Here is a 134,639-nt window from a genome sequence, read left to right as displayed (position 1 = left end):
GGAGGCGGATTTTGAGGCGAAATCTGCTGTCTAAATCTGCCTCCTTGCCCCTGTGTGAACTAGCCCTAAGACTGGAGTATGAAATGTCTGTCTTGATAAATTCCGCTCTCCTGTGTATGGTTACTGTAGCCAATAATTTTATAATTAACTAGCATTTCCCGTGAATTCGTCTGCGGCGCGACCCACCGGCATGCTCACTCCCATCAACTGTCCCGCTCCCCCCCCCCCCCCCCCCGCTCTTCCGCTGCACAGCAGTCAGAGGCCGCTGAGTACAGTCCGCCGCCGGAGTCGCAGAGTGGCACAGCTGATGCATGCACGGGTTCCCGCAAGCATGGCGCACGGCCCAAGTCCCGGACGTTCGGGAGCATGGAGTAGTCTCCATGTTCTCCAGCGTTTGTAGCGCTGCCCACATAATCCGACGAGCCTCTCACAAAGCGCCTGAAGCAGAGTGGATGACGTCATCTCAGCTCCGTCAGCCTTGCAATTCGGCGAATTGCAGTCGAGAGGTGCGGGTATGTACCGGTTAAATACATAGCCTATGTTTCTATCCATGTCCCAAGGTATGTACTGTATGTGCCAAATGTCAGCTAAATCCTTACAGCCGTTTTTGCGTGATTGAGGAACAAATCTCCAAACCCACAAACTTTCACATTTATAATATTAGTAGGATAGGATTAGTGGGATAAAATGGGTTTCCATAAAAGAATAAAGCTCATGAGAGCAGGAGAGTCCTCTGGAATGAGAAGTGCTGGAGCTTCGCTTTTGGCATCAGGGTAGGGAACCTTCGGCGTTCCAGCTGCTGTGAAACTACAAGTCCCAACATACTCCATTCACATCTATGGGAGTTCCAAGAACAGCAGAGCAAGTGTGCATGCTGGGAGTTGTAGTTTTGCAACAGCTGGAGAGCCGTAAGTTCCCTACCCCTGCTTTACAGCTTAGTTAGACTTTCTATAGACAGCCAAATCCAGTCCCGACCCAGACTCCGTGTCCCAGTCCTTTGTTCTGCAAGGCCCTGCCTCCCTGCGGGATAGTTGTCCCTTATGAATAGTCGCGAATCTGGAGGTCATCATAATCCTCTGCGCTGCCGGCAGATGCACTAAAACCATAAAACAAGTGTAACCCCTCGCTCTCTAAGGGTTGCCCTTTATGGTTCTAAGAACCTTCATCTTCAGAGGTGTGACATAAAGATCCTGGGCTCCAATGTAAAATCTTTACCCGGCCCCCCAACGATAAAGTCTTGTTTCTAGTACTGGTCTTCTCGTGTTCGGATGACACAACTTTATGGTTCCAGGGCTCGGGTGCGGCAAGTTCTACCTCTGTCCGTCTTTGACCCCACCAAACAAATTATTAATTCCTACTGTGGACACATTTGCAAAAATGTCAGCGTCCTCGATGTGTGGACGAAGGGTGTATGATCTGGTATAGTCAGGGGCCACGGAGGGAACATGAAGCTGCTGCAGAGTGAGTCACACCTAGCCGCAAAATACTGCATATTTATGCATAAACAAAGCCTGACAATGAAGAGGAACTATAATTGTACCCGTCCAAGTTGGCATCAGATATGGAGTTACTATAGCAACACCACTCATGCGGGGTGTCAGACGCATATATGAATGAAAAGTTCATGTATGATGAAAGTACAAGACAAAGAAAACGTCAAATCCAGGCCTGCTCAAGAACATGTCTGCCATAGCCAGGGCCGTTATAAGACATTGGTGGGCCCAGTGCAAAGATTTTATAAGTGCCCCGCAATCGCCACCACCACTTAGACATACTGGACCGACACACATTATAATGCCCCCCCCCCCCCCTCATATAGTATAATGTCTCCTTAGTGGACCCATGCAGTGACCCACCAAACATTAACCTGTCCTCCAAGTGCACCTGTGAGACACTATAATGTCCCCCTCCAGTTGCCCCACCGTATCGGTTGCCCTCAGTATATATTGTCTTCCTTCAGTTGCCCCCAGTACAATGGATCCGAAAAAAAAAAAAAAAAACCTTTCCCTATTCCCCTGTTCTCTTCAATCTCTGGTCCCTCCCAAATTCTTAGTATAAGTGACGTCCCTATATTGCACCTCTTGCGCCCAAGCGCAGCGACAGGCGCTGTATGGTGATGCAGGGAGTGGACAGCTGCCCCCCCTCCATTGTGCCTGGAGGGCCCCTTGTTTAAAGTGGCCCTGGGCATATCCAGCACCAACATAGCGCCCATACCGTGGGGAAGAGGTTTTCTATTAAACATTTATGACCAAAACAAAGAAAATTGAAGAAAAATCTAAAGCAAAAATATCCAATAAAAGTAACACCCCCCCCCCGTGCTGTCGCTGCAACAGTACTGACTAAATTGCAAAAATATAATGAATACAAATAGAAATCTGAGTGTAATGTGATAGGAATAATAATAAAAACTGTGTAAAAATAATTACACAAAACAGAACTCAAGATGGATCTCTAAGCTACCTCTGGACATCGGCCCGGGAATTCTGCACCTGAGCTGTACAAGACGGGTCTCTGTAGCCAAGCAGCTGTGCACGATGCACAATGTCAGTCTTCACCTGGAGTGATGTAAAGCCAGCAGTGAAATGCAGCCAGTTCTGCCTAACCAAATACCAGTGGGTCACAGAACCAGGTAAAAAGGTATCCTGACCCTCAGGTAGAGCAGGAAGACATAAGCTTCCTGCCTTACCACTTTCTGATTTGGAGGTTGTAAGCTGCCCTACGTTGGTGTCTAGGGAGCCATTGGGTGGAATGTTAATAAAAGGGGACATGTGCTGGACAGGGTACACTGTGGGGGACTGGCACATTGTATTTCCATGTCACCATAAGTGGGTCTGCTCACCCTGAAAATTTTTGTGGCATGTTGAAGGGTTCCCCTCCCCCCGTTATCAAGTGTGAATCTTGGCCCTGTGTAAACCCCATCACCAATGGACTCTGGAGCAGTCAGTCAGTCAGTAGGTATCTCCTGGAGTGATGTGACATTATACGGTCTGATGGATGAATCTGGGTGTAATACATGCCCAGAGAACACAACCTACCCGTGTGTAAGCGGTGGTGTTGGGTCAACCATGAGGCTATTGTTCCTGGGTTTGACTCCTTATTTCCATAGAAGAGTGATGTTACTATGGCACACAAAAACACCTTATAGTATTCTTTTGGAGAAGCCGGACTCTTCCCCCCCACCCTTCCCCAACATCAGTATCTGACCTCACAAATGATCTTTTTGGCTGAAGTATAAAATCTTGTAGAAAGGCTTTGCGGGAAGAGGGGAGCCCAATTCCATATTAACACCCGTGATTTTATATGGGATGTCCAACCAGCTCGTACAGGTACAACCTAAGTGTGGTGCAGAAATGAAATGCAATAAATATAAAAACCCAAAAACTTTAATACCAGAAGACTCCTTTAATGCTGTATATGGATCAATCGTCGCTAATGTTGGTTCCCCCGACCACCCTAGTAACACCTCACCAGAGGTTCAAGCATAGTCAACCAACCAACTACCTTGCACTGAATGGCCGACCTACATCCCGAATGTCTAGCCATATAGGTATTGGATTTATGGAAAAGTAGCCCTGCCCGCGACTTCGTCTGTGTGTCGTTTCTCGCACTGTGCCCGTGATTGTTCCAGTATCTTAGCAGCTCTCTGAAAAGCCATATAATGTTATTAGCGTTTATGATCTCTGTCAGCTCCACTTGAGGAGAACGCTGTGACTTCTCGCTTTCTTCATAGCTGTCGTTGTCGTGAATTTTGCGACAAATTAGATTTTCTTTTTCCCAGCATGTTTAAAATTGGCAAACTGGCTATTAGGATTAAAGGTGTTTTCCCATCCAGTGTGTCAGCACTGCCTGCAGCAGATCAGATAATATGCAAATGCTTGTACACAATGGCCTGAGGGCTAGCTGAGTGTTTACACAGAGAGATAACAGATCTGGCTGAGATAAGCTGCTGAAGGAGCAGTGTAATATAGTATGTGAACATAAATTCATAACAGTTGTGAAGCCATGTCATTTACCGGGATAAAAAGTAGCCAATGTGTTAATCACATTTTTCCCTATCGGTATGTGTTTGGAGTATGGGATGGAAATCCAAGCAAACACAGGGAGAACATACAAACTCCTTGCAGATGGATTTTTGCCCTTGACAGGATTCGAGCCAAGGACTCCAGCGCTGCAAGGCTACAGTGCTAACCACTGAGCCACCGTGTGGCCCCCTATTGGAGACCATATTTTTTGTTCTGAAGGTGACGTCGCCGTTTTCCATCACCGATATAGTGGATATTACCAGGAGGACGGAGCTTAGAAAGCAAATTAATTTTCACCACAACCAATTACTGTAAAATTAGGAGACGTCTTCAGAAGACCTTTATATAAGCCGCGTGTCCTATAGTGGAAAGGGAACCTGAGACCGGGGATTTTCTAGGTCACGTCATTTAGGTCAGCCGGATTTGTGTGACGATAGAAGGCCTGAGGTCTAAAACCGAGCCTGGACGGGGGGAAGATGTAGGAGAAGAAGCTGTCGCCCATAGAAACCAACCAGCGCGCAGACTGTCCTTGTGAAATGAGGCCTTAAAAGTGATGGTTGCTACGGGCAACACCACCGAAATATAAGGGATAGATTTATTACTGTATGGCGCCAGATTCAACAATCCACAGGAAGTGGCGCCAAATCTGACCTAGGTAAATAAATGCCATGAATGTTATTTTCTGACTATAAATGTGGCAAAGAGGCCTCCCGATTCTGGTGCTAGGCCCGAGTGCCATTCTGGTGTTATTATTATGGCATGCTACTGATCTCATAGCTACCCTCTGGCGGTATTATTTGGGCATGCTACGGTTCTCTTTGTTACCCTCTGGCGGTATTATTTGGGCATACTGCGGATCTCTTTGTTACCCTCTGGCGGTATTATTTTGGCATACTGCGGATCTCTTTGTTACCCTCTGGCGGTATTATTTTGGCATACTATGGCTCTCTTTGTTACCCTCTGGCGGTATTATTTTGGCATACTATGGACCCCTTAGCTACCCTCTGGCGGTATTATTTTGGCATACTATGGATCTCTTTGTTACCCTCTGGCAGTATTATTTTGGCGTGATAGCTCTTAGGTACCCTCTGGCGGTATTATTTTGGCATACTGCGGATCTCTTTGTTACCCTCTGGCAGTATTATTTTGGCATACTATGGATCTCTTTGTTACCCTCTGGCAGTATTATTTTGGCGTGATAGCTCTTAGGTACCCTCTGGCGGTATTATTTTGGCATACTGCGGATCTCTTTGTTACCCTCTGGCGGTATTATTTTGGCATACTATGGACCCCTTAGCTACCCTCTGGCAGTATTATTTTGGCATACTGCGGATCTCTTTGTTACCCTCTGGCGGTATTATTTTGGCGTGATAGCTCTTAGGTACCCTCTGGCGGTATTATTTTGGCATTGTTTGACAATAATCTAAACCTGATGTTCCATCTTATTTACTAATAGACCGAAGATCATAAAGAATCTGACACTGAAGTCACTTGGCAGACGCCATACCCCTCCTTGCCAATTTTTTATGATGATGTGTTGTCTACAGTGACCACAAGTCTCAAGACTATTCCTGGCCATTGTTATGACCCTTGTCTTGTCCAGCGCTGTGGCGGTCCGCACTGGCACAACAAGCTACATGTCATACCCGGACCCCTCAGGGGTAACCTATCATCTACAGCCTCCAAAACCCGCTGAATGAATATAGTAGGAAACCATTTACGTGTCATACAATGGCTGTCACTCGCCACAAGGTGTTATCAGTACGGGTATGTTTAGGGGGACTCGGGGGCCTTGTAGGTCCAGGGTGTGAATGTGACAATTGACAACCTCACCTTCTCCCAAATATGTACTGATGTGAGTGATGACATACTTGTACATTGCTGTGGAATATGTTGGCGCTATACAAATAAAATAAACTACTAATCCGATTATATGTACGAGCTCTCTATAGTGTTTGGCTTCTTTTCTCATCTTATTCACATGTCCGCACTTTGCAGATGTGGATACCCATGAAAACCACGGCCTGTATGTGGACCCATTTCTTATTACTGGTGGTCTCTGGAACAAGAATGAGACGTTCTCCATTGTGGTGCGTTTGGTGGACCACGGAGCGCCAATAAAGACTTTGGCTCTGTAAAAATCGCCGACAGTCCACGGATGGCAATAGAAACACAGACAATAGAAGAGTATAGGAAATGCCAAAAAATGTGATAAATTTTTCAGGGCCGTGAAAAAAAACGTATCAACCCCAGAGAGGACACGACCCAAAAATACAGTCCGGCCCACCCATGGTCGTCCGAAAAAGAAATGAAGAGCCTCAAGTCCGACTGTTTGTCCGGCTGCTCCAATTTAAAAGAACAGATGTCCCATTATAGTGATTGGGGTCTGTCCGGCTCCATTGGTGGCTGCTATTTCAGCAGTCCGTTGTTCTGGTCCTCAAATGAACCAATGCAGTGGACAGAGCGGAGTAAATGTGAATATTGCAAAAAATTCTAATGCTGTGTTTTCAAAAATAAATCAGTTTTTTTTTTTTGTATTTTTTTGTGGATTTACCAAAATTGCTGCATTTCTGAAACATTTGGGTTTTAGCCAAAATTGGACAGTTTCAATAATTTATGGAATTGGCCTTTGAGTAATTCTCTGCAATAAATATATATATATATATATATATATATATATATATATATATATATATATATAATTCTTTATATTGCACATACCTCCCACCCCAGAGCTAATAATACCCCTATGCATGGTCCTAGCCCTCTATACATGGTCCTAGACCCCTATGCGTGGTCCTAGCCCCTATGCGTGGCCCTAGCCCCCTATACGTGGCCCTAGCCCCCTATACGTGGTCCTAGCCCCCTATACGTGGTCCTAGCCCCCTTTGCATGGCCCTAGCCCCCTACACATGGCCCTAGCCCCCTACACATGGCCCTAGCCCCCTATACATGGCCCTAGCCCCCTATACGTGGTCCTAGCCCCCTTTGCATGGCCCTAGCCCCCTATACATGGTCTCAGCCCCCTACACATGGCCCTAGCCCCCTACACATGGCCCTAGCCCCCTATACATGGTCTCAGCCCCCTACACATGGCCCTAGCCCCCTATACATGGCCCTAGCCCCCTATACACGGCTCCCCCTCCCCATTTTCTGTGCAGTCACAGTGAGGCTGGAGATGGCAGGCCCCGGACGCCCTCGTGCGGTGATAAAGCGCCCTGCAGGTTTCCTGCTGTTGATAGGAGAGAGGAGGCGTGCGGTGTGTTTTCTCTCCTGGCCGCCAGGGGGCGCTGTGTGAGATGCATCGTGCCCTGCTCCAGCTCAGTCCTCTCTCTGTGTCTGTGTCGTGATGGCGGAGGACAGTGAGTCGGCGGCCAGCCAGCAGAGCCTGGAGCTGGACGATCAGGACACCTGCGGCATAGACGGCGACAACGAGGACGAGGCCGAACATGCCAAGGGGTGAGCCGGGGAGCGGTGGGTGGGGGCTGGGGCTGCTGCTGCGGGCATTGTGTGCTGCTGCTGCAGTGTGCGGCTACATAACATGCTGGACACACGTCACACACAGCGGCATGTGCCCAGCTCAGGCCAAGGTACCAGGCGGCCTGCAGAGGTGGCAGCAGCTCAGACCAGGAGAACTTTTATTCATGGAGCCCATCTCTGATGTGTTCTGTGCCCCCATACCCATCTAATCTATGTGCTGTGCCCTTATACCCACCTAATCTATGTGCTGTGCCCCCATACCCACCTCATCTATGTGCTGTGTCCCCATACCCACCTAATCTATGTGCTGTGCCCCCATACCCACCTCATCTATGTGCTGTGTCCCCATACCCACCTCATCTATGTGCTGTGCCCCCATACCCACCTCATCTATGTGCTGTGCCCTTATACCCACCTAATCTATGTGCTGTACCCCATACCCACCTCATCTATGTGCTGTGCCCCCATACCCACCTCATCTATGTGCTGTGCCCCCATACCCACCTCATCTATGTGCTGTGCCCCCATACCCGCCTCATCTATGTGCTGTGCCCCCATACCCGCCTCATCTATGTGCTGTGCCCCCATACCCACCTCTTCTGTGTGCGGTGCCCCCATACCCACCTCATCTATGTGCTGTGCCCCCATACCCGCCTCTACTATGTGCTGTGCCCCCATACCCACCTCATCTATGTGCTGTGCCCCCATACCCACCTCATCTATGTGCTGTGCCCCCATACCCACCTCATCTATGTGCTGTGTCCCCATACCCACCTCATCTGTGCTGTGCCCCCATACCCACCTCTACTGTGTGCTGTGCCCCCATACCCGCCTCATCTATGTGCTGTGCCCCCATACCCGCCTCATCTATGTGCTGTGCCCCCATACCCACCTCTTCTGTGTGCGGTGCCCCCATACCCACCTCATCTATGTGCTGTGCCCCCATACCCACCTCATCTATGTGCTGTGCCCCCATACCCGCCTCTACTATGTGCTGTGCCCCCATACCCACCTCATCTGTGCTGTGCCCCCATACCCGCCTCTACTATGTGCTGTGCCTCCATACCCACCTCATCTATGTGCTATGCCCCCATACCCACCTCTACTGTGCGCTGTACCCCCATACCCACCTCATCTATGTGCTGTGCCCCCATACCCGCCTCATCTATGTGCTGTACCCCCATACCCACCTCATCTATGTGCTGTGCCCCCATACCCGCCTCTACTGTGTGCTGTGCCCCCATACCCGCCTCTACTGTGTGCTGTGCCCCCATACCCCCCTCATCTATGTGCTGTGCCCCCATACCCACCTCATCTATGTGCTGTGCCCCCATACCCGCTTCTTCTATGTGCTGTGCCCCCATACCCGCTTCTTCTATGTGCTGTGCCCCCATACCCGCTTCTTCTATGTGCTGTGCCCCCATACCACCTCATCTATGTGCTGTGCCCCCATACCCGCTTCTTCTATGTGCTGTGCCCCCATACCCACCTCATCTATGTGCTGTGCCCCCATACCCGCCTCATCTATGTGCTGTGCCCCCATACCCACCTCATCTATGTGCTGTGCCCCCATACCCACCTCATCTATGTGCTGTGCCCCCATACCCACCTCATCTATGTGCTGTGCCCCCATACCCACCTCATCTATGTGCTGTGCCCCCATACCCACCTCATCTATGTGCTGTGTCCCCATACCCACCTCATCTATGTGCTGTGTCCCTGTGCTCACCTCTGGTGTGTTCTATGCCCTCCTTCAATGTGTGTTTTGCCTCCAATACCCTCCTCTGCTGCGTGCTTTGCCCCCTATACCCACCTCTGGCACATGCATTGGCACCCATGCCCACCTTCGGCGCCTGCTTTACCCCCATACCCACTTCCTGTGCGTGTTTTGTCCCCGTGCCCACCTCCGGCATGTGCATTGCCCCCCATACCCACCTCCTGTGCGTGCATTGCCCACATGCCACTTCCTGTTCACATTTTTGTCCTGTGGTCCACGTTCTGCAAGGTATTTTCTGTGCACCCCATATAGGGGCAGACCACACAACGTTTGCCCTGGTGCCCACCCTGTGTGTAGTCTGTATTCCTAGTGAGCAGCAGCTGCACCACTTGCCTGATTTCCCACCTGGAACGTCTCTTGCCCTAGATGAAGACTTACCCCCGCCGCCCCCATATCCGCACAGCACTCTTTGCCCCTCCCCCTAACGTGGCAGGAATGATGCTGTCACTGGCATCCTCAGCTCACCCTGGTTACGCTGCCGCAGGCTGCATTGCTCCTGACAACCACTCGCTGTCCTGTCACCTGCTCTTTGCTCTAATTTATTTCCAGGAAATCTCTTGCTTTCTCCAGACTGCCCTCACCAGGGGTGACATCTGCCCTGCCCCCCACAAGTGTGCCCGTACCCTGCGGGCTCCTGGGTCCTTCACCTTTTACCTAGAGAGCAATCCTCATCTCACTGTAACAAACAGCAGCCTCGCCGGCTTATGTGAACTGCGCCCTGTGCAGGCTGGGAGTTGTAGTTGTGTAATGATTGTGTCGTCCTTTTTATTTTGTGTGCAGTATATTGGGGTACAGCGGACATGTATCCGGAGCATCACTGTCATAGCTGTAGTGTTCCTGGGGCTAATATTGTGACTGTATGACTATTTTTAAGGAGGTGGGAAGATATGCTTTCATGAAGTTACATCCTGTATTATACTCCAGAGCTGCGCTCACTATTCTGCTGGTGCAGTCACTGTGTACATACATTACATTACTTATCCTGTATTATACTCCAGAGCTGCGCTCACTATTCTGCTGGTACAGTCACTGTGTACATACATTACATTACTTATCCTGTATTATACTCCAGAGCTGCGCTCACTATTCTGCTGGTACAGTCACTGTGTACATACATTACATTACTTATCCTGTATTATACTCCAGAGCTGCGCTCACTATTCTGCTGGTGCAGTCACTGTGTACATACATTACTTATCCTGTATTATACTCCAGAGCTGCGCTCACTATTCTGCTGGTACAGTCACTGTGTACATACATTACATTACTTATCCTGTATTATACTCCAGAGCTGCGCTCACTATTCTGCTGGTGCAGTCACTGTGTACATACATTTCATTACTTATCCTGTATTATACTCCAGTGCTGCGCTCACTATTCTGCTGGTACAGTCACTGTGTACATACATTACATTACTTATCCTGTATTATACACCAGAGCTGCGCTCACTATTCTGCTGGTGCAGTCACTGTGTACATACATTACATTACTTATCCTGTATTATACTCCAGAGCTGCGCTCACTATTCTGCTGGTGCAGTCACTGTGTACATACATTACATTACTTATCCTGTATTATACTCCAGAGCTGCGCTCACTATTCTGCTGGTACAGTCACTGTGTACATACATTACATTACTTATCCTGTATTATACTCCAGAGCTGCGCTCACTATTCTGCTGGTGTAGTCACTGTGTACATACATTACATTACTTATCCTGTATTATACTCCAGAGCTGCGCTCACTATTCTGCTGGTACAGTCACTGTGTACATACATTACATTACTTATCCTGTATTATACTCCAGAGCTGCGCTCACTATTCTGGGACACAGCTTGCAGACTCTCCATACTAGCTAAGCTTGTGTACTACAGAGGAATAGTCTACACTTCCAAGGAAGGAATTCTGGGAGATTTCAGCTCTGCAGCTTGCAGAATTCCTAGTTCAAAGAACTGCAGTGGGTTCCAGGTAAACTGCCGGTGCTGTTAGAATAGTCTCTTACCTAGGGCAGCCCTCTCTCCAGATTACTGGATGCCCCATCAGTCCACCTTTCGGGGTGAGGGAAGACCCCCTGTCTAATCTCCCTAGTGCTACATGTAATATATATATATAATCAGTCTGTCGCTCCTGTATCCTTAGACATCTGTCCTATTTGCACATCACTGAGAGTCCTTGCAGCACCCCAGTCTTTGTTCGGCGATCCTCTGCTCCCCCTTTCAGCCTCACCTATACGGGGGTCTCGCTGCAGTTGTTGGATACGTCATGGTGATGAGCTGTGGTCGCGGTGATGTGTGGGCTGCAGCACATGGAACGTTCTTCTCTCTGTCACAGATCGGTCTTGCACGTTTCTTCCTCAGCCTGTCGTGTGCAGCCCTGGATTACAGCAGAGCCTGGAGCGTCGCTGAGGGGGAGGCACCAACATGTCTTCCCATGTCAAGACGTTACGTACGCTCCTGGCACCCAGACGTTCCCCTGTAAAAGTTTATTGGACTGTAGATATAATCCTGTGATGGGAAACCCGTACCAGGGCCCCGCTTTATCGTGCTATATATTATCCTATATAATACTGGTGCCTTATGTTATAGGGGGGACTTTGGGCTCCTTCAGGCCCCAGTGATTCTCTATAGCCACGTGCGGGTACTGCTGTCTTACATGACTTTGGGCCCTGCGCAATATGGCGGTTAAAGGGGTTGTCTCCTCATTGATCTCCCTCCGCTCCTGTTCTGACTCTACTCTGGTTTCAGCGCTGCTTTCTGCTGCTGCGGGGACATATATATACAGGGCTGTGTGACTGCTGCAGTGATCACTTGTCCCTATTCCATTTTCGGTCACAGAAAGGGACCCTTATCTTTCATTTGCTTATTGGCTTTGCTGTACAGGTTGGAAGGAGGAGCAGAGCCATCTCATCCTCTTTTGTGAGATAGTAATTATTATATACTCCATAGAGAGAGGAAAGGCCTTATATGCACGTATGTCTGATTGTTGGGGGTCAGACTCCCCCCTACCCTTTTGTGATGACCACCACTTATGTCATCCTTATGGGAAGGGCAGGGATTTTCTGCAAGCCTGTAGAATCTTACGGAACGGCAGCTCGCAGATGCAACCATCGCCCTGTTATAATTGGGGTCTGAGGTCCCCTGTTCTGAGTGATTTCTTTCCCTCACTGATCACACATTTATCTCTGATTTTGTTTTTCTATAAAAAAAAATCTGTAATGGATAAAGCAAAGTTATCAAAAATTCTTTACAAATATTTTCTGCAATGTCTACAGTTGCAAAGCAGACCATTGTATCTTCATGGTAACAGACAACAAAGAAACCCCATGTAGTCAAATCCTGCAGTCCTATGTCTGGTTCCTTTATATCCTGCATTTGGGTTACTGATCCCCGGGGTTGTCCAGGATTTGTTGTTGTTGCATTAGGAAACCGAGGAAGGTGAAGAAAAGAAAAACTGACTCTTGTCCCCGGTTCTTCGGTGTTCCAGGTCGCTCTCGGGCCTAAGGAAAGGGCACAGGTGACATCTCCGTTTCCTCCCTTAGGCCATGGTTGTCTTCAGTCGTCAGGGACGTCCGCCAGAAAAGTCCAGGGTCACCTTGGGAATTTTTCACTTTTCCTGGCCTGCAATAATAAAATATGTTGGACACCCTTCTTTAAGGCTCCGTTCCCACGGAGTAACGCACCGCTCATTCTGACATGTAAAAATGGGTGCCGACTTACGCGTGCTACACATTGACATCAATGCGAGGCTTTATCAATGTGTAAGACTGCGCCCATTGAAGTCAATGGGATTCTGTTTTACAGCGCTCACTCTGACACGTGTTTATGTGTCAGAATGAGCGGCGCGTTACTCCGTGGGAACAGAGCCTAAGGGTGCAGACTATTTTAGACCTTAGAATGCAACAATTTTTTTTGTTTTCCCACCTTCTCATTTCATTGGCCTTAACTTTTTTTTTTTTTTTTTCTCACCAATATAACTGTATAAGGACTTTTTTTTGCAGGACAAGTTGCATTTTTAGATGACACCATTTTGGGGGACATGTAGGTTCTTTAAAAACCCTCCCATCCTCCTATTGTTTTTATGAAATTCACTCATGAACTAAATCACGATGAATCGATTATTTTGCCTCAGTCAGAATTCGTGAGCTACTCTTTTAGGACACTCCCCTTTTTAATGCCACGCCCCTATTTATATGCCACAGGTGCACCGTGTAATAAAAATGACAGGGCAGATTTTTCAGCGGGTTATTATGACTGGTGATACCAAATGTATGTAGTTTCTACGTTTTACTACTAAATAAAATCATCTAAAAAAAAAAGTTACGTGAGAACTTGTTTTTTGTGGGACAAGCTATAGTTTTTATTGGGTACGTGTATCTTTTGGAGCACTTTTTATGCAACCCTTTGGTGGAGGTTGGGAGTGACGTATCCAAAAAGCAATCCGTTTTTGTTCTCCAACCACCGTGGTAACTTTTCGGAGTGCCTTTTTAAGCGCATAGATGCAGAAACAACAGTAAGGGGTTAATGTGCCAGGATCTGCGTTATCTCCAGTTTCGGCAGCGAGAGCGGTATGTTATGTAATACAGTTGACATCGTGGTTTGATGGCACGGGCACTGCTTAACCCCATCATGGCCCTAAACACTACTTGCCTACTCAGTATGATGTACCCCGTTCCCACGGAGTAATGCTCCGCTCATTTACACACGTGTCAGAGCGAGGCGCTTCAAAACAGAGCCCATTGACTTCAATGGGTGCCGGTCTTACGCGCGCTACAACATTGAAATCAATGGGTTATAAAGCCTCCCATTGATTTCAATGTTTAGCGCGCGTAAGACCGGCACCCATTGAAGTCAATGGGATCTGTTTTGAAGCGCCTCGCTCTGACACGTGTATACGTGTGTAAATGAGCGGCGCGTTACTCCGTGGGAACGGGGCCTAAGAGTACCGTGCAGGACAGAAAGTAGGGGGTCCGATACAAAGGAACATGGCCGCAGGATCAGACTACACAGGGTTGGTTTGTAGTCTGTTGCGATGGAAACAAATAGGTCTGCACAGCACTTTACCTAACTAGTCTAGGCCATACTGGGATCACCCGCTCTGCATGAGACAGACCCAGCAGAAAATAAAATTAAAAGTAAAATCAGATTATTCTGAGTAATTTTCCGTGACATAAAGGTTTTTTTTTTTTACAACCCCTTTAAATATTGGAAATCTTGTGACTATTCTATTACCTTTCCGAGTCCTACAAGTCCCCTTTTGTAACCGGACCATTATTTCACTTGCGGTGAAATCGGCCCTGCGTAGAGCTGAAGTGCCGTTACATGTGCGTCTCCGGTTGCGAGCCTCTTTTCCCAGCTCTTAGTGTTGCAGACATTCTCGTGGTCTCGCGTAGACAAATATTGCCGTCTGCTAAATCCTCTCTGAGCGCCGACTGTTGGGATGTGGATTATGTAGAGTCAATTAATAAACCATCAAGCACTCTCTTAGCGGGCTGGCATATGTCACCGACAACACTGCGCCCATTATACGGAGCCGCCCCCCGCTGCCCAGCACCAGCCCCTGGCATTATCAGAGCTCTAATACCATCAGGTTATTTATAGATGATATTAAAGGGGTTGTCCAGGACTTGTGTATTGAGGGTAAGTCATCACTATCTGAACTGTTGGGGGTCTGACACCCGGCACCCCCACATATCAGTTTCTTGCAGTGGTCGGTCGGCCTTTCGGTAGCACAGTCCCATTTCGTTCAATGGGGCTAAGCTGCAATACGAAGCGCTGTGCTTGGTATTCATGGTATTCAAGTGGTGGTGAAGACATCAACTTCCTCTGCAAATTCTACCATATGAACCTAGCCCAAGAGTACACCCTGCTGTAGACATACACTCCGCACCCTTATCAACAATGACACAGACAGAACGTTGATTTAATGGAGACAGTGTAATACCTTGTTTCCCCTGCGGGGGCACTGCAGGGTTTTAAACTTACTACCAGGTTCTTAGCTTTACACCTGATCACTTGGGTTCAAGCATTGAGACACACCATGATCAGCTTATTATCGGAGGACCCCTCTCTTGTCCATGGGTGTGTCTGGGGTGGCAGCTCAGTATCTTTACTTAGGACCAGTGGATGGTATCAGACTTAACCCATGGAGAGGCGCTGTATTTTGATGGGAGAAATATAAAGTAGTTTACATTATGATAGTAAGTGCCCCTTAAAAGGCACATGGAATATGGGGCAGATAGACTTGTATATAACATGTGGCAATTAAAGGGGTTGTGTAGGCCTCAACACTCACCTGAACACTGCACCCCCTTCAAATAGCTGATCGGCCGGGGTGTCGGACAGAGTATAGGTCACCAATTTAAAAGTCCCAGAAAACCCCTTTAAGACCGGGTGTACCCAGCGACTTTGGCTGATAACTTATTTTACAGCCCTGATTTGGACACGGACATGACCGCCCTGACCAAACCTGTAGGATTTTTTTGGTGCCAGTTTGCACATGGCCACAATGTCTCGGGTCGAATCCGAGCTTGTGCAGGGACCTGTTATTTTTATGACCTGGTAGTCCCTAAATTGCTTGGTGATATCCATGGCTCCGTATAGTCACTGTACACACACGACACGTGGACATTTCAGTATAAACAAGCCGCACCGGGACCGGATTTACTGAAGAGGTCGAATACTTTCAGGCCTCGCAAAATTAACCCTTAACACTGAGATCCCTGGTCTGTGGTGTTGTAGTATCACAGCCTTATCGGTGTAGTTGTTGGTTTGGGACAGATCTGCCATCCTATAGTAAGAACTAATACCCCGTAGTGCCGCAGAGAGTCTGCGCTTGTACCGCAGGAGGTGGAAGCGTCTCTCCATTCGCTCGCGCTGTCCCTGAGCTTTTCCTTTGCCGTTGCAGCAGTTCTGTCTTTGCCTGCACAGTTTCCAGGGTGATGTTGGATGCTACACCTAAATATTTGTGCCCCCTCCTCCTCCGGTATGTAGTATTCCAACCCGTTCTCCTGCAGCACACTATACACTTTATATGAATTTTTGGTCATTTTTGGCCTTGTGGTTATGACCCGGCTATCCCCATGCTCGCTACTTCCTGTGACTAGCCTTTCCTTTGACTAGTGCAAGGAAGGGTGATGTCAGTGCAAGGGCCAAGTGAAGGGGACCCCTCCCCATCAAGATGTCCATATGCCATAGGTATCAGGTAGGACTTGCTTTCTACTTATCCATAGCAAGGCCTAGCAGTGCAGTTATAGTTCTGCAGACTCCAGAGCTGAAATCTCCCAGCATGACCCGTGCCGTGCATTCTGTAGGACAAGCGAAGTGTCCCCCTGAATTATCACAGCACAGGGGCTTGTTATCGACTATTTTCGATACCCAGCTGAATTGTGAATGCAGCTCTGGAGCTTACCGTTGGCCATAAGGTAACTAATGCAATGTGTCTAGAAAGTATAGCGTAGAATGGCGATAAAAGGTTACGTTTATGGGGCAGCAAATGAAGATGTGGATTCATGTGATGGGGCCCCTGTTTCTTAAAATTTGTAGCTTTTTTGGAGAGCACATTTTGCATTATGAAGAATTTCCGTAATAATTACATTTCCGTTGTAATGTCCCTCAAACAGAAGCCCGTCCGGGGATCTTGGCGCTAAAAAGAAGAAGAAGAAGCAAAAACGGAAAAAGGAAAAGCCAAATTCTGGGGGTACCAAGTCAGACTCTGCATCCGATTCTCAAGAGATCAGGACACAGCAACCTTCTAAGGTAAAGGAGCGCTGCTCTTCATTCCAAGGTGCAAAGTCACGTCAGGTTCAGTGTTCTGGGGTGGAGTGCGAGTCCTGGGTGTGAAGGTAACCAGAGCAAGATCTGCACGGGGTCTGGATGTTCATCCTTAGTCTATTGAGTGTATTTCAGGGACTTCACTTCCCCACCCCCTGTAAGGTTAGTATCATGATGATCCCACACTTACACACTGAACCTTATGGATGGATCAGAGACTGTACAGTAGCGCAGCAATAAACCGCACAATTGCGAGGACTGACTCGTGAGCAAGCAAGTACTATGCACTGCTCCAGCTTCCATCAAGCTAGTATTCTCTAACTATCTGCAAGTGAACTGCTGAGGAATTTTCACAGCTGCCAGAGGGGAAAGGAGGCTGACTGGGCACTGTATTTATTACAACCAGATGAGGAAGGAGACTGATTGTGGACTAAACTTACAGCTATTCTGCCAGATGGGGAAGGAGACTGACTAGGAACTATATTCACAGCTGCCTTCAGCTTTGTAAGGGGAAGACGACTGACTGGGGACTATATTTACAGCTGTGCTGCCAGATGGGGAAGGAGATTGACTGGGAACTATATTCACAGCTGCCTGAAGGGGAAGACGACTGACTGGAGACTGTATTTACAGCTATACTGCTAAATGTAAGCTGCATATGTTTACAGCAGCCAGAGGGGAAAGGAGACTGACTGGTGATATTGAGCACTGGGTTGCACGAGCGTATGCAAAGGGTTTTGGAAGAAAACCTAGAGAAGGTCACATGATAGTACACAGCAGTGGTGTTGAGGGAAGCCCAGAGAAGGGATAATGGATGAAAGAGGTATGTTTTATGGGTATAAGCCTTGCAGTGTAGTTTAAAATAACATTGAATAATTTTTTGGAACATTTTGTATGAACATGATTGGTGGGATTGTTGCCCCACCTCCAGTGGTCAGAGTTGCGGTTCAGTTACCCCCTGCCCAGCTTCCTCTTGTAGTATAATGGTGTGCCCATCGCTCCCCTCCTTCTCCACTGGACACTGCATATGACCCCACACGTTACCAGTAGTCACCCCCATACATGCACCTCCCCAATAGTCATAGTAGACGTCCCGTCCCTCCTCCCTTTCCTCTCCAGTCAGTCACTACAAGGCTCAGCGGACCATCCTCTTCCCAGGAGTCAATGCAAGGCCGCTCCCTCCTTCTCAGGGCCGGTAGTCTTTTGGCCAAGTGATCACTTTCGTAGACCGTTTACTGACGTCTGTGGTCCGTTCCGCTGCCATCATGAAACCCCTGGGTCTACAATGTAGATAAAAAGTCAAATATTCCCTGTTTCTTTACACCTACCCCTCGTGCAGTAAAAATAATGGTCTAGTGTGTGACTATATGTCGTAAAGAAAAAGAACATCTTGTAATTAGATTTCCAGTGCGCGCCGCGCCGCTGACAGACAGAAATACGCTGTGTACCTTTGCTCTGAATTATTTATTTTCATCGGTTCCTCGCGGCAGCTGCTTTACACGGGGTCACTGGGGACAAGTTAAGTAAACAATTTATTTGTATAGAGAACAGTGGGCCGCTCTGTGCCGGGCTGCCTCTAGTCTGCTCCAGTGTAGGTTACGCTTAGGCTTTTCTAATTAGGTGTATTATCCCATCACTTGGTATAGGGTGTCCCTGTTTGATATTACAGCTATATTTTATTTCAGCACTCCGTATATGTCTTTGCGGGGTGTGTACGCATCAATGACGGTATTGGCTGCTTCTGATCCTACTATATTCCACTGTATTAAGTTGGAGTTACGAGCATCATATACAGTAGTATAGCAGGACTGATCATTTTTCCACGTTGATCTGTCAAAGGCAGCAACTACGGAATGTTATCCTTTCTCTGATGTCACTTCCTGCTCTGCAGCTATTGGCTGAAGCTTCACTACACAGACTTCCTGCTCTGCCCGCCCCTCTGCATTCCTACATTTAAAGGAGCTAGAAATGAATGAGAAAAAAAAATCTTGTCGGAAAATGGGGGTTAGAGCAGGTTAAAGGGTTGGCCGGGGGGGTTAAGATTACTTTAACTGATCCGGTGGACAATGGATGATGGACCCAGGGGTGATCGGAACCAATCCCCAACACCCGGGTCCTTCCTCCTCTGATCTCACTGGAAATTACCTGTGCAATGGCGGATGGATGACCATAGTAGAACCAGTCCCCGACCACTAGGTCTCTCCTCCTCTGACCTTACCGGCAATTACCCTGTGCTATGGGGGATGACTGACCATAGTAGAGCCGTCCCCTGGGTACAGGTAAGAAGGGGCGAAGTGACCTAGAGGTTTGGCACTGGTTCCATTCTCATGACCCGGGGTTCGGATCCAGCTGGAATCCTTGGGTTCATCATCCAGTGTCCACTGGATCATTTAAGGTAATATTAACTCCCTGGACTCCCCTTTTTAACCCCTGCAGAGACATAAAATATCAATAACTATATATTCATCTCTCCGTTCAGCCAAGGAAACGGCGGAGAGTCTCCATTTGGGTCCTCAGGTACTCTCTACTGGATCCCTGGTGTTCATTTTTTTTAAGCATCTGGAGGGGTTAAAAAAGTTGGAATACCCTGGGGCAACATGGTGGCTCTGTGATTAACACTGCAGCCTCACAGCACTGGAGTGCTGGGTTCGAATCCTGCCAGGAACAACATCTGCAAGGAGTTTGTATGTTCTCCCCGTGTTTGCGTGGCTTTCCTCCCATTCTACAAAGACATAGGAAAAATAAATTTAACCCCTTTAACTACTATCATATCAGAGGAGAGTGTTCCTGCTACAGAAAGCTTCCTCCTAGCCAGAGGTCACTTTAATGTGAGAGGAATAATTCTGTTTTTTGTTCTCTTTCTTTACTCCATTCTTGCAAGTTGGGACAGGACAGGATCAAAGAAGAGGAGGATATCATGGTAAGTGCTGCTGTTTTTCTTATGCCCTTGTGATACGTTTAGGGCTTCTGCTCTTTCTATGATCATATTATTAACTAAAAGATCAAGAAAGGGCATAAGGGGGTGTTTTAGGGGTTAACCATCTTGTAACTGGTTTGTAGAGATGGTGCGTCGGGTCATGCACTCAGGCTGCTGCTCCGTTCATCTCTATGGGACTGTCAGAGATACTTGAGCTATTTACTCAGCCCATAGAGGTAAGTGGAGTTGCAATGCATGACTGATGCTCTATTGATACAGACTCCAGGGGTACTCCATTCGCATGAAAGTGGGGGTCTCCTATGGAAAAAGAGTACCCCTTGAAGCAGTTGCTCCTGGGACAGAAGGCTGGGAGAAGTTGAAATATGAAAAAAACAACCATACTTACCTGTCTCCAGCTTCTCTGGTCTTCCCCATCATTGTCTAGTCCAGTGGTGCCCGTAGCACTTGCTTTGGTGGAAGTCCTCGCTGCACGGGACGACTAAGGACAATCAGGAACGGAGCCGGGACGCTACCTGTGAGTAATATCCCGGTTCCTTTCCCGTTACCATTGATCGGCGTCTGTGATCACTTGTGGCAAGGAGCATGCCCACAAGCACTGTGGTGGGGAATGGCAGGAACAGGTGAGTATGGGTTTTTTTTTTATATGTTTCACTTTTCCCGGCCTACTACCCCAGTTATGTATCTCCTGGACCTTAAAGGTGTTTTCCAGAACAAGATTGATTTTTCATAGTCCTGACTTCATCAGGATGTGATCTGTGGGGTCCAACACTCAGCCGTTGCAGAAGCCTCGGAGGGCCACTACTATGTAATGGACGGGGCTTCTGCACCGCTCCTATCGCTTATTACATGCTGCCTGTATATTAGCAGTTTCTGGCACCCGGAGGCTGCTGTAACAGTTGATTTGTGTGGGGTCCCGGATATCCGACCCCTACCTATAGCATACTGTCCTGTGGATTGGTCAACAGTATGAAAAATCGATTTGGGTCAGGAAAACACGTTTTACAAAACATTTGTTAAAACCATTTTACGTCATCCTTACCTACGGTTGTCTCCTTAGAATCCCGCTATACCAATGCAAAAGCTCCAGGATATTCAGAGAGCCATGGAGCTCCTTTCTGCTTGCCAGGGACCAGCGAAGAACCTTGATGAGGCAAGCAAACGTAAATACCAGTTTTGGGATACGCAGCCTGTACCGAAACTTAGTAAGTTGGCATTGGGGGACTCGCTGTTTATGTAGTTCTTGTTTTACTGTGTTCACATATATTTGCATGTGATCTTAAAGGGCTTGTCCGTGACTGTGATATTAACTGCTTTGTCACTACTTACCAAGCACAGCGCCATACTTATTATAGTGGCTGCGCTTGGAACTGCGGCCTAGCTCCAATAATTTGAAGGGGATTGAGCGTTAACATGGTCACGTGACCAATGGACATGATGTCACTAGCCTGGTGCACCGTATCACAGTCCTGGACAACGCCTTTAAGAGGACCTCTATGTAGGAAGAGCGGTCACAGTGGTCTATCATGATGCTATTCCCCACAGCACTCTTATAAGGTGGCTACTGCTAGTCATCTCACCGTTTTTTGGAGTTTTGTCCTACTTATAAGGAATTTGATGAAAGAAATTGTTTGCAAATATGAAAAACTGGTAAGAAAATTTGATCCAGAGAAGAGATCTAACATTTACTGAAAAAGTATGGCGCCACCTAGTGTTCAAAGTGCATAGCAATGTGCATGTCCACCTACATAGTACTGGCGGACATGCTCAGGCACACAGATCCTGCCCCAACAGCAGAGGGCGACACATGGAAGAAAAAAGGGTGAAAAATGACATTTATTGTAACACTGTGATGACCGGCCTTCAGGACTCATAGTATAACAATGATGCTTGAGATAACACCTTTATGTTATAGCAGGAAACCAAAGTACTCAGGAAAACCACTATGATAACAGCTCGTGCTGCTATTACTCTAGTTACCGCCAAATCTGCTGCGATATTTTGTATCTACAGTGTAGTTTCAACTTTTGGTTCAGTTTCCTATGACAGAACTTCATGGTAGGTTAGCAAGAAGTGGCGCACAAAAGGAAGACGGCAGAACCTCATGGTCAGACGACATGGGTCTTCTTGTAGTCGGATACCATGGAGATGTATAACAGGTGTAGAAACAAGATGGCAGGTTCTTAAAGGGGCTCTATCAGCAAAATCCTGCTGCTAGAGCCCCACATATGCGTGAATAGCCTTTAAAAAGGCTATTCAGGCACCGGTAAAGTTATATTAAACTACCCCCCCCCCCTTCCCCCGTTTTAAAATAATAACCTAAAAAAGAATGTGCTCTACTTACGGATCGTGCACGCTGGGTGGGCATTCAGGGTGTGTCTTCATCTTCATCCCCGCCTCTTCTTCCTCCGATGTCCTCCGGTCCCGTCTTCTTCCAGCGCTCGCTCGCGGACACTGGTATTAAAAAACCGGCTTGGGCGCATGCGCAGTAGCATGCGGCTTCTATTACGGCTACTGCGCATAGGCATCGGAGGAAGAAGAGGCGTGGATGAAGAAGAAGACACCCTGAATGCCCACCCACCATGCACGATGTGTAAGTAGATCATATTATTTTTTAGGGTTGTATTTTAAAACGGGGGGGGGGGGGGGGGGGGGGGGTAGTTTAATATAACATTTACGGTGCCTGAATAGCCTTTTTAAAGGCTATTCACGCATATGTGGGGCTCTAGCAGCATGATTTTGCTGATAGAGCCCCTTTAAGTCTCTACATTGTGGGTAGGACATGGTCATTTCCTGGTGCTACCTGCGTTTGTGGCTTTGTCTGTTGACACCTGCGTTTTCCATTACAGATGAAATTATAACCTGTCACGGTGCGATCGAACCCGACAAGGACAACATACGCCAAGAGCCATACTCTCTGCCTCAGGGTTTCATGTGGGACACGTTAGACCTGAGCAATGCCGAGGTGGTAAGTTCGCAAGTCCGGGGTATCTTCACTGATGGATGAAGTAATGCACACTAGTAACAGAGCCCTCCCCCTCCCCCCCCCCCCCCCCGCAGTTATCATATACTGAGTTTAGTATTCAAAATGGCCGCCCTGGCAGTATGCTATGGAATTGTCTCCTCAATGAATAAAGCTGGTTGTTCTTGGCCGTGGTAAAAGGTGTAACTTGAACCGTCTGGGCCCCCTCAGGCTTTAGGGCCTGGTAGTGATTGCTACCTCTGCATGTCCTATAGCTATGGTTAGGCTTCTTCTTCTCTATAGACCTCATTGTAACTGTGATGTCTCTCTTGTCTTCTATCCACCAACCAGCTAAAAGAACTTTACACTTTGCTGAATGAGAATTACGTGGAGGACGATGATAACATGTTCCGGTTTGACTATTCACCGGAGTTTTTACAATGGTGAGTATCTATAGTAAAGATGAGATTATATTGTCCACCATGATAACCTCGGTCCCTTGTCAACGTAAAGAAATCTTTAATGTTTTTTCATTTCTTGCTTTTATATTGAGACACAATGTTTGGAAGTTACAGGCCCAAAGCCTGAGGCTGCACTACTTATTAGAGCAGTATTGTCTAATACTGCCTTTGTGGCCCATCGCAACCAATCACTGAGCAGCTTTCATTTTAAAAGGCCAGGAGACAAAATGAAAGCTGGGCTGTGACTGGTTGATATGGACAACGTGGAGGGGTTTTAATTTTTGACAGTGTAATAAATCTCCCCCGTTTTTCCGGTTTTCTGTCAAATTTAGTGTTAAAATAAAACAAAATACATTCATCTCGTCACATGTAGACACATAAGGCACACAGTGCTGTGCCGGACATTGGAGACCACTAGCACGTGACGTATCCCATTGATTTAAAGGGATTATGCACCTTTCGAAAATTGATGGCCTTTCCTTAAAGGGGTTTTCTAGGACTTCCAAGATGATGACCTATCCTTAAGATGGCTCATCAATTGAAGATCCATGGGGGTCTCACACCTGGGACCCCTGTGGATTGACTCTTTGAAGCGGCAGCCACACTCCCTCAGGCCAGGTTCATTGGTCACATCGCCTATTCTAGGTCATCCATTATAAAGCCTGGAAAACCCCTTTAACTGCTTCCCGCCAACAGCATTTTTTTTTGTTTTTTTTTGTTTTTACTTGGCAACACGATCCCGGACCTGGAGTTTGGGCCGGGAAAATGGTGCCTTGGTCAGCTTTGACTAAGGCATCGGAGGGGTTAATGCTCCCGATCGGTGCGCACACTGACGGGGGCCATTAGCGCTGGGTGTCTACTGTATAAAACAGTAGACACCCGGCGGTTATGGTGGCCAACCGGCTCCCAGGTGGCCGCCATAGTTAAACACCCGGCATCCACCGTACTAGTACGGCGGATGTCGGGAAGGGGTTAAGATAAGCCACCAGTTTTAGATGGGTGATGGATGGTTTTAGATTTCTGCGGTGTGTTCCTCCTGGCATTGTTTACATGACTTTTTCCTTATCTATTGCAGGGCGCTGCGTCCTCCGGGCTGGCTGTCTCAGTGGCATTGTGGTGTTCGAGTGTCTTCCAACAAGAAACTAGTTGGTTTTATCAGTGCTGTACCAGCGACAATCCGTATTTATGACAAGTAAGTAGGATTTGAGTGTCAGTCAGTGGCTGTACGTGGTGGCGTGGAATAACAGTGCCACTAGTCTGTTTACTGTAGGTTAGGGGTCTCGAACACGCGGGCTGCATGCGGCCCCTGAAGTTGTTATTTGCAGCCGGTTCCAAAGTTTTCCTATTTCCTGTGGCGCAGGCTTCGGCCTACAAGCTTGGGGTAGCTTGAGTGTGGATACTTACCTCTCTGCTCCCTGCCATCTCTCTTTCCATGCTCCAGATGCCCATAGGTTACAGCAGGGCACTCGGCGTAGGGAATAGTTCATGCCCAGGAGTAATGGGTTTGGTATTGCCTGGGGGTCACTGGTGGGAGGACATTAAACTGTGCGGGGCCACCGGTGGGGCTAATATAACAATAGTATTGTATTCTTATGATCACCGGGGTCAGACCCCTGGGACCTCCACTGATCATACCCTCGGTATAAGTTATCAGTTTGGCATAACCCTTTTAAGAGCCACACAATGAGTGACAGCTTTAGGGCACTTTAAGAATGGGGTGTACGCCTCGTATACCATGAGAAGTTATGTCGTCCATGACACCATCACTCTGTTTTATTCAGTATGAAGAAGATGGTAGAAATCAATTTCCTTTGTGTCCATAAAAAGCTGCGATCAAAGCGCGTGGCTCCAGTCCTCATCCGAGAGATAACCCGGAGGGTCAACCTGGAGGGGATTTTCCAAGCCGTGTATACAGCAGGGGTTGTACTACCAAAGCCGGTGTCAACATGCAGGTATAGTATTTATGCCTGCACTATGGCAGAATATATACTGGTATGTAACGTCCACGTGATGTCATACTCTATGCCGGGACTGCAAACCTTGTTTGATTCTCTATACCTAATGTAATAAACACAGTGACTGCACCAGCAGAATAGTGAGCGCAGCTCTGGAGTATAATACAGGATAAGTAATGTAATGTATGTACACAGTGACTGCACCAGCAGAATAGTGAGTGCAGCTCCGGAGTATAATACAGGATAAGTAATGTAATGTATGTACACAGTGACTGGACCAGGAGAATAGTGAGCGCAGCTCTGGAGTATAATACAGGATAAGTAATGTAATGTATGTACACAGTGACTGGACCAGCAGAATAGTGAGTGCAGCTCTGGAGTATAATACAGGATAAGTAATGTAATGTATGTACACAGTGACTGTACCAGCAGAATAGTGAGCGCAGCTCTGGAGTATAATACAGGATAAGTAATGTAATGTATGTACACAGTGACTGCACCAGCAGAATAGTGAGTGCAGCTCCGGAGTATAATACAGGATAAGTAATGTAATGTATGTACACAGTGACTGTACCAGCAGAATAGTGAGTGCAGCTCTGGAGTATAATACAGTATAAGTAATGTATGTACACAGTGACTGTACCAGCAGAATAGTGAGTGCAGCTCCGGAGTATAATACAGGATAAGTAATATAATGTATGTACTCAGTGACTGTACCAGCAGAATAGTGAGTGCAGCTCTGGAGTATAATACAGGATGTAACTCCGGATAAGTACAGGATATATAGATAATGCATTCACAACATTACTCAGATACATTTACGTACAGTCTGTAGGTTGAGAAGAAGATGGCTGCTAGCATATATTCATTTTGCATTGTAAAAGACATTGTATTTTGTCTGTCCCTTCCAGACGTCTTACTTTGGCAGCTCGTGCGTGTTCTAATGAGATTTCTTGGAGACGTGCTTCTCCTGTAAGGCCAAAGGCTCAGATGTAAAACTCACTAAACAAATAAAGAATTCCTTAATTCTAAAGGGACAGCTCTGCAAATATCATCTCTAGAGCCAGTAGAGAGCGGGCGTCTTCCTGTGTCTTGGCTCTTACTTATATGTTCCTTGATGGGATCTTGTCCCAGAATGCAGCAGTGATGACACAATGTACAAACATGGGGTCTTTATATGTTAGGAAGAATCTGGTTGTTGTCTGATTTCATACTGTCCACGTTGTGGGCCCAGATTCTGTGTTTTGGGGCTCAGGATTTACTATAATTCCCCTAAGCTCAGGGGCTGCACTTCAGGGGGGTTCTGGGATTGCTCCTCCTCTCTAGTCTCATTGTTTTTGGGCAATAGTTGCCCCCTGTCATAAGACTGCACCTCTCCTGTAGTATCCCGGGCTCTAGAGTCGGTCGTGTTTTAGCCGCTTCACTATTTGGCGACACAGACTCCGTAAACAGACGTGTACCCGCTCCCCCCCGGAGTCTTTATGCCTCGTAAAATCCGATTCTCCTGCTTTTTTGTTTTTCAACCATTAGCCTTTGTGGCTGCGCAAATAACGCGCCGACCTTGGCTCCCCCTACGGATACCGTGTACCAAAGAGGGGGATCAAGGTTTGGCTGCGAAGACGTTTCTAAAAGTAGATTTCAGACAAGAAGGCAAACTTTGTATGCGGAAGCCGTCCGGGGGTACAAAGAATGTTTTTCACCGAGAGTGTGCCTGTAATGAGAATATGGGGATTGGGGCGGGGGGTTAACCTCTTCACTGCTGGTCTAGGGGAAGATTAATGATGTGTTTGTCCCCTTGCAGGTACTGGCATCGCTCCTTGAACCCTCGAAAACTGGTGGAGGTGAAGTTCTCACACCTCAGTCGACATATGACGTTACAGAGGACCATCAAACTATACCGACTGCCAGACGTAAGTAACCCTAGACTGTAAGGCCTTGTTCACACGACGGTGTGTGGCGGATCTAACGTCCATTAACAACGTCTCTTAAAGAGGACCTTTCACCATATCTGGGCACATGCAGTGTTATATACTGCCAGAAAGCTGACAGTGCGCTGAATTCAGTGCACTGTCGGCTTTCCCGATCCGTGCCCGGTGTAAAGCGCTATCGGTCCCGGTACCGTAGCGCTTTACAGTCAGAAGGGCGTTTCTGACCATTAGCCAGAGACGTCCTTCTGCCTCGCGGCGCCAATCGCGCTGTACTGTGGAGCCGGAAGGAACGCCCCCTCCCTCTCCTGCTAATGCTCGTCTACGGACAAGCTGTGTGAGCAGAGGGAGGGGGGAGTTCCTCCCCGCTCCACAGCACAGCGCGATTGGCGCCGCGAGGCAGAAGGACGTCTCTGGCTAATGGTCAGAAACGCCCTTCTGACCATAGAAGAGCTACGGTACCGGGCCGTAAGCTCTTCACACTGGGCACAGATCGGGAAAGCCTTTCTGGCAGTATATAACACTGCATGTGCCCGGATATGGTGAAAGGTCCTCTTTAATGTACGTTTTGCTTCCATTCCATTTTTGAGACTTGAAGAGGTGAAAATTCTTCTTAAAGGAGCCCAACCATTTATCTGATGGTTAGATGATAAATTGCTTATTACTGGGGATCTGACCACTGAGCCCCCGCCCATCCTGAGATTTTTTTCCCCCTGTTGTGAATGTGGCCCCCCTGCTCCATTCACCTCAATGGGAACGCCATATATAGCCGAAACAACTGAGACCGCCATCGATCAGCAATTTATACTGTATCCTATGTCTATAGGATAAATGGGATTTTCATGGCATGATCCCTTTAATAAACCTGGTCAATGTTTGAGGCCGTCCTAAAGATAGAGAACCAAAACTAAAAGGTTTCCAAAATTTTTATAATGATGACCTGACCTCAGTGGGGTCTGACTCCTTATTGAAGGGGTCATGGCTTCAGCCGCTTCTTATTGACGGTGATACCATGTCCGCCGGACTTCTGCAGCTCTGTCAAGTGAATGGGATTGAGCTGCACTTTTCCTAGGATATTGATTACTGCAGCCTCCTCTCTAGCGCCACACGTTGTATAGTGGTCATGCTTGGATTTGCAGCTCAGCTTCATTCATTCATAGGCTCGCTGCAATATCCAATATGCACCGGTTCCCTGTTAAAACCACCCCTTCTGTCTATGTATACTGGGCTGCAGTGATGACATTGCCGCAACACTACGTGATTGGTTGCGGCAGTCCCGTTTCTCTACCAGCGCAGTCAGCACTGATCGGGAGCGCCAGAACGGTAGGAGATCCGAGATGGCTTTCGATGCTCCATTTTGTTCAGATGATTATAGAGCAGACCTTATCCTGCTGCGAGACATCGGAACAAAATCCCCCTTTGAAATCAATGAGGGATGTCATCTAAGTGCCTTCCTCCTTAAATCACCCCCCCTACCCCTAGGCCTGCATACTCGGTGGTGTGCATACCTAATAGCTAATACCTAACAAGTTTCTTGCTCATCCCAGACACCCCTTTTAAGATTTTTCCATCTATCCATCATTATCATGGCCTCCGGAGCTCCTAATGGAGTGACTAATAGCTCTGAACAGTTCTTCTCTTCCTATTAATAAGGTCACAAAGACCGCCGGCCTACGACCAATGGAGAAGAAAGACGTCCCGATGGTCCAGCAGTTACTAAATAACTATCTGAGCCAGTTTCACCTCGCTCCGGTCCTGGATGAAGAGGAGGTTTCACATTGGTTTTTCCCTCAGGATAACATCATTGATACCTTTGTGGTAGAGGTAAGTCTCCATTCTCTGCCCAGTCCTGGGTAATGGCTTACATGGATGCCCCATTGATTTTCGTAGCAGTCATGCTGGTGCCCTGGCCAGTCTGTACCAGTATTAATACTGGCACCAGCTCCGGATTTTCCTTAGTAACAGCTCATATAGAGGATTGTAAGGAGAATGTTACAGCCTGTTTTATGATAAGATGGAAGTTAGATAGGTTAATAAAGTATATGACAAAAATGGGAGTATACAGAATGCCAGTCTAGATGAACTCCACCTTCGTGTGTATTGGTACCGAAGAGGGGAGATATTGGTAAGGGGACCGGTGGTGGTCTTAAAGGTACAACCCACATCTGTCATATTTACTGAATATCCTGTAGTGAAGATGAGACTATCCCTTTAAACCTTTGCGCATGTTTCCTCTGCAGAATTCTAGCGGTGTATTGACGGACTTCTTCAGTTTTTACACGTTACCTTCCACAGTCATGCATCACCCCATGCATAAAACTCTCAAAGCAGCGTATTCCTTCTACAACGTCCACACAGAGACGCCACTCCTGGACCTCATGAATGATGCGCTGATCATCGCCAAATTAGTAAGTGGCCTCTACTCTTACTGACGTTCCTTCCATAGAATCCAAATGTGATGTGTGTGGAGATATATATATATATATATATATATATATATATATATATATATATATATATATATATATATTGTGGTGGTCTGGCCGGTTGTCGGCCCCCTATTATTTAGAAAAAAAAAAACAACCCAGACATCCCTTATTTCAAGCGCCAGTTAACCCCTCGTATTCCTATCTTTCGGCAGAAAGGATTTGATGTGTTCAACGCCCTCGACCTGATGGAAAACAAAACTTTCTTGGAAAAACTAAAGTTTGGCATAGGAGATGGCAATTTGCAGTACTACTTGTTTAACTGGAGATGCCCAGCTATGGACTCTGAAAAGGTGAGACGATACCAGTGATGGAGAACCTTTTAGAGACCCCGTGCCCAAACTGCAACCCAAAACCCATTCATTTATCACAAAGTGCCAACACGGCAGTTTTGCCTTAATACTGTGTAGATGGTCTGTGATAATATCACGTGTCTGCTATAAAACAGATACTGCGTGATAAAAATAGTGACGGGTCCCAACACCGTACAATCTGCACCACAGTGGCTCCCACACAGTACAGTCTGCTCCACAGTGGCCCCCACACAGTACAATCTGCTCCACAGTGGCCCCCACACACAGTACAATCTGCTCCACAGTGGCCCCCACACACAGTACAATCTGCTCCACAGTGGCCCCCACACAGTACAATCTGCTCCACAATGGGCCCCACCCAGTACAATCTGCTCCCCAGTGGCCCCCACACAGTACAATCTGCTGCACAGTGGCCCATACACAGTACAATCTGCTGCACAGTAGCCCCCACCCAGTATAATCTGTTCCACAGATGGGTGCCCACGGAGAGTGCTCTGAGTGCCATATCTGGCACACATGCCATAAGTTCACCATCACGGGACTATACTGACCTGGTACAGGGGAGACATATGGGAAGATGTTTGATGGAATCCTCATCCTTTAAAACTTCTTAAAGGGAATGTGTCGCAAGAAAATAACTTTATTTTTCTAAGTTTTCATGCTTTTTTTCATGCATATATTTAAGGATTTTTATTTTTATTTTAAAGAATTTTCCTATAAACCTAATACTAGACTGACATGCCAATTCTGTAGGGATTTTCTTTCCAGCATTGACATCACAGACTGGATTACAATGGAAGATGACGCCTCTATAGATAACACCACTGACCCTTCCTTACATCACTACTGACCATAGATGATGTCACAGCTTATCTCCTCCCCCTCCCTGTACTGAGCATGTCTAGAAAGCTCTCCCATAGACCTCAATGAGTCGGCTCCAGTCTATTGCTGCCTGTGGCCACTAGACTGCTGTAAAGCAGATCACTAAATGCTGTTAACAGAGCAGAAGCTCAGGCAAGATGGCCGCCCCCATAATCATGTACAGGAAACACTGATGTTTTTTCTCTTGTCTTTAGGTTGGTCTGGTATTACAGTAACCTCCGCCATAGTCGACCACCTCAGTCATTCGACGCACAGGTCAGGAGCTGCTCTTCAGGAAGGACAAGCACAAAGTGAATGCAGATACCGGAGCCGGGTAACGTGAAGGAAAGGAAGTAGCGGCCTGGGGAGCTTTGCCACCACACAGACATTATACCGCGTCGTCGTCATTTCCTCCAGGCGCACGTCCTTTATTTACAGGAATACAACCAACCCCCACAGCGCGACAAAGAATCCAAGTGAAGCACACATTCCTTTACGTGTGGACGGGTTAGACTTCTCAAGGACACGACCGACCATTTGGTCTTCACGTCACCATCATTCTTTTTATACGGATCGGACTGCGGGATTGCATGTAGAATAAACTCTTCAGATTCGGGCAACGCACCATCGGACGGAGCGTCGCAACCATCTGGTTATCTGAGGGCCAAAACCCAATGACTGTACAATGGATCGCTGGCCCCTTCTGCCCCCGGTGCCTGTGATATTAGCCCCCTCCCTGTTTTTGCTTTCAAGCTTGTTTGTGTCATTAAATACCGGGGGGAAACGGTCAGTCCGAGGATAACATCGCCGTGTCTCCGCGATTGGCAATACTAAAATCTCGTCATTTGTAATGAATAGATGAATGGGCGCGCTAGTGTTATGTTTATAGTAAATACGATGACAACGTTGGTGGTGTGCGCGCGCCGCGTCGCCTTCGTGTTCTCCGGACGACGTCCGAGCAGAGCTTTCAGTAAGTTATGTCTGGGTGCAGCAATCCCTGTAGTACATGAACTTCTGTATCTGTGTCCCCATGACAACACTTCCTGGCTCTGTGCTTTATCATTGGGCATCATAAAAACCACCCGAACCTTTTTAAAAAAAAAAAAAAAATTAAAGGGTACCTGAGTTTTCATCAAATGTTGATGCTCTTGTTGGGCCGCCTGTTCTGACTGTATAAGCCTTCATACATGATGTCCTATCAATGTTTCTGTTGTTAATAATCACATTATGGCTGAAACACCTTTTACATATAAGTCTGAGGCAGGGGCTGTGCACAATAAGGAGCGGTCTGCCCTTCCCCCACACATTACTGATAATGTTTAGAGATGAGCGAACACTGTTCGGAACAGCACGTTCACATAGAAATGAATGGAAGCAGCCGGCACACGGGGGGGGGGGGTTAAGCGCCCGGCCGCCGGCAAAGTTTACGTGCCAGCTGCTTCCTTTCATTTCTATGGGAGCGTGCTGTTCGGATCGGCTGATCCGAACAGTGTTCGCTCATCTCTAATAATGTTCTTCCATTCTGCCAGGAGTAACTGTACAATTGCAAACAAACACCTGAGAAAAGTCCAAAAAAAACATGATATAGGAATGCCGGACTGCAAGTACAAGGCAAATACGTGCAGTCTAAATGCAGCTAAAACACAAAGGAAAAAAACATCTGTAAGCATAGTCAGTAAAGCTGCTTGTTGTCTGTGAATAATATCCCATCAGTCATCACACCAGAAATAGATAGATACATAGAAGACTTTCCATACATTGTAAAACTGTGAGATGGGCAAAATATTAAGTCCTATGTAACGTTCAACAGTTTGCAGATGTGAGGAGAATCAGCCCCTCCCCTCTGCTTTAACTGTGTGAAGAGAAAAAAAGAAAACCTCCTCCTCTACTCACGGTGAAGACATCTTGCTTATTTGATGTGTCTATGGACGGGACTTCCCTAGCAACAGGGAGTGAACTACAAATTGGCTAGAAGGGAGACACCTAGTGGCAGGAACTTGAGAGGTTTTTTGTATTTTTTTTAAAGAAAGGAGACCAAACTGAAAAGTTAGTGACCATTTAAAGCTGGATTCTGACTGCTTGGGTAAAGGTTAAAGGGATTTTGCGAGACTATGATATTGAAGACCTCTCCTTAGAAAAAATTCCAAGTCCAACAGTCGGGACTCTTGCACTTGGGTGAGTGCTACTTCCTGTTCACAAGCCATTGATGTTCGTCAGTCACATGACCTCTTTGCAACTCAATCCCATTCAAAAGAATACCAAGCATGACTTCTAGACAGTGTACAGAGCTGTAGGCCATAGCATCAGTCCAAACACTGGAGCCCCTTCATTCAGCAGGTATCGGACCCCCACCTCTATGATATTCATGGCCTATACTAAGGTTGCAGGATCGGTTTCATAGTCCTGGGTAACTGCTTTGGCTGAGGCTCCACGTTGCAGAAACAGCTTGTAGCTTTTGGTGCGTTTTTTTGAGCCAACGCCAAGAATGGCTATAAAAGGAATGGGAACAATATACAAAGGTCTTATACATCTACCTTTGGCTCAAACCTCTCCTGGCTTTGGCTCGGGGGCCTTAGCCTTACTGTGCTCATACACTGTAATGTCAAATTCTTGTTCAGCTTATCCAACTTCCCCACAGACATGATTGTTGGATTTGGCCAAACATGGATGAGTTTCCAGCAGAGATGGATAAGGGCGTGTTCACATCTGCGTTCTTGTGACCGTGCTACTTGTCCATCACATGACCAGAAAAATTGTTCACGTAATGACGGGCAACAATGGATCCTGAACGACCACATCCTTCCTCCTATCCTACTAATATTATAATCCTATCCTTCCTATCCTATACTAATATACTATACTAATATTTGTTTGTTCCTCAATCACGCAAAAACGGCTGAACGGATTTGCATGAAATTTGCCACATACACAGATAGGAACCGCGATTAAAACATAGGCTACTTTTTATTCTGGTAAATCACATCACTACACGACCGCAGTGAAGGAATTTAGGTTCACACAACACTAAAGGACCTGTAATGATATCATCACAGGTCCTTCAACCATTCTAGGATAGGATCATGCTAGGCAGTGGGTGGAGCTACACACTATTTTGTGGGTGGAGCTATATAATATGAAGCTGGACAGTGTGAAAGCTGAAAGAAAATGGAGTCTCATAGAAGATCAGGAGACTACAGAACATGCAGGATGTGTGTGGGCAAGAGGAGTATATCGGGTGTAGAGTTTCAGTGAGTACGACGGGGAATGTGTTGTTCCGCCTCTGATGGGGGAGAACTTTGGCACATTTCAGCAACATCCGTTCAGCCCTTTGTAACACAGAAGCTACTCAGACAGTCACATAACCAGACCCCTGTAATCACAATTGCCCGATGTATCAGAGTTTAGGCAGCTCTGTAGCACACCTCTATAGGCTCTCCATATGCAAACATGTACATACAGCTGGGTATCCTACACATATGCAGCGATGTAGCAGAGCCAAGACGCGGGATCAGGCTGATCGAACTTTGGCACATTTCAGCAACATCCATTCAGCCCTTTGTAACACAGAAGCTGCTCACACACTGACATAAGAACACCCCTCTAATCCAAATGGCCAGATGTAGCAGAGCTTAGGCAGCGCTGTAGCATAGCTGAGTACGCTCTCCATATGCAGAGATGTACATACAACTGAGTATGCTGCGCATATGCAGTGATGTAGCAGAGCCGAGACACGGGAGCAGGTGGATCATCCACAACAGCAATTGGCTAAATATAAGCGGCTCAGCGCCAACACCAACCCGCAGACGAAGTCGCGGGCAGATGCTAGTTGATTATAATGAGGTCAGTCAAGTGTCCTTTATGTTTCGCCGGGCAAAAAATTCAGATTTGCAGGACTTTCTTGGCCAGGACTTGTGTTGGACTCTGCTTTGAACACTCGATACAGATGGGAACAGTTCTGGTATGGAAGTCTTTAGTTGGAGATACCACTACCAGTTGGTCAGAAGTGTTGTCATGGGGACACAGAATACTGGCCACTGGATAATGGAAGACTTGTATCCATCAGCTCCTATGAGATAACGGTAATAGGTATCTCTGTGTGTGTGTACTGGTGATATAATGGCCAAAAAAGCGGATACCAAGAATCCTCTTGTTGCCAACATGTCCATAGTTCTCTGCCAGTCTCCAGTGATGCCTGGTCTGTGGGTATACAACTGCTGGCACCTCAATACCATGGAGGTCACGGATGTGGCCCGGGATTGACAACAGCGGGCGCATGTTCGCGTCACGTGGCATTGTAGGAGCCGAAAGCCTGCCTCAAATTCCTAATACATTGTGTGATCATTCCCTTACTCCTTGTTATACTATGGTCACCAGTCACAAAAGAAATAAGGGACTGGAAAAATCGTTAAGACTAAGGCCCCACATGGTGGAAACACAGCTTTTTTTTGTTGCAGATTGTGCTGCGGTTTTTGAGCCAAAGCCAGGAGTGGATTGAGCAGAAGGGAGAAGTGTAAGAAGCTTCCGATATATTTCCCATTCCTTTTGTAGCCATTCTTGGCTTTGGCTAAAAAAAAAAAAAGCAGCAAAATCTGCAACACAATAAGCTGTTTCTGCATCGTGAGGCCTCAGCCTTAAAGGGAGTGTATCAGGTTGAAATACCCAATAAAAGTACCAGGAAGGGGTCTGTAATAGAAGCAGAAGCCTACCTTAGTGTGGACAATCCAATGAAGCAATGCAGAGATGATCAGCTTTTTTACAGATATGCAAATCATCCTGCAAGTGCACCAGGGGCGGGGCCTCATTTGCCTACAGGCAGAGATTGAAAGTTCCGTTCAGATGTATATGGATGGTATTGAGGGTCAATTCCAGCGTGAGGCTGCTACAGACCTATCAGACCCCGCCCCCAGTGCACTTGCAGGCTGATTTGCATATCCATAAGATGATGATCTCTGAATTGCTTCCTTGGTTTGCAGCCATAGTGGTTTGTTTCTACCTCTACATGGGACACTTCTCACCCATATATTGCAGATTTTACCCTTTGCATTGTGTAAGATTTTTGGCAGAATTTATCTGTAATACTTATAGGGTTTGTTACACATTCCTGGCAAAACCACACAAGAAAATCTTCACACAACCTAATCTCTGCAATGAAAATCTCGGTTTGCATGTCAGTCGGATTTACCGCGCCTTAGCCATACTGTGATCGCACCATAGGCAACCATAATGGTAGGAGTCAGTATAATGTTCAGCCTTGTAAGTCCAGACACATTTTTGATGCCGCTGGGCAAGACAGAACATGTATCACACTGTACAGTAGAGGGCGCTACTAGACAGCCAGTCACTGCAGGTATAATGTCCATGCTTAGGACTCATGCACACGAGCGAGTGCAGCCAGGGCTCTTCTGATATGTTACAGGACCTGCTCTGTATATATTGGACTGGAACAAGCTCAGGCTGCACTGGCTGTGCACACTCGGCCTTACTGGAGCTTCCCCCTAGCAGTACAAGTTAAATATTTGGACTGTCCGGTGAATGTGGTTTCAAGTTATATGTCAGGAAAGATCATTGTATGAAACTACTGTAACCTATGGTGACGTGCTATATGCAGTGCTGGCTCGGTGCAATATACAGGCAGGTGAGGCATTAGATGGAACAAAACAGATTTATTACACGCCCTTCCTGAGCCGAAGACACACAGCGGTCATTGCTCAGATCTCTGGACGTACAAATTCAGAAAACGCAAAAAAAAAAAAATTATATATATATATATATATATATATATATATATATATATATACACACAAAAAAAAATAATTTTTGATATAATCTCAGTTTTTATAAGGGTTGAAGTCACTTTTTGGCTTTCTTTACTTTAACTTTCCGTTTCTTATCTGGGTTCGGAACAATCTTTTTGACCTTGAGGTCCTGCAGCGTCACGTCAGCGGGCTGTACGGCGGGGGACAGTTTACGTTTTTTGGAGGTGGTCGTGTTCTCCCTGTCCTCTTCTTCTGATTCGTCAACCTCATAATTTGTCCTGCATCTCATATGTAGCCACGGGACGTGTAATGGCGGCACGCGTGGCAAGATGGCTTCCACTTCCTCCCGGAACACATCAGAGCCTTTTCTGAAGCCCAGGGCGAGCACAGATTTCAGGCCAAGCGCTGGAGCCATGTTCTCGCTAAGTCGCGGCAGCTGACAGGCAGGGACGGCCCGGCTGTAGCTGAGCTCTATGATGTGCTTGGTGATCATCTCCGGTTTGGCGGATTTACACACTATGACCAGGTACAGGTCGTTTTTCTCCAAGGCGCGGGTTACCTCATTAATCCCAAAGGCGAGCTGTTTCCGGAGATCCACGTGGGACCATCCCCCCAGTGCAGCTTCCTGCTTCGGGGTCTCTGTGTCGAGGATTTTCTCAGAGTCATTATTGTCTCCTTCAGAAACTTTCGCATTTTTACTCTTTTTGCCCTTTGAGAATTTTATTTGCCTTTTGATCTTTTTCAGTTCAAGTTCATCAAACTTTTCCAATAGTGTTTGCAGGACGAAGTGCATGTCGTCTCCGACCACCGGGGTCCAGATCTTCTCATAGGGGCTGTTCAGGGAGGTCTTGGATACAACTGGTTTGGATTTGCGTAAAGCACCTTTGGCAACCTTTGCCGCCATGTTTCTCTTCTGCCTTAAAAAAAAACAAAAAACAATCAATAAAATTAGCTTTATTCACCTATATATCATTTTAGGGGTTGTCCAAATACAGCAAGTTATCCCTTATCCACAAGATTGGGGGTAACTTGCTGATTGGTGGGGTTTCCACTGCTGGGACACCACAGATCTCAGGAACAGGGATGTTTCACACCCCAACTAGGACCAGGGCACCAGATCATACAGCATGTACCACTCCATTCATTTGAATGGGAACTCTGCTTTTTCTGGCGGTCCCCATTCAAATGAACGGAGCGGCACATGCTGTACAATCTGGGGTCTTAGTCCTAGCTGGGCTGCAAAACATCCTGATTCTGAAGATTTGTGGGGTGGTCAGCAGTAGGACACCTCAGGGGGTAACTTGCAGTGGCCAGACAGACCCTTTAAGAGGGTTCTCCAGGAAAAAGCTGAAACCCAATGGTGGCCAGGGTGGGTGTAAAATAGTCAATGGGGTCCGCTGTTTTACCGGCCTGTGTGTCCATTGCTCTGATCCTCTGATGAATACAGCAGCTCAGAACGTAGCGTAACCTATACCCAGTGGCGTAACTACCGCCATAGCAGCAGAAGCAGCTGCCACAGCGCCCGTTACATTAGGGGCCTGGTGACAGCCACTACCATTATACTCTGGGGTCTTTTCGGACCCCCAAGTCTAATGATTGGCCGACCGGGAGAGGTAAGAAACATAAAAAACACTGTTTCTTACCTCTCCACGATCCTGGCCAGGCCTCCTTCCTGACGTCACATGAACCCGGCCTGCGTCCCGGGTCATGTGACGTCCAACATCATTGAACAAGGACGGCACCGGAGGCCGACAGCGTGGGAGCCGGGGACAGGTAAGAAACAGAAGTTTATGTTTTTATTCCCCCCGGTCTCCGATTATTATACTCTGGGGTCTGAAAAGACCCCAGAGTATAATGATCGTTTATGGGTGTCCACAGTGGGGCATAATACTGTGCGCAGGGGCCACTATGGGGCATAATACTGACAAAAGTTGGAGCAGTGGCGCAGGGGCCACTATGGGACAATAAGGACAAAAGTTGGCCACGGGGCCCCGCCATTCCTAGTTACGCCACTGCCTACACCTATATCTTGCAGGGTTCCAATACAAGCTAATGTCACATATGGTAGGGCAGCAAGTCTGTACAATCACTTCAGGCACACCCTAAAACTTTTGGTCCCGACCTGCAATACCAGAGGCGGCCTGCCCACAACTATGGCACTGTTTGTTCCCCCCAAAACCCACCGGCACTGGCCTAGGTTATTAACACTTGACTTTGTAAACCAATAGTGGAGACCTGAGGCTGAAGCAGCAGAATAAAAACGAGCCGGAAACAGTCAGCATGGTAGCTTAGAGGAGCGATGAGACGTCTCATGGTCACAATGCTGAGTGTTGGTGCACACTCCCTACACTGCACTAGTAACCTGCACTCACTTCTCACTTACCGCTGTCTCCACGTTATCCTAACACCCGATAGACTGCAGAAAACTCACCGGGTCACAGGTAGCCCGCTCCGCTCACGTGCAGCACCCGGCCAAGAAACACGCCGAAGCAGCCAATCAGAAAGCACCGCCTATACTGCGTTCCGAGGCTTGAACGTCATTTGAAACGCAAAACCGGAAGTTGTATCTTATTGGACAGCTCATGTTCAGCCCCGCCTCTTCTGCGCTTAGGATCCTGGGAGATGTAGTTTATGTAGGATTTCTTACTGCAGCTCTTATCTTATTGTTTGAGGACATTGTGGCTTCAGCTTTGAGTTCAGTGAACCTAAAATCTACGAGACCCATACCTCCCAACTTTTGAAGAGGGACAAAATATGCGGTGCGCGTGCGCGCCTTGGCAAACTTAGCCCCGCCCACTTTTATGTTGACTCCGCCCATTCTCATTCCTTTTTTTTTTTTTTTTTTTTTGTGCCCCTACAGTCACCTGTAAATTATATGTCCCCCCTCCATCTCTCCCAGTTTCATATGACCCCTTTATCTGCCCCCTGTTTCATGTCCCCCCATCTCTGCCCACAGATTCATGTCTCCCCCCTTCATCTGCCCCAGTGTCATGCCATTCTCCCCTTCATCTGCCCCAGTGTCATGCCGTTCTCCCCCCTCCATCTGCCCCAGTGTCATGCCGTTCTCTCCCCTCCATCTGCCCCAGTGTCATGCCGTTCTCCCCCTTCATCTGTCCCAGTGTCATGCGGTTCTCTCCCCCCCTCATCTGCCCCAGTGTCATGCCATTCTCCCCCCCTTCATCTGCCCCAGTGTCATGCCGTTCTCCCCCCCTTCATCTGCCCCAGTGTCATGCCGTTCTCCCCCCTCCATCTGCCCCAGTGTCATGCCGTTCTCCCCCCCTTCATCTGCCCCAGTGTCATGCCGTTCTCCCCCCTCCATCTGCCCCAGTGTCATGCCGTTCTCTCCCCCTCTATCTGCCCCAGTGTCATGCCGTTCTCCCCCCTTCATGTGCCCCAGTGTCATGCCGTTCTCCCCCCTTCATGTGCCCCAGTGTCATGCTGTTCCCCCCCCCTTCATCTGCCCCAGTGTCATGCCATTCTCCCCTTCATCTGCCCCAGTGTCATGCCGTTCTCCCCCCTCCATCTGCCCCAGTGTCATGCCGTTCTCTCCCCTCCATCTGCCCCAGTGTCATGCCGTTCTCCCCCTTCATCTGCCCCAGTGTCATGCCGTTCTCCCCCCTCCATCTGCCCCAGTGTCATGCCATTCTTGCCCCTTCATCTGTCCCAGTGTCATGCCGCTCTCCCCCCCCCCCCCACTTATATGCCCCAAGTTTCATAGGCCCCCTACATTACGTTCCCCTCAATGTTTAACACAAATACTTATACTCACCTTCCAACACTCCACCGCTGCTCACTCCACTCACAGAGTTGTAGGCCAGGTGTGACGTCATCACATCGCGCCTACACACGCCGAAGCCGGAGCTGAACTGTGACAGCTCCTGCTTTACTCGCTTATATGGTCAACTCACTGGCGTCCTCTGTACGCCGTTGAGTTGAAATCGGGACATACCGACCGGGACCGCGGGACAGGACACCAAATTTGTGAATGTCCCGCGGAAATCGGGACGGTTGGGAGGTAAGCGAGACCCTTTCAGTTTTGGTCTGGTGCCTCATCACATGACTGGGGCTAAATCCCTGTGTCCTTCTGTATAATAATGGTGCACCTTGGATGAGTTGCACATTAGGGCTACGCGGCGACTTTGGCCACGAAGATTGTCGTGTTGCCCTACAACTCCTTCACCCATGCATTACATTGTGACCCAAGGGTGCCATGACCATCGTACGAAAGTAGACCAGTGTTCTCCTTTAAGACTAGAAGTCGCTTCGTGGCCCCATTGGGATTGCCATGTAATTCCATTTACTAACATGAGTGAGAGTTACAAGGTGATACGACGATCATTGGTCACATGGCGCAATTCACCAGGTAGCCCTAGCCTTACAGCTGTATCAAGCATGTATAGACCCCAAGTGATTTCAGTATTGAACTTATTCCCCGACTCCCATTGAAAACAATGGCACTTTAGCGTAGACATTTTTTTAAATAGATTTCTGAACAGAAAATTCTCCCAAATCCACCCAATAAACTCTCTGAACAGATCCATAGGAAGTGGATTAGGAAATTGTTCTATTCACACTGGTAACAGCCTTGTGACAGGCAGCGAAGGGTACGGGTCATGTCTCCCCATGGCGCCGTCAGATTTAACCCTTTCACTGCCTGCTTAAAGGGATTACTGACATCAGCGCGCCCCGCCGGACTACTGAGGCCTAATCAAAGGACTCTGCATTCCCCAACATCACCTATGCCCTTAGCGGGATTTGAACACCAGGACTCCAGCGCTGCAAGGCTGCGGTGCTAGCCACTGAGCCACCGTGTTGCCCCCTGGCAGCTACAATCTTGATGTGTGCATGATGCCAAATAGTCCGGCTATGTGGCCGAGGAGCTGTCACGTGGCAAATGGGCTTTAGACCCCCCTTAGGCACCGGTGCCCACATGCAAATGCCTGCATAGCTGCAACCCTGGATGCCCTATAGATACTCCTATAGCACCAGATGCAATCCTAAGAAGCTGCGGGTGTACTGGACTGACAACACAGATAGGGGGCGCTGGAGCTAAATCAGTAGATGAAGCATCAGTAACAAAGGGTGGAATCTATTCACTTATATTAATGATGGAGTCTCAAGGTGATAATGAAGAGTTTGGTCATATGACATGAGTCGCGGCAAAGTTGCTTTGTAGTTGTGGCCAAAAATACGAGTTATGTCAGACATAAGAACCATATAGGTATATTTTCATCTTACAGAAATGAGCTCAACTCAATGAAGCTTGTGGTGGTCAATGTGGGCCAATTGGTGGAGATGTTGACCCTCCATCCATGCTGCCGGCATCGGAAATCCTCCTGAAGGTCCATAGGGTGAAGAAAATGGAAACTTCAAGTCGTGATGAAGCCTTAAGAGTCAGAATAAAGGTGGCTCGGCGAGGTCCTCTGGTGTCCCTCCTCTGGTCTTCCTGCAGCGTCTGTGGGGGTATGCAGCTTGCAGCTCCCTGAAGGCTTCACTGTGTTAGGCCCTTGCTCTACCTGCTGCCTGGCCTCCCTGCATTGCCTGAAGTGGAGACACCTCTCCCCCCCCCTGCTGTTTTGGCTCCCATCCTGACACTTTCTACTGGGACATTCTGCTAACTCTGTGAGTACTCCCTGCTGTTTTTTTTGGACTTTCTTACACTCTTCAGAGACCTTTCTAGCAGGGAATTTTTTTTGTTGCTGTGGACTGCAGTGGTGTGAAGGGAGTGCTGAGCCCCTACTCCACCATCAGGGGGGGCTCCTCACCTTCCTCCACTTGCTGTGTGTTATATGCTCTGCAGTATATCCCCACGGAACTAGCACTTCTCCCACTGCTCTATTGGCACCTCACGGGTACCGGGTTTGATTATGGAACTGTGTGACCGCCTCATGTAAGGCCTGGTGATACTGCGAGTGTACCTTCATTACCTTCTATGGTCGCTTCTCATTGTGATATGTCCAGAAGATGTCCTAACACCTCTACTGCTCCTTCCCGCACGCCGGGCCGCTCTCTTACTCACTCACCATCAATCTCTACCTTCCTGTCCCGATCTGGAACCTCGGCTACTGGGTCTGGCACTGATGACATGGCTCCTCCATCTTCTCCGCTTCGTCAATCGCAGCCACCTCCTTCAATGTCTGCCACCCCCCCTGGACATGACATGCAATCCTTGGATTCAGCCTCCCTGCCCTGCTCGGCAGCTCATATTGCCTCTGCGGACTTTCAGCTACTTCGGGACCTTATTCAAGCTCTGCCCACTAAACAGGACCTGGATGCTGTAGTTTCCCGAATGGAACAATCCCAGGCACAGGCCCTGGGTGCTATCCAGTCTGATGTGTCTCAACTTACTACTAGGGCTGACGCTACTGATCAAACACTGTCCTCCTTGGAACAACGTCTGTCTGCAGTGGAGAGCAATCAAACCCACTCTGAAGCCCGCCTTCAACAAATTGCTTTGCTCCTGGATGACCAGGATAACCGGGGTCGCAGAAATAATATTCGATTACGAGGAGTGCCAGAAAAAGGCCCTCAGGATGATTTGATCAGCCGTATTAATACCATTTTCAATATGGCGACTCAACGCCCGCTGGATGCTACCTTCATGATGGACCGTGTGCATAGAGTCCAACGTTCTGGCCCGCTTGACCCTGCTAACCCTAGAGATGTTCTGTGTAGACTACATTACTTCACGGACAAGGAACACATCCTGAGGTGTGCCTGGGATATGGGATCGGTGCCTTTTGAGAATGCCTCTGTCAAGCTCTACCCAGACGTCTCATCCCGCACATTGGCTATGCGCCGTGCCCTTCAGCCGGTGTTAACTCTGATTAAGGACTGTGGAGGTTCCTATAGGTGGGGTCATCCCTTCCATTTGATTGTTCGTGTTGGCTCGTCTTCGATTGTTGTCCGTTCCCCGGCGGACTTGCCTGATTTGTTTGCCTCCCTGGATGTGCGCCCTGTCTCAGTCCCGAACTGGCTTGCTCTGGATTCCTCCCGCCCTACTATATCCAGGCGCGGCCGCGGTTCCAGGCGTTCTTCTTCGGCTGCTTCTAGAGAGAGACCTCGGCGAAACTCATCTCCATGACGTCTTCCAATACCGGATCCGCCTGGGTCTCCGCTCCGCCAACCAGATCTCTCAGCTCAGCTTCCCATTGAAGCATGATCCCTCATGCCGCCGGTCTTTGATCTGCCCACAGGACAGTGTTGATATCCTTTTATGTTGAGTGGTCTTGGACTTGTTTCGCGGTTGGTGGACATTTTCACTATGTTTATTTTATTTTGTTCTGTGACTACTCTGTTCCTCTTGATCCTGTGCCTGCTGGGCTTTATAGATGGCCCTTGTTGTTGGTATTGCTGTGTTTTTATACAATGTTGTTATTTGGACCTTAGAGTCACTTTGTAGCCCTGTGCTTCCTATCCCTATACATTTTGTTGGGGGTGGGGGCATAGGGTTTTCCTTACCAGGTACACTCGTGGTGCTTGCGGGCCCACTTCTCCCCCCCATCTTTTCTTACTCCCTCACTCCTTCCTGTCTGTTGTTGTGCCCCTGGCCCATTTGTCTAGGGGTAGTTAGATTTGTTCTACTCTTGGTTCTTTTTCCTTTTCTTTCCCCCCCCCCCCTCTTTCTTTACTGCTCTCCTTCCTCTACCCTGTTACTTTCCTCTCTTTTTTCTTTCCCTCTCCCTTTACCCTCTTCAACTCTTCGCCCTCTCCCCTTCCTCCCCCCCCCTTTTTTTTTTTTTTTTCCCTCTGCTCCTAGGGTGTGAGCTGGGAAAGCCCGTCTCCCTCCATGCCTCCGCTTGATCGCCTTTCCTCCATCACCGTTGGCTCCCTCAATGTGAGAGGCCTTCATAGTCCAGAGAAGCGCTCCGTACTCTTCAATCTGCTCAAAGGTAAGCGCCTTCATGTTGTATTTTTGCAGGAAACTCACCATTGCTCTACCAAGCCATACAAGTTGACTAATGCTTGGTTTCCTCATGCATATCATAGCTCTTCTCCTGACCCGAAATCCAGAGGGACTAGTATCTTGATTTCTCGCTCCCTGCCTTGGGAACATTTGGAGACTCGCACTGATTCTGAGGGGAGACTTGTTATGGTCAAGGGTCGTATCTCCTCTCAGCTTTTTACTTTTGCCTCTTTGTATTTGCCTAACTCGGGACAGGGTCGTGCCCTTAGCTCTTACTTAGGGCTGTTGGACGGCTTTGTGGAGGGCTTCCTGGTGGCGGGGGGTGATCTTAATCTGGTCCTGGACCCTTTATTGGACTCTTCTGCTGGCGTCTCTTCTCACCCTTACTCACTCATCAGGAGGGTTAAGAGGGACCTTCATTCCCACCAGCTTGTGGACTCCTGGAGGTTACTCCAACCATTGCATAGGGATTACTCCTATTACTCTCCGGTCCATCACCGATACTCTCGTATTGACTACCTCTTTATCCGTCACCAACATCTCCATTCTTTGTTGGCTGCGGAAGTCGACAACATTACTTTCTCCGACCATGCTTTAGTTACTTTGTCTGTTTCCTTGTCCTCTCCTATTCCCTTCCAGCGTAAGTGGAAACTTAACGCATCACTTCTTGATGATGTAACCATCCTGGATGACATTAAGACCCGTTTGGGGGAATACTTTGAGAGGGAGGAATTGTCGGGGATTGCTCCTCCAATGGTGTGGGAGGCTCACAAATGTTTTATCCGGGGTATTCTGTTGCAACATGGTTCCCGCTTAAACAAGGAACGCCGGGCTTGTATTGAATCTCTGCTGCAGCGGATCCGCTCGTTGGAACTCCTTCATAAGCGCCAAATCACTCCTGATGTTTATTCCCAGCTTGCCAGCGCCCAAGAAGAATTGCGTACGCTCGTCACTGATAGGGTGAAGGGTACTCTAGCTAAATGCAGATGTCATTTTTATGAGTTTGGAAATAAGAGCGGGCGTTCCCTAGCTAGGGCCCTTCGGGTTCAGCAGTCCTCCACCTACGTTCCATGCATCGGTTCCGCCCAGGGTACTCGATTACACATGCCCCTTGATATTGCGGCTGCCTTTCGGGACTACTATGCCTCTCTGTATTCTGTAGACTCTGGCCCTTCTCCTCTCCCTGACACGGAGTTCCGAGATCGCATTCGTTCTTATCTCTCCTCCTCTGGTCTCCCGTCGTTGTCTTTGGAGGACTTGACAGCCTTGGAATCTCCTATTGTTGAAGAGGAAATTTCTTTAGCTATCTCCAGTATGGCAACGGGTAAGGCCCCAGGTCCAGACGGCCTTACCTTGGTATACTATAAGAAACTTGGCCCTGAACTCCGCCCCAGACTGTTGAAAGTTTTCAATTCTCTCACCGATGGCTCAGCCCTTTGTCGTGACTCCCTGCGTGCTCACATAGCGGTTATCCCCAAACCGGGAAAAGACCCTCTTCTGTGCTCTAACTACCGCCCCATTTCGCTAATCAATGTTGACCTAAAAATTTTAGCCAAGATCCTGGCGACCCGTTTATCGCCCTTGCTAGGAAATATTATTCACCCGGATCAAGCTGGATTTTTACCCGGCCGTGAGGCTCGAGATAATACTACCAAAGCTATCAACCTCATGTATGGGGCTAAACAGTCGGGCTCTCCTCTCATGCTTCTTTCAACTGACGCCGAGAAAGCCTTCGACAGGGTCAACTGGCGGTTCATGGAAGAGACCTTGTTACATATTGGTCTTGGACACCGCATGATGAGTTGGATCATGGCCCTTTACTCTCTCCCCACAGCGATGGTCAGGGTGAATGGTTTACTGTCCCAGTCCTTCCCTATCCGAAATGGCACTAGGCAAGGTTGCCCCCTTTCGCCTCTCATTTTCGTCTTGACTCTTGAACCCTTCCTCCGCCATGTTCGAGCCGACCCGAACATCTCAGGCGCTGCTCATTCTTCCTGTTTATACAAAGTGGCGGCTTATGCAGACGACTTGCTATTTTTTCTCTCCTCCCCTCATGTTTCTCTTCCAGCTCTGATGTCTGCCTTTCAGGTTTACTCGACCCTTTCGAATTTTAAAATCAACTTTTCGAAGTCGGAAGCCCTTAATGTGACCCTTTCCTCCTCGGCGGCCACCTCATTGAGTCAATCTTTCCCTTTTCATTGGGCCCCCACTTCTCTCAAGTATTTGGGGGTTTATCTTACTCCGGATCCGAAAGATCTCTTTCGTTGCAACTTCCCCCCACTTCTGGCGTCTATCAGGGCTGATTGTACTCGATGGTCCGCTGGAGCCTTTACCTGGTTCGGGAGATGCGCGATTTTTAAAATGAACATTCTTCCTCGTCTTCTCTACTTGATGCAGACGCTTCCCATTCACATTCCTCTGTCTTTTCTTAGATCCCTCACTTCCATCCAACTGAAGTTCATCTGGTCGGGCAGACCCGCCCGAGTGAGCAAGGCTTTTCTCTTTCGTCCCAAGAGATGTGGTGGTTTATCGCTTCCGGACCTGAAGTCCTATTATTTGGCTACCCACCTGACTCGTGTCGTGGACTGGTGTAGGCATGCTGTTTCTAAACCTTGGGTCTACATCGAACAGGCATTCTCTCCTATCCCTTTGCAGGTTGCCCCATGGTTGGACTCCTCCTCATTGTCATCTCTCTTTTCTCACCCTACCCTTGGTCCCACGCTTCGGATTTGTTCCAGAGGCCTTGTTCGCTCCACTCTCCTCCCTAAGGATTCCGCTTTTTTCCCAGTGCTGGGCAATCCTGCCTTTCCACCTGGAATGTTTGATCGAGTTTTCCATAATTGGCGCCGTCATGGGATTTTTCGTGCCTGTCACTTCCAAGACGCAGGGGGATGGAATACACTTCTGAACTCCCAGGCTCCTCCTGAGTTGCCCCCTTTGGATGCTTGGCGGGGGATGCAACTTCGTCACTTTTTGCATTCTCTCCCTGCTCCTACTGAGTTCCGTGTCGAACCTACCCCTTTGGAGAAGATTTGTGTTGGCGCTGGCCCCCTCCGCCACTCCCTCTCGCTCACTTACCAGATCCTGGTTGAACCTCCGGAGGACTTTGTTCCGCCGTTCTTGCTGAAATGGGAATCTGACTTATCCCTTTCCCTCTCTCAGGAGCAGCGTAGGCGCATTTTTCGCCTTTCTCATACTGCTTCCATCAGCTCTCGCCACCAGGAGGCCAGCTACAAAATCTTGTCCCGATGGTATAGGGTTCCTACGAGACTCCATGCTATGTTTCCTCAGGTCTCCCCACTATGTTGGCGCTGTGGCGACGAGGAAGGCACGTTGCTACACATTTTTTGGTTCTGTCCTGCCCTTTCGTCCTTCTGGGAGGGGGTCAAACGGATAACCCTCCAGCTTACTGAAACTTCTCACCATTTGGGCCCTGCCTTGTTCCTCCTTAATCATTGTGAGTCTTCTGTAAAGGTCTTTAAGCATTCCCTGCTCAGATTCCTGATCCTCGCTGCCCGGGCTTGTATCCCCCTTTTTTGGAAACGAGTGGATCCTCCTCCTCTCTTCCTCTGGATTTCGAAGGTCAACGAGATAATGCACATGGAAAATCTCACGTCTTTCCTGCATGGCACGACTGAGGCGTATATCAAAACCTGGTTCTACTGGTTCAGGTTTCAACAGTCTGCAGAGTACCGGACGCTTCTGGGCTCTGACCCCTCCTCTGATTGATACTCTTGTTGTTCATTTCAAGTATTTGACCGGTGGTTGCTCCCGAGCCCTTCCCAACTGGCTGTGGTATGGTTGACCTGACGAGCGCTCTCGCTGGTTTCCTGACTGCTCACACTCACCCCTACCTACCCTTTCACCCTCTATGTTTAGTCCTCTCCCCCACCCACCTGTCCCACTAACCCCCTCCCTCCTCCTCCCCCCCCTTTTTTGTTTTGTTTTTTCTCTATGTTGCTTTCTTTGTTTTTATTTTTTCTTGTGTTGCAATGTGTGTTTTTTTGTTCGCAGGGCGGGTGTTCGCCTTGTTACTTGTACTTGTCTTTTCTTATTGTATAAAACAGAAAAAATTTTCAATAAAAATTTGAGTTACAAAAAAAAAAAAGAGTCAGAATAAAGATCCCATTCTGGAATTGAAACGCGTTGTCGATTGTTGACGATACAGATCTAGATCTGTTGAATCTTCAGCGTCACTTGGAGGTTAGATTATCTTCTTGAAGTTGCCGCAGCAAATCCGCAGCAAAACACACATTGTATAGGTCATGGATTCTTCTGTGAATATCGCCCCATTCACTGACAGGGGTAAAATTCTCTGTAAAAATGAACATGCTGAGAATTATTTTTCTTGCAGTGTGTGGATGCTTTCCTGATACTGTAAATGCTTTTCTAGCCTGCAATTCTATAGCGGAAAATCTACAACTTAAGCCGAGTTCACACGGAGTTTTTTGGTCAGGAACTTGGTCAGGAATCCGCCTCGAAAATCAGCCCCCAAAAAAAGCCTCCCAATAGAACCGTCCTTTGTGAACATACCCTAATTGTTATTTTTGAGTCTTTATTTCCACTATGTTTCCAAGTCTCATAGCTGCTGATTGTCCCAATTTTGCTTGGACAGTCCCAAATTTTGATAAAATATCCTGAAAAATGTGGCCACATTTCAACCTAAGGCTAAGTTCAGACGGCATTTTCAACATTAGAAGTTTTATTGAAAGTTTTACAAATTTTTACAAAACCGGGGGGGGGGGGGGGGAGGAAATAACGTACAGAGGTGTCAAATAATGGCAAAACTTGGGGGAGAAGGAAGGGGGGTGGAGAAGGGGGAATAGCAAGGTGGGAAATGAACAAAAAACGGGCAAATGCTCTGGCGCAGCAGAGCTGAGAAACGAAACATATGCAAAAACCTCAGAACATATGAATATCAATTGTCAGAGGAAATAAGGATAAGTTGAACAGACAAAACACACAGGGGGACATTACACAGGGGACACAGAGGGGAAGAGGGAACGGAAGTCGGCAGAATAATAAAAATGGTTCCAAAGGAGTCAAGTCTGTTGATGTTTGGTCAGACGGCATTTTTTGGGTCCGGAACCTGAGGCGGAGGCCACCTCAGATTCCGGACTAAAAACCGGGTAGCCGCGACTGAATGCTAGTGCACTGCACCGGCATCTAGCCACGCACTCCGCTCCGGATTAAGCCCAATGAATGGGCCCAGTCCAGAGGAGGGAGTGTCTTCAGGCCGAATCGTGAGGCGAAACTGCCTGAAGAATCAGCACCTCGCTTCTTTTTCTGGGAGTCGGCTTGTTGATTTCAATGGGAGCCGTCTTTTTGGTCAGGATTTTGAGGCGGATACGGCCTCCGTCTGAACTTACCCAAAAAGGGAGCATGGCTTACAAAATCCCACCCAAAAGTGAGCAGGAAGAGGTGGGTCCACTCAGATTGGGTACAAGTCTAAGGGTAAGTTCACACAGGGTTTTTTGGTCAGGATTTTGAGGCCGTATCCGCCTCAAAATCCTGACCAAAAAGATGGCTCCCATTGAAATCAGTGGGAGCCAGTCAGTTCTTTTTTCCGGGAGCCGTTTGTTCCGTGCGAGGTGCTCATTCTTCAGGCCGTTTCTCCTCGCGATTCAGCCTGAAGACATTCCCTCCTCCGGAATAGGCCCATTCATTGCGCCTAATCCGGAGAGAAGTGCAGTGCACCAGCTTTCAGTCACGGCAACCCGGCTTTTGGATCAGGTTCCAATTCAAAAACTTCAGTGTGAACTTACCCTAAGGGTGTTCCAAGGGCAGTGCTTAAAAAGTCCCTACATTACCGGAAGCAGTGTTAGGCTCCGTTCTCACGCAGTAACGCGCCGCTCATTTAGACAGGTATACACATGTCAGAGCAAGGCGCTTCAAAACAGATCCCATTGACTTCAATGGGTGCCGGCTTACGCGCGCTACACATTGAAATCAATTGGTTACAAAGCCTCCCATTGATTTCAATGTGTAGCGCACGTAAGACGGCACCCATTGAAGTCAATGGGATCTGTTTTGAAGCGCCGCGCTCTGACACGTGTTTACGTGTCTAAACGAGCGGCGCGTTACTCCGTGGGAACGGAAACTGAGTAAAGCTGAGTTCATACGGAGTTTTTTGGTCAGGAATCCGCCTCAAAATCCTCCTCCAAAAAACGCCTCACCCTACCTGCTTTTTTTTTTTTTTCCGCTAGCAGAAAAAATCCACTAGCGGATTTTCTGCTAGTGGAAAAAAAGAAGTGACATGTCCATTCTTCAGGGGTTTTCCGCCTGAAAAAAATCAACGCAAGTCAATGCCTCAAAAAACGCCAGGTGGATTTTCTGCCTCCCATTGACTTGCATTGATTTTTTTCAGGCGGAAAATGCTTCAAAAACGAATTTTCCTGAGCAGATTTTTCCTGACCAAATTCCTGACCAAAAAACTCTGTGTGAACTTAGCCTAAGTAGGCAACTAGAGTCTACTACTATCTAAAAAATAAATTCACATCATTGGTAATTAAAACAAAAAAAAGCAAGACTGAAACCTAAGTACTGTGAAAAAAAAATAAAATTTACATACACGAAAAACATATACACTTTTTGTCGGTCAGTTATGAACAATGTAAAAAAAAATAGGGGAGGGGATGGGGGAGAACATTGTGAAATATTTTTTTTTTTATTTGCTTGCCCCCTCCTAAAAATAAATGAATAAAAAAACTACCAGCATCTGGCTAGGTGGACACACTACAACATGTCCTGCAAAAAACAAGACCCCCATATTTCCACATTGATGCAAAAATTAAATAATTTAGAAAATCTGCACCCACTAGCATAGATTTTGGTGCAGATTTTCAATTTTCATACACATACATGCAGATTTTGTAGGCAAATTTTATATACCTATGTATGTATATATATATATATATATATATATATATATATAACTCGTGCAGGGAAAAATAAATAAATTTATATGCTACAGAATTATAAAAAAATGTTCAATTTCCATGTAGAAAAATAATAATTGCCATTATGTTCACGAGAAATACAGATTTCTCAGTTACTTTTGCGCTAATGGATTATGATGTGGATTTTCCTTGCGTCAAAATCCTGACGGTGTGCATATACTCTAAGGGAGCCTTCACGGAGTAAACACGCGTGTATTTTTGCAAAATACACATGTAAAAATAAGACTCCCATTGACTTCAATGATATTTTTTACACGTGTAAAAATATGCCTGTAAAATATCATTGAAGTCAATGGGAGTCTTATTTTTACACGTATATTTTGCAAAAATACAGGCGCGTTTACTCCGTGAAGGCTCCCTAAGGGGTTAAACTTTTTGCAAATAGACTTGGAAGCCGCACAAATTCTACTAGCAATGACAACTGGTGTCAAATCTCAAATGCTGCACATCCAGTATAGCTGTAATAAGCCGTATCTGCATTGCAGGGCTGTCAGCCTTTGTCACAAGACTCAGCCAATGGCCCAAAGCATCAGAGTCAGCACATCCTGGCAGTGAAGGGGTTACACCTGCAGCCTCCCCTCCAGCTTTTGTAGTCAGCGACAATGGATGATGTCATCGCACAAGACATGGGTAACCAATCAGGGGTTCTGGAGCCTGACCCATATAAAAGGGACACAGCTGAGCTGCAGATTATTATAAGAGTTGCCGCTGCCTGCTGATAGTGCTGAGCTGAGTCCTGTGACAACCATGTCTCCCCAGGTAACATCCATCTTACTGCCTGCTGGGTTCCCTGGCATATAGGGGGGGATGGTATTCTGCATTGGAAATATAGCTAGAATTTATCTTTGGGAATTGTTTGTTGGTCAGTAGTCGGAGGTGTAATTGGATGCACCTGCACCGCCATGCAAAATTTATACCTGGGCCCCACTTATAATGTGCTATCTATAATACTGAGGTCTTATCTTGTAAAGAGATTAGGGCCCCCTCCAGGGCCTGGTAATGTTTGTGACTTCTGCACCCCTATCTATAGTGTCTGCAGATGTAGCCCATATGGGTATGTGCAAATAACCCCTCTTTGTAGCTATGGCCCCCAAGCACTTGCCCCTGTTTACCCTGTACATATCCGCTGCTGAATTTGTAAGACTGCCCCACCCAATGTGCTCCCCAAAGAGTTAAACTACAAACTTGGCTCAGCCCTTATAATTTGGTAACCTGAAGGTGTTTTGTTAAATCCCTTCCTGTAAATTGATGGTTTCTGCTACATACAGAAGTCTTAGGCTAGATTCGCACCTCTCTGTCACTTGCATGGGACCTGAATGATGGAGCCCGCCTGCTACAAAAGCAGTTGCCTGTGGCCCCCATAGATTATCATGGGGTCTGCCGTGCAGGACTCTTCTCTCTGCTGATTTTTAGATGCAATCTGGCGGTTCCTCCTATGGAGACTAATGTGGATGTGAAACTAGTCTTAAGGGTATTCGAAGATTAACCCTTGCAGCAATGCAATCCAGGGCTGCAATGAAATTGTCATATATTGGGTGGCATAGAATGGATTATATTATAATATTCCTATAGCGAGACTGTGCTACACATTGGGGGCAGTCATATCCATTTTGCATCAATATCATGATCCAATGAGGTGCGGGGTTGTGTGTTTTGTTTTGGAAGGGGTACAATTTTTTTTCTGCTCTGCACATGAATTTGGTTAGATTTCCATAGTCCGGCTGCTCACACCCTGATGGTGCCTTGTACCTATATGCAAACTGTCTTGACTGTTTAGTGTAGGATATTGTAGTGTTTGCTGGTGCTGAGTGTGGCTATAAAGTGTGTTTGTGTATAGTGGTGTACATTGCAAAGTAAGAATGCTTTCAGAAATAGAAGGGATAATAGTTTGTTTTGTTTTTTTTGTCAATTACCAAAATGAAGAGAAATGTAAAAATTCTAATTTCCTTAATATTTGGTGTGACCTTTGCCCTTTGAAGGAGGAGTCCTTGAAGTGATGCTTTGACCCCCACAGATATAGCCCTGATCTCACCATCATTCAGTCTGTCTGGGATGACCTGAAGAGAGAGACGGATTGGAGCAAACCTACATCCACAGAAGATCTGTGCTTAGTTCTCCAAGATGGCGGCGGGAACAACCTCCAAGTCTTCCAAAAACTGTCTGCAAGTACCGAGCAGAACTGATGGAAGGCAAAGGTCACACCGAATATTAATAGGATTTACACTTCTCTTTTCTTTCACTTCATTTTGTTTTTTTTTAAAAAAAAAAAAATCTATTGACCCTTCTATTTCTGAAAACCTTCTCGCTGTGCACTGTTTTTCCACGTCTGCTTAATGTGTGTATCTATATATCCTGTTTCTCCAAAAAATACGACCTAGCATGACTTTTCAGGGTTTTCGGAGTAGGCCACAAATATATAAACTGTAGTTAGTCACACTAGGTTATGTCACGTGAGAATAGGTATAACGTAGTGCCGAACTGTCCTGGGCCAGTGCCCTGCCACCTCTTGGGTCCAGCCTCCTGGCCACTACTACGTGGTGGGCTTGGCTACCTACGTGACCAGACGTCAGTTGCCACCCCTACCCGCTCCCACAGATGCGGCCACTCCACTACAGCACCTCCCCTTCTGGGTGGCACGGGGCCATACAAAGTGTTTACAGAGACCGTCCATAAGTTTAAGACCAGCTGGCCCTGCACCATCAGGCACTTCAGCTGTTGTGGCACTACAACTCCCAGCATGCATTCTTGCTCTGGTTTTCTTGGCATTCCAATATGGCGTATGCTGGAAGTCGTACATTCACAGCTGCAGTAACCCCTGGTCTATACTACAGAGACAGACCAAATAGCTTGTACAGGGGTTCTTACTACCTTTCCGTACAACTTCTCCAAAGGAACTGAGTTGCAAACATGGGAATAGGAACTGTCTCAAGGTTCATGTGGACACAAGTCCCGGGCCTTTGTCTTGACTGGTACTGGCTGAAATACCCACTGCCATTTACTCCAGGTGATAGCGGGAATGACACTGTCTTGAGAAGGGGGTAGAGGGGTCAACTAGGCCTTAGTGAGCCCCATATTGACTTTTGGCGTTGTCATACACATCAGCCTTTGGATACCAACTTCAGTCAGACAAATCTATTACTTGTGAATGATGGTGCAGAAGAGCACAGTGCCAGTATGTGTATAGTAACTGGACAGGTCATCGCGGGTAAGGCTCAGCACTGCAACGACCCATTCAGAACTAGCCAAAAAAAAAACCTAAGAGGTGCGAAGTGCTGAAGGCTTTACCCATTTTCTATGCAATGTTGATAGCCATGGGGGTGCGCATATAAAAACTCATGTGAGCTGCAGCAAAAATCTCCCAAAATGTTGCCAGATAACTCTCCTCTGATCGATATAGTGAGCTACATACACCGGTGGGATGTGACTTTGTTCCATTGCATAAAGTCTTCCCAATACTATAACTACTAGTCCCAAATGGTGATCTGCCACGCAGCAAGTATTGTGAATATAAAATGAAGGGCAAAATTTTAATTTCCTCTAACCATCAGTGTTGAGTCTACTGTGTTGATTGGTGGTGAATGCATATGACCATGTCGTCTGACATCTAGTCATGATCTTATACATGTAGTGTCCTCCTGATAACCAGCCATGGTGTCCTTATTGTGGTCAGGTTATCTTCTCATACATGTAGTGTCCTCCTGACCACAATAAGGATGCCATGGCTGGATGCCAGATAAGTCCCAGACCATAGAAAGTTCCTACATTCATGGTCATATCCATCGGTAACTGATCAAGATGGTGATGTCACCACGAAGAGGGTTAGAGGAAATCTTTGAAATTTTGCAGAATTTTTTAATATATATATATATATATATATATACACACACTCACCGGCCACTTTATTAGGTACACCATGCTAGTAACGGGTTGGACCCCCTTTTGCCTTCAGAACTGCCTCAATTCTTCGTGGCATAGATACAACAAGGTGCTGGAAGCATTCCTCAGAGATTTTGGTCCATATTGACATGATGGCATCACACAGTTGCAGTCGCAGATTTGTCGGCTGCACATCCATGATGCGAATCTCCCGTTCCACCACATCCCAAAGATGCTCCTCTATTGGATTGAGATCTGGTGACTGTGGAGGCCATTGGAGTACAGTGAACTCATTGTCATGTTCAAGAAACCAGTCTGAGATGATTCCAGCTTTATGACATGGCATTGCATTATCCTGCTGAAAGTAGCCATCAGATGTTGGGTACATTGTGGTCATAAAGGGATGGACATGGTCAGCAACAATACTCAGGTAGGCTTTGGCGTTGCAACGATGCTCAATTGGTACCAAGGGGCCCAAAAAAATTGCCAAGAAAATATTCCCCACACCATGACACCACCACCACCAGCCTGAACCGTTACCGATACAAGGCAGGATGGATCCATGCTTTCATGATGTTGACGCCAAACTCTGACCCTACCATCCGAATGTCGCAGCAGAAATCGAGACTCATCAGACCAGGCAACGTTTTTCCAATCTTCAATTGTCCAATTTCGATGAGCTTGTGCAAATTGTAGCCTCAGTTTCCTGTTCTTAGCTGAAAGGAGTGGCACCCGGTGTGGTCTTCTGCTGCTGTAGCCCATCTGCCTCAAAGTTCGACGTACTGTGTGTTCAGAGATGCTCTTCTGGCTACCGTGGTTGTAAAGGGTGGCTATTTGAGTCACTGTTGCCTTTCTATCAGCTCGAACCAGTCTGGCCATTCTCCTCTGACCTCTGGCATCAACAACGCATTTCCGCCCACAGAACTGCCGCTCACTGGATGTTTTTTCTTTTTCGGACCATTCTCTGTAAACCCTAGAGATGGTTGTGCGTGAAAATCCCAGTAGATCAGCAGTTTCTGAAATACTCAGACCAGCCCTTCTGGCACCAACAACCATGCCACGTTCAAAGGCACTCAAATCACCTTTCTTCCCCATACTGATGCTCGGTTTGAACTGCAGGAGATTGTCTTGACCATGTCTACATGCCTAAATGCACTGAGTTGCCGCCATGTGATTGGCTGATTAGAAATTAAGTGTTAACGAGCAGTTGGACAGGTGTACCTAATAAAGTGGCCGGTGAGTGTGTGTGTGTGTATGTGTGTATATATATATATATATATATATATATATATATATATATATATATATATATATATATATATATTTCATTCAATTATCTACAAATGTGTGTGTATATATGGTTAGGATCGTGAGAAAACCACTTTATAAGGAGCAGCCAACAGAAGTTCTTTGTCCTCATTGCCTCTCTGCTGCCTGAGATTAACTATAGACGGGTGCGCTCCCACCCCCAAATAAAACCCCAGCCAGGTTGTTTGGTTGCGTGATGGGGGGAGCCCTAAAATTGTATGAGATGCCCCCCCATTTGCAGATTGGCCCCCTACATGGTACATGACCCTGCTTATTATGGCTCCCACTGTATATTACATTACTCCTTCTATTACAGTAGGTAGTGGCCGATAACTTGCTCACCCATTCACGCTCCTGTCATAACTTTTTGGGACTTCATGGTGCTTGTAATCTCAGGGGTTAAATATCCGGACGTTCCTCCTAACCTATACCATTGCCTCTATGTAGTATGGTGACAGACGTTACAAGTGGCCATAACATTAATATTACATCCAGCTCCGTGCCTTATCCAGCCTGTGCTCCACCACCGTGGTCTTGAATGGGTTCACTAATAGATTCCGTTTCCACAATCCCCAGTAACAGAACAGTAGCGCACTGTAACCACATTGTATGGCTCTGGAAATCTCATGACTGGGTGAGAAATTGCGATAAAAATCTCACAATTGACCCATTGTTCCTCTGATAAAGAACAAGTTCAAGCAGAGGACTGTGGTCGTGTACAATCCCTCCAAAGAGACGGCATGGGATTATTACAGTATATCGGAATAGTCAGATGGATGGTCCAATATAGGACGTAGCAAACTGTGCCAGGCCCTGGAGCCGGAGGGGGCGTAATAAAGGGCACCAGATGATGCAACGATCAGTGGTGTAACATAGCGGCTGAGCCCCAATGTAAGAAATCTCAGAACCCACAACCATGTTCAGTATTAGGGGGGAGATGCCTCATGAGCTCCTAGTATACGACTGTACGCACTTGTGATGTTACTGACAATGATGCACTTCAGAGATATCGGTTCTCACACCTTTTAAGCAGTGGGTATGTATATGGGGTCCTCCTCGTAGGTGAAAACCAGCCCCAGACCTACCTGTGTGCCACTTGTAACCCTGACATACCATGTGACAAAGGTATTTGGGTCCCAACTGGAACTAAAGGTACCCTTGCACCCCTTAAATCCATGCCCACTGCCTGTCATCCTATGGTTAGTCCTCATGGGCCTTAATGCTTCCCTATCTGCCTCGGTATAGTGTGTCTGTATATAATAGGCAATGTATAGGTCACTTGGAGCTGTCCATGGTGCACGGGATGAAATGTGGTTCCCTTACAACATGTTTCCCTACTAGTGTACAACCTCAGGGTATAGCGTGCCAATATAGATGTCATGCAGTCACAAAGCCTCATAATAGTTGGGTATGTTCACTCCATTTTCTGGCAACGGATTGTGATGCGGAAAGTCAATGGAAGCTGCTCGCTTTTTTTTTTTTTTTTCTGCTAAATAGTAGCGACGTGCCCAATCTTGCTGCGGATTTTGTGGTTCGGGACATGCTCCAGTGAAGGCCCAATCATTTGGGCCTGCACAGGAGCGGGATGTCGCGTCTGATGCTGTATCGGCGTTCCGTCGCGGTGTGGAATGGTCACATGGCAGAAAAGGTTTCTGCATACCCTTACATAGTACATGAGGTTGGATGAAGACGGGCTCTTTGCTCCAGGGGACTACTACTGTAGAATCCATTCTGTGATGTAACGCTACATCCTATCCGCCATATTGTCTCCTCATTACGCGCTGGTGTTTTGCAGGCAGATTTTGACAAAGCAGCAGAGGATGTAAAGAAATTGAAAACCAAGCCAACCGATGACGAACTGAAGGAACTCTATGGCCTCTATAAGCAGTCTATTGTGGGAGACGTCAATATAGGTATTCTAGCTATAGATTTTATTTCTGTGGTTAACTCCTTAGGCTTATCCCCACCACCATTTTTTAACTTTTGTGTTTTGCTCCCATCTTTCCAAAAAAAAAGAATTCCTATATATTTAATAGAGCAGTATGAGGGCTTAATGTTTGTGGGATAGGAAGTACTTTGTATGGAATATGAAATGGTAACGTTACAATGTGCCGGCAAGCTTTAACAAACTTCAATTCTCTGTAGCCACTATCTGTTTTTGTCTATGTAAAGGGGGCGCTCCAGAGCAATGACAATGCCCTCAAATGTACAGAAGTGTCATAATGAATAAATGTATATATCTCTGTATTGTGCTCCATAATGGTGGAGGGAGTAGATTCCCTTTTGATCCTCTGCAGGGTCTGAGGAAAGCTGGGTGACTCCCTATGAGCTGATAATGTCTGCCATATGTGGTTTAGACCTTGTATAATAGTCATGTCTTCTCTCCCTCTGCAGACTGTCCTGGAATGCTGGACCTTAAAGGCAAGGCCAAATGGGAAGCGTGGAATTCTAAGAAGGGTAGGAGGACTCTGTACATCGACACGTTACACTTTCTGCATTTAGAAAACGAGCCAACTTCCAACCATGACGACTGTAACGTCAAGTTTCTAGAACAACTTTATAGTGTTCCTATGGCTTTGCACACTCTCTGCAGCCCCTTCACAAAGACTGCCACTTATAGAACTTGGAATTGTAATATCCTAAGGAATGTCTTCTCTAGAGCACTAAAGGGTTAACATGACCCATCACATGGAAGCTCCATTCATTATAAGCACCTTGCAATCTTGGGTCCAGTTCACATCTGCGTATGGGTTTCCCTTAGGAAACCTGCAGATCCCATAGACTATAATGGGGTCCATGTGGTTTCTGCACAAAAAATACAGAGGTGGTGGATTTCTGAGACCTAAAGATCACAAACTGCTTTCCATTTGTCTTGCAGGCTTGTCTAAGGAGGATGCCATGAGCGCCTATGTGTCTAAAGCCCACGAACTGATCGAGAAATATGGCCTGTAATAATCCCAAGCAGCCACTCCTGTCCCGGATCCAGCAGCGAGATCTAACCTGTACTGTATGTCATGTGGAGCACAGACCCCACTAATAACACTATATACCTGCACTAGGTGTCTACAATATTTCAGGTACCATTAATGTAGGACTGTCCGGTCAGAGGACCTGTTTTCTACACTCACTGTTTTCTATGCCTTGCTCTTCCTTATTAAACCATTTTACACAAGAACGGCAGTGTAACTGTCTTTATTACATGGCGTGTGGATATGACGGAGTTGGTGGCCATTCTGACATGAGGTGGGTGTATGACTACATGATTTTACACCCTGAAACACTTATATATTGGATCATCAGAACTGGATTATCAGCCAGGGTCCATTTTTAGAGGATCTGTCGCAAAGTACAAAATGCTAAATAACATGCATAGTTTTATTCTCACTGTTCCCCTGAACAATTTGGTGTTTTCCTCTTTCCAATCCGTCCACCCATTCAAAAGATATGACCCCTGGAAGATTAGCTGTATACTAGCTCTGATGCTCCGTGTGGGCGGGAACTTTATCTTGGAAAAAAAAAATATTCCCGCCCACTTGGAGATGTAACTTTCTAGGGGCTGTATCTTTTGAACCGGTGGATGGATTTTAAAAAGAAAAACATCAAATTAATCAGGGGCGCAGCGAGAATCAAATAATGTATGGCACTTAGGGTTTTGTTCTTTGTAACAGATCCCCTTTAAGTGTCTGAAATTTGTCAGAACACGCTAAAGTCAATGGGGTGCATAAGATTCTGCTGTTTTGGCAGTCTGTCTTTCCATTCAGGTCCCTGACAGACCAAAACAATCGAGAGGTGACACTAGTGGGAACCCAGCATAAACTTATGTATTTTATTAGTGAGGTGAAGTTCACAAACTGCATGTAGAGGCCAATTTTTCAGGCCAGTTCTGCAGCCTCTGCATGTTATGTGCACATTTGGTTAAGACTTCATCCACTTCATGTGTAACCTTCATCTTGCTTGGACTGTACATTGGCTTTTAGTGAATTCTATCACATTTAGCAGTGTGAACATGGGCTTACGTTAGTGTCGTCTGCTGTACATGTCTGTCTGCTTTGTTTTATGGTACATCCCATCCTATTTGGGGCTGTTGTTGCATCACATCTCCTCACCCTCCCTTGGATGTTCTTTGAAAGCTCATAAACAGATCTAGAATATTCCTCTGAGACAAGACGTTCAGGGACAGGTGTGAATGATAAAGGAAGTAATTTTCCACTTGCATCAGACTCTCCATGTATTACCTTCTGGAGCATGGGATATGGCGTATGTTACATAGATGTTGTACTTACATTTCCAATGTTATTTTAGCTGCTGGTTACCCATGACGGGGCATCTGAAAATAAGCAGGATCATGTGCTATTTGTGATGAAGACATCACACGTTTGCTAAAAGCTGACCCGAGACCAAGAGGTTTTTCTACTTGGGAAGACATAGTTTTGCTATAATCTTCGGCAAGTCATGGGAAACAGGAGTGGTCCCTTTAGATTGGAAAAGGGCAAATGTTGTCCCAATCTACAAAAAGTGGGGAAAAGGGACGATCCAGGAAATTACAGGCCGGTAAGGCTGACCTCGATAGCAGGAAAAATCTTTGAGCAAATTGTCAAGGAACATTTACTTCGGTACCTGGAAGGGAAGGCATTAATTAACCAGAGCCAGCACGGCTTTATGACCAATAAATCTTGTCAGACTAACCTGATTTCCTTCTACAACAAAATCACTGAATGGTTGGACCAAGGGAATGCCGTGGACATAGTATATCTTGACTTCAGTAAGGCATTTGATAAAGTATCACATAACCTTCTTATTGAAAAAATGATTAAGTATGGCTTTGACAAAAAATTATTTAGGTGGATTCACAACTGGCTTAATGATCGGGCACAACGAGTAATACTAAATGGCTACACATCGAACTGGAAGAAAGTCAAAAGCGGGGTGCCGCAGGGCTCTGTTCTGGGCCCAGTACTTTTTAATATCTTTATAAATGATCTGGACGATGGAATTATTGGGGAACTCATAAAATTTGCAGATGATACGAAGAAAGGAGGAATAGCCAACACTAGAGAGGAGAGAGAGTGTATTCAAAAGGACTTAGACATACTGGAACAATGGGCTGAGGCCAACAAAATGGTATTTAACAGGGACAAATGCAAAGTTCTACATCTGGGTAACAGAAATGTAAAAAACATATATAGTATGGGAGGAATAGAACTAAGTGATAGCATAGGGGAAAAGGACTTGGGCATAATAGTAGATCACAAATTCAACATGAGCCAACAGTGCGGTGCTGCTGCAAAAAAGGCTAATAAAATTCTGGGATGTATTAAGACAAGCATTGAATCTAGATCAAGAGAGGTCATTATTCCGCTGTACTCTTCCCTGGTCAGACCACACCTGGAATACTGTGTACAGTTCTGGGCGCCTCAATTTAAGAGACATCGATATATTGGAGCAAGTCCAGAGAAGAGCAACCAAAATGGTGGAAGGTCTGCAAACCATGTCCTATGAGGAGCGGCTAAAAGAACTGGGATTGTTTAGTTTGCAGAAGAGAAGGCTGAGGGGAGATTTAATAGCAGTCTACAAATATCTGAAAGGTAGTCACAGTGCAGAGGGATCTCCCCTATTCTCATTAGCACAAGGAAGTACAAGAAGCAATGGGATGAAACTAAAGGGAAAGAGATACAGATTAGACATTAGGAAAAACTTTCTGACAGTGAGGGGAGTGAGAGAGTGGAATAGGCTGCCACGGGAGGTGGTGGGCGCTCCATCAATGGAAATCTTCAAGCGGAATCTGGATAAACATATAGCTGGGATGATTTAGGAAAACCTGCACTTGCAGGGGGTTGGACCCGATGGCCCTTGAGGTCCCTTCCAACTCTACCAAAAAAGAAAAAAAGTTTTGGGTGTTTTTTTGTTACATTTAGGCTAAGGCTCCATGTTGCAGGAAGCTGCTGCGATTTTGTTGCAGTACTTTGAGCCAAGCCTAGGGTTGTCTACAAAAGGGATGGGGAACACTTGGGGTATGTTCACAGGGCAGAAAATGGAGAGTAATATTTTATTTTACACCACGGTCTAGCCACGACTGGATGCCAGGATTTGGTGTCCTACTGCAATCTCTAGTTCCCATTAAAAACCAAGAGGGGGCAGATTTTTGGGTGGAATTTGCTGTGGCTTCAGGGTTGGCAAATTCCTCCATGTGAATGTATCCTTAGGGTAAGTTCAGACTGAGTTTTTTTTTTTTTTTGGTCAGGATTTTGATTTATCCGCCTCAAAATCCTGACCAAAAAGACTGCTCCCATTGAAATCAATGGCAGCTGATCAGGAGCTTTTTCCAGGAGCCGGCTTGTTGCTCATTCTTCAGGTTGTTTTGCCTCGCGATTTGGCCTGAAGACACTCCCTCCTCCGGACTAGGCCCCTTCATTGGGCCTAACAGGAGCGGAGTGTGCGGCTGGATACCGGTGCAATGCATCCAGTTGCAGCTACCTGTATTTTGGTGGAGGTGAAAGCCTCCCATTGACTTCAATGCTAGCAGAAAAAGGAACCCATGGAAGGGGTGTTTTTTTTTTTTTTCCACCATGTGGAGCCTCAGCCTTAAAACCCCGGGCAACATACAAACAATTGTTTATCCGCTATGATGTCTTTGGACGTGTTCACATGGGTCAGGGCTGGTGCAACGTCCTATTGCAGAAAGCAAGGTTTTCTGACTACAGCCGGAGGGGGCCTGTACATGGTGTGAAATGTCCGCAATAAATCCATGTGACTTCCAGCAATTGCTATTTTATTTTCACGTGGCAGGTGCAGCTGGGGAGTCTGGATGACATATAAGCACCCTAATAGTACATGGGATTATGTGCACCTAGTGCTTTCCTCTGCTATGGCTACTGATAGCATTTTATGATCCTTTTCCTAGAACATAATCTTTGGGGTGAAAGTACAGCTGGTTGTCATGGTGTGCTGCCGATGGACTGTCTGAACGAGATCTAACTTACAAGTGTGTCTGCCTTTAAAAACAGTGCCACACCTGTCCTCAGGTTGTGTGTGGTATTGCAGCTGCTTCGGTAAATCTGTGCTGCAATACCAGATGCTCCAAGGACAGGTTTTTGGTAGAAAGTTGCTGTTTTATAATCCCTGGAGCCCCTTTTTAAATCAGGGATTGGCAACCACCAGCTGGTAACCTACAACTCCCATCATGCTCAGCAGTTCTTGAAACTCCCACAGAATTGACTGGAACATGATGGGAGTCGGTTGTCCTGCCTCTAAAACGATACTTGTAGATGACCCTTGATGGGTAACTTAATGATATGAAGTGGCCGGTGAGGGCTTAAATTCAACATGGCTGCAAAACCCAATTTCTGATGCTTGGGAAGCAGCCAAGAGCACATACAGAGCTCTAAGTGTTGTCCAGACAAAAATGGATGACCCTTTTAATGTTTGGATCAGCTGAGTACACTGAAAATAAAAATAGTCGTCTGTCCCCATTGCTCCAGTGTCGTCCTGCATATCCCAGTTCTCCCCAATGTACAGTAAGTAGTGAGGGGGCTGCGGCATCTTTGTAGGGCTGGTCAGTGGAGGGCCCAGGTGTCGGACTGCCAAGAGCTTGTCCAGGATAATTAACTTTTTAATTTTTTTTTTTTACTTTTAATCTGCATCCTTGCAGATGTTGTTCCTGGTGGGATTCGTACCCAGGACTCCAGCGTTGCAAGGCTGCAGTGCTAACCACTGAGCCACTGTGTTGCCCCTAAAAGCAGCAAAAAAATTAATGAAAAATGCAATGCAGCATATGGGTCCTTAGCCTAAATGGAGATTTCCTAGGCATGGAATACTCTACGGATATGCCATAAATGTTTGATGGATGAGATGCGAGTCCCACCTCTTACAGGAGACCCCAGACCCTTTTCCTGCCTGGTTCGGATTTGCCATAAATGTCCAAGTTGAGAATTCCCCTTTAAATAAACGTTAAAAATCCTCTTCATCATAGACTTTAAAAATAGTCAATTTCTGCCGCTTCTAAATACTTGGATACGTAGGTCAGAAGTGACTTCTCATTTTTCGGGTCCTTCAGATAGAAATGTCCCCCTGGTAGCATGTGAATATCGACATCTCCGCTCGTGAGCTCCTTCCAAGCTGTGGGCAAAAAACGCAAGGAATGAAAAAAAATGCTCAAGAATAGATCAAATTTTATTGGGTCCAAAAATATACATAAGATGGATTTTAAAGAGGATTCATAGGTCACATATTTCCCCTAAAGATAACTGTGACCCCATCTACAGGCTAGGCCTGGTACTGCAATTTACCTGCAGCCTTAACTGCAATACCAAACACAGCCACGGACAAGAGTGGTGCTATTTTTATTTAAAAAAAAGCCTATAGATCTGTTCATACATCTAGAGCAGGGATAGGGAACCTTCGGCTCTCCAGCTGCTGTGAAACTACAACTCCCATCATGCTCCATTCACTTCCATGGGAGTTCCAAGAACAGCAGAGCAAGTGTGCATGCTGGGAGTTGTAGTTTTGCAACAGCTGGAGAGTCGTACGTTCCCTACCCCTGCTCTACAGTCTGTATTAATGAGGTATAGATGTATGAAAGCAGGATCAGACTACATTAGGTTTGTTTGAAGTCTGTTACCACAGCAGTACATAAGCCTGCATAAGAGCTGCATACACAAAACGGTAGAAGCAAGAAAAAAAAAGCTGTAAAGATGGACATTGGCTTACACCGTAACAAACTATGAATGGAAACCTACCGGCCAAGTCGTGGGGAACGTCTTCTGTCCCATCAAAACATGTCAGGCCACAAGAGAGGGGAGGAGATTCTGGCTTATCATATCTGCGGAGTGAAAACAATCACTTTAGTAAAAGGTCTGAGTGTGTATCGAAGGATGACTAATAACATATACAGCCCTCTTAAAGGGGTTGTGTCACGTTTCCATCTTATTCCTTATGTATATAGGGGAGGCTGGGGACAACCACTGAATGGGGTCCCCCGACCTGTACGGAGTAGCAGGTGCACTACGCTCCATTCATCTCTATGAGACTGACAGAGAGAGGCTGAGTAAATCGCTCGGGTTTCTATGGGGATGAATGGAGGGCCCGCGGCTCCATTCACATGGCGTAAAAGGGAGTCCCATTCGTACATTTTTGAGCCATTGAGCAAATTTCACGATCAGGATCGACTGGAAAATAATCAGATTTTGAAATCTGAAGATCGGCTCAACCCTAAAAGTGACTTTTCCCATAGAGAAGGATTAGGGTTGAGGGATCGGTAAAGATCGGATGCCAATCGGCGATCGAGCAAATTTCACGATCGGGATCAGCTGGAAAATGATCGGAAATCGGATTTTTAAAATCGATCCTGAGATATCAAGATCGGCTCAACCCCACTTATAAGACAAATATTAGAATGCTATTAGACAAGGGAGTCCAAGGAGAATCTACCAGAACTTACACAAAGTTCTCAACAACTCTTAGATCGGCCTTCAGGGGTGGGAGGAAGAGCTGTAAGGCCTCCTTGTTCTCCAGGATCTCAGCTGGTGTTCCTCCCGCTGTGGACATCCACGTCAGAAAATCTTCATCGCTCAGCTCTGATTTTCGTTTAGAGGAGTACCGAGATTTGGACTGCAAGGTGCAGACAGAGGGTTCTTAGGGTTGTGCATTGAAAGCTTGCAAAACTCGAGAATGCAAAGATATCAAAGGATATTCTAAGGTTATAGTCACCCGACCTTAGTAAAAAATGGTCCATGACCAATAGTTTGTGATTGGTGAGGGTCTGACTTTGGAGACCATTGCTGATCAGCATTATACCCCATGTCCCTTGTATTGTTTATACAGACACTACAAGGCATCCATATGGGCTGCAACTGAACAGAAGGGCCCTAAAAGTCACTTTCAGGGCTCCCAACGAAACACTGACCTCAAAGTCAGTCCCACCCTAACCAATGGTCAAGCATGAATGCTACCACACCAAGACTAAGAGTGATGATGATAGCCAAGTACTGTACTCCGCTTTCTCCATCAGTCCTGCAGGGATCGTCGTATCCTTCTTAAAAGAGACCCCGTTCTACGGATTTCTTGGGGTCCTACCAATGGGTACCCCAGTGATCAGACACCTCTGGGGGCAGCTTATCTTCTCTGAGGACAAAAGGACTGGGCATGTGAAATTCAACATGCCTGATCTTTCTTTAGATGATGAGATATGACATCCCCATACTCCTCAAATAGTAGGGCATCCTCCCGGAAATAAGAAGATTCAGTCAATCCTACGAGGTAGATTACCTTAACTGATCCGGTGTACAATGGATGATGGACCTGGGGGTCATGTGGTCGGAACCAGTGCCTGACCCCCAGGTCTCCGGTCATCTCACAGGTCTATGGGGTCTGGGTTTCTATAGTCAGTGAGACCTATAAGATCAGGGCAGGAGGAACGGGGTGGAGTGACCCAGGGTTTGGGGACTGGTTTTGATCACGTGACCCGGTGGTCAAAGCCAAACAGGGACCCTGGGGGTCTATAATCCAGTGTACGGATCTGGTAAAGAAATCTTACCACCCTGGACAACCCCTTTAACTTAGTGTGTATGGGCACCTTAACACTCACATGCGGGGCAGACGCTCCAGACACAAACAGATGTACGGGCTCCAGACCATATTTTTCTTTCAGTCTAACCGCAGTAGCAAAACTAGTCATGGACCCGAAGCTGTGAAGAAAAGCAAAAACTTCAGGAAAGTGGCAAAAAGAATCCACAGTGGGCACCGGCCAAGAGCGGGTACATGGAGGGACTGCATAATGAATCCTCCATCTGCAGAATAAGCTCCGGCCAGACTATAGACAACGGCACAATGCGGCTTTATATTGTGTGATAGATAAAGACTTCATAAGACGACATGTGCGCCCGACTATTAGCTGACGTGGTATTTAAAGAGAATGTGTCGCCAACTTTTAGTGATTTATTAAAACCAGATGCTTTTATTTTCTGATTGTAGATTTTTTTATTCTATTTTCCGTACATGATTGTGGGGATGTGTGATATTTTACATGAAAATAGGAGATAACACCTCTATAGATAACACCGTTGACCCTTTATTACATCACTACTGACAATAGATGATGTCACAGATTATCACCTCCCCCTCCCTGCATGTCTAGAAAACTCTCCCATAGATCCCAATCATAAGATTGCTGTAAAGCAGATCACTAAATGCTGTTAACAAAGCACAAGAGGAGCCCGGACAAGATGGCCGCCCCCATAACCGTCTACAGAAAATACAATAAAATAAATTGGCTGTATACTGTATACATTTCCCCTAGCCGTCACATAGCTCCTTCCCATTGGTACATGTAATGTGATATAAGAAATATTACCTGTGACCAAAAAATGCAAAGTTTTTTTCCCGCAGTTGCGGTAACAGGACGGATGTAATTTCATCCACTATTTGGTCCATGCTTTGACTGAAAGGCTCGGAAAACCGCGACTCCCTTCCTGGAAGCCTGACCGCGTAGACTGGAAAAACAAGAACAGTCAGAAATTTTATCGATAGAATATTCTAACGGTAAATCGTGGCCGATGAGGGGCCTCAGGGTGCACCATTTCATATTCCTTAAGGGCACATTTACAAAGATGGCGGTATTATTCTCTGGTAAACTTTATTGTTTCCTGCACTATCCCTTTAATGCAGCCAAAGCGAATCGCAGCCGAATCAGTATTCACATCAATATCAATTTATACAGGAAAGTCCTGCAGTTTTCACTCTGACCACTAAGCCTAACAATAGGCAGCAATAAACATTTCCAGAATCCTGAATCTATGGTCCGTGTGGCTGCTGCAAAGCATAGCTTGAAATACTGTTAACAACAGCTCAGACAAGATGGCTGCCTCCATAAACAGTAGGTAGAGGTCAGGGCCGATTCGAGTTTTTCTGCTGCATGAGGCAAAAATTGAAATGCCTCTCCCCATAATGACACCAACATAACCCACACGAGTGCCAAGGCCTGACCACAGGAGAAGACGCTCACAAGGTTGACCCAACAAATGCTATTGGTGCCGCCACTTCAGGGCAGTCTTTCGCCCGAGGCAAGATACTCATCTCTCCTCATGGCACATGTGGCTCTGGTAGATGTCCTACTTAGTTCCTAGGGGCAAATAATATGGAAATATACAGAAAACTTAATAACTTCTGGGCCTATCAATTAATAATCTATCTTTAGAATAGGTCATCAATTAAAGATCATCTGGGGGGGGATCGAACACCCAGGCCCCCGCGATCAGCGAGACTGACACCGTACGTTTTACATCAATTGTGCCTTGTATTTACTTGAATGGGACTGAGCAGGTCACAAGAGTGATGAAGCCGAATCAGCGCTCTGATGCCATATCAAGCAGTTGATCCAGGAGACCCAAGTGTTGGACCCCCTTGAGCACCTATCCTATTCATAAACCCAGAGAACCTCTTTAACTATTCACCACGGCGTAGGCCACTGGCCCCAACTTTAACCACATTCGCCATATTTACCAATACACTGACTTCTACCTATCACCGACTCACGTCGCTAAGTCGAGAAGTTTAGCAACGGGAAAGCTGGGTGACCCTTGTTTGATCTGCATCGGCGGCCATATTGGTTTTCACGCTATTGTGAGTGAAGACATAGAACCACTGTGGCAAAAGAGGGCAACTCAAGGACTTTACGGCTAGAGAAGTGCGGGGTCTCCTGAGATATGGAAAGCTCTCGCACGCAGACAGTGGATGGAGTCATTGGCGGTGTCAGGTATTAGAAGACACTCGAGGCCCCGCTCTGAATACACGGGATACCTTAACCTGCTGCCATTAGCTGCCACAGAGGCTGGCATTGTGTCCGGCAGCGGCAGGATATATTGTGGATGCCTTTCACTGGGAAACAGAGGCCTACTTCACTGCCGGAGAAGTATGTGATGTGACCAGCACATCAATGCTGAGCCCCGAGTGCCAAGTCCGACGCTTTCCTTTGTTCCCTATGCTAATGTTGGGCCCCAGAGCCCGAGTCATTCTGTTCTTTAACCAGCGTGCTCTGTGAAAAGCCTCTCCAGCTTTTCTACCCCCACAAATGCTTTCTGTGGGCACTTGCCGGTTTTGGATGCTGATAAAAAGTAACATAGACAATGACCTCACCGAGGAGCTCAAATCCTGTGCCCTGGGCCCAAACACTCTGTCCCTAATGTTTCTCTTTTATCCCCTCTTATGGGTAATAATGTAATATAATTTGGGCTACCTGCCACAACCCCGTGGCTCTTAGCGGTCCTGATTTGGAATGAGAATGAGCCTGTCCCCAAGGGTGTATGCCATATACATGGTACAGGGGAGAAAGGGGGCAGAGCATGCCACCTGTCTGGGCAGGGGAGTATCTATAGGCACAAGGGTATAAGTCATATACATGGTGCAGGGCAAGAGAGGCAGAGCATGCCACCTGTCTGGGCAGGGGAGTATCTATAGGCACAAGGGTATAAGCCATATACATGGTGCAGGGGAGGAGAGGGGCAGAGCATGCCACCTATCTAGGTAGGGGAGTATCTATAGGCACAAGGGTATAAGCCATATACATGGTGCAGGGCAAGAGAGGCAGAGCATGCCACCTGTCTGGGCAGGGGAGTATCTATATACACAAGGGTGTATGCCATATACATGGTACAGGCAAGAGAGACAGCGCATGCCACCTGTCTAGGTAGGGGAGTATCTATATACACAAGGGTGTATGCCATATACATGGTACAGGCAAGAGAGACAGCGCATGCCACCTGTCTAGGTAGGGGAGTATCTATAGGCACAAGGGTATACGCCATATACATGGTGCAGGGCAAGAGAGGCAGAGCATGCCACCTGTCTGGGCAGGGGAGTATCTATAGGCACAAGGGTATAAGCCATATACATGGTGCAGGGCAAGAGAGGCAGAGCATGCCACCTGTCTGGGCAGGGGAGTATCTATAGGCACAAGGATATAAGCCATATACATGGTGCAGGGCAAGAGAGGCAGAGCATGCCACCTGTCTGGGCAGGGGAGTATCTATAGGCAAAAGGGTATACGCCATATACATGGTGCAGGGGAGGAGGGGGGCAGAGCATGCCACCTGTCTGGGCAGGGAAGTATCTATAGGCACAAGGATATACGCCATATACATGGTGCAGGGCAAGAGAGGCAGAGCATGCCACCTGTCTGGGCAGGGGAGTATCTATAGGCACAAGGGTATACGCCATATACATGGTGCAGGGGAGGAGGGGGGCAGAGCATGCCACCTGTCTGGGCAGGGAAGTATCTATAGGCACAAGGATATACGCCATATACATGGTGCAGGGCAAGAGAGGCAGAGCATGCCACCTGTCTGGGCAGGGGAGTATCTATAGGCACAAGGGTATAAGCCATATACATGGTGCAGGGCAAGAGAGGCAGAGCATGCCACCTGTCTGGGCAGGGGAGTATCTATAGGCACAAGGATATAAGCCATATACATGGTGCAGGGCAAGAGAGGCAGAGCATGCCACCTGTCTGGGCAGGGGAGTATCTATAGGCACAAGGGTATAAGCCATATACATGGTGCAGGGCAAGAGAGGCAGAGCATGCCACCTGTCTGGGCAGGGGAGTATCTATAGGCACAAGGGTATAAGCCATATACATGATGCAGGGCAAGAGAGGCAGAGCATGCCACCTGTCTGGGCAGGGGAGTATCTATAGGCACAAGGGTATAAGCCATATACATGGTGCAGGGGAGGAGGGGGGCAGAGCATGCCACCTGTCTGGGCAGGGGAGTATCTATAGGCACAAGGGTATATGCCATATACATAGTACAGGTAAGAGAAGCAGCGCATGCCACCTGTCTGGGTAGGGAAGTATCTATAGGCACAAGGGTATATGCCATATGCCTTGAGGCAAAATGTGCAAGCCCTCCTATAGATAGCCCTCCTACAGGCACAAGGAAATATGCCATATACATGGTTCAGGGGAGGAGGGGGGCAGAGCATGCCACCTGTCTGGGCAGGGGAGTATCTCTAGGCACAAGGGTATATGTCAGAAACATGGTGCAGGGCAAGAGAGGCAGAGCATGCCACCTGTCTGGGCAGTATGTATATGGGGAGCACTGGCAGAAGTCATTACCAGGCCCTGGAGGCCAACAGTTTTATATCTAGCACATGGTAAGTAGGGGCCCCATTATAGATTTTGCATTGGGCCCCTAGAGTTTAAAATACGCCTTTGTGTCCACGTAGGGCAGGCTAAAACTAAGCCAACGTGTTGCATCATTCTAGTGAAAAATACTGATAAGAAAGTCAACAAATAGGTTGTTAACGCCAGAGTAGGTGGAGTAGGTGCACCATACGTATAATTCAACCACTGAGATAAATATGGCGCATTTTTAACTCCTTCCTGCAAATGTGATTTTCCCTGTTTTTGTTTGTTTTTTTTCCACCCCGCAAGCCCAAGAGCCTTCATTTATTTGCTTTTACATTCACATATCTATAGGAGGGCTTGCACATTTCGCCTCAAGGCTTCCCTCCAGCCAGATGGGTCCTATTGGGATCTGATATGTATTCTTATGGTTTAACCTACTGACAGTGTCCCTTATAGACTATATAACTTACTACATAGCACCTTACAGGCCAGGTTGCAGAGATGTTTCCTCAGGGCTACGTGTCTTGTGGTATCCCATAATAAATCGTGGCCTTGATTTGTTTGTCGCATATAAATTAGTAAGACTCCAGTAATATATCAATGTAACCGGACCAGATGCGTAATAAAGATATATTCTGTATTACTGGGAAAAAAGTGAAATCTCTATATTTATATTCACCAGGAAAAAGGAACAAAATAATAAACTACCGGTATATAAAACTATAGTAAGCTGTAAACCCACATGGACTTCTTTTTAGATAAAGCGCCATCTGTTGGTTGTTATTGCACTACAAGTTAAGCAGTGGCCATTTATCTGTCCCCAAAATGTAATAGTCTGATCCCCAGCATGGAGGTGTCCGCTCACCATTAGGACAGAGTATAATACAGGATGTAACTCAGGATCAGTACAGGATATGTAATGTATGTACCAGCAGAATAGTGAGTGCAGCTCTGGAGTATAATACAGGATAAGTAATGTAATGTATGTACACAGTGACTGTACCAGCAGAATAGTGAGCGCAGCTCTGGAGTATAATACAGGATAAGTAATGTAATGTATGTACACAGTGACTGTACCAGCAGAATAGTGAGCGCAGCTCTGGAGTATAATACAGGATAAGTAATGTAACGTATGTACACAGTAACTGTACCAGCAGAATAGTGAGCGCAGCTCTGGAGTATAATACAGGATAAGTAATGTAACGTATGTACACAGTAACTGTACCAGCAGAATAGTGAGCGCAGCTCTGGAGTATAATACAGGATAAGTAATGTAATGTATGTACACAGTGACTGCACCAGCAGAATAGTGAGCACAGCTCTGCAGTATAATACAGGATAAGTAATGTAATGTATGTACACGGTGACTGTACCAGCAGAATAGTGAGCGCAGCTCTGGAGTATAATACAGGATAAGTAATGTAATGTATGTACACAGTGACTACACCAGCAGAATAGTGAGCGCAGCTCTGGGGTATAATACAGGATAAGTAATGTAATGTATGTACACAGTGACTGCACCAGCAGAATAGTGAGTGCAGCTCTGGAGTATAATACAGGATAAGTAATGTAATGTATGTACATAGTGACTGCACCAGCAGAATAGTGAGTGCAGCTCTGGAGTATAATACAGGATAAGTAATGTAATGTATGTACACAGTGACTGTACCAGCAGAATAGTGAGCGCAGCTCTGGAGTATAATACAGTATAAGTAATGTATGTACACAGTGACTGTACCAGCAGAATAGTGAGCGCAGCTCTGGAATATAATACAGGATAAGTAATGTAATGTATGTACACAGTGACTGTACCAGCAGAATAGTGAGCGCAGCTCTGCAGTATAATACAGGATAAGTAATGTAATGTATGTACACAGTGACTGCACCAGCAGAATAGTGAGTGCAGCTCTGGAGTATAATACAGGATAAGTAATGTAATGTATGTACACAGTGACTGCACCAGCAGAATAGTGAGTGCAGCTCTGGAGTATAATACAGGATAAGTAATGTAATGTATGTACACAGTGACTGCACCAGCAGAATAGTGAGCGCAGCTCTGGAGTATAGTACAGGATAAGTAATGTAATGTATGTACACAGTGACTGTACCAGCAGAATAGTGAGTGCAGCTCTGGAGTATAATACAGGATAAGTAATGTAATGTATGTACACAGTGACTGTACCAGCAGAATAGTGAGTACAGCTCTGGAGTATAATATTGGATGTATAGGGGGTACAGATGTAGAAGTTGCTACCTGGACCCTGGAGCATCCTCTACAAGGCCCCTCTACAACATAATAATTCAGCCTTTGTTTATTCTACAACAATGCTCTAATAATGTAGAAATACTCTATACAAACCTTCAATGGACTCATCCAACAAGCGTCCCCACTGTGCATAGAATAGCGATCCTCCTCCAGCCCAGGGGAAGCATATTAATCGGGTTAAGGCATTCGGCCTCTTATAGAAGCAGTTCACCAGTTTATCCATCCTTTAAAATATAAACAATGTCTGTTGGACTTGGTTATTTCAATGACACAATGCAGAGCTTCCTACTTTACTAAAACTGCAGATCCGTCAGTATCGAGAAGTGACCCTGATCTATTAGCCAACCCTCCAAAGCAGTAGACACTGGAAGGGTCATCACAAAGGTTAAACAGGTACATAGGATATCAATTTTAGATCAGCAGGGTGTCTGACTGTTGGCACCCTTGCCGATCAGCTGTTTCCCCATTGTGAAGTGAAATGCATTGCACATTTGCTGCACTTTTAGTATGCAACGGTTGTCTCACCAACCTGCATGGGATAACTGCTGCAGTACTCATAACTAGCACCATCATGGGGTAACAATTGATCTGTAAGGGTCTGGTCAGTCAGATTCCTATGTCCTATCTTTTAAAGGGGAATTCCACATCAGATGTCCGCCAATGCTTCCTGTAACCAGTGAATAGAAATAAGACATTTTCCTCGCAGCGGTCCCTACAGGAAAAACGTAGTATTACATGGCATAAATGTAAGGATGGCAGAGCTACTTATACAGAGGGCTGATGGACGGAGGACCCCCTTATAAGATATCCGTCAATCCGGGGCACACGGACGGGGAACCGCTCTGTGCTGCAGCAGACCAGGGATCTTCAAAATCTTAAAATCCTATGCCTGGTGCTCCTTGAAAAGTCAGACCAGTTGCACAGAGTTGGACAGAAAAACAGACACGTTGCACCGAATCGCACGACTCTGAGCAATGACCTTGCACAGCTTTACATCACAATGCACCATTATACCTATAAAGCAGCACCAGATCACATGATACAAAGCAGCAGTGAAATGCGTCGGCGCACATTGTGCACTTTAAGGGATTGCTCCATAGAATAGATTGCAAACCATCCAAAATCAGCAAAAGAGACACAAACACATCGCACTGCTGTAAATACACATACACAGGTGATATAAAGTGATATTACAGCGTCCTGAGGAGCCTGAAATCATATATCATGAAGCCAACCTGCTCAGCTAGACAGTCTGGTTCCCCTTGTTTGCTACACTGCAGTTCCAAAACTTTGCCCTTTTCCAAAATGGCCGTCCGTTGACATTCCTCTGATTGGCTAGCGGCAGTGTTTACAATCACTTGAGTGGGACTGGCAGCCAATGGTAGGGCTTGACCGCGCCCAGTAGGAGGGGCTTTCTCCTGACAGCTCTATTCTGTGTATCCAATCACTGCACAGTTCGCTTGTTTGTCCCATCCGCTGTACCGTAGTGTTGGGTAATTGGAGATTATCTAGGGTAGAGGTGAACGCTGAGCAGTGAGTACGGAGGGAGATCTCACGGAGGCTGCGACACAGGTAACGGGACGCTGCGGCTACACCGGGAGCTGGGCGGGGCCTGTAGGGACTGGTGGTCTTCACCTACGAGTCGCGTGACAGTCCATGCCGCTTTACGGGCGCTTTGTCATTATGGACCGGATTTAAAGGGCAACTCTAGATCTGAGCATCACTAGTGTAGGAGTCATCCATGGGGCCATTAGAGCACTGCTCCCATCATGCAGCAGCAGGGGGCGCACATGGGGGTGCTATGTATAGGAAAATGTCACAGGTTGCACTTATACATTGCAATGTGGCCCCTGACTGATGCAGTAAGCCGGGGCCACACTCAGAGTCTGCAGCAGCAGGTCAGGTTATAACTGGTGCACGACATTTACAGTCCATAGGAAGACATTGTGCATGTGTAAGCTTTTATTAAAATATGTCAGGAGTCCACAAGCTGGAGCGGCGGAGGATGGAGGTGTCACTCTGCAAAGCACTCCGAGCCTGAGGAAGCTGCAAGAGAAGGTTGTGGGCATCAGGGGATCGGTGTAGTCATGAGCAGAGACTGGCCACAGGTTTATAGTCATGTGCACGGACTGGCCGCAGGCTTGTAGTCATGAGCAGGGACTGGCCGCAGGCTTGTAGTCATGTGCAGGGACTGGCCGCAGGCTTATAGTCATGTGCAGGGTCTGGCCACAGGCTTATAGTCATGAGCAGGGACTGGCCGCAGGCTTATAGTCATGAGCAGGGACTGGCCGCAGGCTTATAGTCATGAGCAGGGACTGGCCGCAGGCTTATAGTCATGAGCAGGGACTGGCCGCAGGCTTATAGTCATGAGCAGGGACTGGCCGCAGGCTTATAGTCATGAGCAGGGACTGGCCGCAGGCTTATAGTCATGAGCAGGGACCGGCCGCAGGCTTATAGTCATGAGCAGGGACCGGCCGCAGGCTTATAGTCATGAGCAGGGACCGGCCGCAGGCTTATAGTCATGAGCAGGGACCGGCCGCAGGCTTATAGTCATGAGCAGGGACCGGCCGCAGGCTTATAGTCATGAGCAGGGACCGGCCGCAGGCTTATAGTCATGAGCAGGGACCGGCCGCAGGCTTATAGTCATGAGCAGGGACCGGCCGCAGGCTTATAGTCATGAGCAGGGACCGGCCGCAGGCTTATAGTCATGAGCAGGGACCGGCCGCAGGCTTATAGTCATGAGCAGGGACCGGCCGCAGGCTTATAGTCATGAGCAGGGACCGGCCGCAGGCTTATAGTCATGAGCAGGGACCGGCCGCAGGCTTATAGTCATGAGCAGGGACCGGCCGCAGGCTTATAGTCATGAGCAGGGACCGGCCGCAGGCTTATAGTCATGAGCAGGGACCGGCCGCAGGCTTATAGTCATGAGCAGGGACCGGCCGCAGGCTTATAGTCATGAGCAGGGACCGGCCGCAGGCTTATAGTCATGAGCAGGGACCGGCCGCAGGCTTATAGTCATGAGCAGGGACCGGCCGCAGGCTTATAGTCATGAGCAGGGACCGGCCGCAGGCTTATAGTCATGAGCAGGGACCGGCCGCAGGCTTATAGTCATGAGCAGGGACCGGCCGCAGGCTTATAGTCATGAGCAGGGACCGGCCGCAGGCTTATAGTCATGAGCAGGGACCGGCCGCAGGCTTATAGTCATGAGCAGGGACCGGCCGCAGGCTTATAGTCATGAGCAGGGACCGGCCGCAGGCTTATAGTCATGAGCAGGGACCGGCCGCAGGCTTATAGTCATGAGCAGGGACCGGCCGCAGGCTTATAGTCATGAGCAGGGACCGGCCGCAGGCTTATAGTCATGAGCAGGGACCGGCCGCAGGCTTATAGTCATGAGCAGGGACCGGCCGCAGGCTTATAGTCATGAGCAGGGACCGGCCGCAGGCTTATAGTCATGAGCAGGGACCGGCCGCAGGCTTATAGTCATGAGCAGGGACCGGCCGCAGGCTTATAGTCATGAGCAGGGACCGGCCGCAGGCTTATAGTCATGAGCAGGGACCGGCCGCAGGCTTATAGTCATGAGCAGGGACCTCCCGCGGGCTTATAGTCATGAGCAGGGACCTCCCGCGGGCATCTAGTCATGAGCAGGGACCGCCCGCGGGCATCTAGTCATGAGCAGGGACTGCCCGCGGGCATCTAGTCATGAGCAGGGACCGGCATTGGGCACCTAGTTATGAATCGGGACAGGTTGTAGAAAGCTCGCCATCATAGGGGGCGTTCTGCAGCTGCCCAGTAATTGGCAGGCACCTTCTGAATTCTATACTTTGCCCCCACACTCTGAGATAAACCGCTTGTGCAGCCGCGCATATAGATTGTAAGCTAAGCCTCCGGATCTGGGGCAGAGTTCAGTTCACACCAGGATTTGCTCGCACTGAAATCTGTAACTGTGTTATTAACAGATCTTATCGGCGGAGTGCGCCCAGCCCAGAACACAGCTGGTACTATAATGCTTCTGACATCTCATTAGCGGTTCTCCAGGATTAGAAAGTCATGGCTGCTTTCTTCCTAAAACAGCGCCTCTCCTGTAGCAGGATGTATGTGGTATTGCACGTCAGCTCTATTCTCTTCAGTGGAGCTGCGAAACCAGACACAACTCGTGGACAGGGGCAGCTCTTATGTGGAAGAAAGCCGACATTTTTTAACCCTTTAAGATCCAGAAATTCCAAAATTTAAACTACAACTCCACTTTACATAATAGACCAAAAAGTCTCCTTATTTTTAGCAAATCCTCCCCCATTGTTCTCTATTCTGTAGTCTGGATACAAGATGAGATACGGCAGGACATGGAGGTATATACAGGCTCTGTATGGTATATAGCAGTACATTTACCACAGATGTTACACCTGTAGTCTGGATACAAGATGAGATACGGCAGGACATGGAGGTATATACAGGTCTGTATGGTATATAGCAGTACATTTACCACAGATGTTACACCTGTAGCCTGGATACAAGATGAGATACGGCAGGACATGGAGGTATATACAGGCTCTGTATTGTATATAGCAGTACATTTACCACAGATGTTACACCTGTAGTCTGGATACAAGATGAGATACGGCAGGACATGGAGGTATATATAGGCTCTGTGTGGTATATAGCAGTACATTTACCACAGATGTTACAGGCCTGTAGTCTGGATACAAGATGAGATACGGCAGGACATGGAGGTATATACAGGCTCTGTATTGTATATAGCAGTACATTTACCACAGATGTTACACCTGTAGTCTGGATACAAGATGAGATACGGCAGGACATGGAGGTATATATAGGCTCTGTGTGGTATATAGCAGTACATTTACCACAGATGTTACAGGCCTGTAGTCTGGATACAAGATGAGATACGGCAGGACATGGAGGTATATACAGGCTCTGTATTGTATATAGCAGTACATTTACCACAGATGTTACAGACCTGTAGTCTGGATACAAGATGAGATACGGCAGGACATGGAGGTATATACAGGCTCTGTATTGTATATAGCAGTACATTTACCACAGATGTTACACCTGTAGTCTGGATACAAGATGAGATATGGCAGGACATGGAGGTATATACAGGCTGTGTATGGTATATAGCAGTACATTTACCACAGATGTTACACCTGTAGTCTGGATACAAGATGAGATATGGCAGGACATGGAGGTATATACAGGCTCTGTATGGTATATAGCAGTACATTTACCACAGATGTTACACCTGTAGTCTGGATACAATATGAGATACGGCAGGACATGGAGGTATATACAGGCTGTGTATGGTATATAGCAGTACATTTACCACAGATGTTACACCTGTAGTCTGGATACAAGATGAGATACGGCAGGACATGGAGGTATATACAGGCTCTGTATGGTATATAGCAGTACATTTACCACAGATGTTACACCTGTAGTCTGGATACAATATGAGATACGGCAGGACATGGAGGTATATACAGGCTCTGTATGGTATATAGCAGTACATTTACCACAGATGTTACAGGCCTGTAGTCTGGATACAAGATGAGATACAGCAGGACATGGAGGTATATACAGGCTGTGTATGGTATATAGCAGTACATTTACCACAGATGTTACACCTGTAGTCTGGATACAAGATGAGATATAGCAGGACATGGAGGTATATACAGGCTCTGTATGGTATATAGCAGTACATTTACCACAGATGTTACACCTGTAGTCTGGATACAAGATGAGATACAGCAGGACATGGAGGTATATACAGGCTGTGTATGGTATATAGCAGTACATTTACCACAGGTGTTGCCCTGTAGATCCTGCACTCTTATAGGTTGGTGAAGCGGACACCCCCTACATTGGCGATAAATCTGGTGACCAAGTGTTGTAATCTGGTGGAGACGTTCCTGAGAAACCCTTGTGTATGGGGGCGAGCATTATCCTTCTGGCGCCAGTTGTCCATCCTGCTATGAGAGACAACACATGTCTGAGAAATAACTGCATGCCCAGGTTTGCTGCCATCTGGGTGCGGTATTTCTTCTGTCAGTGTGTACTTCTATCCATTATACAAGGCTGCTGCCAAATTTTGACGAAATACTATGACCGTAAGGCAAAATGCAGCAAAGCCAGGGTGATATTTCTTGTATTTCTGGCCAGTCGGATTTGCATTGATAAAGGGGCTCCTATGGTCATGGATGTTTCCGTGTGTATTGGCTGCTATAGCATTGTATTACTATGTTACTACCGCAGTACACTCTATAAATCACACGGTAATGTAATGCCTTTGTGTTTCTCCCTCTCCCTGCAGATGGTTGTCTCATACTCATCATGGAGAATCACGTCTTCGAGTCTGTAGAGGAGAGGACATTTCAGTACCAGGACTCTCTCCCTCCTCTCCCCGTTCCGTCCCTTGAAGAGTCTTTGTCTAAGTACTGTGAATCAGGTAATGTATGTGTAGGTTGCTGCCCTGTCTTATTGGATGTAGATGACACTCGCACATACGTACAAGCGTCACGACGCCATGTGACCCCGCAAGGTTCGTCCAATATATTCTCAGATAGGACCTAAATAATCGCCATTAATTAAAACCCCCAGCCCCTTGATTGACATGCCGATCCTGTCCCGCCTTGTAGATGCTCCTCATAGGTTGGAGACGGGGCTACACAAGGAGCTCACCAATACACTGGACTCTTCCTCGTCCCATTGCTTCATTCAAATGAGGGACGCGGGACCCCCCCCAAAGATCAGGCACTTACCTATTACCATGTGATGCAAAGTGTAACCTGTCCCCATATCCCTCTGACCTATTCTGTTCCTTTTAGTAAAACCCTTCCTGAATGAGGAAGAATATAAGAAGACTTGTAACGTCGTGAAAGACTTTGGAAGTGGAATTGGCCGGGAACTTCATCAGAAGCTGCTAGAGAGGGCGAGAACCAGGAAGAACTGGGTACGTGCTTTATAATAGGATTGGACTTAGTGGGGTTTTCTTTAGGATTGAGCCCGACGCGGGGATTGTTACTGAAGGGCTGGTGGAAGAGGCTGCACCATTTGGGGGAGCGATGTGGCCTCTTCACTGAATGCCAAGCGAAGCTCCGTACTTAACGTAGCGGCTATACTTGGTATTACAGCTGCGCCCTGTTCACTTGAATGGGACTGAGCTGAGGCCTCACCCTACAAAACATAGGCTGCGTTAGGTCTACTGCTCAGGATGTGAGTCGATCCTTGTAGTGGTGTCAGCCTGACTAGATATATACTGTGAATAGGAGCCCAATATTCTGTCTTGTATGATAATCCCGTATGACGCCGAATCCTCACATTAATATTTTTATTAGCGCCGTTCCCGTGCTCCTCTGGCAGCCATCGCTCCCCACATCCACCGCTTTGTATGTTTATCCTGCAAACATATTTGTCTAGCAAACAAACCCGCAGCCCTGACTTGTCTTGGTTTTTATTGTTGGGATATTAACCCTTGGTGCACCTATAGGCAATGTGTTCTTACCCGCTAGCAATAAGGGAGCATCTGCCTGTCATAGGAGGTAGCAATCTAATGTCGCGCTGACGTTACGTTAAATGTTGAGTCCCATTAATGTCTATGACACCGTGGATGTGAATTTAAGGCTCCATTCAGACGTCCGATGGTCTGTTCCCTTCCGATGATTATAGAGCAGGTTCATCGGAGGCGAGTACATCACGGAGAAGTGTCCTCGGAGTGCACCCTCCTGCAAACTCAGCTCTACATTGGATGCACACTCGGCCGTGCGCATGGGGTCATAGATTTGGCTTCATGTAGCGGTATCGTCATTCGTGGCTGGTTCAGCCCTGCAGGGTTTCGTGGCCCCGTATCCCGGGATCAGTGTCAGATTACTTGGTGTTATAGTCAATCCCCTCTTCTTAAGGCGGATTTACTTACATTGTAAGGTAAGGAACCTGAGAGCGCTGTGACGGAGGTGCGTTCTGATGGGCACATCTACAAGACTTGTTGCTTTCGCATAATAGGGGGCTGGGGCGACTGCAAAACCCCCTGACCCCAAAACTGAAGCAGTGTAGTAGACTTGGTGTAGTCACATGGCTGCCATTTTTATGAGATGTTCGCTGCAGTCGTGTTTTATTTTACAAGTGACATTTATGTAACATGTTCTACCTGTAAAATCAAAAACTGCATCAAAGCCATGTGCAGATTTAACTGCACCATGTGAATGCACCCTTAATTACAGGGGCTGTATCAGTTGATTGGCTTGTCTTATGGTGACCTCAGGGACCACTGTGGATCAACTGTAAAGGTTCTCAATGAGCACTGTTTACATTTAACAGGCCACGTGACGGCACATTCAGCAGTCACGTGACCAATTCACAGCTCAGTCCCATCCAAGTGAATGGACTGAGCCGCAATACCAAGCACAGCCAATGTCTGGTCTCTGCTTGGACTTCTCTGAAGAGGCTTGGGCGATCACACCAATGCTGCAGCCTCTTCAAACAGCTGATCTGTGGAGGTCCCCAGTGTGAGGACCGCTGCTGATCTTCCATTTACCTAGCGTAAGGATCTGTTATGAATTGATAAAGCTTGGAAATGCCCCTGAAAGGGTATTAGAAGTTTATGTAAACTGGAACCCCAGTAGGAGCGTGAAGTCATACCATCATTCCCAAACCAATGATCTTCTATACCCGGAGTACTACAAATCCCATGATGCCGAATCTGCTTACATGTGGCCACGACACAGGCAGAAGCTGAAATATATCAACTGTGGCTTAAAGGACATTGTTGGTGGTAATTTGGGAGTAGACCTAGGGCACTTTCCCTTGTCCATAGGCAAATCAGGCCCCGCCCCCGGTGCACTTGCAGACTGATTTGCATATCCACAAAAAGTTTATCATTTCTACATTGCTACGTCCATTTGTAGCCTCACAGATATGTTTCTGCTTCTGTCAAAGGCCCCTATGTGGCACAATGATTGGTTTAAAAGCCATTTTGTACCCTTTGAGTGACAAAGTCGACTCTGCTACATCTTCAGCCTGGCCGTGTAGTATCAGAACAACATCCCATTGAGTCGGCGGAGGTGTGAGACAGCGTGTCATGTTCTTGGGTCAGTCTATGCGTCTCCTGTAATAGACGCCTCAGTGATCGGCTACTTAATATTCTGTGACCTGGAAAACTCGGCAATGAATATTCCCATCAACTCCAAAGTGCTCTATACTGCCCCCATCTGGGCAGTAATATTGGACACACAGGTTTCCTGCTATCTGATGCCTTTGTCTTGTCTTTCAGCTGGAGGAATGGTGGCTGAATGCAGCGTATCTCGATGTCCGGATGCCGTCTCAGCTCAACGTCAATTTTGGTGGCCCTGCCCCTTACCTGGAGCACTACTGGCCTCCTAAAATGGGCACCCAGCTGGAAAGAGGGAGCATAATAACCTATTATACACTGAAGTACTGGGAGCTCATCAGAAGGTGCGCTCCTCCTAAGACTAACCAATGGTTCTTAAAGGGGTTTTCTGATTCTTATATAGTGAAATACTGTACAGTATGGTCAGAATAACAAGTGTTGCCGGTGCGGCGGTAAAGCGGACCAAACGTGGTATGTAACCGCTGTCTATAATGCAGCCCATGGGATCACTTTGAACCATCCCACATCAACATCTGATTTATCTTGAGGTCGTTGACCTCAGCTGTGATGTTTCATTTGCAAGCTCACTACCCCTCCCTGTGAGCAGTTCAGCCAGCAAACGAAACATCACAGCAGCACATGATCTATGATGTGGGAGTGATTTTTCACATCTGATTTTATTGCAGAGGGAGGGGTACACAGAGAATGAGAGTAGGCAGATGAATCTTGGGAAATGTAGGTAATCCACAGATTCACTGCATGTAAACAAGTGCTACAAGTGATAAAACTAGGCAAAGGCTGCACAAGGGAACAGTGAGCATTTTGCACTGCTGTGGATGTATTGGAAGCTGGATAACCCCTTTAAGTATATTGGATCTATTTGTAGTCCGTATACCGCAGTGTAATTGACCTGGCTGCTGTATTATAGATCTCCTCCTATTACAGGGAGAAGCTGCCTGTGCACAAGGCGAGGTCTACGCCCCTGGACATGTCCCAGTTCCGAAATTTATTCAATACCTGCAAAATCCCCGGGATGACCAGAGATAAAATTTCCAACTGCTTTAAAACTGGTGAGTGAAACGTAATGAGGCAGGTTTACTAATCCAGTCTAAGGCTGAGGCGTCATGTGGCATAAACTACAGCCGCAGCAAAATGACACGAGTCTCTGCAAAGTGCAAAGATTTTAGAGCATCCCATTCACACATAACAAAAAAATACCCGCAGCGGAAATGCTGCAATTTCCAAAACTGTCACGTTTGGTTTATAATTCTTTATAATTTTCAGTGTTCAAAACCTTCCAACAGTTTTGGAGGACCCCACACATGTATGCATTACATGGACAGCACAATGAGAACTGTGCAATGCTTCCTTTCTCCTGTGGAGGCAGTATGGGGAATCTGACCAGTTGTTGCTGGTTTCTTTGTCGTCACCTCTGATTGCTAGGAATAGGATGCACTAACCTGGCTTATCATGTTCTAAAGTGGACAATCTCTTTACTAACATAGTGGTCAGAATCTTACATTTACTCCCTTGTAATTTTATATTTTCTTTTCAGAATCGGAAGGCAGCTGTCCAAGTCACCTGATCGCCATGTGCAGGGGGAAGATCTTCTCCTTTGAAGCTGTTCTCAATGGACAGATTCTCTCTCCTCCAGAACTATTGAGGTACACTGTGATATAACATATATACGGTACATATATCCTTATATATACATATGTGTTTAGATGATAGATAGATAGATGGATAGATAGATGGATGGATGGATGGATGGATGGATGGATAGATGGATGGATGGATGGATAGATGGATAGATAGATAGATAGATAGATAGATAGATAGATAGATAGATAGATAGATAGCTATATGATAAGTCCCAGTGGTGACAGGTGTCCAGTGTACTTAGATATCTGTAGACGGCCTCTTCTGTCTTCTCATTTAATGATAAGTAATTTCCCCTTAGACAACTTTCCTACATCCAGAACATTTGTCAGAGTGGCCGGGACGGGACGGGAGTGTCGGCGTTAACCACAGAGGAGAGAACCCGCTGGGCCCTGGTTGGTTTGTTTCTATTGAATTGCTTACAAGTTTGTTTTTTTTTCCTCCACCCATCTCGCAGTTTTTCACCGTCTCTGCGGTTTCTTATAGTCTCGTGACCACCTCATTAGCCTGGACCCCAGGAATTTATCCCATCTGGAGCGGATCCAGAGCAGTTTGTTTGTGGTGTCTCTTGATGATGAGTGTCCCCATGGATCCCCTGAGGATTACAGCCAGGTAATGATGGAACATGATATAAAAAAATACGTAAATTGTCTTATCGAGGCATTTCTCTCCCAAATGAATATGACACATCCCCCCAGCTTTCCTAGTGTCCTGATTATGCATCCCCTGCTCTGTAATACACTTCTTTCACTTATCTACCAGAGTCCAAGTGTCGGTGTCAGGAGACCAGGGGTCCTTTATCTCCCTTTATAATGAAATGTGATGGTTGATATATATATATATATATATATATATATATATATATATATATATATATATATATATATATATATATATCCTACTAATATTATAAATTGTTTGGATGTTTGTGAGTTTGGATGTTTGTTCCTCAATCACGCTAAAACGCCAGGACGGATTTGCGTGCAATTTTCAACAAACATAGTTTTCCCTCAGGATTGAGTCATAGGCTACTTTTGGTGCCACTAAACAACATGGCTTCTTAGCAGGAGACTCACAAAAGCAGGACTCCTAGCCCCAGCTATAGACTCACACACACTGCCTGGCATTTCCTGCCTCAACCTGCCTGCACACTCCTTACTGTCACCTCAGGAGTAGCCCTCACTCTACTCACTCACATTTACATATAGCTTTCCACTATATAACACATCACATTGTCTGTATTACTACATACACAATACAACACATCACATTGTCTGTATTACTACCTACACAATATAACACATCACATTGTATCACTACATACACAATATAACACATCACATTGTCTGTATCACTACATACACAATATAACACATCACATTGTCTGTATTACTACATACACAATATAACACATCACATTTGCTATCCCACCAAACTTTTTAAAGCACTTTTACAGTTTCACACGTCTGTGTCCGCCCAATTCTCAAATCACCGCAGACGAAGTTCGCGGGTAAAAGCTAGTATATATATGGATATATATATTATTCCAACTGTACATTATCTATACATGTCATATGGATTATTAGACACATGCGATAGGGCCTGGACTTTGTATCCACCGCTCAGTGTAGGGTGCGCCTGTTTGTTTTTAGCCTTTATACTCTGCATTGATCCATGACAGATCACGGGCTTCATTCACACTGATGTATTATATATTATGTATATAGATTGCATGTATTATATGGCAGTTGTATATTTAACGGCAAATATTAAATCATATTTAATGTATCCTAAAAACAATTTGAGAAAAATCATGACTAAACCTTCCGGTCGGGGTTCTCTGCTTTCCCCTTGATGGGATCAAGTCCTGTTTTTGGTATTACTCCACTGTCATCACTTCCTTCATTCATATACATAGGAAAACTGATATAAATAATGTGTAAACATAGGGCATATACAAGGTTACCCCCTGAGGAAGCCAGAACAGGTGAAACGCGTGTCAGCATTGTTTCCAGTATTCTACATGGTAAATTTATGGCATTTACTTAATACTTTCCTTTCACTATAAGGGTGTAAATCTGACTAACATTGCACTTAAACCATACACCACACTTGTGTTGGCACATACCGTATATAATCGAGTATAAGCCGGCCCGAATATAAGCCGAGGCCCCTAATTTTACCACAAAAAACTGGGAAAACTTATTGACTCGAGTATAAGCCGAGAGGGGGGGGGGGAATCCACCATTGCAGATACAAAGACTGGTCATGTGCATTGCAGCTTAGTAACTCCATGGGGATCATAGTAATAGCAGTTAACCCCATCATGTCCCTCACATTAACCCCCCCCTGTGTGCCTCACATAACAGTTAGTGATATGTGGGACATATGGAGGTAATAATTAGGTCTCTTCATAATTAAGGTCCTTCATTAGTACCCTCATGTGTCTCACATATTAGTAACCCTTATATGGGGCACACAGGGGTTAATATGAGGGACATGATGGGGTTGTTATTAATGTGAGGCACATGGAGTTACTGAAACTAAATGAATAACCCCAAATGCCTGACATTACTAGGCAGAGTAACTAAAGGAAGGTCCCTGTGTGTCACGTTACTGCAGCTTCCTCTCCTCCATACAACAGACATCTTCCATAAGACACAATGAATCCCGGCCACTCATCTGCAGGGGAGATGCTAAATCCTAGTGACGTCATGACCATGTGATCGGACTCTGGTGTGGGCGGAGCTACTAGGATTTAGCCTCAACCTTATCTGCAGATGTTACATACCAGTGGCTACAGGACCTTTGATGACATCACAGTCACGTGACCTCATTCACAAGCCAATCACAGAGCAGTAGCACTAAAGGACCTCCCCTTCCAGGTCCTTGCAGTTTTCTGTGCTCCGTGGACCCTGACTCGTGTATAAGCCGAGGAAAAATGTGCTGGAAAAAGTCGGCTTATACTCGAGTATATACGGTATGTGGTTTCTCTAATGCTTAACACTATGTATTTTTTGCTCCCCTTTTTTCATGTGATGGATAATATCCACCCCCTATAAGTCATGTGACCTAACAGCTTAGCGCTAATGGCCTATTCATAGATTGTGAGCCCTCGCGGGCAGGGCCCTCTACCCCACTGTGCCAGTCAGTCACTGTTAGTATTATATCTACCTGTATATTCTGTGTATTGTATGTAACCCCCAAATGTAAAGCACCATGGAATTAATAGTGCTATATAAATAAACAATAATAAATATGCCATGTAATAGGAATCAACAAGGTTGCAAATTTAGGAGCCATTCACATGTAGGAATTTGACGTTTAACAGATTCTGCCCAGGTCGCAGCAGGACGCGGAACAAATATCAGCCACGCATACACACCAGCATTCAGATGGAGCACTCCGGGAAAGTTGTAAAACTGGTATTAAAATCCTTTAATACTAGGAGTTGTCTCATCGGAGTCCACCAGGTGGTTGAGCTATGGACAGGTCTATACACAAATAGCAGTGTAGCGAGGTTCGACAGGGCGCCATCTCATTGACTAATATCTCGATTCCCGCCTCATTTCTAAACTCTACCTTCTCAGAAACGCTGCAGAGTCTCAGACAAAGGTGTGGATCACTGCAGACAACAGCTCAGCGCTCTGGACACATTCCCTTTAAATGACTAGAATTGTCTATGTTCTCTATCCTACAGATAACAAAGCTGGGCCTGGCTGGAGACCCAACTATACGCTGGGGGGACAAATCTTACAACTCCATCTTATGGCGCAACGGCGTATTTGGCTCCAATTGTGATGTAAGTAAAATGATCAGTGTCTATTCTGGGGTAACATATGTCACTATTGGGGTCAGTGGTGTTATCTTCTATTGTAATCCAGTTTGTGATGTAGATGAGGTGACTGCTCCTCCAGGTTTCCACTTATCAGCTCTTTTTCTCTCCCGGTTTTCCAGCATGCGCCGTACGACGCCATGGTGCTTGTGGCATTATGTGACTACCTTGATCGGAACATCATAGCCAGCGAGGGGCGCTGGAAGGTACGCAGCCGCTCATTGTAACAACCTTGGAGATTTGGTTGGTACAATGTCCTTACAATGTCCTCCTGCTCTTTGCAGGGCTCGTCCTCCGTGCGGGAGCTTCCAGATCCAGAAGAGTTGGTCTTCACTGTGGATGAGAAAATATTAAATGATATTGCTTTGGCCAAAGCTCAGTATCACACTCAGGTATATGCCTGGGTTTATGGGGGAGGGGCTGTGATATGATTCCCTGTATGGGGGTCAATCTTTCCTTCTCCTATCTCTGACATTGTCTGCCATGTTCCCAGGCTTCTGATTTACAGGTCGCTAACTACGCCTTCACGTCTTTTGGGAAGTCGCTTGTAAAGCAGAAGAAACTTCACCCAGACACGTTTGTCCAGCTTTCCCTCCAATTGGCGTTTTACAAACTTCACGGACGGTAAGGGTTAAAATATTTTGGGTATTCTGATCTGGACAAATCCCCGCACTAACAATAATTTATCCGTTCTGTTTCCTATACAGTCCCGGTTGCTGCTATGAAACCGCTACGACTAGGATGTTCTATCACGGTCGTACAGAAACCATGAGGCCTTGCACAATGGAGGCTGTGACCTGGTGCCGGGCCATGCTGGACCCTTCTTCTACTGTAGGTTCTGACTTCTACTCTAAAAAATTTCCCTTAAAGCCTGAGTAAACTTTTATTTTTTCTTAAATCCAAAGTGCGGGTGAAGAGAACACATTTTGTAATATATCTTAGTGTCCGTGTCTTCACTTAGCCACTAATCAAATCTATACAATAGAAGTCTATGGAGAGGGGAGGGGAGCAAAAGGAGATCTTCTGGAACAGAGAGACGTGTTCCCTATAGAGAGCAAGTTTCCGTTCGCCACAGAGCTGGGTTATAAGGAATTAGGGCTTGGGCACAGAGGGGCGGATTATGGCATGGAATCCACGTCATAATCTGCCCCCTCACAATGGGGGCCTATGGAGACCGCTAGAGGTTTTTTACCAAAACAAACGAAAAAAGAAGCGACATGACCTTTCTTGAGGCGGATTCCGCCTCAGGAAGTCAATACAAATGAATGGGAGGCAAAAACTGTGCCGTAGTTAAGGTCCATTCACTGTCCGGGAGGAAAAATCGCCTGGCGTTTTTTGAGGAGGTTTTTACCAAAAACCCCTCCAAAAAATGCCTCAGTGTCCAAATACCGCTTCCTATTTTTTTTCCGGACCAAATTACGCCGCACGGTATTCACGTTTGAACTAACCCTTACTATCAAGCCTTCTCCTGACAGAAATGGCTTCTTTAATACTGTGGATGCCTCATATCTCTGCCCCTCCCCTCTCCATAGACGTCATTGTAAACTGATCCTACTTGTGCATGAAGTATGGACTGAAATCGCTCAGATAAGAAGTAAAATATATGTCACTACACAAGTGCCTATGTCTTTAACTATTCCTCCTGTTTTTAAAGTTTATTCCCTTAAACTTATAGATTCATTAAAAAAAAAAAAAAGTTTACTTACACTTTAAAGGGGTATTCAGGACCATTGCTTTCGGTATCTGCCATCAATCCCTGAATGGTGGGGGTCAGGCAACTAAATAAAGGGAGCGAGTCCCACATCTCCCTTATTATCAGACACAGCGCCATACACTTGATTGTGGCTGTAGCTAGTACTGCAGCTATTAAATGCGGGCTAAGTTGCAGTACCAGGCATAGCCACCACCAAACGTATGGCACTGTGCCTGGTAAATCATAAAGTAGACTTGGCACTCTATTTTTCTGATCTGCAGGGGTAAATAAGTCCGGTATTGATGGCATACCCTGGGGCGGCCTATAAATTTTTTATTTTCTACCCATTGTGTGCAGCACGCCCAGCGACAAGAACTGATGCTCAAGGCGTTTACGAAGCACAACAAGATGATGAGTGAATGCCAGCTTGGCAAAGGTAAGTGGACGCAAATAAAAGCAGGTTACATGGGCACTCCGCTCTGCCAAGGTACACACAAGGATTACAATGTCAGCAGTCGGTAGTATAGGGAAAGTAAGACATCACCATGACCAAAAAAACTAGGAACAACTTTCAGATACATCTTCACTGTACCTCTGTTGTTCCTCCTGGAAACAGCTGTGGGTATTCTTCCTGTTAATGAGATGTCTTACATTCTTACTGATTGGATGTCAAAGTCTGCAGAGACACGCCCCCAACTGGCAACATGTATAGGTGTATTTAGAGTTAAACTTCCAGGAGGAATAACAGAGGAACAGCACAGCACATATATAAGAACATATACTCCAGAATTGTTCTCTAATGGGGAATACAAATATTTACTAGCTCAGACATGTCAAAAGAGGTAGCAGGTCCTCTCCTAAAAGAGTCATAAAGGAAGGGGGGCAGTATACTTCACTCCAAGCCGTGGTGTACGTATAATGCAGGCAGATGTAATGGCCCCATAGTGGGAGGGGGCCCGACACAGATCTTCTGCTTCCAACACTAATTGACTACATTTTCCTGCAGTCACCACTAGGGACAGCACAGTGTAAGGAGATTTTTATGGCTTCCATTGAGTTCATTGGTAGCTGTATTCATTCCAATGCAATGAGCTCCCTCTAGTGGTGGCTGCAGGCAGCAAACTTTATCAGAGCTACCATCTATAGAGGGTATTTCTCAGCGTATGTATACCAGTTGTATGGGGGCTTGTTCATATGTTAGACCCTAGCTGGCATAGATTTTGATTTCCGGTGCACAGACCACCTGACATGCTCCAAAATTACTATGAGGTGTAGGCTTTTTAATAATTTTGGTACAATTTATTTCAACACATCTGTTTATTAAGACTGCCGTACTATACCCCAATCATAGCCATAATGTTCAGAGTGAGAACCATATTAATAAAGCATCGGGGTGATGTGGAGTGTGAAATTTAATTTTTTTTGTGTTCTGAAATTCTGTATATTTTTAGGATTTGATCGCCACCTGCTGGGCCTTCTCCTCATTGCAAAAGAGCAAGGACTTGCTGTCCCAGAAATATACAGTGACCCGGCATTCACAAAGAGGTGATTATAAGGCAGATATGGGACTGGCTGATTTCAGCTACCACCCTATAGGATGGTATACAGACTTTCCCGCAACTTAGTATTCTCTAGTGCAAGTTATTGTAGGGGTTTTCCAGGCAGGGTAGGGGTAAAATTCCTATTATGGAATGAAAGCTGAAAATCCTGAAGGAAGATTCCATGTAATTCATCCTCCTCCTGCAAACTGTGTGCACTTTCCTCCCATCTACAGCCTGTGTGATCTGCTTCCTCTGATGACTTGGATGCTTTCTCTTTATCCACCTTCTGTTTCTCCCTGTCTCTGCTGTTATCTCTAAAATTAAGAGGAGAAGAGGGAGAAATCTGATCCAGCCAGATGTAATATACTAGGTTTTTGTTAGATTCAGCAGCACAGCCGGCTATGTGAAGGAGTTACTTAAATTCTACAACAGCAAATACTAGTAGGTTTTTAATGAAGTTCATTAAAATAGTGACTTGACCTTTCGGAATCAAATGGAGTGTAAAGTAACCTTATGTCTGAGTTAAGAGTTCCCTATGCTTGTTTTGATCATGGACAGTAGCACACCAAGTGGTTCGGCATGGTATTGCAGGTTCTAAATTTACCAAATGTAGGTATTAATATCAGAGATCCATAGGATACCCCATGTTTGCATTAACTTTGTGTCCTTTTGGTTTGTCCACAGCGGAGGAGGTGGCAACTTTGTTCTGTCCACTAGCCTTGTCGGCTACACAAAAGTCCACGGAGCGGTAGTTCCCATGATACATGATGGATATGGCTTCTTCTATAGAATCCGAGATGATAGGTAAGTCCTCAGCTTATGGAGTGTAACGCATTGTCCTAATGTCTACAGTGCAAACTGCAGAATGAGGGTGTGGCTGCTTTAACCCCTTCCCGACATTCACCATAATAGTACGGCGCTGCTGGGAAGGGCTTCCCGCAAACCGCCGTACTATTACTGCGGATGCATGGTGCGCACACAGAAACTGTGTGCGCACCATGCACAGCGGGTGTCAGCCGTAATACACGGCTGACAATGCCCCGTGACACCCGCGGTCGGAACCGGGTCCGATCGCGGTTGTTAACCCCTGATATGCCGGCGGTCATGTTGACCTCTCCGGGTTTCACTTTAAGTTGGCGATCGGCACCCCCCGCGCCGGTTTCGGGGGGTGCCGGTGTTCGTAGGGGGCAGCCCGGGGTCTGATCAGTGACCCCGGGTCTGCCCCTTCACTTACCCCGTCCTCGCACCTGGCTGATCCTGCCGTAAATGAAGCTGACAGCCTGTGCGTCTACACAGGCTGACAGCTTCCTCTACATTGCAATACACGTGCAACACGTGTATTGTAGCGTATCTCTATTGAAGCAGTGATCAGCCGATCACTGCTTCAATCCCCCATGGGGACAGAAAAAAAAAGTTGGACAAAAGTAAAAATAAAAAAGTTTAAATAAGTTTAAAATAAATTATAAATAAATAAAGCCCCAAAAATCCCTTTTTCCTCATATAAAATGTTTTATTATGTAAAATAAAGAAAAATAGAAAAAAACATTACATATTTGGTATCGCCGCGTCCGTAATAACCTGAACAATAAAATTAAAACATTATTTAACCCGAACGGCGAATGTCGTAAAAAAAAAAACGTAGAAAACCGCACAAAGTAATGATTATTAACCACCTTTCCCTTACAAAATGTTCAATAAAAAGTAATCAAATGGTCAGATGAAAACCAAAATGGTAACAATAAAAAGAAGAGGTGTTCCAGCAAAAAATAAGCCCTCAACCAGCTCTGTCTAGCGGAAAATAAAAACATTATGCCTTTCAGAAGATGGCGATGCAAAAATAATTGATTTTTTTCCCTGAATTGAATTCTATTCTGCACAAATAGCAACGCATTAAAAAATCATATAAATGAGGTATCGCCATAACCGTACCGACCCGCAGAATAAAGGTAACATGTTACTTATGCTGTACGCTGCACGCGAAAAAAAATAAATGCTAAAAAGCAATGCCAGAATTGATGTTTCCTTTTACATTCCACCCAGAAAGAGTTAATAAAATGTAGTCAATAAGTTACAGGGCCCAAAATGGTGGCATTGAGAAGCTCATCTAATACCGCAAACACCGAGCCCTCATATGGCCACATTGCCAGAAGATACAAATTTAGCTTGTACAATGTGAAGACAAAAACCCCAAAAGTCGCCAAATCATTAGGACATAAGTGGCTGCGACTAGAAGGAAATTTGTAAGCGGTGCGAGCGTTTTCAGGGGACCCCCCATATTTAGAGCTTATGAGAGATAATACAGCAGCACTGATCCCCCAGAATGCCCCTCTTCCCCGTCCGCGTCATAGGAGCTGGTGGGAAAATAGAATGGGATTTGGTGTACCCAATTTACTCCGCACAGCTTACATATTCACTTCGGGGTTACTAATGCTCACTACATCACTTGATAAATTCTTTGAGGGGTGCGGTTTTCAAAATGGGGTCACTTTCTAGAGGTTTCCACTGTTTTGACTCCTCAAGGGCTTTGTAATTGCGACATGGTTCCTGAAACTGATCACAGCCAGATCTGCCCTCTAAAAGCTCCTTGGCGCGCCTTCCCTCCTGCGTCTCGCTGAGCGTCCATATATTAGTTTACACCCACAAGTGGGGTACTATGGTAGTCGGGAGAACTTGCCTAACAAATTGTGGGATGCGTTTTCTCCTTTAACCCCTTGTGAATGTGCAAATTCTAGGGCTAAATGAAAATATTAGTAAAATAAATTCAAATTTGAAAATTTCACCTCCATTTTGTATTAATTCCTGTTAAGCACTTATAGGGTTAAATTACTAGGTATATGTTGTTTTGGCTTATTTAAGGGGTGCAGTTTTTAAAATGGGGTGATTTATGGGGGTTTCTAATACAAGGGTCTTTCAAAACGCCTTCATAACTGGATTAGGCCCTTAAAAAATGGGTTTTGGAAATTTCTTGAAAATTTTGAATATTGTTGTTTCACTTGTAAATCTTATAATGTCTGTAAAAATTAAAAGGGTGACTAAAGTTTGATGCCGACATAAAGCAGAGATCTGGGACATGAGATTTCTGATATTATTTTGGCGGTCTGACAATCTATATGTAATGCACATCATTTCAAACTTTATAAAATGCATATTTTTCAAAATTTCCACCAAATTTCCAAATTTTTTCATAATTAAACAAAACATATCAACCAAAATTTACAACTAACATGAAGTACAATGTGTTACGAAAAAACATTCTTAAAATCACTTTGGTAAGTTAAAGCTTTCCAAAGTTATTGCCACATAAAGTGACACATGTCAGTTTTGAAAAATCGAGCTTGGTCAGGAAGTCAAAAAGTGCCATCGGCGGGAAGCGGTTAATAGAGGACCTCCTCCTCTATTAAAGGCATTGTCCAGAGGAGTAATATTAGGTTGCTTGATGCCTGTTCCGACCTCCGAGTCACATAATTGGAACTAGTGTTCTGACCCCAGGGTCACTCCATCCTTGATAACACAGGTTCCAATCCCATGACTTGAGGGTCAGAACCAGGCTCATCTTGAAGAGTCCTCCGGACAACCCCTTTAACTATCCTAGACATCTCCGTGCCAAATCACTGAAATCTCCGTGCCAATTTTTTTCTCATTTTTCCCATGTCCATTGCTTTCTCAGATTTGTGGTCGCCTGCACGGCCTGGAATTCCTGCCCTGAAACCGACGCCGATAAGCTGTGCCGGACCGTGTTCCAGAACTTCAATGACATGGTCCAGCTGATGGTCAGTCCTCAGCTGTAGTCGGCGACCACCACAAGCCTGTGTGTCTTTAACTTTTTGTTTCCAGATATAATGCAGATGGTTTTAGCACAATGTTTACAAATCCTTCCAGAGCAATACTTGTAAAGGTGGACCCACCATCGCCGCCCTACAGGCAGAGCCAGCCTCACTGTCCTCTATACATGTAAAGGGAAGCTCCACTTAGAATTTTTTTTTTTTTTTTTACAGAAATAGCAATGTATGCTGCTGTTTTGGCTTCAGGGGTGTGCTTACTTATGCAACTGCCTATGGTGCCTTCTTATCTTTTATACCAAAAAAAAAGAAACATAGGTTGGTGGAATCAATCTCAGCTTGTAACCATGTCAGTAACCACTAGGGGGCAGAACGTGAATAGATTGTATTCATAGAGACATGTACTGTATGGAGCAGTATTAGGGTAGGTGGCACCAATCCAAGGGCCACATCCAGCTCCGATCTAGAGGAAGACCCCAGACTAATTTATATCAATGGATGCCCATTGGTCAAGAAGGGTAAGAGGTACAAGCATTTACACTGCCATTTTGTTTCAGTTGGTCTCCCACCACCTCAATGAACCTGCAGGGGGCAGTACCTGCTATGGTATCTGTTGTACCCCACAATGCAGCTGGCTCTGTCTGTACGGTGACCTAACAATGCAAACCAAATGCGGGTCCTAAAAAAAACCCAATGCAGTAGACAATGCAAAAACAATGCAACCTCCTAGGAATCCTACTAAAGCGTACCCGAGCCGCGGTGTGTTACATGGAGACGTGTCAGCCATTTATCACAACCCCTCCCCCGCACGGCAGGGTGCGCTGCGATTTATTTTGTAATGTTTTAGGTTCAGTCACTGTAAGACGCTAAAGAGTATATTAGACGCTGCAAGATCCAGCTGTAGATTTCTAAATTAATTTACAATGTAGGTACGGTAGGAAAATTTTGGGCTTCAAAAGTGTCTACAATCTTTTATAGAACTTAATTTAAGGGGCAGCACATTGGCTCAGTGGTTAGCACTGCAGCGCTGGAGTCCTGGGTTCGAATCCCACCAGCAACAACATCTGCAAGGAGTTTGTATGTTCTCCCCGTGTTTACGTGGATTTCCTCCCATTCTACAAAGAAATACTGATAGGAAAAAAAAAAAAAGTATATTCTGATCCCTATATGGGGCTCACAATCTACATGAAAAAAAATAATAAAAAAAATTTAATTTGTATAAAAAAAATTTGGAATTAGTTTTAAACCCTTAAAAAAACCTATAAAAATAAATAACTAATACATTTATAAAATAATCATGTAATAAATCCAGAGCAGTATTTCAATTCTTATGAATAAATCTATAGGGGTAGTTGTTAAATAGAAGTCTGTCGCTTGTATTCTGGAGGCGGCCATGTTGGAGGCAGATGTAGTTCTTAACTTAAAGGGGTGCTCCACTTTGGACAATCCCTTCTTATTAGCAAGGTCTCTTGACATTAAGCATCTCCCGGGGATCAGCTGTGATCTGTGGTGAAGCCTGGTTGTCAGTATTAAAGGGATTCTACGGTGACGTGGTCTCCGCTGCGCTGTTCCTTAGAAATACCAGTTTTTACCGGTAGGCAAATGAGTTCTCTCACAGCAATGGGGGCGGTCTCCAGCACTCAAACAGCGATAGGGGCATCCCCACCGCTGCCAGAGAAGTGTCTCCAGCGCTGTCGCCTTCTTCGTCTGCAGCATCATCTTCAATGTCTTCTTCCGGTGCAGGCTCTTAACATCTAGGCCTCAAGCCTTGAACAGAGCAGACTGCGCAGGCGTACAGGCCACGGGAAAATGGCCGCTAACAATACTGTGCAAGCAGCCATTTTCCCATGGCATTTTCCCAGTCTACTCTGCCTAGAAGTTACGAGCCTGCGCCGGAAGAAGACATTGAAGATGACGCTGCGGACGAAGAAGGAGGCGGCGCTGGAGACAATTCTCTGGCAGTGGTGGGGATGCCCCTATCGCTGTTTGAGCACTGCGGCCCGCCCCCATCGCTGCGAGAGAACTTATTTGCATGCCAGTAAAAACGGTATTTCTAAGGAACGGCGCGGCGGAGATCACGTCTAAAGGTAAGAGACGAATAACCTTTCTAAAGGCTATTCTGACGTCTTATCCACAAAAAAGGTTTTAATGGTAGAATCCCTTTAAGTTTCTTTATAGCGCCACCTCAGGGGAAACTGAGCATTACACTGTGTCCATTCATATTAATGGTTGTCTGTGTAATGCAGGACAGAACGGCTCCTCCGGAGGGTGAGACACACTTTATAACCAATCTGGACAAGGGATGAGGAACCGAAACAGAAGTTAACTCTGAAAAATAATTTGGATTACCCCTTTAAGAATGTTAAAGGGGGTTTTCAGGACAATAACATTGATGACTGTCCTTAGGATAGACCATCAATATCAGATTAGTAACATCTGACAATTGGGAACCCCATCCCATTAACTGTAGAAATATAATCTCATCAATATTTGGTGTGACCTTTGCCCTTTGGAGGCGGAGTCCTGGAAGTGATGATCCGGCCCCCGCAGATCCCTGATCTCATCATCATCATCCAGTCTGTCTGGTCTGACATGAAGAGACAGACGGATTGGACAAGCCTACATCCACAGAAGATCTGGGCTTAGTTCTCCAAGATAGCGGCGGGAACAACTTCCCTGCCAAAAACTGTCTGCAAGTACCGAGAAGAACTGATAGAAGGCAAAGGGCAAAGGTCACGCCGAGTATTGAAGGCTGTCCGTTCACATAGAAATCAATGTTAAAATAAAAAAAACGGATCTGTTACTGTCCATGGAATGGTAAGAAAATATAGGATTGGGACCTACTGGATGGGCTGACCCCTTATACCCCTATATAAGACCTGAGCGCGCGTATTGGCTGCCTGCACTGTATATAGCGACATGTAGTCTTACCAAATTGACTATTAATATTGCCAACAAATCATTAAATAAACTACATTCCATAGTTATGAATAGTCATAATCGTGATGATAACTTACTAAAAAAAAATTTCGTCAAGGCCGACGCTATAAAACCCCCTCACGATAAATCGATGGAGCCCATATAGAATGGGTAATGTCCAGTCCAAGTATGGGATATACAAGAAATTCCAACTGATGTAAATGTGAAGGGTTTTGGATTGCAGATAATTAAATTTTTGCATATTCTCACCACTACGGGTCACCAGTTCCCACACCATACACTTAGGGACTCGTGTCTCAGGAAAGAGTGGCCACGTTGCCCATAGCATCCAATGTACAGGAGAAGTGAAGCGAGTCCTCGTGTTATGGCCTACAATGTGACTGTAATCTGTACACGAGGCTAATAGGTGATAAAACTAGAACATCGCTCATCAACCAATCAGATTTCATCTTCTTTGCATGTGAACGATAGGAAATAGTGATCACGTGATTGGTGGCCATTGATTGCTTCTTTGTTTACATAATCCACTATCGGTACATAGGCCGGGGCAATACAGCAGTTTAAAGGGGCTCTCCTCTTGGCTCCATTGACTATAGCGTGTCCTCCAGCCGATTTTGGCGCAGTTTTTTTTTTAATGCAGAAAAGCCGCAAATCAGGTCCAAAAGGCGCAGTGACCTGACATACATTAAAAGGTGATGAATTGTCAGGCCCAATGCCCGAGGCTGAACTACTGAAAGATCCTGAGGATAACATGTCTCCTTACGATTTTTACATTCCTATCATAGTTGCCAACCGTCTAAAATCTCATAAGACAATCCTGCGATCCTCAGTAGTGCAGCCTTCGGCCTCAAGCTATGAGAGAGGTTTTAGCCTATACTTGAGATTCCGATACGTTGCGATAGCCCCGGCCTGTGTATTATTAATCTTCAGGAACTTGTATAGTCACTATGATGATATAGGATCAGATCCATGACTGTACACATGACTGTCAGACTGAATGTATCTCTACCTGTACACATCCAACCTCAGAGCTGCTGTACAGGAGAAGGCCTTGTAGTCTGACTGGCCGGACTGTTATCACTGAGAATCTTAACATAGGAAATAAACCAATAAAACAGATTGTGTTGTGATTTGTTCTATAATATATCTGTATTTAAAGGGGACCGTTCGACACCTCTGCTAAGTCCAAAGCTGTACATCCTTCAATAATTGTCACTCTGCTGATTCAGGCACGGTTGGAATTTTTTCACTAGCTCCCTCCATTCCTGAGCAATCAGTTTGAGAACCCAATATACTATTTATGCTCTCTGTTGCCTGGTGGGCGGTCCTGGGCTGCAGCAGGTAGTCTGAGCCCGCCCACCTGATAGTAGAGAACCTGGTTGGCAGATTGGATACTGAAATTAACAGAAGTGATAGCTCAGGAACGGTGGGGGCTAGAGAAAAAACGCCAGAATCAGTGGAGCGGTGACTATTGAAGTATCTAAATATATGGAGGATGGTGGAAGATCCTTTTTAAGAGGGAACCATCCACTGTCCTGACCCGTTATAGGAAATACCAGTATTAACCCTGTAATAACACTTCTTGAACATCTTTCCTTCTTGTCACAGTGTTCCTCCCTTATTCTTCCTGGAAATGTGTGCATAAATTGACAACTAGGAGTTGTCATGCCCCTGGTCAGTAGGGAGTGTCCTTACACAATGTGACAATGCCAGCGCTCATTGTACGGTATCAGACTGTGTAGGGGGATACCCGAGTGATAACGGGGATTGGTAACTCAGTCTTATTTTATTTTCTGGAAGAATAACAAGTTGCAAAGATTATTGAGTATTTTTATTTCATGGACAAAAATAGTATTTACTAGAACAGACCTATCAGAAGAGGTGCACGGAGCATATAAGGAGGGGAGCGATCCAGTCCCCGCTGCCACAGCTCCACTCCGGTGCACCGATCAAGTGTCCATATACTAGAAAAACAAGGAAACTCCAGCGCCAGGAGGAGTTACCTGCAACATCTTCATTGGAACTGGGATATTAGTGAACACTTAAGACATCTCAGACGCCTACTGCGCCCTCAGTCTTAATTGGGATGCCTAAAAATTTGTGTTAATATGCTAATTTTCTATAAGATTTGCAAAAGTAACCCCTCCTGGCACTGGATAAGTTCCTTGATTTACAAAGATTTCAATATCCCACCCCTATAGGATCACATTTTATGGGGTGGTTCTATAGTTTTCTGTTGTATATGACCGCCATGTTGGTTTAATTCCATTCCTCACGATAAGGTGCATATATTCGAGAATATCTGAAGCCTCCTCTTTGACGCTCGGAGCCCTGACTTATGCCCGCTCCACCTGTCAAGCCTGCCTGGGTAGGGCCACATCCTAACCAGATTGCCGTTATGACTTAGGAGATACAACGCCCGGTCTTGTCTTCTTCTCATGTGGGTCCGAGCTGTATTGTGACCAGTGAGTGATATACCCCCTTCATCTGCAGGAGCTGCTGGTGCGTTCCCTGTTCCACCACATTTCCATCCTGGATGACGGCGATTTTATCTGTGTTCTGGATGGTGGACAGTCGGTGAGCGATGACGATACACGTACGACCTTCCCGAGCTTTGTCCAGAGCTTCTTGTACAACCTGTAGGTGGAGGGAAACATATCTCAGATATTCTACATGATAGGACATAGACAATATCTAGAATTAAAATTTGGAAACTTATAACTCTAACCCCCGCAAAGTTAAAGTTGGCCAATTCTCCGACTTTCCTCATTACCTTCTCGCTCTCTGTATCCAGGGCAGATGTGGCCTCATCCAATAGCAAGATTTTGGGTTGACGGACCAGAGCTCGTGCTATGGCTACTCGTTGCTTCTGTCCTCCGGAGAGCTGCGTCCCCTTATCTCCGACACGGGTGTTATATTTCTGTGAACAGTCCAAATACAGCATAGTAATTGTATATACACAGTCAACATAGACTCCTTTAAGACAATCTTAGGTCACAAACACTGGCTACTTGAGTCGCATTTCGTCTTGCATCTCGTAGTGGGGATCCATTGTCATAGCCTTGTATTATACCTGCTGACAACGATAGATATCGACGCCATCTACTACCAACATTAAGAGACTTACATCAGGAAGTGACTCGATGAAGCTCTGTATATTGGCTGCCTTGGCCGCTTCTTCAATCTCTTCGAATGGCACCGTCCGGCTGTTATCTCCATAGGCGATATTCTCCGCTATACTGCAGTCAAACAGCATGGGTTCCTGAGACACGATGCCCATCTGGGCCCGCAGCCATTGGATGTTCATAGCCTTCACGTCAGAGCCGTCCACGGTCTACCAAAAAGACAATGACTTTAGCGATGACTACCCGCTTTTCTGTAGCCTACTTAACAGCTTTGCTGTGTAGACTGGAACAGGTTGAGCAGAGTCATCTCATTATTAGAAGGTAGGGGATTTAATAGTAGGGGTTGTATTGTACTGCTGAAGGCCTAGATAAGGCATGGTAGTTAGAAAATAAGATCTTATTTAGATGACCACATTTTAAGGGTAATAATCTATGAAGTCTTTCTGCCATAAAGCAAAGACAACACTGCTGCAATGACTATACAGACAACGCAGAAAAGCAAGGTATCCAGTATAGCTGTAAAAAAAACCCCCATAACTTACCACTTTCCCATGTAATGGATCATAAAATCTCTCCAGCAGTTGGACTGTGGTACTTTTTCCGCACCCGCTGCTGCCCACTAGTGCCAGGGTTTCTCCTTTTCCTACACTGATGTCCAAACCCTGGAGCACCGAAACATCTGGTCTGGTCGGATAATTAAAATGAACTCCGGAGAACATGATCCGCCCATCACAGCCTGACTGTAATAAATACACATAACTGTATTTCAGTATAAAATATACAAAAAATTTCAAGTTTTCTTACACCATCTTTGATTCAATTTTTCAATCATGACCACTAGGGGCACTGCTCTTATGAAAAATATGGATATAACATTTTTGCTGGTACATTGTAGAGTTCAGCTGTTGGATATATCCTCCACAATTTTTGGAAAAAAATCTTATCGCAGATTGTTATGGTCAATGTCAAACCCAACACATGGGAACATATCCTAACTCTTCTTTTTTTGGGGAACCTGGATATAAAGGAAATGTCATGGCTGGCTCTACTTACAGGTTTCAGCCCGACATCGCTGTAACTGTCTATAAGAGGCTTTCTCTCTAGTAGACTGAATATATGAGCTGCCGAAATTTTAGCCTTGGCATAGTCTGGTGCGAAGGAACTGGTCTGACCCAACGCCAAGGCACCGAAGACAATGGCCGCGAAGACCCTAAAATACAAATATGAAGCGTTAAAGGCCATCATAGAAAATTCAATGGGGCAATTAGATTCTTTGGAGCAAATTTTTGTAATTTTTTGAATCAAAATCGCAGTCGAGATCAAACCTCTTGTTTTTTCGACACAAATTTTTGGAGTTTGGTCACGTTATATTAGAAGTAGTGAATTCAGAAGGAAAACCTAACCCTCAAATTAATTCAGATCCCTAAACCAGTTGAACCCTGCAGTCCCCTCGATAACATTCTGGCCTCTTAGCAGCACAAGTTTTGTGAGTGGATGTGTGCCAAGGATGAGGGATGGGTTTCGCCTCTGCTCTGCATGGTTGGGCGCCTTCCAGGGTCGAAGAAGGTGACAGCTTCCAAACCCGTCCCCCAAACTTCTGTCACCATTTCCATACAGTTTAGCAAAAACCCAACTCAAATCACTAATCCACGTCCCATCATGACATGACGGATACTTACAGAAACACATTGTCGAATGTCATATATCCTTCCGACACTAAAAAGGCACCAAATTGGAAAGATCCAGCGTATGCAAAAAACATGATGGCCTGAGACAACCCGTAGGAGAAGCCCTGCACGTGAGCGTTCTTGATCGAGTTCCTTAAAGACAAAGAACAAATTACTTCATCGGGAATTGGCACAAAAAGTTTTTCAAAAATCTCAGGAGCGACATCGATATTGGTTCATAGTATTGGGATGATAAGTAAGGAGGTGATCCTAGGACACCTCTATAAGAAAGCTGATCATTTGGGTGTCAGTTCCGATGGCGCCAGGGAATCGAACACTGGTATTCAATGCGCTAGTCGTCGTAAATATTTCCCAAGGAGTCCAACAAAGCTAATATTCAGTACATTACTAAGGGTGGCCATTAAACACACAAGTGGTTGCCCTCTCACAGAAAAGTTAGCCTAGATCAGGGGCAGTCTCCTCCGCGAGTCGACCATATATCTACCTGTACGGTCCTTCAAGTTTTTCTCCATAAAGAGCCTCAAATTTCTTCTCTCGGGTTAAAGAAACTACTGTACGAATATTCTCAACGGCGTCAATGGCGACCTACGGAGCAAGGAACATATGAACAGAAATATATTAACGAAACTAGTATTAATAGGAATAATTGTTCAGAGTGACCAGACATTCAGGGAAGAAAAATCTGCTTCTATGTTGTATAAGGGTTAAGCCCACGTTCACGTCCATGTTCCAATATCTAAAATAAAAAATAGGGCAATTTTGCAATGTCTTAAAATCATGTATGGTATTGTGTATAGGGTCCCTATACTGATATATCTTTCCATAATAACAGACTACAAAGAAACCTTGTGTAGTCTCATCCTTCAATCATACTCTCTTCCATCTGCATTCGGGATTCTGTTCGGGAGTCCAATATGCAAAGAAAAGCGGTAACCTGGGAAAACTCGCAAACCCCATAGACTATAATGAGGTCCGTGTGGTTCCCGCTCGGGTGTTTCTCAAGTCACTACTCACTTTGCCGGCTACTTCCAGGTCAGCTTTGTCCCTTTTCACATGTCCCGTGAACATCTTCATTCGGATAAGCGAGGATAGGACCAGGACTGGTATCATTACCAGGAGGACGAGGGTCAGCTGCCATCCATAGATGAAGGATATAACAATGGCAGTTCCTATATTCGCGAAGTTCTGACAAAGCAGCGCCAGTCTGGCTCCCGTTGCCTATCACAGAGATAACATCAAAAATGTGGTGAAAAGAAAGGACTAGAAAACGAGAATCCTGACTTAACCCTTTTTGCCCCATTGTCTGGACCTTAATGACCATGCAATGTTTTTGCTTTTTTGCATTGTCACATTACAAGAGCAATAACTTTATTAATTTTAGTTTTTAATTACACTTTTTTGGGTACATCTATCTAATTGATTAAGTTGTATTAAAAAGATGACTTTTCATCACCTCTGCCAAGTCTAGTTCTTTGCTCTTCATCACAGTTGGAATTTTCTCTCTAGCTCCAACAGTTCCTGAGCAATATGTGCAGGTAGTTATGGTGTATGATGTGCTATTTAGGCCCTGTACTGTCAGGAGGGCGGTGTCAGGCAGGAGCAGATAAGGGGTGTAATTCTGAGTTCTGACACTGGCTGCCTCTGATCCTAACTCTGAATCACGCCCCCTTGCTGGCTCCTCCACCGCCCACCTGACAATAGCATAGTTATCATATCAGGCACCAAAACTAGTTACTCTGATTGCTCAGGAATGGAGGGAGCTAGAGCAAAAATTCCATGTGAGCCAGAATCAGGGGAGTGACGTCGATTAGTGGATACTAAGATCTTGCATTGGTGGTGAAAGATCTGTTTGTGGGGGAATTAAAAAAACTAAGGCGTGTATATTATATTAGAATATACTCAAGAGCTGAATTGATAATTCTGCAGGCTTAATATATGGTGTTTATTCGTACTGGTTGTAAAAAAGCCTCCATACCAGTTACCTACACTAATATCAGTACTTACTAGAGATGAGCGAACAGTAAAATGTTCGAGGTTCAATATTCGTTTCGAGTAGCCCCGCAATATTCGACTACTCGAATCGAATATCGAACCCTATTATAGTCTATGGGGGAGAATGCTCATTTCAGGGGTAGGCAACATTCGATCAAAATTATACTTACCAAGTCCACGAGTGAAGGTCGGGCTGGATCCTCCGTGCAGTCTTCTCCTTGCAGTGTCCCCGCGGCATCTTCCGGCTCTGAATTCACTCTGCCAGGCATCGGGCCTGAGCAGAGCCGACTGCGCATGCCCGCACTACAAGCCTGACAGAGTGAATGAAGAGCCGAAAGACGCCGCGGGGAAGCTGCACGAAGAAGACTTCTAAAGGTAGGAGAAGAACCAGCGTTGATTGGCCGACTGTATAGCATTCGGCCAATCAATACTGGTTCTACATCGAACTTTTACATTCGAATAGCGAGTGGTACTCGATCGAGTACGAGTATTTCGAATACCGTAGTATTCGATTGAATACCTACTCGATCGAGTACTACTCGCTCATCTCTAGTACTTACCCCTTGCACTTGTGAAGCATCAGTAGCTAGCCTTGTGGTCAATGCCCCCGTACTGTTCTTTGAGTCGTCAAACCAGCCAATTTCCTGGAAAGCCATAAGCAACAGTGATGTCATCTCATCCATTTTCCCCTTTTTTTTTTTTGCCCTCCACCACTTATAATATTCCTCAGTAAGAAAAAGTTCATGGTCAAACCCTTGGCTGAAAATCCAAAAACCCACTGGGTAACTACGTAAAGTATGAGTAGGATATTTATCATCCACAATAGACCCTTCACCCTAATCTAATCCAAGAACCATTGATCATTTCCTGCGCATATTAAAAGAACAAGGTGGAACCCTAAGACTTATTAGTCTACAAATTCCAAAAACTGTTACCAACCTGCCTCAATATCGCCTTGAAGGTCAGAAGTCTCAGCCTCTTTGTTAGAATCTCCCCAGCTTTTCCAAATGTGAACCCCTAAATTAAGAAAAATGATATAGAAAACAACAATAACTAAAAAACAAACATTCACAATTATAATTATACAAAATTCAATTTTTTTTTCCCCAGATACCCTTCTACTTTTTTGAGATTGTTTCGCCTCTGGTGATATGTTCCGTGCTTGGTGGACTTGCATTAGAACACGGAGGTTACACAAGACACTTAAGACATATCCACAAGATACAACTCCCATCTCTAGGAATTCTACCCATCTCCCATGATCCCGTACCGCTTGATGGGTTAGCCATTGGCCACCACATCCAGGCACGCACAACTTTTTTGCCAGTCACTTCTATTGGGGTTACAAAATAGGAACCATGGTCTTCCAAATTAACTCTTGTCATGACCAAATGTCTTCCACCTCCCCTATTTTGTCATTCGTTTCTCCCCCTTTCTGTCTTGTTTCTATTACGATTGGTCTTCCAATTATGGAGACGTATGTATATTACTGTCCTAGGTCCTAACAGACCAGGAGAGATTTATTGCTCCAATGTCGAAAATTTTCATTTAGGATATCTTGCTCTTGAATGTTGCACAACCTCCTGCTACCACCAGACAAGGATCCCTCGGAATATGGCAAATTTTTGGAATCGTAGACATATCAAGATACAATAAGGGTTCATGAAAATTCTTGAAAGCAAATCAATAAATGAGTGAAAATTCTATAAACCGCTTACCTGAAGGAAAAAAGTAAAAAAAGAAAGTCCTCCAAGTGCCAAAAACATCAGAGAAAACAAGTTACTTCTAGATCTGATCTCATCTGCCTCACCTGCAAATACCTGAAAGTAAATAATGTATAACATTCAATCCTATCCGCCTCCGTCTTCAGATGGGCTCACATTTTTATGCGCCGTATGTTTTTGGAACGGGGGAAGAAACCTACATAAGCATGGTGAGAACCATTGGACCATTTGTAGAAGATTTACTAAGTATAGGGTCATATAAATAAATGTCCCACTTGAACCTTACCCCGATGATCCTGGAAAAGATAATGGCAAAGGCAGGCCGGGTTCCCCCATTGATTATTGCGCAGAAAATTCCCACCACAAAGTACGGCCACTCTGGTCGGTTCAACTTCAGGATCTTGAAAAATGAGACTGGAGCCGGATCTTTGTTCTGTAAATATATACAGTATATACAGAATACGTGTTATAGCAGACAGTCTTTAGGTCGAAACTGTAATATTTTTGTAGGCTTATTTTTTTTTTAATTCGGCAATTCTTCAAAAAATTTTCGTTGTTAGTGGAGATATCTCAAGAATTATTTCTGAACAACCTTTCTGGGTACTGAAGTCGAAAAACCAATTTATTTCCTTTTGGGAACACAAAAATTGTGTTCTGGGGTCGTGTATTTATTTTTTATAATAAGGTTATTTTTTCCATTTTGTCTCCTTGAATTTTTTTATGTATCTTTCAATTCACCGATTTATTAGATTCTTTATTTCAAAGCAATTTAAAGGCATAAAAATTGACGCCAAATTTAGACATGAATGTTTTTGTCTGTACAGTCCAGGCTTACCTGATGACATCACTGGTTAACACTATAAAAGTTTTTCTCTCTGCTCTATTATTAGAAGATCATGGCCTTGTATTCCTCACCATTAGGGTTGAGCGATCGGGATCGGAAAATATTGGATTCCGATCGGCGATCGAGATAATTTCATGATCGCGATCAGAATATCTATCTACTAGACAAGTCAATGTACAGTAATATCTATCTACTCGTGAACTTCGCTCAACTTACCTGCTCAGAAGTGCTGCCGCTGCCCTCTGCTAGTCCGGTCCTCTGTCCTTCATGTGGCTTCAGAGCGCCCTGCGCCCCCGCCTCCCTAGACTATTATTATAGAGAAGGCGGGGCTTAGGAGAGTGTGGGCGGGTACTGGGAGGGGAGACGTGAGTGAGGTAGCCGTACCAAGCTCCGCCTACCCCCTGCATCTCTACAATACTAGTCTAGGGAAGGGGGAGGGGTGTACTCTGAAGACGTGAAGGACAGAGGACCAGACCGGACCAACAAGAACTGGGAGCTGCAGGTAAGCAAACACCGGGAGGGGGGGGTTAATCACTACACAACGTGGGGTCCAAAAATTGAATCAATTTTTGGACTACATGCTGTGTAGTGAATAGGATAGTTTTTTAAATTCGATCTCTGATTATTTAAAAAATCCCATTGACTTGCATTGGGATCGGGATCGGGTTCGAATGGAAAATGATCGGAAATCGGATTTTAAAAACGATCCTGAAATTTCAAGATCGACTCAACCCTACTCACCATATCTTTATTCTTCGCATCCACATCTTTGTCCTCTTCTGTAATAGTCTTCTTGATGTTTTTTAGACTTGTAGATTTTTCCCTCACTAGCTCGGTTCTAGCATTCATATTTTCCTCATTTTCCTGGTTTTCAGGATCATCTTTGGCATCTACTGTCTGCAAGGAGTAATACCAATATTAACATCCATCATCCTAATAAGAGAACTTCTTCCCATTGTCTATTAATTCTTCCGTTTTCCATTATTGACCATTGTTTTTGGGAGGGGAGACTCGACAACGACACAAGCAGCTGGGCGGAACGTTGATCCCATTTATTATCTCACCGATTTGGACCCATTGGACCTGATATCGATGGATTTTGAAACCATGGGGCTGATTTATCACAACTTGTGCACCAAATTTGTGCACCTGTAATTGCAACTTTTAGAAGTTCTATGGTGACATGAGCTTGGATCTACAGGTCAGATAATTTGCATGGTACTATGGGTGCTCAAATACACCCATATTATGGAAGTAAGAGTACCTTAAAGTTGGCCATACACCTTAGATAAATGATGTATGTCTCAACCCAAAGAGTTCAACAGAATGGAAGACCATGTGATGCATATGGCGCCTCTAGACTCTTCCACAATGGCAGATTTTGAGAAGAGACACCTCATTCATTAGTTTTGAGTGTCCGTGTTCTCCACTCTAGCTCACAGAACCGGGTCCTGGGCATGAAACCCCCCTTTATGACCCCTACACACCCTGTAAAGACAACTCCTTTACCTTGATCGATACATGGCACACTACAATTACCTGGTGTGACCTTATGTACCTGCATTGTCACCAGCTTGTAATAGATTCCCTCTCTTTTCATGAGTTCTCCATGACTTCCTTGTTCACTAATAACTCCATTGTCAAATCCAGCAATTGCGTCCACGTTTTTGATGGTGGATAATCGGTGGGCGACGATAATGGTGGTGCGGCCTTCTCTAGCCTAGACGTGATGGGAAGGGGATGAATTATTGCTTTATTTGGCTTAGTTGTACTTTGCTATTTGATCTTTAATAAAAGCTTGTCGAACAAGAAAATCTGCCCATAATGACTTACCTTATCCAGAGCTGCCTGGACAACAGCTTCACTCTCAGTGTCCAGAGCAGACGTGGCTTCATCCAGAAGGAGAATTTTGGGGTTGCGAACCAGAGCCCTGGCAATGGCTATCCTCTGTTTTTGGCCTCCGCTAAGCTGCGTTCCTCTTTCTCCCACAAGGGTGTCAAATTTCTGAAAACAATTATTCAAATTGACTGTTATGGAAGACTTTCTGTTAAAAAAAATTGTTCGTCTCTAGAGATGAGCGAACACTAAAATGTTTGAGGTTCGAAATCCGATTCGAGTAGCCCCTCAATATTCGACTACTCGAATCGAATATCAAACCCTATTATAGTCTATGGGGGGAAAATGCTCGTTTCAGAGGTAGGCAACATTCGATCAAATTATACTTACCAAGTCCACGAGTGAGGGTCGGGCTGGATCCTCCGAGCAGTCTTCTCCGTGCAGCGTCCCCGCGGCGTCTTCCGGCTCTGAATTCACTCTGCCAAGCATCGGGCCTGGGCAGAGCCGACTGCGCATGCCCGCTTGTAGTGCGGACATGCGCAGTCGGCTCTGCCCAGGCCCGATGCCTGGCAGAGTGAATTCAGAGCCAGAAGACGCCGCGGGGAAGCTGCACGGAGAAGACTTCTAAAGGTAGGAGAAGAACCAGTGTTGATTGGCCGACTGTATAGCATTCAGCCAATCAATGCTGGTTCTGCATCGAACTTTTCCATTCGAATAGCGAGTGGTACTCGATCAAGTACGAGTATTTCCAATAACGTAGTATTCGATCAAATACCTACTCGATCGAATACTACTCGCTCATCTCTATTTGTCTCCCTCTGTTTAAAAATCGTCCTGTGTGTAGCTTAATGTATTGAATTACGTGAAGTTATGTGCTCACTCCCGAAGCACTGGCCTCTTCTCTGCTCCTCTAATGCACACACTGGGGGGAAATTTGTGATACATTTTATGCTAGTTTCTAAAAATTACAATTTTTGATGGCTTGTCAGATGGGGGGGGGGCTTTACTGGTCGACAGAGTTAACCTTATTTGCCCCTCAGAATTGATTTCAGCTTTGGGCACATGGACCAAATTGAAATGTGTTTCTTAATCATTTTGGTCCATCTCACCACAATAGAGATTACAGTAGATTAAGCCTCAAATAACAAATCCTGATTTTAATAAACTCCCCCCAGTGTTTCCTGTACAAACAGGAAGTCAGACTTAATGTTACTAACATCCGGCAAGCTCATGATAAAGTTGTATGCGTTGGATTCCTTGGTGGCTTGTTCGATTTCTTCCATGGTGACGTCTTCTCGGCCAAAACGGATATTTTCGGCAATGGTCATGTCAAACAGAATGGGCTCTTGGCTGACCACCCCAATCACCTCCCTTAAATATCTGACGTTGAGATTCCGAATGTCATGTCCATCAATCGTGATCTAGAAAGAAAAAATTCAGATGCGGTTACTCAATGGAGCAAGTGCGTTAGATTTAAAGATTTGCCAAAATTTTCAAAAATTATACAACGGTGCAGATTTAACTCGACTAGTTAAATCTTACCGTCTTCTCCTTACCGCTCCTTCCTCTGGGTCGTAGAACCTCTGAATTAGTTGGACAGTTGTGCTTTTGCCGCAACCGCTGCTTCCTACAAGGGCCACAGATTGTCCGCTACTGATCTTAAGGTTTAACCCCTTCAAAACCTGAAAATTAAATTGATGGAATTACCAAGATGTAAAACAACCAGCCAATCCCTATAAGTAGTTGAGTTGACTAATACTGTACATCTGTATATTCTGATTGTAATTTTTTTAAAATTCTATTGCCTGTACATGACTGTGGGGGCAGCCATCTTTCCTGTTCTTCTCTGGGGGGGGGGGGGGGGCTGAGCAATGGGGGGCGGAACGAAGGGGGGTGGGGCAGCGCGGACGGGGCAGCGTTAGCAGGCAGAGAGCAGGCAGGGAGAGGACCTGCTCTCTGCCTGAGCGTGAGGGGGGGCTGGTGAAGCAGCGCTGCGTCCACAGGGCCTCCCCAATCCACCGCTCACTTCCCGTGCCGGGCTGCCGAGACGGTGATGCTAAGCCAGTCCAGGACAGCTTGTCCTGGACTGGCTTAGGTCAGCAAAAATGCTGCCTCCCCTGGGGGCCCGGCATAGCGCCGCCTGAAGCGGTCACTGCAGGTCACCTCATGGGAGGTGCGGCGCTACATGGTCATAGGCAACAATAGTCTGGAGTCGACTCATTGAGGTCTATAGGAAAGTTTTCTAGACATGCTCTGTGCAGAGAAGGGGAGGAGATCAACAGTGACATCATCTATTATCAGTAGTGATGTAATGATGGGTCTGTGGTGTTAACTTCTATTGTTATCCTGTCTGTGTTGTAAATGAGGTGATTGCTGCAAAGAAATCGGCAAGTGGCAGTCTATTATTAGGCTAAATGGAAATTGCAGAATTTAGTACCTTTTTAGTGACATGGGAAAATATAAAAAACATGATCAACAAAAAAAATAATATAAAATACATTTGACATAAAAACTTATAAAAAAAATAGGTAACACTTTCCAGATGACTCAAAGCAGATGTGTCAGTGAATCGAGTGCAGTACTAACCTGGATGTCAGGTCTGGATGGATACGTAAACTTCACATTTCGGAATTCAATGTCTCCCCTTATCTTGTCTGGTTTGAAGCCCGTTGTAGAGAAACTATCAATGCTTGGTTCCTGCAAGAAAGTTGACATTTTTATAAGAATGTGTTGAAACGGGGTCAGACTGCCCCACCAGAGTATTGGCCTATGGGTTTACGATGTGACCCAATAATGAGTCCATAATATAACAAGGCCCCAAAGACAACACAATGGAACAGGGGTCCTCAAACTACAGCCATATGCGGCCTGAGGACATTTGTCCGGCCTGACACATGTGGCCGTCGTGCCGTCCGGTACAGGATTCCCAGTTAGTGAGCTTTTGCTGCTTTCAGTTGTACATGCAAATGCACATACACCTGAAAGCTGCCAGTGTAGGCTACGGTGCAGGGAGGAAGGGGTGTATTGAGGAGCATATAATACTGTGTGTGTAGGGGCAACACGGTGGCTCAGTGGTTAGCAATGCAGCCTTGCTGCGCTGGAGTCCTGGGTTCAAATCCCTCCAGGAGCACCAAGTATGTTCTCCCCGTGTATGCGTGGATTTCCTCCCATTCTACAAAGACATACTGATAGGAAAAAAAAGTGTACATTGTGATCCCTATATGGGGCTCACAATCTATATAAAAAATAAAATAAAAAAAATACTGTGTGTGTGTGGGGGGGTGTACTGAGGAGCATATAATACTGTGTGTGTGTGGGGGGGTGTACTGCGGAGCATATAATGTACAGTGTGGAGGGGCATACTGAGGAACAGATAATACCATGTGGGAGGGGGCGTACTGAAGAGCATATATTACTGTGGTAGGGGCTGCTGTGGAGCATATAATACTGTGGGGGGAGCTACTGTGGAGCATATAATCTTAAATTTTTTTTTAAACTATATATCGGCCCTCCAATGGTCTGAGGGACAGTGAACTGGCCCCCTATTTGAAAAGTTTGAGGACCCCTTCAATTCTATGACCTACGTGACCATTATATGCTGTGACCAGTAGGTTCAATGATACGATAGCATTACTTACACTGTCGATAATGCTGAAGACGGAATACGCTGCCCCTCTCGCACTGGCAAAAGCTTCAAAAGTAGGGGCAGCATGCCCGAAACTGAAGGCAGCAACAGTGACAGCAATAAAAACCTTAAATATAAAATAAAAGATAAAATGAAGATCTTTCTGTTATACTAGGATACAAATATCATAACAGTAACTTCTACTGGTATGGGCAAAAAGAATATATCATACTGGTTACAAATTCCGAGGCCATTACTGAAACTAGTGTATGTGCATAGGTCACGTATGATATCCAGTCCATTGGTGTGCTATATGGCGACCCACCAAAAAATGGGGTTCATTATCTTATATGAAATGTGTCACCAGAAAATAACCTATTTTTTTTTAAATTAAGTTTGATGTTAAACAAATTTTTTTTCGGCCAATTTAATACACCATTACCTGTTGGTTTACTGCTATGGATGTAGTTCCACCACTGTGCCTATTGTCCATGTTATACTGTAATAGTGTATGTAGAAACAAATATATTATAGTATACATACTCCCCATATTACACCAAATCACAGCCATCACTTACTGTTAATATGTCTCCCACGGTAAAGTCTTCTTCGATGACCAGAGTGGTCCCGTACCAGAAGGCCAGAGCGTACGCGGAGTACAATGTAAGGTACGAGAACCCAATTGAAACATTTGTTGTGATGGTCTTCTTGATTCCAATAGTCTTGGCGAGTTCCAAATTCTTTTCATACCTAAAAATATAATAAATACTGGATTATCAGGCTGAACGTATCGGAGATTATCGACCTACTGTATAAGATCCAAAGGTCTTCCCAAGGCCTGAGCAGTGACAGCTCCATCTGTGACCTAGCAGGACACCGCAGGTGAACTGAGCACAACAGTGAGCAACCTCTGCAATGTCCCTGTGTCTTCATAGGAACAAGTTTTGTAAAATGTGAAACAACCCCTTTAACGGGAACAAGGGAAGAATTTACCTTTTAATTTCTTTATGTTGTCCTCCAAAGGCTATAACAGTCCTTATGGCAGCCAGGACCTCCTCCGCCACCGATCCCGCTTTGCCATAAGCTTCTAGCTCCTGAGAGGTGAAGGTGGCCAATATCTATGGATAGAAAATACTAATAATTCATTAAGTGTAAGCTTAAGGTGAATTAATATGCTGAATACTTGTTACATACATTTATATCCATGTGAACATTGACTTACAGTGTAAGTACAGGAAAAAAAATCTCTTTGGAGTAATAGCCACGCCCCCATTGCTCCAAAGAGCTTGTTTGCATTATTTAAAAAATGGTGATCGGGGCAACAGAGGCATCGATTCATAAAGAGGGGGGGGGGGGCACTAATGACCCTAACCTATCTATCTGCATGGCTGGGGTAATATGCTGGGTCTGGTGACACTAACCTATCTATCTGCAGGGCTGGGGTAATATGCTGGGTCTGGTGACAGTAACCTATCTATCTGCAGGGCTGGGGTGATATGCTGGGTCTGGTGACAGTAACCTATCTATCTGCAGGGCTGGGGTGAGATTTTGGGTTCTGGTGACCCTAACCTATCTATCTTCAGGGCTGGGGTGATATACTGGTTCTGGTAACACTAACCTATCTATCTGCAGGGCTAGGGTGATATGCTGGTTCTGGTGACACTAACCTATCTATCTGCAGGGCTGGGGTGATATGCTGGGTCTGGTGACAGTAACCTATCTATCTGCAGGACTGGGGTGATATACTGGGGTCTGGTGACACTAACCTATCTATCTGCAGGGCTGGGGTGATATGCTGGTTCTGGTGACAGTAACCTATCTATCTGCAGGACTGGGGTGATATGCTGGGTCTGGTGACAGTAACCTATCTATCTGCAGGGCTGGGGTGAGATTTTGGGTTCTGGTGACCCTAACCTATCTATCTTCAGGGCTGGGGTGATATACTGGTTCTGGTAACACTAACCTATCTATCTGCAGGGCTGGGGTGATATACTGGTTCTGGTAACACTAACCTATCTATCTGCAGGGCTAGGGTGATATGCTGGTTCTGGTGACACTAACCTATCTATCTGCAGGGCTGGGGTGATATGCTGGGTCTGGTGACAGTAACCTATCTATCTGCAGGACTGGGGTGATATACTGGGGTCTGGTGACACTAACCTATCTATCTGCAGGGCTGGGGTGATATGCTGGTTCTGGTGACAGTAACCTATCTATCTGCAGGGCTGGGGTGATATGCTGGGTCTGGTGACAGTAACCTATCTATCTGCAGGGCTGGGGTGATATGCTGGTTCTGGTGACAGTAACCTATCTATCTGCAGGGCTGGGGTGATATGCTGGGTCTGGTGATAGTAACCTATCTATCTGCAGGGCTGGGGTGATATGCTGGTTCTGGTGACAGTAACCTATCTATCTGCAGGGCTGGGGTGATATGCTGGGTCTGGTGACAGTAACCTATCTATCTGCAGGACTGGGGTGATATGCTGGGTCTGGTGACAGTAACCTATCTATCTGCAGGGCTGGGGTGATATGCTGGTTCTGGTGACAGTAACCTATCTATCTGCAGGGCTGGGGTGATATGCTGGGTCTGGTGACAGTAACCTATCTATCTGCAGAAAAACAAACAGTCTTCAGCACAAGAAGGTATTACTTTAAAACATAATATTTATTTCAAAAACTTTTTTTAAAAAATAGTACCAGATGTAGAAAAAATATGCATAGCACTTACATGGTAGATTCCACAAATGAACGCATGTTTTTGAGAAAAGTCAACCAGCCTACGCGTTTCAGGACATCCGTCCCTTACTCATGGCGATGTACTCAATGCCCAAACCCTCAGGGCCATATAAAGTTTAACACACAGGTGTCAATACTACAAGTGATTACCATTTAATTAAAAACAAACTAAAACCAAAACAAAACAAACAAAAACAAATATAAACAAATGCAAAATATCAAGAAAATATGAAAGGATGATCCTGCAAGGAAATATTGACCCAAGAGATATAGCAAAAAAAATAAAAAAAGAGAAAAAGGGAGAAAAACCACACACACAAAATTCGCACTCACAATATTAAATGGTCACCTATATGACATGTGAGTAACTAAAGAAAGAAATAAGCCAAATTGGAAAAAAGAAAAAGGAAAACAAGACATAATCCATGATCCGTTAAGTAAGTGACCATGGGCATGTAAATAAAATAACCCATGAATATGTATTTATAAGGGTAAACCCCAGAAAGGTACTCACCCCAGCATGTAGAAACAGAGAGACGCCTAAGGCTGCCCCTCCTGGCACTATAGAGTCGAAAAACACCACAAAGACAGAGAAAGGCGCAATTCAGATTCCTTCATAGTAGAGAAACAAAGAATTACCTAGACAACGGTCACATGATATATCACATGACCGGGACCCAACCTTTGTATCAGAAGGGAGTATGCCAATGAAACCGGTCACGTGACACACCACATGATCGGAATCTGACTATTACATCCAAGACAAGCATACCGGTAAGAAATAGATAAATAGAAACTTCTTAAATTGAAAATCTCAAAAAGAATATAATAACACTAAGAGCAAATCTCAAAAATAGATATAAAATAGATAACAATGTAGACAAACCAAAGTTTCATAAACATCACAATTGAATGATATATTAATAAAAGTAAATTAAATCAGATTTAAAGTTTAACCCCTTAGGTGTCCTTGTACCAAGCTCAAAGATCCAATAAGCCTCTCGTTTAAGCACTTTTCTACGCCAGTCACCACCTCGAGCTGGGCATTCAACACGTTCGATTGCACAAAAACGAAAAGAGGAAGTATTACCCTCATGATGAGTAATAAAGTGCTTGGAAGCCCCAGAGGTGTTACTGGTAGTGGTCTTGCTACAGTCTGACAGATGTTCCGAGATTCGAACTTTTAAAGGTCGAATTGTACACCCTACATAAAACCAATGGCAGATATTACACCAAACCAAATAAATAACGTGATCAGTTTTGCAATTAAGAAAGTGCTTAATACGATGCTTCTTATGAGTGTGTATGTTCTCAAAGGAGGCGGATTTCTCAGCAAAACGACACACTTGGCACCTTGGTGCACCACACTTAAAGAAGCCCTGTACATCAAGCCAGGTCTTACTACCAACCACATTTGAGTCAGTATACATGCTTGGAGATAATGTACTGCCCAAGGATCTCCCACGACGCGAAATAAACCTACACCCCCTTTCCAAAATCCTAGTGGCTATATCATCCTGCCTCAAAATGGGAAGGTGTTTTTTTACTATCTTTACAACCTCATCGTAATCCCTACTGTAGCTGGTACAAAAGAAGATACTATCCACAAATTTACCATTCTCCACGCCCCTGATGTTGTCTGATAGGAGGAGGTCCCTGGGTTTTTTATCTACAATGGCAGAGGCTCTCTGTAACTGCCAGTTACGATATCCCCTATGTTTCAACCTGGTGTGGACTTCCCGTTTTTGTTTTTGAAAATCAGTGTCTAGAGAACAGGCTCGTTTAGTTCTGAGAAGCTCTCCCACTGGAATTGACCTGATAGTATGACGAGGATGACAACTGGTCGCGTGTAGGACCGTATTTCCTGATAAATCCTTCCGAAAAACTTTGGACAGGACCAAACCTCTTTCCAAGTCACCCACTAGGGAGACATCTAAAAAATCAATAGAGACCCTTTCCACTCTGTAGGTGAATTTCAAGTTCATAGTGTTGTTATTAAAGTGTTCCATCAGCGCTGGTACGGCCGCCACACCGCCCGACCACACCATAAGTAGGTCATCAATGTAGCGGCCGTACCAGCGCAGATGCCCCCCATGTGGATTTGTACTGTTGTAAACAAAAGTTTCCTCCCACCATGCCATATATATATTGGCCAGGGTGGGTGAAAAACGGGACCCCATAGGGGCCCCGCGAACCTGTAAATAAAATTTTTTATCAAATTTGAAAAAATTATGTTTTAGTAAATAGTCCGTCAAAAGAACAACAAATTCACACAATTCAATCGAAAAATTGGAATATTTACGTAGATGACTAGAAAGGGCTGATAGAGCCAGGTCATGTGGAATAGACGAGTATAAGCTCTCCACATCACAGGAAATCCACACCAGATCTGATTCCCACTTAAAGTTCTGAAACGTTTTCAAAACTTGTTTCGTATCTCGCAGGTAGCCAGGGATTTTTTGGATCAAGGGTTGGAGTAATGAGTCCACCCACTCGCTAACACGCTCATTAAGCGAGTGGATGCCCGCTATGATTGGGCGTAATGGAGGGGGACTAATGTTCTTATGGACTTTTGGTAGGCCATGGAAGATGGGGATTACCGGGTGATCAACAATAAGTTGATCTTTCTGGTCTTCCCGAATAATCCCCATCTTCACACCCTCTGATAATAAATTCTCCAAAACCTTTGAAAAAGTCAAAGTGGGATTCGAATTAAGAACCCTATAAGTCAAAGGATCACCCAATATAGACATGGCACTGTCACAATAATCTGTTTTATTCATTACAACTACCAGACCCCCCTTATCTGCCATTTTTATAATCAAAGAATCATTACGTGATAACAAATCAAGTGCAAGTTTCTCTCTCCTAGACAGATTGCTTTTCAAATCTGTATGCCTGGCTGAGTTAGCCAAAACCCTTAGATCCCTTTCTACCGCATGCTGAAAAGTATCAAAACAAGATGTCCTAGACATAACGGGATAATAAAAAGGATTGGTTTTTTTGACATTAGTTGCGTGAAAATCATGTGGTAAATCCGAAGAATCCTGCAAACTCTTCAGATTAAGTAAACACATTTGTTCAGCAAACAAGAGGTTACCATATTCATTATTCACAACATCATTGCCAGAAGCATGTCTATCACCACAGCCTTCTATATCATCATGTTCAAAAAAATGACGTTTTACTGTGAGTGAACGAACAAATTTGTTCAAATCTAAAATGGTCTCAAATAAATTGAAATTAGCAGTCGGCACAAAATTGAGCCCCCTATTAAGTAACGAAAGCATGTCAGCCGTTAATTCAAATGAGGACAGATTCAACACACTGTGAGACTGGACAGTATTCATATGGATAGTCGGCATGTTTTGCTCATTCAGTGAGGATGTTGTTTCTTTCTTGTCCAATATCTTGGCCTTTTCTCTGTTTCGGGAGCGGTGTTTGCGTCCCGCCCTCCGTTTTTTGAAATGCGAGAGTTGTTAATAGATACATCAGACGAATTCCCAGAATTATTAGAAAAATTAGCATTGTCCGGAAAATCCGATTCAGATGAGCTGAATGACACCTTTCGTGGTGTAGAATTTTTATTCCGATAATAGCGTCCTCTACCATTTTTCAAAATGGATTTGGGTGTGTGGTTATCCATAGGGTTTTGCCACTTATACACATTTCCTGATTCGTAATCACGTTTATCCCGTGCAAATTTTGTTTTTTTGGTCTTAATAATATTTTCCTCCAAGTCCTTTATTTGAGACTCAATTTTGGGAAATAAATCCAGGTATGTTTTAGAGCCTTCATATTTGACCATTTCCTCCTTGATCTTAACAAGCTCAATTTCACACTCCTTCATCCTATTTTCCTCCTCCTGGATAATAAGATCCATGAGATCCAATGAACATCGTGAGAGTATACGCTCCCATTTTAACTTGAAATCCTCGTTGAAAACGGTAGTAGAGAATTTATTGATCCTTAAGCCCCTTGGAATCATGGCTTTCCCATGGTAAAGCTTTAAGGCATTGTGATCCCACCATGTTTTGGTCTCAATAGTCAAAAGCTTGGAGTATTTATGCAACAAACTTTTACAATCTTCATCTGTATCTGAATCATCAATGTTGTCAAAAGCCTCTGCCAATCTCTTGAGTCTCGTATCCTTTCTAGATATACTCTCCATGATACACAGGATACAATGAAAAAATGGAAAATACCAAAATATGATCTATCCACTAGATCAAAAAAAGCTACAATCTGGTACAAAAAGAAGCCATAACTCTGGAAAAAGCACGACTAAGTGGATATAAAATACATTGAACAGCACCTAAACAATGGTGTACCTGGGAGCTCGTGAAAACCACACCGAAAGTCCAAAACTAGAAAAAATGTAGAAGGTTCACAGCTCACCCAGAATAAACAGAGTTGGCTAAACCTAAATGTGCACGAAAGATATACCCCCGGCTAGGGCAATAATGTAACCAGAAAAACAAACAGTCTTCAGCACAAGAAGGTATTACTTTAAAACATAATATTTATTTCAAAAACTGGTTCTGGTGACACTAACCTATCTATCTGCAGGGCTGGGGTGATATGCTGGGTCTGGTGACAGTAACCTATCTATCTGCAGGGCTGGGGTGAGATTTTGGGTTCTGGTGACCCTAACCTATCTATCTTCAGGGCTGGGGTGATATACTGGTTCTGGTAACACTAACCTATCTATCTGCAGGGCTAGGGTGATATGCTGGTTCTGGTGACACTAACCTATCTATCTGCAGGACTGGGGTGATATGCTGGGTCTGGTGACAATAACCTATCTATCTGCAGGGCTGGGGTGATATGCTGGTTCTGGTGACAGTAACCTATCTATCTGCAGGGCTGGGGTGATATGCTGGTTCTGGTGACAGTAACCTATCTATCTGCAGGACTGGGGTGATATGATGGGTCTGGTGACAATAACCTATCTATCTGCAGAGCTGGGGTGATATGCTAGATCTGGTGACAGTAACCTATCTATCTGCAGGACTGGGGTGATATGCTGGTTCTGGTGACACTAACCTATCTATCTGCAGGACTGGGGTGATATAGTAGGGTCTGGTGACACTAACCTATCTATCTGCAGGACTGGGGTGATATGCTGGGTCTGGTTACACTAACCTATCTATCTGCAGGACTGGGGTGATATGCTGGTTCTGGTGACACTAACCTATCTATCTGCAGGGCTGGGGTGATATACTGGGTCTGGTGACACTAACCTATCTATCTGCAGGGCTGGGGTGATATGCTGGTTCTGGTGACACTAACCTATCTATCTGCAGGGCTGGGGTGAGATTTAGGGTTCTGGTGACACTAACCTATCTATCTGCAGGGCTGGGGTGATATGCTGGTTCTGGTGACACTAACCTATCTATCTGCAGGGCTGGGGTGATATGCTGGGTCTGGTGACAGTAACCTATCTATCTGCAGGGCTGGGGTGAGATTTTGGGTTCTGGTGACCCTAACCTATCTATCTTCAGGGCTGGGGTGATATACTGGTTCTGGTAACACTAACCTATCTATCTGCAGGGCTAGGGTGATATGCTGGTTCTGGTGACAGTAACCTATCTATCTGCAGGACTGGGGTGATATGCTGGGTCTGGTGACAATAACCTATCTATCTGCAGGGCTGGGGTGATATGCTGGTTCTGGTGACAGTAACCTATCTATCTGCAGGACTGGGGTGATATGCTGGGTCTGGTGACAATAACCTATCTATCTGCAGAGCTGGGGTGATATGCTAGATCTGGTGACAGTAACCTATCTATCTGCAGGGCTGGGGTGATATGCTGGTTCTGGTGACACTAACCTATCTATCTGCAGGACTGGGGTGATATGCTGGGTCTGGTTACACTAACCTATCTATCTGCAGGACTGGGGTGATATGCTGGGTCTGGTTACACTAACCTATCTATCTGCAGTGCTGGGGTGATATACTGGGTCTGGTGACACTAACCTATCTATCTGCAGTGCTGGGGTGATATACTGGGTCTGGTGACACTAACCTATCTATCTGCAGGGCTGGGGTGATATGCTGGTTCTGGTGACACTAACCTATCTATCTGCAGTGCTGGGGTGATATACTGGGTCTGGTGACACTAACCTATCTATCTGCAGTGCTGGGGTGATATACTGGGTCTGGTGACACTAACCTATCTATCTGCAGGGCTGGGGTGATATGCTGGTTCTGGTGACACTAACCTATCTATCTGCAGTGCTGGGGTGATATACTGGGTCTGGTGACACTAACCTATCTATCTGCAGGGCTGGGGTGATATGCTGGTTCTGGTGACACTAACCTATCTATCTGCAGTGCTGGGGTGATATACTGGGTCTGGTGACAGTAACCTATCTATCTGCAGGGCTGGGGTGATATGCTGGTTCTGGTGACAGTAACCTATCTATCTGCAGGGCTGGGGTGATATGCTGGTTCTGGTGACACTAACCTATCTATCTGCAGGGCTGGGGTGATATGCTGGTTCTGGTGACACTAACCTATCTATCTGCAGGACTGGGGTGATATGCTGGGTCTGGTGACACTAACCTATCTATCTGCAGGGCTGGGGTGATATGCTGGTTCTGGTGACACTAACCTATCTATCTGCAGGGCTGGGGTGATATGCTGGGTCTGGTGACAGTAACCTATCTATCTGCAGGGCTGGGGTGATATGCTGGGTCTGGTGACAGTAACCTATCTATCTGCAGGGCTGGGGTGAGATTTAGGGTTCTGGTGACAGACTGTCTTTAAAGTCTAAAATTCACCTACCTTTGACCAGAGAGCAGCTGAGAGCACCATGAGCGGACTAACGGCCAAAATGACTAACGTCAACCTCCAACCCCTGTAAAACCCAACGGTAAACCCAGCCAGGAACGTAGCGGCGTATTGAAAGAACATAGCGATCTTGTCACCGAGGCCTTCACTTATTTTAGAAACACCCCTATATGTAAAAAAAATGCTGAAATAACTACAATTGCTTACACATACATTATTTGTAGTTTAGTTTATTATTATATTACTATTATTATATTATTATTATTTGTATATTATTATTATTATTATTATTATTATTATTATTATTATTATTATTATATTATTTTTAGTATTATTATTATTATTATTATATTATTATTATATTATTATTATTATTATTATTAGTATTAGTATTTGTACAATAGTACTGGTAGTTGTGCACCTACTCGGTCAGCCTGGTGTTCAGTTCCCCGCCATCATTCACATCAAACCAGCCGATCTCCTGCCTCAGCACCGCGTGGAAGAAATTCTGTCGGATCCTTTTAATCTGCCGACCAGCGGTCAAGGTCCAAAGAGAAATCTGAATATAGCCGGCAAGTAGGGCAATACAGCCCAGGCCCATGTAATAATAGGCAAATCTACAGGAGCAAAATATACGCGGTATTATTTACCATGATACGGATGTGCCTATATATATATATGGTCTGTCCTAAGTATATATCTGTGGAAACCCCTATATATGTCACAGGGGACAGTCACAACAACAGGAATCATATTCCATTGAAATACAGACGGCTTAGGGCCGTTCACACGGGCACAGAGGGGGCTGAATATGGCGCGTAATCCACGTCATAATCCGCCCCCTCACAATGGTGGTCTATGGAGACTGTAAGGCTGCTTTTTTCCGTGAGCGGGCTGCCCTTTGTTCATGTGGATTCAGCGGCTTGGTGAGCCATGGTGTCCGCCTGGCGGCAGCCACCTCCGGAGTCAGCTCAAACGATGAACGAGCTGACTCCGGGGGAGGGGCCGCGACCGCGACAGTCGTGGCAGGCTGGTTTTGACCCAAGAGTGACGCGGCTCCCCGTGCCACTATCGGTGCCAAAATCCGCCCCACATCCCCCCCGTGTGAACGTAGTCTAATCTGGCTCTTATACTATCATCTGTTCCCTAGATTTTGCTCATCAACATATACAGTATATGCTTGTAGTCTGTTACCATGGAAACACATGCATCTGCTTTGGTACTGTAGACACACAATTATAGGATATTTTTTAATTACTATATTTTTTACTTTGGATTGATTCAAATAGTTTTTAAGGTGGGCCACAATCTACTTACATGGTCATGTGTCCCAGTAGGGAATTTGTCATGTTCCTCCCTTCTTCCAATGTTATGTTGCCTAATATAAAAAAAAAAAAAGATATACATGTAAATGAACATCCCAATGCCATACCTCATCTGATCGGCGCTGTCACCCTGAGCAATTTGATGTTTTGTTTATCCAAATCCGTTCAGCCATTCCAAAGATAGTGTTGATGGTGATTACACTCTACTAGTCAAGTAGGCGGTACCACTGTGGTTTCTCTGGAGGCGGGGTTTCTATGTGCTGTGTCGCCCACTTGGCTAATATACCCTAATCTGTATCAACAAAAAGCAAGGCTTATATCTTTGGAATGGCTGAACAGAATTGGATCAACAAAATACCAAAATTCTCAGGGTGACAGCGCCGATCAGACGATGATGTCATTGGGATGTTCAGGCCGAGTGATAGGTTTATGCCCACAAAGAGCACATCAGGAAGAAAACAGGGTCGAACATGAATTTTATCTACCAAGACTCAAGACTCTTCTGGCCTGGGCTGACGGCTTTGTAGTAGGAGACCCCTTTAACTTACTTGAATATTTTCCATCTGTCACAAAGCTGTTTATAGTCTCTCCGAAGACTACTGTCAAGAGAGGGATGCACGCCCCATGGACAATGGCGGCCACCGTTCCAATCAGCATGAGAAGCCAGTCCGCAGGTTGGGAATATCGAAACTAAGAACAACACAAATATATTGTTAATTGTCCTTGTTATGAATTTTGTAGAAACCAAAGGGCAAAGGTCATACCAAATATTGATGAAGCCAATTTAGTTCTCTTTAAAGGGATTCTATCATTAAAACTTAATTTTTTGTCCCTATCACGTAGGAATAGCCTTAAGAAGCTATTCGTCTCCTACCTTTAGATGTCTTTTCCACGCCGCCTTTTGGTATATAATCCGGTTTTCGTGGGTATGTAAATCAGTTCTCTTGCAGCACTGGGGGCGTTCCCAATGCTGCGAGAGAACTCTCCAGTGCCGCCTCCATCTTCTTCAGGAACAGGTCTTCATTGCGTCTTCTTCCAGCAGTGGCTTCAAACTTCTAGACCTGGGACAGGCGACTGGGCATGCCCCCCGGCCACAAGAAAATGGCCGCTTACAATACTGTGTAAGTGGCCATTTTCTTGTGGCCGGCAGGCATGCGCAGTTGGCTTTTCCCTAGGCCCGAGGCTTAGAAGTTTGAAGCCAACCCCTGGAAGAAGACGCGAAGAAGACCCGTTCCTGAAGAAGATGGTGGCAGCGCTGGAAAGTTCTCTCGCAGCATTGGGGACACCCCCAGTGCTGTTTGAGTGCTGGGGCCCGCCCCCAGTGCTGCAAGAGAACTGGATTATATACCGAATGGCGGCCTGAAGAAGACATCTTAAGATAGGAGAAGAATAGTCTTTCTTAAGGCTATTTCTACGTGGTAGGCAGAAAAAATTGAGTTTTAATGATAGGATCCCTTTAATGTTGTCAATTGGGTTTTGCTTGAGCTGTCTGCCTCCTGTTTCACTTACCATGGTGAATGGACCAACCATTTTGGCTTTTTCTTTTCTCTTGGCTTTGGCTCTGGAGTTTTTCTCTCTACAATAAAATAAACACGACCTTACTATTGACCTACCGAAACTACATGATGAGAAAAACTCATTTCACAGGCTGCAATTCACATAACAACCATTGGGTGGCTGCACATAGACAAATATAGGATAGACTTCTCGTGATAGAGTATCACAAAATCATGAGTCCTTCTACAGATAGACAGTAAGAAGATAACATCCAGCTTGTTGATTATTTCCAGACATTTTCTCTACTTCTTCAAAGACTCAGAACTGCTGTACATGACATCCTAAGTCATAGCATGACAATCTTAGAATGTGCAATGTCACCTGGTCGCAGCGGGGTCTTCTGTGGCCACTACAGTCTCTCCATTAAGAACATTATGATGACTCTTCCCATTCATTTCGATTTCCTTTGCCATTTTGGAGCCTGTCTACGGCAAAATGTCCGCCTTAAAAGAAGAAAAAAACTCTCAAATGCAAAGCAGGCAACCAATTAAAAGAACCTGTGGATAGGGACTAAGGGTAAGTTCACACGGAGTAACGTGCCGCGTGAAGTGGCACGTATACGCCGTGTGAGATTTTGTGGGCCGTACACACTCCCATTGAAATCAATGGGAGCGTGGATCGTAAACGCCGCGTTATTTTGCGGCCGCAAAATAACGCAGTGCATACGATCCATGCTCCCATTGAAAACAATGGGATGGTAGGCAGGTAGCCCGCAAAGTCTCACACGGCGTATACGTGCCACATCACGTGGCACGTTACTCCGTGTGAACTCCCCCTAACTCTCCCATAGACATCACATGGAGAAAGCAGGAGATTCTGCCCCTTAGTGAGTGTTCACACAATGGAATTTAATGCTGAATTGGAGGCGGATTCTTCACAAATACGCTTTTTCTCCAATTCCACCCCATTTTGAGTTTTTTTCCAGCTTCCCAGTACATTGTACAGAATAATAAATGGTACCACGATGAAGAACAATTTGTCCTGCCAACATTAAGCCCTCATATGGCTCTGTGAACCTAAACATAAAAAAGTTATGGGGTTTGGGGAGTCAAAAACGAAAACCGATAAATGGAACCAAAGGGGTTAAAAAGTTAGTGACCACTTGGGAAATCACTTTTTATGACATTGGGTAATCAGCTGATCACAGCAGGCCCCTCCTCCTCAGAGTACATGGGAATATATTATTAATGGTCATTTACTACAGCGCCTCCACAGGAGGAATGGATCATTACACAGTTCCTATTGATATGAATGTAATGGATGGACGTGTTGGGTCCTCCAGAGTGAGACTCTCTTTAGCTAAGTGAGTCCTCGGGGATCTCTACAAGCCTCTATGATTGGGGTCAATAAGCTTCTCCTATACGTAACATCACAGCATGATGGAAACACGATTAAAGGCAATGCTATATATACAGTACATGGTTTACATTAACCCTTCCAATGCTGATATAATACATTTCTGTACTCCAGACCTTACCTTATGTAAGCGGCAGAAATTCCAAAACGTCTTTAGTCAGTCACATGGAGAAGACTCAGCATTTATACTGCTGCCAAAAACTGGGACGTGAGGTCATTCTCCTGCCCCTATTTCATTGAGCTGATCTAATGTATGACTAGAGATAACTCCACCTCTATACAAGCTATACATAGCCAGCCCTGATACTGTGATAGGGATCTATGTTCTCCTCTAATGTAATGCACCGATATTGACGTAGCCCTTTGTATCGGCAGATAGTATAAAACATGGGCTTAGGTGGCGGAACGTAGACTTAGGCATCATCCACAGGGCAGTATATTGTGTCTGTGCCATATGACACAGACACAATATTGGGGTACGCATGTTATTTACCTGGATTACACTAGGGCAGCACCCATGTTTCCTTGTTTTATCACAACGACCCATTGTGATCTCATAAAGTCCCATTATGATGTCATAAGCATCTAATAAGCACCATTGTGTTATCATAAGGCCCTTTGTGATGTCGCAGTGACACATTATGATGTCATTCATTCCCACTGTGATGACATAATGCCCCATTGTCACATCACAATGCCCCATTTTTGGGTGCTCCTGGCGATGGGACTAAATGTTCCAGTTTTGTTAGCTGAAATAATGGCAACTTTAATGACACAGGTGACCAAATTCACGTGGATATGAAATCAGGTTATTACAATACAAGTAATATTATTGCCGTGCCAATTGTGTGGGTGTTAGGATGGGCCATGCACTCCGCTGTGCTGCGTGGAGGCGCCTGACCCGAGCCCTATCCAGCGCCGGAGTGTCGGCCTGTTCCGGCGCTGGGGTAGGCTGGAGGCCTCTGCTTGAACGTGCGGAGGTTCTGGTTTCCCCCTAGCATTGGGACTGGCACTTTTGGGGTCAGGGGGGTCAGCGGCGGGCCTAAGGCTATTTAGGCCTCATTTTGGTTTCAGCCCATCGCTGGTTATTCGTTTCCCCCACCAACGCGCCTCTTCTGTTCCCTATCTCCTGCCCTGCTACCTCCTGCCTCCTTACCTTGTCCCTGGATGTGTATGACCCGGCTTTCCAGACCTCTCCTCCCTGATTCCAATTTGGCACCTTCCTGACCTCCTGTGTATGACCTTCGGCTTCCACCTGACCTCCCTTTTGGATCCTGATTTGGCTACTCCATTTACCTCCTGTGTGTGACCCGGCTACCTTGACTTAGCCTCTTCCTCTGTCTTCTGCTACGTGACCTCCAGTTACTGACTTGGCTTGCCTGACCACGAATCTGCTCCTTGAGTGTCTACACGAATTCCCTGGATTCCCCTCCTGTTCATCTACTACTCAAGACTATCTGGTTCTTTGGGACTACATTCTAAAGTTAGTGGGTTTCTGGGCCCTCCTACGTGGGGTTCACTGGGTGTGTGTCGCTCTCTGGGCAGGTGCGGATCTGGGCCACGGACCTTTATCAAGTCCAACATGTGCCCAATGCAAGGACTGAAGGGATATAAGATCCCACCATTTATCAAGATGTAAACATGGCGCTAGCAAATCTGTTAGGAGAAGTCGCTGTAACATGATGTCATTGTGCCTGGCGTCCCCTTGCTCAAGGAGAGGGTGTGATGTGTGTTAATATTTAGAGTAGATAAGTACATTGGTTTGTCAGTCATTGAATGAGGAACAGTGAAATTTCACTGACTAGTAACTTATTACCAGAGCTGGAGTGGTGCATACACGTTTACACGGGGGGTGACATCACCGATGACCTCACACTGCACCACTCACGTTTCTGAAGGTTAACCCAGTCGCTGTGTGCCAAATAGTAATGAGCGAGTCCGGACATGTCCAAATGAATGACTAAGGCTGAAGCCTCACGTTGCGAAAACATTGTGTAATATATTCCCTGCAAAGTGAATGAGATTCTGGCTAATCCCATCCACACATGGCAGAAAAAAATCTGTAGTGGGAAAGCTGTGTTTTTGAAAATCGCAACATGTCCATTATACCTACGGAAACGCTGGCAATTCCCGTGTAGGTGTAATAGGGGCAGAAACTCCACAGAGGAAAGTCCTGTGAAAATGCAATGAAAAATGCTGTGGTAAAAAACAGAATGCGTTGCAGCGTTTTTTTCGCACAGCGTCAAGTCTCAGGGGCCACACGGTGGCTCAGTGGTTAGCACTGCAGCCTTGCAGCGCTGGTGTCCTGGTGTTCAAATCCCGCCAAGGGCATAAAACCATCTGCAAGGAGCTTGTATGTTCTCCCCGTGTTTGCATGGATTTCCATCCCATATTCCAAAAAAAAAAAAAGACATACTGATAGGGAAAAATGTACATTGTGGGCTCTATGTGGGGCTCACAATCTACATAAAAAAAAAAACAAAAAAAACAAGTCTCTTAATCCAACCTTATCAGCTATGTAACTACATAACATCCCACAAAAAACAAGTCTTTTAATCCAACCTTATCAGCTATGTAACTACATAACATCCCATAAAAAACAAGTCTCTTAATCCAACTTTATCAGCTGTGTAACTACATAACATCCCACAAAAAACAAGTCTCTTAATCCATGTATCTTCATAACATCCCACAAAAAACAAGTCTCTTAATCCAACCTTATCAGCTATGTAACTACATAACATCCCACAAAAAACAAGTCTCTTAATCCAACCTTATCAGTTATGTAACTACATAACATCCCACAAAAAACAAGTCTCAGGGGCCACACGGTGGCTCAGTGGTTAGCACTGCAGCCTTGCAGCGCTGGTGTCCTGGTGTTCAAATCCCGCCAAGGGCATAAAACCATCTGCAAGGAGCTTGTATGTTCTCCCCGTGTTTGCATGGATTTCCATCCCATATTCCAAAAAAAAAAAAAGACATACTGATAGGGAAAAATGTACATTGTGGGCTCTATGTGGGGCTCACAATCTACATAAAAAAAAACCCAAAAAACAAGTCTCTTAATCCAACCTTATCAGCTATGTAACTACATAACATCCCACAAAAAACAAGTCCTAAAACAGCTCAATAGAGGAATAAAAAAAGACATGGCTTTAGAAATGCAACCCTAAGGAAGAGGGAAAAATATTGCTGCATGCTTAGGGGTTAATCTAATGTGTATGGCCAAGTTTACGTAAGTGTGTGAACAACATCTTAGAGGTACTGTGACATCTCAGCTAGTTTTGATAGACGCTGTTCCTAGATAGATGGACGTGTGACCCGGTTGGTGGTTTGTCAGCAATATGACCTATCACTCACTTCATCAGGATTTTCCCTCTTACCACATGTCTGGGTCAGCGCTCTGGGAAACAGAACTGAAATTGCTGAGGTCACCATTCATCTTCTGGGTTGTCATATCAGTATTAGCTCTCAGCCCCACTAGAAAGACATTTCTTATCCTTAGGCCATATTGTGGACAACCCCTTTAATATCCCCTGTGAAGTGGTGGTAGATCTTTAAAGAAGAGTTGTGTCATCACAGGCGCATAGATCAGAGGATCGCCGCAGGCGCCCTGGCAAACAGTGGCCACTACAGGTGACATGTAGTATTACATGTTACACTTTCAACTGAATTTAGAGGGTTGATGCCGGACATCCACTCCGAGGAGGACAAATGACTGTGGGCATCTAGCAATGGATTACAACTTTGTGGGTGCCCTTGTGAGTGAAGTTTTGCAAAGTACTGTGTGGTACTGAGACTCTAATCTGTGCAAGGACTGACTTCTGTAAGCTGTGACACGAAAATATATCCAGAAGTCGGTCCCGGTTTAAAACTTAACCTTTATTCATGAAGTTCAGGAACTTGACATAGTCCAATAAAAATAAATTCAATAGTCCATGATGGTGGGAAGAAAAGCGTATGGCTGACGCGTTTCGGAACCGAAAAAACGCTCCTTACTCATAGGAAGAAAAGAAACAAAGAAACCTTTAGCTTTCATTTTTCTATACGAGGAGTTCGCACTGCAATACATCAAGTCGGTCTTTGCCCACAATAAAAATGGCCGAAATATCACCCCCCACGCATGCGTAGATATTACTCTATGGAGCACGTGATTTTATTGACCAATGAAAGGCAAGAGAAAAGAAGAGAAGAAGCACACGGGAATCCCGGACACGGTAAGTGTATAGAAAAAGCACTCCAAACTCGATGACAGTATATATACAAATACACACTACACTACAATAATGTCACTCTATAAAGAGGAAAACTATTATAAGATGTTGAGTATAACAAGGATAGTGCAAATACGGCTTCATAAATTGCAACTATAAAATGATAATGGTGTGTATAAGATTTAGAAACACAACCTATGTAAATAGCATCCTACTAATTTTATAAAGGTGAAAGTATGTGTGTTTGGATGTTTGTGTGTTTGGATGTTTGTGTTTTTGGATGTTTGTTCCTCAATCACACCTACACAGGCGAACGGATTTGTCTGAAAATGCGCACATACTTACCTTGGGTCCCGGATTGAACGATAGGCTACATGGAATTCCCGTACACCACCGCAATTCACTCCCGTGCCCGGTGCTTCTCACGGTTCAATTCGCTGCAGGACCTGGCACGCTGTAGGACCTGGGATGACGTCATCCCAGCCCTTTCAGCAGCTCACCTGATTGGGTGCTGATTCTCTATGTGGGCGGAGTTATCGTCCAGCCACCGTCCACACCAACATGGCATCTCTGAGAGGTCCGGAGTGTCCTGCACAAGGGCCTCTACTCTGGACCAGCGACAAGTCCATACGCTGCCTCACCTGTGTGGCCTCACCACAGGACCGCAGTACTCTGCCGTGCCGCGCTCTGGAACGCCGGTTCAGCCAGCTGTCCCGCAGCGTCTGCCGTCTCTGGATACTACAAGTCGGAACATCGGTGCACGGGAAGCCCAGGGTGTGGTGAGGACGGGGCCACAGGTTGGTAGGGGGAAAGGGGACACACGGTCAGCAGGGTTTGGTGGGGGGAAAAGGGGGCACAGGGTAGGAGGAAGGAGTGACCACATGGGGAAGCGGGTAAGGACAAAGGGGGGAGGCGGGCGCCAGGAGGGAGACCAGGTAAAGAGTTCCAGCAGCCCACAGGGTGGGGGGGCACGGGGTAAGTAAGACGGGGGAAGGGGGCATGGGGTAGGGGGAAAAAGGGGGCACGGAGTAGGTAACACGGGAGAAGGGGGCATGAGGTTAGGGGAGGAAGGGGGCACGTTCCTGGGGGGCAAAGGGGCACAGGGTAGGAGGAAGGAGTGACCACATGGGGAAGCGGGTAGGGAGAAAGGGGGGTGGTGGGCGCCAGGAGGGAGAGGAGGTAAACAGTTCCAGCAGCCCACAGGGTGGGGGGGCACGGGGTAAGTAAGACGGGGGAAGGGGGCATGGGGTAGGGGGAAAAAGGGACACAAGGCAAAGGAACAAGCCTGCACACCGCTCCAGGTGGGTCCCGCAGGGGGTCGGGGTTCTGCGGACGAAGTCGCGGGTAAAAGCTAGTTGTAAATATTATGAACATAAACGCACCAACATAATTAGGTTCTAACCAATTAATTGACAGATGTTAGATGGAATAATAAAAGTTTTGTACATGAATGTGATCTATCTGTGCAATCCAGATCCCTTAAAATGAAATATCCATAGATAATGGCACCGTGTCCCCATCTTAAAGGATATTATTAGATACGCATGAAGCATTAAGATGTCATTTCAAGTAATGAATAAGTACGTGTCTTTAGATGTATTAGATGTAAATATATACAGTATATACGTGGTGCAAACTAATATTTATAAATATAGGATAAATCATTCTTTTGGTTCATTCCTGCTGGATAGCGTGTTTCAAGTTTTAAAATCCAGAAGGCTTCCCTACTACGGACAAGATGTTCCCAATCGCTCTTCCTCACTGGCCTTATTATTTTTTCAATCGCTTTAACTCTAAATGAGGCTAGGTCCCGATTATGTATATCTCTATAGTATCTAGTGACTCCTGTAATTTTTGTTGAATTTTCGTTGTATATACTTTGGATGTGTTCAGAGATCTGATAGTACATCCTATATAGTTCATATTACAGGAGGCACAGGACACCGTATACACCACGTGATCTGTCAAGCAATTCATGAAATTATTAATATTAAAAGACATTGTATTGGATGTGTTATTACATTGAGTTGCTTTGTCCACGTAGTATCTGCATGTTTGACACCTACTTAGACCACATTTATGAAAACCCTTGGTATAAAGCCAGGTTTTAGAAACTTGAGGCTAAGAGATAAATAATTGCCTAATGTTCTGCCTCTCTTTCAGACAAAACTAATTCCTCTGGATAATAATTAGAGATGAGCGAACAGTGTTCTATCGAACACATGTTCGATCGGATATCAGGGTGTTCGCCATGTTCGAATCGAATCAAACACCGCGTGGTAAAGTGCGCCAAAATTCGATTCCCCTCCCACCTTCCCTGGCGCCTTTTTTGCACCAATAACAGCGCAGGGGAGGTGGGACAGGAACTACGACACTGGGGGCATTGAAAAAAATTGGAAAAAGTCATTGGCTGCCGAAATCAGGTGACCTCCATTTTAGACGAATAGTGGATTTCAAATCCGGGTCATATGAGAATGTGAACTTTGTGACTATGAGACAGGGATAGCTGTACAGGCAGGGATAGCTAGGGATAACCTTTATTTAGGGGGGAATGTTATTAAAAATAACTTTTTGGGGCTCTATCGGGTGTGTAATTGTGATTTTTGTGAGATAAACTTTTTCCCATAGGGATGCATTGGCCAGCGCTGATTGGCCGAATTCCGTACTCTGGCCAATCAGTGCTGGCCAATGCATTCTATTAGCTTGATGAAGCAGAGTGTGCACAAGGGTTCAAGCGCACCCTCGGCTCTGATGTAGCAGAGCTGAGGCTGCACAAGGGTTCAAGCGCACCCTCGGCTCTGATGTAGGAGAGCCGAGGGTGCACTTGAACCCTTGTGCACCCTCGGCTCTGCTACATCAGAGCCGAGGGTGCGCTTGAACCCTTGTGCACACTCTGCTTCATCAAGCTAATAGAATGCATTGGCCAGCGCTGATTGGCCAGAGTACGGAATTCGGCCAATCAGCGCTGGCTCTGCTGGAGGAGGCGGAGTCTAAGATCGCTCCACACCAGTCTCCATTCAGGTCCGACCTTAGACTCCGCCTCCTCCAGCAGAGCCAGCGCTGATTGGCCGAATTCCGTACTCTGGCCAATCAGCACTGGCTAATGCATTGTATTGGCGT

At 45.7% G+C, this 134,639-nt stretch overlaps 6 protein-coding genes across 10 annotated transcripts; 3 read left to right on the top strand and 3 right to left on the bottom strand.

The window, feature by feature from the left end:
* The first annotated feature begins 7,334 nt into the window (after positions 1 to 7,334).
* On the top strand, positions 7,335 to 31,852 carry NMT2 (N-myristoyltransferase 2). The gene is made up of 13 exons (XM_075271648.1): positions 7,335 to 7,481; positions 16,898 to 17,033; positions 19,930 to 19,968; positions 21,044 to 21,188; positions 22,833 to 22,951; positions 23,297 to 23,388; positions 24,482 to 24,598; positions 25,188 to 25,358; positions 27,163 to 27,271; positions 28,940 to 29,110; positions 29,527 to 29,694; positions 29,928 to 30,065; positions 31,163 to 31,852. Exons 1-13 carry the CDS (start codon positions 7,372 to 7,374, stop codon positions 31,181 to 31,183), a joined length of 1,536 nt encoding a protein of 511 aa, XP_075127749.1. The 5' UTR covers positions 7,335 to 7,371; the 3' UTR covers positions 31,184 to 31,852.
* A 4,906-nt stretch (positions 31,853 to 36,758) lies between these two features.
* RPP38 (ribonuclease P/MRP subunit p38) lies at positions 36,759 to 39,201 on the bottom strand. Of its 3 annotated transcripts, none has more exons than XM_075269870.1 (2): positions 39,135 to 39,201; positions 36,759 to 37,616 (listed from the first exon to the last, which is right to left on the bottom strand). In XM_075269870.1, exon 2 carries the CDS (start codon positions 37,605 to 37,607, stop codon positions 36,798 to 36,800), a length of 810 nt encoding a protein of 269 aa, XP_075125971.1. In that variant the 5' UTR covers positions 37,608 to 37,616; positions 39,135 to 39,201; the 3' UTR covers positions 36,759 to 36,797. The 3 variants fall into 3 exon arrangements, with proteins under 3 accessions (XP_075125971.1, XP_075125970.1, XP_075125972.1); XM_075269869.1 differs by having other exon boundaries at positions 36,759 to 37,620; positions 39,135 to 39,188; XM_075269871.1 differs by having other exon boundaries at positions 39,087 to 39,149.
* Positions 39,202 to 52,170: 12,969 nt separating this feature from the next.
* Positions 52,171 to 59,927, top strand: ACBD7 (acyl-CoA binding domain containing 7). Its single transcript, XM_075269868.1, is given in 5 exon segments — positions 52,171 to 52,284; positions 52,286 to 52,327; positions 58,548 to 58,665; positions 59,147 to 59,209; positions 59,631 to 59,927. Coding segments are annotated over 5 exon segments (411 nt in total). The 3' UTR covers positions 59,705 to 59,927.
* Positions 59,928 to 61,746: 1,819 nt separating this feature from the next.
* Positions 61,747 to 75,427, bottom strand: OLAH (oleoyl-ACP hydrolase). Of its 2 annotated transcripts, none has more exons than XM_075271646.1 (7): positions 75,369 to 75,427; positions 74,227 to 74,357; positions 68,100 to 68,238; positions 67,335 to 67,434; positions 66,189 to 66,358; positions 65,488 to 65,570; positions 61,747 to 64,867 (listed from the first exon to the last, which is right to left on the bottom strand). In XM_075271646.1, the coding sequence occupies exons 2-7, from the start codon at positions 74,354 to 74,356 to the stop codon at positions 64,725 to 64,727; spliced, it is 765 nt and encodes a 254-aa protein (XP_075127747.1). In that variant the 5' UTR covers position 74,357; positions 75,369 to 75,427; the 3' UTR covers positions 61,747 to 64,724. The 2 variants fall into 2 exon arrangements, with proteins under 2 accessions (XP_075127747.1, XP_075127748.1); XM_075271647.1 differs by having other exon boundaries at positions 75,304 to 75,388.
* A 170-nt stretch (positions 75,428 to 75,597) lies between these two features.
* Positions 75,598 to 99,820, top strand: CROT (carnitine O-octanoyltransferase). Of its 2 annotated transcripts, XR_012715475.1 has the most exons (18): positions 75,598 to 75,705; positions 80,462 to 80,596; positions 80,976 to 81,100; positions 83,417 to 83,598; positions 84,200 to 84,324; positions 84,810 to 84,918; positions 85,215 to 85,308; positions 85,400 to 85,525; positions 88,614 to 88,715; positions 88,871 to 88,954; positions 89,033 to 89,140; positions 89,242 to 89,372; positions 89,456 to 89,579; positions 90,799 to 90,877; positions 91,893 to 91,986; positions 92,667 to 92,786; positions 95,650 to 97,287; positions 97,929 to 99,820. XR_012715475.1 is itself a non-coding variant. In XM_075271645.1 (17 exons), exons 2-17 carry the CDS (start codon positions 80,482 to 80,484, stop codon positions 95,768 to 95,770), a joined length of 1,839 nt encoding a protein of 612 aa, XP_075127746.1. In that variant the 5' UTR covers positions 75,598 to 75,705; positions 80,462 to 80,481; the 3' UTR covers positions 95,771 to 99,820. The 2 variants fall into 2 exon arrangements, 1 of the variants encoding a protein (XP_075127746.1); XM_075271645.1 differs by having other exon boundaries at positions 95,650 to 99,820.
* A 1,232-nt stretch (positions 99,821 to 101,052) lies between these two features.
* On the bottom strand, positions 101,053 to 126,362 carry LOC142201189 (ATP-dependent translocase ABCB1-like). Its single transcript, XM_075272017.1, has 27 exons — positions 126,271 to 126,362; positions 125,902 to 125,968; positions 124,941 to 125,082; positions 124,385 to 124,445; positions 123,493 to 123,684; positions 123,062 to 123,233; positions 114,529 to 114,653; positions 114,114 to 114,285; positions 113,549 to 113,662; positions 112,497 to 112,607; positions 111,467 to 111,592; positions 111,128 to 111,331; positions 109,908 to 110,078; positions 109,633 to 109,794; positions 108,812 to 108,971; positions 107,517 to 107,656; positions 107,225 to 107,326; positions 106,446 to 106,523; positions 106,067 to 106,150; positions 104,529 to 104,732; positions 103,999 to 104,099; positions 103,506 to 103,646; positions 102,880 to 103,036; positions 102,369 to 102,566; positions 101,829 to 102,035; positions 101,475 to 101,621; positions 101,053 to 101,338 (listed from the first exon to the last, which is right to left on the bottom strand). The coding sequence occupies exons 1-27, from the start codon at positions 126,360 to 126,362 to the stop codon at positions 101,138 to 101,140; spliced, it is 3,831 nt and encodes a 1,276-aa protein (XP_075128118.1). The 3' UTR covers positions 101,053 to 101,137.
* Between the last annotated feature and the right edge of the window lie 8,277 nt (positions 126,363 to 134,639).

The sequence above is a fragment of the Leptodactylus fuscus genome, chromosome 4 (assembly GCF_031893055.1).
Source record: "Leptodactylus fuscus isolate aLepFus1 chromosome 4, aLepFus1.hap2, whole genome shotgun sequence".
Classification (NCBI taxonomy): domain Eukaryota; kingdom Metazoa; phylum Chordata; class Amphibia; order Anura; family Leptodactylidae; genus Leptodactylus; species Leptodactylus fuscus.
This window is presented reverse-complemented; position numbering and strand designations above follow the sequence as displayed.

What these genes read in the sequence shown, in the direction of transcription:
- LOC142201189 (XM_075272017.1), bottom strand. Translation starts at nt 126,362, where the DNA reads ATGGCAAAGGAAATCGAAATGAATGGGAAGAGTCATCATAATGTTCTT. An exon ending in CCGTGGGAGACATATTAACA is followed by an intron (nt 113,663 to 114,113) that starts GTAAGTGATGGC and finishes TTTATATTTAAG; the next exon opens with GTTTTTATTGCTGTCACTGT. An exon ending in ACGACCCAGAGGAAGGAGCG is followed by an intron (nt 111,332 to 111,466) that starts GTAAGGAGAAGA and finishes TTTTCTTTCTAG; the next exon opens with ATCACGATTGATGGACATGA.
- OLAH (XM_075271646.1), bottom strand. Translation starts at nt 74,356, where the DNA reads ATGGATAAACTGGTGAACTGCTTCTATAAGAGGCCGAATGCCTTAACC. An exon ending in GTTGGATGAGTCCATTGAAG is followed by an intron (nt 68,239 to 74,226) that starts GTTTGTATAGAG and finishes TTGTTTTTCCAG; the next exon opens with TCTACGCGGTCAGGCTTCCA. An exon ending in TTTGCATTTTTTGGTCACAG is followed by an intron (nt 67,435 to 68,099) that starts GTAATATTTCTT and finishes TTTTCTTCACAG; the next exon opens with CTTCGGGTCCATGACTAGTT.
- NMT2 (XM_075271648.1), top strand. Translation starts at nt 7,372, where the DNA reads ATGGCGGAGGACAGTGAGTCGGCGGCCAGCCAGCAGAGCCTGGAGCTG. An exon ending in AAGAAGAGGAGGATATCATG is followed by an intron (nt 19,969 to 21,043) that starts GTAAGTGCTGCT and finishes TTGTCTCCTTAG; the next exon opens with AATCCCGCTATACCAATGCA. An exon ending in TCACCGGAGTTTTTACAATG is followed by an intron (nt 23,389 to 24,481) that starts GTGAGTATCTAT and finishes TATCTATTGCAG; the next exon opens with GGCGCTGCGTCCTCCGGGCT.
- RPP38 (XM_075269870.1), bottom strand. Translation starts at nt 37,607, where the DNA reads ATGGCGGCAAAGGTTGCCAAAGGTGCTTTACGCAAATCCAAACCAGTT.
- CROT (XM_075271645.1), top strand. Translation starts at nt 80,482, where the DNA reads ATGGAGAATCACGTCTTCGAGTCTGTAGAGGAGAGGACATTTCAGTAC. An exon ending in TATTTGGCTCCAATTGTGAT is followed by an intron (nt 88,716 to 88,870) that starts GTAAGTAAAATG and finishes CCGGTTTTCCAG; the next exon opens with CATGCGCCGTACGACGCCAT. An exon ending in TGAATGCCAGCTTGGCAAAG is followed by an intron (nt 90,878 to 91,892) that starts GTAAGTGGACGC and finishes GTATATTTTTAG; the next exon opens with GATTTGATCGCCACCTGCTG.